This window comes from Theropithecus gelada, chromosome 17, assembly GCF_003255815.1.
Source record: "Theropithecus gelada isolate Dixy chromosome 17, Tgel_1.0, whole genome shotgun sequence".
Taxonomy (NCBI): Eukaryota; Metazoa; Chordata; class Mammalia; order Primates; family Cercopithecidae; genus Theropithecus; species Theropithecus gelada.
Genome location: NC_037685.1, coordinates 51728059 through 51868719, shown reverse-complemented (window position 1 = coordinate 51868719; position 140661 = coordinate 51728059). Strand labels below are relative to the sequence as shown.

The 140661-nt window shown below is 51.9% G+C and overlaps 4 protein-coding genes across 6 annotated transcripts in view; 3 read left to right on the top strand and 1 right to left on the bottom strand.

The window, feature by feature from the left end:
* Window positions 1–18044, top strand: part of ADPRHL1 (ADP-ribosylhydrolase like 1) — a 22811-nt gene extending 4767 nt beyond the window's left edge. The window contains exons 2-6 of the mRNA XM_025364089.1: window positions 4102–4266; window positions 7482–7607; window positions 12996–13136; window positions 16691–16818; window positions 17835–18044. Coding sequence (XP_025219874.1) covers window positions 4102–4266; window positions 7482–7607; window positions 12996–13136; window positions 16691–16818; window positions 17835–18044 — 770 coding nt within the window. The remainder of the gene's footprint in view (window positions 1–4101; window positions 4267–7481; window positions 7608–12995; window positions 13137–16690; window positions 16819–17834) is intronic.
* Window positions 18045–30748: 12704 nt separating this feature from the next.
* LOC112611090 lies at window positions 30749–35392 on the top strand. Its single transcript, XM_025364799.1, has one exon. The coding sequence runs from the start codon at window positions 30749–30751 to the stop codon at window positions 35294–35296; it is 4548 nt and encodes a 1515-aa protein (XP_025220584.1). The 3' UTR covers window positions 35297–35392.
* Window positions 35393–61127: 25735 nt separating this feature from the next.
* Window positions 61128–96666, top strand: GRTP1 (growth hormone regulated TBC protein 1). Of its 2 annotated transcripts, XM_025364023.1 has the most exons (8): window positions 61128–61250; window positions 61360–61508; window positions 70514–70672; window positions 74546–74670; window positions 78585–78681; window positions 94589–94761; window positions 94834–95019; window positions 96127–96498. In XM_025364023.1, the coding sequence occupies exons 1-8, from the start codon at window positions 61219–61221 to the stop codon at window positions 96214–96216; spliced, it is 1011 nt and encodes a 336-aa protein (XP_025219808.1). In that variant the 5' UTR covers window positions 61128–61218; the 3' UTR covers window positions 96217–96498. The 2 variants fall into 2 exon arrangements, with proteins under 2 accessions (XP_025219808.1, XP_025219809.1); XM_025364024.1 differs by lacking the exons at window positions 94589–94761; window positions 94834–95019 and having other exon boundaries at window positions 96127–96666.
* A 671-nt stretch (window positions 96667–97337) lies between these two features.
* Window positions 97338–124089, bottom strand: LAMP1 (lysosomal associated membrane protein 1). 2 transcript variants are annotated; one of them, XM_025364021.1, is made up of 9 exons: window positions 123710–124089; window positions 114062–114183; window positions 110578–110797; window positions 109558–109716; window positions 100931–101118; window positions 100117–100242; window positions 99102–99168; window positions 98853–99023; window positions 97338–98317 (listed from the first exon to the last, which is right to left on the bottom strand). In XM_025364021.1, exons 1-9 carry the CDS (start codon window positions 123765–123767, stop codon window positions 98178–98180), a joined length of 1251 nt encoding a protein of 416 aa, XP_025219806.1. In that variant the 5' UTR covers window positions 123768–124089; the 3' UTR covers window positions 97338–98177. The 2 variants fall into 2 exon arrangements, with proteins under 2 accessions (XP_025219806.1, XP_025219807.1); XM_025364022.1 differs by lacking the exon at window positions 109558–109716.
* Window positions 124090–140661: the final 16572 nt, after the last annotated feature.

Genomic DNA, 140661 nt, shown 5'->3' with positions numbered 1-140661 from the left:
TCCCAAACCATGGTCTTGCCACATTCTCTGTCCTCCCTGACTCAGAACTGGGGTGATGAACATGGCATGATGTAAAACAATACTGTGCATGCACACAACACCATGTGTGCAGACATGCGTGTAGACACCATACACACACAACTCCATGTGTACAGAAAACATGCACGGAGACACAATACACACACAACACGGTGCGTGTAGGCAACATGATACATACAACACCATGTGTGTAGGCAATGCCATGCACACACAACACTGCGTGTAGACAAGACTGTGCATGTAAACACCCTGTGTTTACGCAGTGCAATGCTATGCATTTATGACAACATCATACATGCAGGACAGACAATACCATGTGTGTAGACAACACCATGCACATACAACAGTGTGCATGTAGACACCAGGCATGTAGGCAACACTGTGCATGTGGATAACACTGTGCACATAAGACAACAATGTGAGTGTAGACAACGCCGTGAGTGTAGACAACACTGTGAGTGTAGACAACACTGTGAGCGTAGACAATGCTGTGAGTGTAGACAACACCGTGAGTGTAGACAGCGCCGTGAGTGTAGACAGCACCATGAGTGTATACAACACTGTGCATGTAGACAACAATGTGAGTGTAGACAACACCGTGAGTGTAGACAGCGCCGTGAGTGTAGACACCGTGAGTGTAGACAGCGTCGTGAATGTATACAACGCTGTGAGTATAGACAATAATGTGAGTGTAGATAACACCATGAGTGTAGACAATGCCGTGAGTGTAGACAATGCCGTGAGTGTAGACAGCGCTGTGAGTGTAGACAATGCCGTGTAGACAACACTGTGAGTATAGACAATGCTGTGAATGTAGACAACACCGTGAGTGTAGACAATGCCATGAGTGTAGACAACCATGTGAGTGTAGACAGCGCCGTTAGTGTAGACAACACCGTGAGTGTAGACAGCATCGTGAGTGTGGACAGCGTCGTGAGTGTAGACAATGCCGTGAGTGTAGACAACAATGTGAGTATAGACAATGCCAGGAGTGTAGACAACACCATGAGTGTAGACAGCGCCGTGAGTGTATACAACGCTGTGAGTGTAGACAATAATGTGAATGTAGACAACACTGTGAGTGTACACAGTGCCATGAGTGTAGACAACGCTGTGAGTGCAGACAACACCATGAGTGTAGATAACGCTGTGAGTGTAGACAGCACTGTGAGTGTAGACAATGCCATGTAGACAACACTGTGAGTATAGACAATGCTGTGAGTGTAGACAACACCATGAGTGTAGATAGTGCTGTGAGTGTAGACAGCGCCATGAGTGTAGACAACACTGTGAGTGTAGACAACAATGTGAGTGTAGACAACACCGTGAGTGTAGACAGCGCCGTGAGTGTAGACAGCACCGTGAGTGTAGACAGTGCTGTGAGTGTAGACGATGCCATGTAGACAATGCCGTGAGTATAGACAACGCTGTGAGTGTAGACAACACCGTGAGTGTAGACAACGCTGTGAGTGTAGACAGTGCTGTGAGTGTAGACAATGCTGTGTAGACAACACTGTGAGTATAGACAATGCTGTGAGTGTAGACAATGCTGTGAGTGTAGACAACACCGTGAGTGTAGGCAACACCGTGAGTGTAGACAATGCTGTGAGTGTAGACAGCGCCGTGAGTATAGACAACACCATGAGTATAGACAACAATGTGAGTGTAGACAACGCCGTGAGTGTAGACAACGCGTGAGTGTAGACAACACCGTGAGTGTAGACAACACCGTGAGTGTAGACAACACCGTCAGTGTAGACAGCGCCGTGAGTGTAGACAGCGCCATGAGTGTAGACAGCGCTGTGAGTGTAGACAGTGCTGTGAGTGTAGACAATGCCATGTAGACAACGCCGTGAGTATAGACAACGCTGTGAGTGTAGACAACACCATGAGTGTAGACAACTCTGTGAGTGTAGACAGCGCCATGAGTGTAGACAACACTGTGAGTGTAGACAACAATGTGAGTGTAGACAACACCGTGAGTGTAGACAGCGCTGTGAGTGTAGACAACGCTGTGAGTGTAGACAGTGCTGTGCCCATATGACAACACTGTGCATGTGGACAACACCACGCACAGCCCAGCCGGCCATGCCTCCCAGGACTGCCCCTCACTCTTCAGAGGCCTCTGCTGGGCTGGGTCAGAGAACTGGTGGTAGGAGGACACAACATGGAGTCCTTGTCCTGAGCATTTCTCTGGGGGTTTGCAGCCATAGAAGCCCTCTCTCTCTGGGGGGTTCACAGCCGCGGGGCCCTGCGTGCTCTCTCTGGGGGGTTCACAGCCACGGGGCCCTGCGCACTCTCTCTGTGGTGAGAGGAGAGGAGGTTTGCAGCCGCGGGGTCCCGCATGCTCTCTGTAGGGTTTGCAGCCGCTGGGCCCCAAGTGCTCTCTCTGGGAGTTTGCAGCCTCAGGATCCTGTGCACTCTCTCCAAGGGTTTGCAGCCTGAAGATCCTGTGTGCTCTTTCCGGGGGTTTGCAGCCGCTGGGGGCCCTGCACGCTCTCTCCGGGGGTTTGCAGCGGTAGAGGTTTTGTGTCCTCGAGGAGGGAGTGACTTTGCCAAGTGCCCCTCCTAATCTCACCAACCCATCCGTGCTGGGACATCTGGCTCTGATGTGGCTGAGGAAGGCCCCAGCCACCAGCGGGAAGGTCTTTTGCTTCCAAGTACCATTTCTGCCCCATGGAGGGTGGGCCAAGCCTCCGTCTTTGCCTCCTTCTCCCCATTCATTCCCACCCCTCCCCTCCCCAAAGGTGGGGGATTCATCACCAAGGAAAAGGGAGCAGTGGCATCTCCCAGGGCCGACCCGCAAGCCCAGAGTGCAGTTTTAGTACAGAATGAAAACAAGCTGCTGGGTGTTAAAGTGGCCGTCGGGAGGGGCGCCCTCACCGGTCCCACCTCAGTGGGCATCCGCCTGCCACAGCCTGTCCTGGCATGGCCGGGCGCCCGGGCTCTGGTTTCAGAGGCTGTGTGGACTCCATCCACACACTACAGATTACTTAATCACAGAAGTGCTCTGGCTTTGCCGGCAAACACATTTGCCAGCTCTGGCCTTGGGCAAGACACATAGCCTCACCGAGCCTTATCAGGCAAACCGGCAAATAAGAACCAGCCCTTGCTGTGGGAGGATATCTGGGCCTCCCGGGTGCTGGGCATAGGGCAGGTGTCTGCTGTGTCCAGCTCCTTCGCCCTCGTGCCGCAGGGTCTTTCAGGGCCTCGAGCCCACCCTTGTTTCCGGAGCTTGTGGGGCTGGGGATGCTGCTTGGTGGCAGCTGTCCCTGTTGTACCCGGGTTTCCAGCAAGAGAAGACGGAGCCGGAGCCGGGCACATCGGCCTCCACCATCTGCATCACAAGCCCATGGAGTGGGCCGGTTTCGGTTCTGTTTGTGGCCACATGGATACAACCGCTGGAAAAGGAGCATGGTGGGGCTGGGCGTGGTGGCTCACACCTGTAATCCCAGCACTTTGGGAGGCCGAGACAGGTGGATCATTAGGTCAGGAGATCGAGACCATCCTGGCTAACACGGTGAAACCCCGTCTCTACTAAAAATACAAAAAACTAGCCGGGCGAGGTGGCGGCGCCTGTGGTCCCAGCTACTTGAGAGGCTGAGGCAGGAGAATGGCGTAAACCCGGGAGGCGGAGCTTGCAGTGAGCCGAGATCGTGCCACTCACTCCAGCCTGGGTGACAGAGCGAGACTCCGTCTCAAAAAAAGAAAAGAAAACAAAAGAAAAGAAAATGAGCATGGTGGGTCTTTTCTAGATTCCCACGTGTGACTAGAATAACAAGTGTAACAACAAACTAGAAGGCCTGAAATCAGAACGAAATCTCAGGTGAACTGTTTGTCTGCATGTTCAACGTCCCTCGGCAGCCAGGGCTGTGCAGGACGGATCCCCAAACCCTTCTCCGCCTCCCTGAAGACGCCGGTGTGCCTCTTCCCTGCCAGAGGCTCGCTGGGGCTGTGGCCTCGGATGTTGAGCCCGTGGGGAGCCTGCCCGAGCCCGTGGGAGGGAGGCCACAGCTCACACCACAGCTGGCTCTGATGTCTGCCCTCTCCTTTCTTCCCCAGACTACTGGTGCCTGGATGATCTGTACCGGGAGATGGTGAGGTGCTATGTGGAAATCGTCGAGAAGCTTCCAGAACGCCGGCCAGACCCAGCTACCATTGAAGGCTGTGCTCAGCTGAAGCCCAATAACTACCTCCTCGCCTGGCACACGCCGTTCAACGAAAAGGGTCAGAGAAATCCTCTCCTTGCCTCCTAAAGCTACCCGGCTGGGGACCCTGTGGTCCTAACCGTCTGTCCTCCACTAGCCCCCAGCATCTCCAGGTGGCTTCAGTGGGGACCCTGCGGTCCTAACCATCTGTCTTCCACTAGCCCCCAGCATCTCCAGGTGGCTTCAGTGAGGCCAGATCAGCCAAGAGTCCCTTTGTCCCTTTAGAGGGGCGGGGGCCCCTCCTGGTCAGCTCAGCCAGCGCTGGCATCTGTTTAAGGAACACAGGCAGTGGCCCCTCCCGGTCGGCCCAGCCAGTGCAGGCGTCTGTTTAAGAAGCACCCGTCACGTGGCACCAGGCTTCCCCATAGGGCTGTTGTCACCCACTGCCAGTTTCCTTTAAGAGATATTTCCCACTGTTTTCCCTTTAAGTTGGTCTTTTCTGTTACCACATCAATGACGGCTTGTGCGGTCTGCATGAATGTCTCTAAAATACTTTGATGTGTTTCTGGTGGAGCTGTATTTGGGTGGCCCCAGTGTCTGCCTCCAAAGAGCCTCTGCTCCTCTAGTCCTGGCCCTGCATCCTCCATGCTTATCCTTGAAATGTGGGTGGTGGCCGACTTGCTGTGTCGTCAGTACCGCAGTGATGAGACCCACTTCTTGTATAATCCCTCCCCAGAAGGCTCTTTCAAGCTGGAGAACTTGGACTCATTAGTAGACAGAAGAGGAAATGCCCACAGGCTAGAGGGGTTTCTGAGACAACCTGTGTTCCTGACAGAGTAGCAGAGACGCAGGTATCCCCAGAAAGCCACAGAGAGAGGGTAAGACCAGGTGAGCTGCTCTGGCAGCCCCATTCCCGAGAGGAACCTGCTCTGGGCATGTGGAAGGGGCATTTTGACCAGAAGTAGATCACCAGCCTCAAAAGCCTTCTGTGGTGCCAGAAGGCACACGGCTTCCTGCTGGACAAGGGTAAGGACAGTATGACCTCTCGAGAGGGAAATCTGTCATTACCTGTCAAAATGATTTAATGAACACGCTTTTTGATCTGGCACTTCTACTCCCAGAAATTCTAAAGGCCCATGATGGTGATATACAAAAGCAAGGGAGCAAAGATACGTGGACAGAGATGCTCTCTGCCCCATCGTTTATATTAGCAAAACCTGGAACAGCCTAGTGTCCCTCGGTAGGAGAATGGTGAAACTGACTGTGGCACATCCATATAATGGAATACTATGCAGCCATTAAAAAGAGTGAAGTGGCCGGGTGCGGTGGCTCAAGCCTGTAATCCCAGCACTTTGGGAGGCCGAGATGGGCGGATCACAAGGTCAGGAGATCAAGACCATCCTGGCTAACATGGTGAAACCCTGTCTCTACTAAAAAATACAAAAAAACTAGCCGGGCGAGGTGGCGGGCGCCTGTAGTCCCAGCTACTCGGGAGGCTGAGGCAGGAGAATGGCGTAAACCCGGGAGGCAGAGCTTGTAGTGAGCTGAGATCCGACCACTGCACTCCAGCCTGGGTGACAGAGCGAGACTCTGTCTCAAAAAATAAATAAATAAATAAATAAATAAATAAATAAATAAATAAAAAGAGTGAAGTGGGGATCGATGTGTCCTGAGACGTGGGACAACCTCTGTCATAGATGAGTGAAGAAAGCAAAATGCAGACCAGTGTGTCTGGCTCATCCCAGCTGTGTTTATTACTGAATTCCAAGCGTTCTTTATATATTTTGGATACAAATCCTTTGTCAGCTCTATATATTATAAATATTTTCTCCCCTTGGATGCCTTGCTTTTTTGTTTTCTTAATGGTATCTATTGAAAAGCATGCTTTAAATTTTTTTTTTTTTTTTGAGATGGAGTCTTGCTCTGTCACCCAGGCTGGAGTGCAGTGGCGTGATCTTGGTTCACTGCAATCTCTGCCTCCTGGATTCAGCAAATTTTCCTGTCTCAGTCTCCTGAGTAGCTGGGATTACATACGCCTACCTCCATGCCCTGCTAATTTTGTATTTTAGTAAGGATGGAGTATCACCATGTTGCTCAGGCTGGTCTTGAACTCCTGACCTCAGGTGATCCACCTGCCTTGGCCTCCCAAAGTGGTGGGATTACAGGTGTGAGCCACCATGCCCAGCCAAGCTTTAAATTAAAAAAAAAAAAATCATTTATTTTTATTTCTTTGTAGACAGGGTCTCACTCCATCACCCAGGCTGGAGTGCAGTGGTGCAGTTATGGCTCTCTGCAGCCTTGACCTCCCAGACTCCAGCAATCCTCACACCTTAGCCTCCTGAGTGACTGGGACCACAGGTGCATGCCACTATAACCAGTTAATATTTTGGTTTTTTTTTTGTAGAGAAGGGGTTTCACCATGTTGCCCAGGCTGGTCTTGAACTCCTGAGCTCAAGCGATCTGCCCACCTCAGTCTCCAAGTGCTGAGATTACAGGCATGAGCCACCACACCCAGCCAAGACTTAAATCCTGAAAGCAGAGCCCAGAAAGACCAAACTATTTTCAAGTAAATTAACTGTATCCCAAGACAAAGGTCAAGAATAGTTACAGGAATATAAAAATATCCAGGATTCCATAGCATATGAGGCATGCAAAGAACCAGAAGAATCCAGTTCCTGACAAAGAAAATCAATAAATCCAAACTCACAAGGCCCGACACAGGCGTCATAATTCTCAGGCACCTATGTTCACTCTGGGCCTGGGCGCTGGGTCCCGGGGGTGCACCTATGTTCACCCGGGGCCTGGGTGCTGGGTCCCGGGGGTGCACCTATGTTCACTCTGTGCCTGGGTGCTGGGTCCCGGGGGTGCACCTATGTTCACTCTGTGCCTGGGTGTTGGGTCCCGGGGGGGCACCTATGTAAAAATGTTAGGATCGTGCATGTTTCATTGTGCCTAGTTTGTTGTATGTAGTTATAACTCAATGAAGCTGTTTTTACAGGGAAAACATCTCATTGAAAGCGTGCTGCATATCACGAGCATATCTCCAGGCCTTCAAACGTTCTGTTTTTAGTGACGATAAGTAACACTCGATAGCTGGATGCCACCGAATTCCCCCATCTCCTTTCTGCTGCAGTCACTTGAGTGGCCTGCCTATGGCTCACTCATTTAAACCACACTCTGATGAACGTGTTATTACGCAAATTTTTACACTTTTAAAATTATTCATGAAAGCTAGATTGTCGGGGTGGAATTATTGGAGCAGAATGGTAAACCAGCTCTTCCTTCTCTGCGCAGGCTCAGGGTTTGGAGCGGCCACCAAGGCCATGTGCATCGGCCTGCGGTACTGGAAGCCCGAGCGGCTGGAGACCCTCATCGAGGTCAGCGTGGAGTGCGGCCGGATGACCCACAACCATCCCACAGGTGAGCGAGGGGCGGGGCCGGGGGCGGGGGCGGGGCGGGGCGGGGGCGGGGCCTGGAGCTGCCGCCTTCTGCGCTGCTTAAAGGAGACAGACGCCGGCCCTGCACCTGCCGGGTGCCTGCTGTGAGGGTACCCTGCCCGGGACACTGGGCTGGAAATCTCGTGGGATCACATCGGTTTTTTGATTTGTTGAGGGAGTTGGCTTATTTTTTAATCTGCTTTGCTTAAGGTCTGTTTTCAGCCCAAAAGCAGGATTAGCGGTAAGTGTGGTGATGTTGAAGAAACTGCTGGGGAAAGAATTCTCAGTGGTTTTTGTATCATTTGTGTTGGAACAAAAGAAAAAGAAGGCCGGGCGCGGTGGCTCAAGCCTGTAATCCCAGCACTTTGGGAGGCCGAGACGGGCGGATCACGAGGTCAGGAGATCGAGACCATCCCAACATGGGCTAACACGGTGAAACCCCGTCTCCACTAAAAAATACAAAAAACTAGCCAGGCGAGGTGGCGGCGCCTGTGGTCCCAGCTACTCGGGAGGCTGAGGCAGGAGAATGGCGTGAACCCAGGAGGCGGAGCTTGCAGTGAGCTGAGATCCGGCCACTGCACTCCAGCCTGGGCGACAGAGCGAGACTCCGTCTCAAAAAAGAAAAAAAAGAAAAAGAAACACACCAGTGCCTGGGTACAGGTGGGATCGGGGTGATGCTGGGAACCAGGGTTTGTACAATATTTCCTGCATTTTCTTGCTGTGCCCTGGGTTGGCCCCACCACCCGCCAGCCAAGGGAGCCAAGGGGACCACGGGAACCATGGGAATGGCTCCACCCCCCGGGCCGCAGGCTTCTCACCTGTAACCGGGCGACCGCCCTACGTGAATCACACCCACAAATCGGGCTGTGTGAGGATGAAGCGGGTTGGATCATGTCGCCGCCTTAACACGGCACTTCCTTCCTTGTGGTCTGTGCCGGGTGGCCAGCTGCTCAGTGCGGTTTGTCCCCGTCCCCAGTCCATCCTGTGGAGGGCAGGCCTCTGAGAGGCCAGGCTGGGGTGGCTGCGGTAGCACCTGACGAGTGACTTTGAAAGGCAATGAGGAGGCAGCTCGGTTGGCTTCCATTTAAAAAAAGCAAAAACAACTCAAAACTCCTGACCTGCAACTGGCCCTTAGTCCTGGCACCGCCCAGTCCTACACATCCAACAGCCACGCTGGCCTCGTTCAGGATTACCTTAGTCCTGGCACTGCCCAGTCCCACACGTCCAACAGCCATGCTGGCCTCGTTCAGGATTACCTTAGTCCTGGCACCGCCCAGTCCCACACATCCAACAGCCATGCTGGCCTCGTTCAGGATTACCTTAGTCCTGGCACTGCCCAGTCCCACACGTCCAACAGCCATGCTGGCCTCGTTCAGGATTACCTTTTGGTATCTGCTGTGACCGGCCTCCCAACGAGGAGGCAGAGCCACCCACACCTCCACGAGAACAGCGATGAGCAACCCGCCTTGGATCAACACGCAGCTCTGCCGGCCTGGCCATCCCACCCCCACCGCGTCTGCAGCAAAGCAGGCACGTGCCTTTACTACCCTGGGGACAGGCAGCCTAAGCGGCGGACGCACAGGCATGTGAACCAACCGGTGGGGCAGAGTCAGATGCCGAGAAGGGAGCACTGCTGGACTCCTGCTAGCTGAGTGGTGCAACTGGACGCAAATTAAAAAGTAAGGCCAGGCACAGTGGCTCACGCCTGTAATCCCAGCACTTTGAGAGGCTGAGGAGGACAGATCACAAGGTCAGGAGATGGAGACCATCCTGGCTAACATGGTGAAACCCCATCTCTACTAAAAATACAAAAAATTAGCCGGGCGTGGTGGCGGGTGCCTGTAGTCCCAGCTACTTGGGAGGCTGAGGCAGGAGAATGGTGTGAACCTGGGAGGCGGAGCTTGCAGTGAGCCAAGATCGCGCCACTGCACTCCAGCCTGGGCAACAGAGCAAGACTGCGTCTCAAAAAAAAAAAAAAAATTAAAACCTTCAGACCCAAAAATGTTGGGCATTTGCCAGGTGCAATGACTCATACCTGTAATCCAAGCACTTTGGGAGGCAGAGGCAGGAGGATCACTTGAGCCCAGGAGTAGGAGGCCAGCCTGGGCAACACAGGGAGACTCCATCTCTACAAAAATATTAAAAATTAGCCAGGTGTGGTGGCTCCTGTGGTTCCAGCTACTGAGGTGGGAGGATCGCCTGAGTCCAGCATGTTAGGGCTACGGTGAGCTGTGTTTGCGCCATTGCACTCCAGCCTGGGCGACAGGGCGAGGCCCTATCTCAAAAACAAAAAAAAAAGTTGGACATTTGAAAGCAATGTAATGAGCACAAGAATCTGTGTTAATAATTTAAATTTCTAAAACATTTGCTAATATATTTCCTACTCATATTTTAAAAATTATTTCACAGCCAAGCGTGGTGGCTCATGCCTGTAATCCCAGCACTTTGGGAGGCCAAGGCAGGCAGATCACCTGAGGTCAGGAGTTCAAGATCAGCCTGGCCAACAGGGTGAAACCTCATCTCCACTAAAAAATACAAAAATTAGCTGGGCATGGTGGCACATGCCTGTAATCCCAGCTACTCAGGAGACTGATGCAGGAGAATCACTTGAACCTGGGAGGCAGAGGTTGCAATAAGCCAAGATCGTGCCATTGCACTCCAGCCTGGGTGACAGAATGAGACTCTGCCTCAAAAAAAAACAAAACAAAAAACTATTTCACATGTTTAATAGATGAATAATTTATATATTTCTATAATAATGACCAAAAATGTTTTAAGGGTTTGATTTTATGAAATTGACACTTCAAAGTGCTTTTTAATTCTACTCCCTTCTCCATTTTCAAACCACAGTTTGTGTTACAGCGTGCGTTGCGTGTTCCCATGAGCCCAGAGCTGCGGTGTCCCTGGGCAGAGGCAGAGCCGTAGGCAGGGACAGGACCGGCCCAGAGCCCTGAGCTTGAGAACGATTCATAGACTCTTGCCGCTGCTGCAGCCCTCCCGCCGGGCCAAGGGAGGCCCTGATTAGTGCCTTCAAGAGTGGCCCGACAGCCGCTGGAAAGCGTCTCTACAGCCTGTCTCTGCGGCCCGTCTCTGCATGGCGTGTCGTGGGCGACTGCTCCACACAGCGGCTGTGTTCAGTGGCCGTTCACCGTGGCCCAGCCTGGGATTAGGGTCATCTTTTCCCCACGACAGCCCTGGTAGGGCGGGTGTCATTGCTCCGGTGTACAGAGAAGCAGAACGTCAGAACGCACACGGCACCCACCCTGGAGCCTGCCTCTGGCCAACAGCGCCGTGACAGTGGGCTCGCCCCTTTCCTGGGTGGGTGTGGGCCTCATACCCACAGAGTCTGCAGCAGAACCAACCCTTCTGAAGCTAACATGGCTCCAAAACTGAGCAACACAACCTCTCAGCCCCGCACGCCTCGTCCACAAGAGGGTGATCGCCATGCCCTTCACAGGCTCTCGTGAGGACTGAGTGGCACGAAGACACCCTGGGAGCAGTGCCCAGTGGGGTGAGGGCTGGGCACACAGGGGCCACTGCTCACCTGCACGGCCACTTGCACTGAACTACTGCCTTGGCCACAGCTGCTCCCATCAGCAGCACCGCACCATCCCTACTGCTGCTGTCACTAGCAACACTGCCACTGCCACCACTAGTACCACTGCCGCCACCGCCACTAGTGCCACTGCCACTGCCACCACTAGTGCCACTGCCACCACCGCCACTGGTGCCACCGCCACCCCTGCCTTTTGTCACCATTCTGCTTTTATCACCCGTACTGCCATCTCCACTGTGGCTGCTGCTACTGGTCCTGTCACTGCTGATACCACCGGTGCCTCCACATGATACCATCACTAGTAAGACAACCACTGCTGCAGTCGCTGGCCCCACACTGTTCCCACTATGACTGTCACGAGTACCACCATTGTTGCTGCTGCTACTGGCACTGTCACCACAGCGTCACTGGTCCTCCCACACGACTGCATCTCTGAAACCACATCACGAGTACCATGGCCGTCCCTTCGCCTCCTGCCACTACTGACCCACGGCGGCTGCGGTCCCCACGACGGCTGACCGTGAGAGGAGAGAGCTCATGTCTTTGGAAAAGGCGGCCTCTCCAGGGCTGTCTCTACCCCGACAGTGACCACGGGATTTCCAGGACTGTCCTGCCAGCCCCAGGCATTGTTAGCCTCATCATGGCCAGGATCATTGTGAATAATTCAGATAATTAAGATCAGTCTCTTCCAAGCTCCCATCTGATGGCTCCCACACTAGCGTCTAATGAGGCCAGTGCAGTGGATGGATGGGAGCCTGGCAGGGCCAGACGTGGCCCTGTTCCCTGAGAGCTGCGCACCCAGTGCCACCTGCTCCGTGAAGTGCTGGGCTGGCTGTGTGGACTGTGGGGTGAGCTCAGGACCCCAGAAGCCCCTGGCCCCATCTTTCCCCACAGCCCTGGAAGATGGACCAGGACAAGCCTCCCGGACTTAACTTCTTCCTTAACCGTGTTTTATTAAATATATATATATGTTTTATACACACACACAGACACTCACATGCATTTCTTTTTCAGTAAAACAGTTGTAAAATTTGACATACCAAAGAAAATAAGGGAGACAGAGCCTATAAGGTGAGCTCTGAGCTTGTCTGTGCTGATGAGCTTGCCGGCCGCTAATGCACACCCAGAAGTCAGACAAGAAAAACCCCAAGCACCAGCAGGGCACAGAAGTCAGCCCAGCACAGGAGGCGCCTGAGTGTACACAATGGCCCCAGAGCTCTGCAGGGTCTCCCTGGAGTCAGGAGAGCCCCCACCTCTGCCTTCCTCCTGCACAGGCTCATTAACTGATAATCCCCGGCCACAGATGCTAATGGTCTACGTGACACGTGTTCCCAACAGCCAAAGGCGGAGGCGGCCCATGCAGCCACACACAGATGACGGGTAATCAAAATGTGTTCGTCCACGCACGGAATGCGATGCAGCCACGGAGAGGAAGGGAAGCCGTGGCAAGCCATGCGGGTGAACCTGCGGATGCGTGCTGAGTGGAATACGCCCGCCACAGAGGGACAAGTCGCGTGTGGTTGCACAAGGAGCAGGCACCCAGAGCAGTCACATCCAGAGACAGAAAAGTCGATGGGGGCGGCCAGGGCCTGGGGTGGGCAGTGGGGTGAGTGGAGCAGGGACAGAGCTACGGTTTGGGAAGATCGGGAGTTCTAGAGAGGATGCAGGACATCCAGTGTGAACGTGGTTAGTGCCACCAAACTGTGCACCTGAGCATGGGAAAGATGGACCACAAGCAAACCCTCCCTCGGGGGTCCCACACAGCGTGGCGGGTCGCCCAGGTGACGGTGCCCTCTCTCTGCCCCACCCCTCCAGGCTTCCTGGGCTCCCTGTGCACGGCCCTGTTTGTGTCGTTCGCCGCACAAGGAAAGCCGCTGGTGCAGTGGGGGAGAGACATGCTCCGGGCGGTACCCCTGGCAGAAGAGTACTGCAGGAAAACCATCCGGCACACGGCAGGTGAGCCCTCCCGCGGCCCCAGTCCACACTCGGAGCATCTGGGCAGATTCAGCCCCTCCGTCGGCCCCCAAATACTTCAAGGCACTTTCACTCTTAGACAGAAATGGGAGGGCCCCGTCCGGGCCATGTGAGCAGAGCTGGCCTCACAAGGCAGGCCCTATGCTGCTCCCGACCAGTCTGCCTCTGCCCTGACCTGGGAGGGCTTTGCCTCCCCACCCGGAGCTTCAGAGAGACCTGTGCCCGCCAGGGACATTGCCTCCAGGGGATCCAGCCGTCCCCGTCCACCCCAGTCCGAGGCGCCAAGTGACTGGCAGCCTTTGGGGTGTGACTGGGACCCGCGGTGCGCCCTGGGAAAGCTCCGCTTCTGCCGGTCTGGGCGAGGTCAGGGCTGGGCCCTTCCCTCAGGAGCCCCCTGAGGCCGGCCAGAGGCAGGGACAGCAGGTGTGGGGCTAGGACATCCATGACCATTCCGGAAGGTTCTACCCCACGGGAGGTGCCGTCTAAGAGGGGAGGGGGCGGCACGGGGAGCACAGGCAGCCTCACACAGCCTTTGGCGTCTTTGCATTGTTGGGGAAATTGGAAATAAGGTATCCAGTGTGTCCTGGAGAAGGAGAGGGAGGATTTGAATGTAGGATCAGGTTTGCTTAGTTTTCAAAACAGCCTCAGGCTGAAGTCTTCTCGATTTTTTTTTGTTTTTGTTTTTGTTTTTTTGAGATGGAATCTGGCTGTGTTGCCCAGGCTGGAGTGCAATGATGCAATCTCAGCTCACTACAACCTCCGCCTCCCAGGTTCAAGCGATTCTCCGGCCTCAGTCTCCCGAGTAGCTAGGATTACAGGCGCCTGCCACCTTGCCTGGCTATTGTTTTTATTTTTAGTAGAGACAGGGTTTCCCCATGTCACCCAGGCTGGTGTCAAACTTCTGACTTCAAGTAATACTCCCGCCTCGGCCTCTCAAAGTGCTGGGATTATAGGCGTGAGCCACCTCGCCTGGTCTGAAGTCTTCCAGAAACAGAAAAACCAGTGAATCCCTTTATTTCCCCTGCAAGGCGCAGGGGCATGTTCTGAAACGCCTCGTGGGGGCTGGTGCACAGCTTTCCACGGGGGTGCAGCCATGGATACCTGCCTGGACGTGGCTCGGGGGCCGCTCAGCCACCAGGCCTGTGCTGATGGGGGAGCAAGGTCAGCATCCACACACAGTCACCACCTCCTTGAGTCGCTGCTCTGTGTTCCCCGCAGCCTGTCCTCAGAAAGCGTGACTGCTGAGCACGCCTGGCAGGCCACGGCACACACTTTATCTCTGGTGATTTCATCTCTGTTACCGCTTGGTGTGGGAGCGGTGGGAGATGGCCAAGCCTGTGGCCCCAGGTTCTTTCCAGCCGAAGTGGCTGTCTGGAGCCAGGGGCTAAGTCATCTCCCTAACCCCAGGAGCGTCGCCCTGACCCACCTTAGAAACGGGTGAGCAGTGAGGCATGGGGCCACGCCATGACTGAATTCACACAGTATTAACGAATGTTCTCCCAGAACTCTGGGATTCAAAAGAGTCTTCCTCAAAGCATTTTCTGAAGAACGGTCGGAATTATCTGACCAGCAAAACCTCCTCCCCTTTGTGTTCATGGAATGTTTCTGACTGTTCTTCAGAAAGCTTTATTCTTTCTCTTAGGGATTTGAAATGCACAGACACCAGTTTAAAGCTCTGAGAAACAGTCCTCCAAATAAATCTATTTAATTTCAGATTTGTTTAACCCAGAGTTTTATGAATTTCCTTGACACAGAAACCTTTTTAACAGAATGTCTAAAATCATCCACCGGACTTAACGTTCAGAAGCCCAGAAACGCTGCTCTGGGCTTCTGACCGGCCCACCTGACATGACCCCTCCGCAGTGAGGACAGTTCACAAATTAGCTCCCTCCTTTTGTGTCTGGACATCTGTTTCCGAATTGGCCAACCCCGCTGACTCGGGTGAGAGGCAGTGCTTTGAGTTTGCGCCCAGGTCCATGTTGACGCTCCACCCGGAGTTTCAGGCCCTGCGGGTTCATGGGATGTGCCTGTGGCCGCTGCCCTCTTACTTTTGCGTCTTTCACTTCCAATTTCATGTCGCTGAACAAGATCCGAAGGGGGCTGAACTTTTACTTGTGTGAAACCAAGTTGGCCCAGAGTTTCGGAGGACCTGTGAGCCTCGTCCAGGGCCTGGTCCAGCCTGGAGCTCTGTGGCAGGAGCATGGTCTCCCCCACTGCAGCCCTTCAGCTCTGCTCTCCAGCGCCCTGTGCCCTCCAACCACAGCCCGGCAGACAGGATCTGTGCTCTGTCACCGCATGTGATCAGCACACGTGTCCCTTGGGCCTGACAGCCACCAGCAGCATGCACAGCTCCCGCCCTCTGTGGCTCCTGTGGTGCCAGGGAGCAGGAGGTGGCATGTGGTGGGCAGGGGTGCCCACCGTAAGGCAGGCAGGAGGGCAGCGGGCCTGGGTCTGAGCAGCCTGCACGCCTCCTGGCTCCACGGCGGGGAAGGGATTTCCTGTGGTCTGTAGGGTGTGTGGCTGCAGGTTCAGACTCCCTTCTGAGTCCGTGTCCTCTTTGCCAGATGACCTCCAAGAAGTCCCTAGAGCATTCAGGGGCTTGGATTTCAATTAGGAGTAATGAAACATCCCGCTCTGCTCTGCAGGCACAGGACTAAAGCAACAATGTAATGAAAATGCTTTTGCCCCATCTCCATCTTGCTTGCTGTCCTTTCAAAGCAGCTACAGGCTGGGCACGGTGGCTCACGCCTGTAATCCCAGCACTTTGGGAGGCTGAGGCGGGTGGATCACCTGAGGTCAGGAATTCCAGACCAGCCTGACTAATACGGTGAAACCCCATCTCTACTAAAAATACAAAAATTAGCCAGGCGTGGTGGCGGGGCGCCTGTAGTCCCAGCTACTCAGGACGCTGAGGCAGGAGAATGGCTTGAACCTGGGAAGTGGAGGTTTCAGTGAGCCAAGATGGCGCCAGTACACTCCAGCCTGGGCAACAGGGCAAGAATCTGTCTCAAAAAAAAGAAAAGAAAAAAAGAGGCTGGGCGCGGTGGCTCACGCCTGTAATCCCAGCACTTTGGGAGGCCGAGATGGGCGGATCACCTGAGGTCAGGAGTTCGAGATCAGCCTGGCCAACATGGTGAAACCCCGTCTCTACTAAAAATTCAGAAATTAGCCAGGTGTGGTGGCGTGCGCCTGTAATCCCAGCTACTCGGGAGGCTGAGGCAGGAGAATCGCTTGAATCCGGGAGGCAGAAGTTGCAGTGAGCTGAGATTGCACCACTGCACTCCAGCCTGGGGGACAAGAGCGAGACTTCATCTCAAAAAAAAAAAAAAAAAAGCAGCTACAAATGTCAGCATGTTCATAATTCTGGACAGTCGCTCAGTGGTTTACCCCAGGACAGGTGCTCCGCTTCTCCACATGCCTGCAGCTGGGTGGAGGGGGCATCGACACGTCCCCTCCCTCCCTGCACCCGCCCCAGGGCCCTCCGCCCCACCTCATGGATGCCATTGTGTTCAGCTCACCCTGTTCTTTATGTTTAGAATACCAGGAGCACTGGTTTTACTTTGAAGCTAAATGGCAGTTTTATTTGGAGGAGAGGAAAATCAGTAAAGACTCAGAAAATAAAGCTATCTTCCCTGACAATTATGACACAGAAGAGAGGGAAAAGGTGAGCCTTGTCCTGGCACTGGGGCAATGTCTGCACACCAGCGGTGCTCAATAAGTGCATAGCAAGTGGGTGGATGGGTGGATGGATGGATGGATGGGTGGGTGGATGGATGGATGGATAGAAGCGTGGGTGGGTGGAAGGGTGGGTGAATGGATGAATGGATGGGTGGATGGATGGGTGGACAGGGGAATGGATGGGTGCGTGGGTGGGTGGGTGGGTATATGGGTGGGTGGTTGATTAGGTGGATGGAAGGGCAGGTAGGTAGAAGGGTGGGTGAATGGATGGGTACGTAAATGGGTGGGTAAATGGATGAATGGGTGGGTAAATGGATGAATGGATAGGTGGATGGATGAGTGGATGAGTGGGTGGATAGGTGAATGGATGAGTGATGGGTGAATAGATGGGTAGGTGGAAGGTGGTGGAAGGGTGGGTGAATGAATGGGTAGGTAAATGGGTGGGTGAATGGATAAATGGGTGGGTGAATGGATGAATGGATAGGTGGATGGATGAGTGGACGGGTGAATGGATGGATGGGTGGGTGGTGGGAGGGTGAGTGAATGGATGGGTGGGTAAATGGGTGGGTGAATGGATGAACAGATGGGTGGATGGATGAGTGGATGGTGAATAGATGGGTGGGTGGATGGTTTGACAGGTGAATGGATAGGTGGATGGATGAATGGATACGTGAATAGATGGGTGGGTGGGTGGGTGACTAATCTCGTCTCTACTAAATATACAAAAAATTAGCCAGGTGTGGTGGTGTGCGCCTGTAATCCCAGCTACTCGGGAGGCTGAGACAGGAGAATCACTTGAACCCGGGAGGCGGAGGTTGCAGTGAGCTGAGATCGCATCCTGCACTCCAGCCTGGGCGACAGAGCCAGATTTGATCTCAAAAAGAAAAGGGTGGGTGGGTGGAATGACAGTTCACTAGGATGGGCCCAGGAAGCTTGTGCTGTAATGTACCCAGAAGTGGCTCCACTTGGGCACATGCCCCTGACCCACGGCTCTCTTGTCAGACCTACAGGAAGTGGAGCTCAGAAGGTCGAGGGGGAAGACGAGGTCATGATGCCCCCATGATAGCCTATGACGCCCTCCTTGCAGCAGGCAACAACTGGACTGAGCTGTGTCACCGGGCCATGTTTCATGGAGGTGAGATGTTCCTTAATGGCCGTGGCTTCCAGGAGGGTAGCGCCCTTCTCCTGAAGCACCCCCTTGGAGTGTCCTAGGATGGCAGGCATTCAGGCACCACCTCCTGAGCCCCAGCATATGCGTCCTTCTCTTCCTCTCTGGAACCGCTTTGGGAGGGCGCAGGCTCCAGGGTACACCGGCTGACGTACGTGCACTCACGTGCAGACGTCACAGGATACAGGTGTGACTGCAGGTCCTGCCGTGAGCTCCAGCAGACCAAGAGCCTCTCGCCTGGTCCACGAGCCTGGAGGGCAGTGCGGCCTTGGAATAGGGGGGGTGTAGGGGTATGGAGGCTCCTACTGCTGCCTCAGGCTGGCCACCTTCGCAGGGTTCTGTTCCGAGGTCACTGTCGTCTTGTCCTTTGCTCTGCAGCCTCTGTGCAAAGTTGCAGACTGCCGCCTCGAGTTAGGTCCTGGGCTCGCATCCTGCTCCATCCATGCTGGTTCTGTGCCGGCCAGGCTGTCTCTGGCCATGGAGGGAGAGGAAGAAGCCCAGCAGAGTGGCTGTGGCAGCTCCAGGCAGCTCCTACCCATAAGATCAACCCCGTGCCTTGTGGGAGCAGCTGTCAGGTTCTGTGAGACTGCTGAAATTGCCTCACTTCAGTGAGCTGAGCTTGACCAGACATGAGCTGGGAAAAGACAAATGTGGCCCCGTTTGGTCAGGAAGCCTCTGCACAGAGCCGGCTCAGCCCCTGAGGGGTTTCCTCTGTGACCCTGGCTCAGTGGTGGGACGGTGCGGCCTCGGGCTCCCCTCCCTCCGCCTTCCTTCTGCACCGTCCTGGCGCCTCACTGACTCTTAGTGCTGAAACACCGCTTCACACAGATGCCTGACCCAGGGAGGGAGAAGGGAAGCACCCGTCCCCCTCCCGTTTACTTTGGGGGGTTTTTTTGAGACAGGATCTCACTCTGTCACTCAGGATGGAGTGCGGAGAGGCAATCTCGGCTCACTGCCACNAGGTGGGTCCTGGGGGTAGGCGGGTCCTGGAGTAGGCGGGTCCCAGGGGTAGGCGGGTCCCGGGGGTAGGGGTTTCCTGGGGGTAGGTGGTTCCTGGGGGTAGGGGTGTCCCGGGGGTAGGGGTGTGGGGGGGGAGGAGTGTCGCGGGGGGTAGGAGTGTCCTGGGGGTAGGCGGTTCCGGGGGTAGGAGTGTCGGGAGGGTAGAGGTGTCCCGCTGGTAGGGTATCCAGGGGGGTTGGGGTGTCCCGGGGGTAGGAGTGTCCCTGGGGTACAGGTGTCCCGGGGTAGAGGTATCCCGGGGATAGGGGTACGCTTTGCTTTTTCCATAGAGACGCCTGGTTCGTTTTGTGGGAAGTGTAGTCCATGCTGGTGGAGGAATCTGTAGCCTTCTACGCTGGGCAGGCCGCAGCAGTGCAGCTCTGTGCTGAGCTTCCGAATAACCGGACTAACCGAGCTGCTACTGGCGCTTTAAGTCAGAAGAACCAGAGAGACAGGCACATCGGGGCGAGGGGCCTCACGTCGCACACATCCGTGCAGCGTGGTCCCAGGACCGTGGGTGTGGGGAAATTAACCGAGGATTACCTTTCAGGAAAAGAAACCCAGTTAAGGTAAGTCAGAACTGTTGCTAGCGTACGTAACACAGCAGTAGTACCTGTGTAGCCGGCTTTCCGGAAAGAGGCTTTCCCTCTCCACCTGCTGTGTGCCCTGCTGTGTGCCCCGCTGTGTGGAAGGCAAGGCCAGCTGGCATGAGCAGGGCGCGGCTGGATTCAAACGGGGTGGACTCCGTCTCCATCCGCGAATCAAACCCCTCCGTGAGAATCAGAAAGTGAGTCTATTTAGAAACCGATTCTAGATTAGAACACACAAACACAAAACCCACAAGCATCGTAAACAAAAGCTGGCAGTGCCTTGCTTCACTTTTCTGTTACAGAGAGACCCAAAAGTTGAAAAGAAAAAGCCACAGAAAGCACTGAGGGGACACTGAGGGAGACACTGAGGGAGACACTGAGGGGGCACTGAGGGGGCACTGAGGGGGCACTGAGGGGACACCGAGGCAACTCTGCTGTTTAAAACGGCACCGGCGGGTTTCATTGTTGTTATAAAAGTGACGTGTGCACAGCTTCGGGAATCCAAATGCGTTCACAGCAGCGTGTGGGGAAAGCAGCTTCCAGCCACCCAGATAACAAGGCCACGGTGGCCTAAGTGTCCTCCCAGGAGCCTCCTCCACACACACACCCTGGCTGTGCGCCTGTACGTGAGACACCCCTGCGTTTGCGTGCTGTGCCACACACACGATCTCTTTCCCCAAACAGGAAGCATCGTATACGCCATGGTTTGCTTTTGGCTGTTTTCATTAAACTAGGTTTTAAAATATTTTTCTGTATCACCATACACAGACCAATCTCCGCCTTTTTAACTGCTGCCTAGTATTCCATGGTACTCCTGTGCCATAATTCAAATACCCCGTGGGTGTGGCTCTCAGTGGGTTCCGTCGCGTGAGTGGCGTTTGCAAACACCTGCTCTTATGGTGACCTCCAGTGCTGCTCCCCCGCTCTTCTGAAAAGGCATTAGTCTGTCCCGACAGCGCAGTGGTACCGTATTTCAGTCTAGGATGCATTTTTGTCTTTCATTGTTCTGAAATTGTGGTGCGTCCTCTATTTTATGGTGTCCATAGTTTAAATGATGGAGTTTTTATTTTTGTTTCTCCAAGACAATTCTTATGAAATAAGGTGTGGCCAAGTGTAGTGACCCAGGCCTATAATCCCAGCACTTTGGGAGGCCGAGGCGGGAGGATCGCTCGAGCTCAGAAGTTTGAGACAAGCCTGGGCAGCATGGCAAAACCCTGTCTCTACAAAAAATAATAATAATAATACAAAAATTAGCTGGACGCGGTGTTGACGCCTGTAGTCCCAGCTCCTTGGGAGACTGAGGTGGGAGGATTGCCAGAGCCTGAGAGGTTGAGGTTGCAGTGAGTCGAGATCATGTCACTGCACTCCAGCCCAGGTAACACAGTCAGACCCTAAAAAAAGAAAAAAGAAAAAAGAAAGGGAGGGAGAGAGGGAAGAAGGAAGGAGGGAGGGAGGGAAGGAAGGAGAAAAGGCAGGAAGGCAGAAAGGAAAGGAGGGAGGGAGGAAGGAAGGAAAAAAGGAAGGGAGGGAGGGAGGGAGAAAGGGGAAGGGCAAGGGAAGGAAGGAAGGAAGGAAGGAGGGAAGGAAGGAAAAGAGGGCACATTTCACAATCCCTTAGGCCCAGCAAGGTGTGGCTCCCCAGGAGTTCTCTGGGAGCGTCAGCGTTGCACATCCCTGTAGATCCACATCTCTTGCGAGACATCAGGCACCAGGAAGGGGCAGGTGGGAAGGATGCTTCAGAGGCAGATGAGGCCCAGAATATGCCCGTTCTCAGCCTGAAGCTATCGGCAGACACCTCTCTCTCAGGCCCACGAATGTGAGATCTGAAGCCAGGACTTGGGAGGGGAGTCCCAATCATGGCTGAGAAAGGACATGGGCATCCTCACAAACACGCCACACAGAAGTCACACGCTAGGAACATGTGCCGTGTGGGAATATGAGCACGTCAGTAACACACACGTGTTTAGACTTCAGGCTGATTAACATGAATCCGTTTTCCCAAACTCTTTGATTAAGAGATTTTGCATTTATATTTAAAATTATTGTCTCCAGTGTTTTCATATCTGAAAGCCATGGCAGAGCTGTCCTTGTCCTTCCTTTCCCATGTTGGAGGGAGCGGATCCAGGGAGGCTCCGTGACTCAAGCGGGCGGGACAGCCGCTCGGTGTGCCCAGCCCAGGAAGTGGCAAAGCCCAGCCCCGTCAGGCCTAGAACCGCGGGCTCCCTAACGAATGTTATTTCTATCTATTCCATGCTCGCCTAGAAGCAGGGCCCTTTTTACTACCCCCGTTTTGTAGACAAGGAAAGTAAGATTCAGGAGGTCTGAGTATCTCTCCCAGAGCTGCATTTTGTGAGCACAGAGCAGCTTTTAAACCCGATGCATCTGAAAACCACACTCAAACTTTCTCCCCTTCCCCTAATCCCGGGAGACCTCACCACCACCACAGCCCGCAGCAAACCCTGGCGATTGCATAACCTCAGGCCCAGCTGCCAGAAGCCAGTGCCACCTGTTTTGGCTGTGGGTATAAAAATTAACAGAACCTCAGCTGATAAAATTGGTAATACCCGGACTGGTGTTCAATCCAAACCTCTGCGCTTAAAAAACTCCATCACTGAAGTTCATTCCAAAGGTTGCTTTAGGTTGGAAATAACTTTGGAGTCGGAGTGCAGGCACTGCAGCTCCCCTGATTACAATCCCTGGTGTGCAGACGCATTTCCAGTTAACACACAGAAATAAGTTATCAGCTCACTCAGCCCACTGCGGGAAAAGCATTCACACGAGGTCTCAAAGAACAGCCTGAGACCGTCTCGGGATTCGTGTGCTGCACCCCGACCGGCTGCTGGTCAGCAAACAAGGGCTTAGACAGACAAAGGCAGGGACTGTGTGTGATCTGGGGCAGACAGACAAAGGCGGGGACCGTGCCTGATCTGGGACACTCTGTGTCTGGCACCACGCACGTCGCGAACGTTCTGTCTGATGGCCACAGGGGTGGTCCCCAGGGTCTGAACCATCGTGCAGCCCCGTGGGCACGATGCCTTCCCCACCCTCCTTGTGCCCCGAGAAGGGTGATCGCCCAGGACCCCCAACTCTGGCTCTCCCTCGGGCAGGACAGGCTGCACGACCTGGGGCCCTGGTGGTGCCGCTGGGGACCATGACGAGCCTGCAGATCCGGGGGACAGCCTTGTCTTGTCCCACCCACCAGAAAGCCGGAGAGCACACAGTCCCCAGGGCCCTGCCAGCGAGATGCTCGTGCACCCCGGGGTTCCGCAAAGCCTCACCTCTCCTGGGACCGTCTGTGCTGTCAGGGTCCTTGAATGACACCTGTCATGACACAGCTGTGCTGTCTCCCTCTCCTATCTTAACGGTTCATTTTTAAGTTTGTTTCAAACAAAACTAGCCCCAACAACTCCCACACCCCTTCGCCCAGCATCAGCAGCTGTTACTATTTTCTCTTGTCTCTCACTGCACCCACGTGAGCATGCGCACACACTCGTACATATGAGCTCGCACACACAATTGTTTCTGAACCATTTGAGAGTGATCTGCCGACCCTGTATCCTCTCACCGTAAATATTTCCGATGAATTTCCTCAGAAAAGAGCAGGCTCTTCTGTAACCACTGTTTATTCAAAATCGGAATTTAACCTTCGGTAATGCTATCATCCAACAGAACGGCATTCTGTTGCAATATAATATACTACATTGTAGTTCTTATTATGTGTTAGAAATTTTGCCTGCTGTTTCATCGGTTTCCTTTATAATCTATATATTTGTAGCACAAATTCGTGACAGAAGCTCACTAACCCGAGGACCTGCACGTCCCACAGGTACTGAGGGGCCCGAGGCAGTTGCTGTCATTAGGCAGCCAGCAAGCGTCCCTGGAACCCTCTGCTGACTTACTCATGTCTCAGGCCTGGAAGAGCGTCCAGCGCTTACGGCCTCAGTCAGCCTGGGATGGACAGTGACCCCGTTATCAGTCACAGCCAACTAGACACCCCTTCGCTGGTCACTGCCGGTTGACCAGACGCCCCTTTGTAGGTCCCAGCTAAGTCACTCACATATAAGGTCTTATGTAGGTCACAAAACATGTTCAGGTCAAGGCCTTAGGGTATCCCGGCCCAAAAGGCCACACCCATCGTTAGCCAGATTTATTTCCAGGAAATACAGATACTCAGTTCTCCGACTGGTTCATTAGCACAGTCTGAACTATTCCGCACCTAGTTACCAAAAATCAACAGGGAGCAGTCAGCAAACACTTGTTCTCGGCTTTCCTAGATGGACAGTGACCGCTGCAATAATGCACAGAAGCTGCTGGGGAGGGGCGTGGCCAGATCAGCTCCACCCCGCCTGAGGGCCGCTCTCCCCACCCCGCAGGATCCTGGCGGGGCCTCCAGCCTTCCAGGATTTTTAGAAAGTACGCATCCTTTGGGGTTAGCTTTTCTTTTTCATAAGTCTAATATTAGATTCTTTAGTAATCTCTTCTCAGCCTTTAGGCTAAGATCAAGTTTAGATTTATTTGTAAAATGTTAGGAGCCTCAACTTAAAGGGATCAGTGTTGTTTAAAACCAATCTTAAAAAAAAAAAAAGCTACTAAGGAGGCGAGCTTGCTTCTCTCTCTTCTTTTTTTTTTTTTGAGACGGAGTCTTGCTCTGTCGCCCAGACTGGAGTGCAGTGGCCGGATCTCAGCTCACTGCAAGCTCCGCCTCCCAGGTTTACGCCATTCTCCTGCCTCAGCCTCCCGAGTAGCTGGGACTACAGGCGCCCGCCACCTCGCCAGGCTAGTTTTTTGTATTTTTTAGTAGAGACGGGGTTTCACCGTGTTAGCCAGGATGGTCTTGATCTTCTGACCTCGTGATCCGCCCGTCTCGGCCTCCCAAAGTGCTGGGATTACAGGTTTGAGCCACCACACCCGGCCTTTTTTTTTTTTTTTTTGAGATGGAGTTTCTCGGCTCACTGCAACCTCTGCTTCCAGGGTTCAAGCGATTCTCCTGCCTTAGCCTCCCGAGTAGCTGGGACTACAGGCACCCACCACTGCGTCCAGCTAAGTTTTGTGTTTTTAGTAGGGACAGGGTTTCAGCATGTTGGCCAGGCTGGCCTCGAACTCCTGACCTCGTGATCTGCCCACCTCAGCCTCCCAAAGTGCTGGGATTACAGGCGTGAGCCACCGTGCCCGGCCCTTCTCTTTTTATAACACTAATTCAGTGGACCCTGCCTGGTGGCCTAGAGCCGGCCATGGAGCCCACGCCTGGCTGGTCTCTGGGCAGAATGTCGCCTGTCATCAGCAGAACAGTTGGGCCACGGAGGCCACTTATTCGAGGCCTTTGGTTAAACCCTCCCCAGGTCCACACTCTGCTTGGGGACCACATCTCAGGCAGGCGTCTCTCACCCTGCCTGGCCTGGACACTGGCAGGTCCACGTCTGCAGAAAGGTGTCTCGTTCCTCCAGGCTGGCCAGAGAGAACCCCAGAGGGGAGGGAAGCCGGGGGCTGAGCCACAGAGGGCAGGGAGACCGGGGGCGAGCCACAGAGGGCAGGGAGACCGGGGGCGAGCCACAGAGGGCAGGGAGGCTGGGGGCAGAGGGCAGGGAGGCTGGGGGCAGAGGGCAGGGAGACCGGTGCTGAGCCGCAGAGGGCAGGGAGGGTGGGGGCCAAGCTACCAAGAGGAGGAGGGGTGAGTAGCCCCAGGCTCATCCGCAGAGGGGCAGGAAATGGCAGTGCAGGCCTCTGGTGTGGATGGAGGCCCAGGACGTGTTTTGTAAGCACTGTTGGCTGAGGGCATCCAAATGTCGGTCAGAAGCATGTGGGGCTGGTGCGGGGATGTGTGTGACATGGCTGAGGCTGGTCCGTGTTCTGAGCAGGCTCCTGGAACAGCCGCACAGTCGTAGGCCCAGCTGCCGCATGAAACCGGCCCTGCCCTTCTCTCAGAGGAGGACACCACGGCCGAGGGTGTTCCCACGGCCCGAGGGCTCTCCGAGCAGGGCCAGGCTCAGGTTAGCCCAGCACAGCCACTGACCAGGCAGAACAGTGGCCTCCAGGCCTCGCTGTCCAGAGCCCCAGCAAAGAACCTGCCGTAGGGTGCTGCTGTCCATGTCAAGGTGGGCCCCGGGTGTGTCTCCTGCGCTGTGATGGACTCTAGTCTCACTGTATTTTCAAACGACCTCTCTGGCTGGCCAGAGCCACCGACAACTAAATTAGGAAAGCCGGGCACCCTGCTGTTTATACTGGCCCCTGGGAGGAAGACATTCCATTCCTTGTGGTTCTGCAGCTCGTCCAAGTGCTGGGGGGACTCCGAGGGAGGCCTGGTCTCGCCCCGCACTGCTGGGCGGGCAGCGGTCACACAAGGCAGCCCAGACTCAGCCAGCGCAGCTCTGACCAGGGGCCTTTGCGGGAGGCTTTGAGGGGCGGGGCGGACGGCCCAAGGGGCAGCGCTGGCTCTGGCACGTGAGGACGGGTTCACTCAGCAGCATGTGGGAGAGGGCGGGGCACCTTCGCAGGAGACGCGCAGAGCCTTGTGGGGGAGTCGCCGAAAGTCCTGGGCCCCCCTCTCAGTTCATGACTTGGGGGCGCTCCTGGCGTCTGTGCTGTTCCCCTTTGTGGGAACACCGAGGTCTGTGCGGGTCACCGTGGGGCTCCCAGAGCTGGGCCTCTGGGAAAGGCTTCCTGAGGTGGGGGCATCTGAGCCGGGTTGTGAAGGATGAGCAGGAGCTCGTCAGGGAGGCAGCGAGGCTGTTCCAGGCTGAAGGGCACAGCGAGGTTGGGCGTGGAGTGGGCAAGTGGGGTGGAGGCTGGAGCTGGCAGGAAAGGGGTGGCGAGGAGGGAAAGGGGGTTGCGTAGTGAGTGAACCGAGCCTCCGCGGGCGCTGCCGGCGGTGGGTAAATCGATTCTCTGTGGAACGCTGTTCGCCACCCACGGGTCTGCTGCCAGCCCGCCCAGCTGTGCCCAGCGCTGCTGTAGGCTCGGGAAAGTAGAGATCAGAACCAACACAGGTCCTGCCCACGGAGGGGCTCTGCTCTAGTGGGGAGCTGGGCAAAAACAGAGGTGACTCGTTTAAAAGTGCACTCGGATCTTAGAAAATTGTAGTGCTGTGACAGTAGTCACCTGGGACATGCCAGCAGCAGCAGCCGTGGGCCGTGGACTCCTGGAATCCCCCGGCCAGTGAAGCCCAGAGCGCAGAACATGCTGAGCTGGGGGGCTGCTCGTGCAGACCCCAGAAGAAGGAACCACCCGCAGGTTCAAGGAACCCAAAGACAGCAGCACCTCTGAGGCTCCCGCGAGGGGCGGGGACCAGCGAGGGTGAGCGCAATAGTGGGCGGTGGGCGCAGGACCTCGTGATGAGAAGGGGCAGCCCAGGGGGACGGCAGGACAGCAGGGAGCAGGGGAGTGGCCAGGCCAGGCCCAGGGAGGAACTTGGTTAATGATGATTGCAAAACACAAAGGCTCCGTGAAGGGGGCTGTGGAATCCCCTCTCGCTCCCGCCCAAGGGTGTCGTCCTGAACTGCGGACGCCTCCAACAGCCACAGGTCCATGGCTGAGGCCACCTCAGCGAGGCGGGACTCACCCAAAGAGGACTTTCTAGCTCTGGCCGAACCCCTAATCCTCAGCCGATAAACCCAGAGGAGCATCCTGATCTCTGCGAGTGAAAACGTGTTTCAGACGATCACACTGCGGGGTGAATGCCACTGTGACAGCTGAAGAACGGGACGGGGCGGCCGAGTCTGTGCTCTGTGCCCACCTCTGCTTGCCGGCCAGGTCCTGATGACACCCTGACCTCATAAGCGGTCACAGACTCAGATGTGCTGTGGAGCTAAACTGGATTTTGAGTCACTGTGACTCTTAAGGAGGGCGTGAGGCAAGTCCAACCTACGAGGGTCCCACTAACACGGCCACACCACCCGGGACAGGCGCTCGGCCTCGACAGGGCCTCCGAGTATGGGGAGTGGTCCCCTCCCCAAGCCGCTCACCACCTGAGGTCAGGGCAATGGGAATTTAGAAGTCAGCGTGGAGCTCCATTACTCTCTGCTTCCAAACTCGCCTCCCGTCAAGGCAGGAGGATGAGCTGGTTTAATTCCAGCTCTGTTTTTCATCTTTCTATTTGGACGGTGGGGCTCAGAAGCCGTCATCGAGGGATGTGGGAAGGGGCAGACGGACGTCACACGTGGCTGAGCCAGGCGGCCTTTATTCAGATGATCAGAATGTCCCCACCACAAGCAGGCAGCATCATCCGAATGACTCACCTGCAAAGTCATTAAGACAACTGAGACGCCCAGCCAGCAGGGACAAAACGTGTGACAGGCTCTGTGGACAACGGCCTGAGAAGTTCAGCCTCCTCGGGTGAAGGGAGCGCAGCCCTCCACGGGCGGCCCAGTCACAGCAGAGGGGACGTGCCCGGAGACGCCCGGCGGAAGGCAGGTAGGGCCGCTGACCCTGTGATGGCTGGGGGTACAGCCTTCGGAGGGAGCACGATGCCCCCAGGCTGGTGCCCCAAGCCCGAGGTCGGCCTGCTCCTCTGTCCTCCCCGTCCCCACGGCGCAGCTGAGAGTGTGCCTGTCCACCCTGGCTTCGGCGGGGTGTGGGCGGCCGCTGGCTGGGGCAGTTCTGGGGCTGCCCTGGATCACTTTACCAGCCACGGGGACACAGCGGCTCCTTCCTGGGTGGGCTCCGATGACTCAGAACAAGGGCGTGCCTGGCAGCAGGACGCACAGCTGCTCCTTGGATTAGTTTATTTTTACAGTCGTCCCAGCTCGCAGCACACTGTGGCCTTGCGGCAGGTTCCGAGTTTAGTTTTCGTGTGTCTCATCCTCGCCTGGTTTGGAAGGAGCGCCATCTGCCTCAGTGGTTCCGAGTGAGGTCCCCGGACCAGCCTCAGAATCACCAGGGACTCGTTAAAATGCAGATTCCCAGGCCCCACCCCAGACCGTGGATCACAGGCGGTGGTGGTGTGGCCCCGAAATCCGGATCTCAGCAAGGCCTCTTGATCCACTGATGCCCACCGGGGTTTGGGGGAGAACAGCACACTCTCCGCGTGAACTCACTGAACCGGGCAAGGGAGGCGTCTGGGGAGGTGGAGGAAGCAGAGTCCTGTGTTCCATCTGTGGCCCAGCCACTCCTCCGTGTGGGGTCTGTCCTGGCCCTCGGTCATCGCATGCCCACGGCAACACAGCCACGCGGTCATGTGGTCAGCTGCTGTCACCTCCCCCATCAGGGCTGCTTGGCAGCAGCTTTTAACAAGGAAATCTGTCCATGGCTTCAAAAACAGAGCTCTCTCCTTTGAAAAACACAGACAAACCCAAAAAGAGAAGTATGTCCACATATTTCCTTCCAGTCTGTTTTCAGCCTGTTCAGTTTCTTTCTTTCTTTTTTTTTTTTTTTTTTTTTGAGACGGAGTCTCTCTCTGTCGCCCAGGCTGGAGTGCAGTGGCGCGATCTCGGCTCACTGCAAGCTCCGCCTCCTGGGTTTACGCCATTCTCCTGCCTCAGCCTCCCGAGTTGCTGGGACTACAGGCGCCCTCCACCTCGCCTGGCTAATTTTTTGTATTTTTAGTAGAGATGGGGTTTCACTGTGTTAGCCACGATGGCCTCGATCTCCTGACCTCATGATCCGCCCACCTCTGCCTCCCAAAGTGCTGGGATTACAGGCGTGAGCCACCGCGCCCGGCCTCAGCTTCTTGAAAACAATCGGGTTAGAGTGAGCTTTCCACTTGGTGCCACGTCACCAGCCGCGTCTGGCCGCCGACTCTTCTCCCACGAATGTGGACGTGCCGTTGTGCGGCCGCCTGGAGTTTGACATGGAGGATGCTCTAGATTTTTCAACATTATAAACGGCACCGTGAAGGCAGCTTTTCCTGTAATTCTTGAGTCTTTGTTCCTCGTCCCTGATGATTTCCTTAGAATGAATGACTAACAGGTGTGACAGCTAAGATTCTGGGTGCGTCTACACAGAATTACCATCTGTGGAGGTCAGAGGCGGCTCCACCCCCTGCCACAGATGGGGAGACCTTCCAGCTTTGCTCCTGTGGTCACAGCTGCTCGGGAGCAGAACTTACCCTGGACCCAAGCTCAGAAAACACCATCAAATCACAAAGACCCTGTCTCTCCAAGCTGGACCCACTTGGTCCCGTCTCCTTGAAAGCTGGGCTGGTAGGAAGGAGTCCCTGGTGGACCCGCAGAAAAGCATCTCACTGGGAACGGGTGGCCCCCAGCCTCAGGGGCTCCTCTGAGCCATTTTGAAAGGGGCTCCAGAGACCCAGCCAAGTGATGCCAGCCCTCCTCCCTCCTCTCTGCAGCCCCCTCCTCCCCTCCTCTCTGCAGCCCCTTCTCCCCTCCTCTCTGCAGGCCCCTTCTCCCTTCCTCTCTGCAGCCCCCTTCTCCCCTCCTCTCTGCAGCCCCCTCCTCCCCTCCTCTCTGCAGCCCCTTCTCCCCTCCTCTCTGCAGGCCCCTTCTCCCTTCCTCTCTGCAGCCCCCTTCTCCCCTCCTCTCTGCAGCCCCCTTCTCCCCTCCTCTCTGCAGCCCCTTCTCCCCCACTCCTGGGGGGCCACTGCCCACTGCAGTGCTGGTTCCTGCCCAGGAGCTTGTGAGGAAATTCTTTCTCCTCTCTCCACCCACCCCAGACCTGAGCGATTTACCAAATCTTCAGAATCTCTGCTGTAGGGATCCAAGTCCCTGGACCGTGGCAGAATTTATGCTGTTAGTTTCATCTTTCGTACTTAACAGTAGAGACATACACAGGCCACACAGAGAATAGACACTTCTTTATACTCGCTGTTTCACCTACTATACAAGCAAAATATGTTTGTTAAATTTTTTTAATATGTTGCATATGCAAAGTGGTTTTCCAAATGTTTTCACAAAACCGTTCAACGTCAACTCCTCAGTGCCCTCAGGAGGAGCGTGGCTCAGAAGTTCCTGCCATTTAACAGGAAACAGTGACCCAGAAAAGCTTTGGCATCCCTGACACCCCCGAATTAACAGCAGGGACAGCCCAGAAGCCACAGCTCCTGGCTCCTAATCTCTGTCTCTCCCTACCACGCTTTCGGGGCCCCTGAGAACATGGGATTGCCCCATAATCAATGTTCTAGAATCACCTTGCAAAAAACATGATGACGAAATAAGTGACAATTCCTTTTTTTCTACAGTCGGAAGAGCAGAAAGACCTGCAGTGACATCATGTCTGTGGACGCCCAAGCCCTGAAGAAGAAGATGGGCAAGCTGGCCTGTGACCCGGCCGCCCACTCCATCCTCAGCAGCTTGCTGCTGTACGTCACGGGCCGCGCAGACCGGCCCTCGGGGACAGAGGCCGGGGAGAGCAGGCCCAGCCACCAGACCCAGACCCAGGAGGCCACCCAGAGGCCCACGCGCTTCCAGCTCCTGCAGGCCAAGTTCCTGGGCACTGGCCGGGAGCGCTACCTCAAGAGGACCCGGGAGGTGGGCCGGCTGATCTCCAAGGACAAGCAGGGGCCTGGTGGGGGCCTCGTGGGTGCCACCATCAACAAGCTCCTGGAGAAGACCAAGGAGCCGGCCCCGAAGCCCTGCCCCAGCGAGAAGCCCCGCTGGGGCCACCCGGCCGGGAAGAGCACCGTGAAGAACATCCTGAAGATATTCTTGGCCGCCGAGGAGAAGGAGGCAAAGGAGAAAGAAGCGCGCGAGAAGCCCGCTGCGGAGCGGCCCAAAGTCGCCAGGGGCCTCTTGCCGAAGATCATGGGCAAGAGCTCGGTGCTGTCCAAGCTGCGGGAGAAGTTCGAGCAGAACAGCTGCCTGTGCTCAGAGGCCGGGGCGCTGAGGGTGCACACGCAGGAGCGGAAGAAGAGGAACCTGCAGAGGAAGAAGATGCATCGGCCAGAGGTGTGCGTGCTACACACGGCCACCATGGCCAGCACCTGCGTCAAGACGCCCCTCGCCCGCTTTCTGGCCTGCACGGCCGAACCCCTGCCGGCCCTCAGCATCGCCACCATCGTCTGTGGCCCCAGGAGCTGGCTGTCCCACTGCACCAAAATCAGCCACTCGGAGGCGAGGCGTCTGCCCAGAGGAGAAGCCAGCATGCTCTCCAGTGCCAGGGAGACGGAACCCAGTGGCAATAAAGCAGCAGGAAAGGGCCCCCTGGAGGGGGAGCCCCAAAGACAGCCAAGGCCCTCGAAGCCCGTGACACCCCAGGTGATGGCTCGGAGGGACGGCCAGGCTGTCCCCTCGATGGCCCCCTCTTGTGCTCCCTGCACAGGTGAAGTCCTCCCTGGCCTTGTGCCTGCATCGTCCCTACTGGGATCGGCCAGCCCGTGGGGCACCAGATCAGCCGCAGGTGACGGCACGGCAGACCCCACGGCAGAGAGCACTGCAGGAGGCGTTCAGGAGGTGAGGGGAGCCAGACTCACGTGGTCTCCTGGGCCCCCAGGTGAGAGTGCAGGGGAGGGCCCTGAAATCACCATGACTGTTTGCAGTTCAGAGGATGAACGGGAAGGAGCAGGCTTCCCAGACTCAGGGAGAGACCCGCTCTTTGCCACCCAGAAGTATTTCCCAGAACAGAAGGTGCCGGGCCACATCCCACCACTGAACACTCCATCGGTCCAGGCTGCTCGGAGAACACAGCCTGCCACGGAGTCCCCACGGATAACTGTCCAAATCCCGGTTGTCCACGAAATGCCAGCCCCTCCCCCCATGCTGCAAAATACGGCAAGTTGTGAAAACAAACGTTCTCATATTTTTGGAGGAGGGAATGTGGTTGAAAATGCACACACAGAATTTCCCACCGTGACTGAGAACAGAAAGGGTCACCAAGCCCCAGTGGAACTGAGCAAGCTTTCAGGGACCCAGGTGGGACTCAGCGTCTCTTCGCCGCAAGGGCCAGGGGCAGCTTGGGATCCGGCAGCAGCAAGAGGGACTGCGGATGCCGACCACAGTGTCCCAGAGAGAGTTCCGACACAGAGACTCCAGACAGAGAAGGAAAACAAAGGCAGCTTTGAGAATTCACATGGTCCCAGGAATCCTGACGATATTTCAGGAGAGAGGACCTCTGAGCTCAGAGAGGAGAAGCATCCGTTGCCAGAATCTAATGAAATATCAACGCAAAACAAGGGCTCCGCAACGAGTTATCCTGCAGCCTCGCAAAACCTTCTGAGGGGAAACACCAGCCATGCCTCCAGCAGCCAGCAAGTGCTGTCCCCGACCGGGAGAAATCCAACAGGTGCCCCCGCGTCGCTGGCAGCACCATCCAAGGGGCATATGGGGCCTGAGGGTGTCACCCCGATGGGCACGACTGTGCCCGACGCACTGGAGGAATGCAGAAGGCCACTGCTAACAGAGTCCGCTCAGCCCCTGAAGGCTGCCGAGGAAATCACCAGCCATGAATTTCACGAGAACCCACTGTCCTCATTAAATGAACGACCCAAACCAGGTGTGAAAGCCTGTGGGGCGATGGCAGCTGCAGGGAGCGTTGTGAGCCGTGCCACGCCTGCACCAGTGCCAGGCAGCACCCAGAGCCCTGGAGACCGCAGAGTGGGAGAGCCAGAGACGCTGGGCCAGGAGGGAAGCAGAGCCTTGTCCAAAAGCCATCCCAGAGGAGAGGCTCTCCCTCAAGACCCCCACAGCCATGGCCTCCTGGCCCCCGGGGGATCCTCGGAGCCCAAGAGTGGAGCAGCAGGGAGGAGCCTCCTGAGAAGTGCGGCCCTCGCCCGGCACCCAGAGGACGCTGCGGCCCTCGCCTGGCACCCAGAGGACGCTGCGGCCCTCGCCCGGCACCCAGAGGCACCCCGATTACACACTTCAAACACGTCGGCAGCCAGCAGACATACGGCAGCCGTAGGAGGCAGAAAGGATGTGGCTGTGGAAGGAAACCTTTTGGGTTTCAGCACAAAGTCTGGAATTCCTGCTTCTGATCATCCTAGACCACAGGCAAAGAGTGTGGCAGAGTCCCCGAGCTATGGCCCTGGCCTCCCACCGTCGCCTCCTGAGAACCCACAGGCAAAGGGCAGGGAGGGTGTCATGTCTCCCGGTGGGGCAGAGCCTGACCATCTGCTTCCCGCGATGCCTCCCATGCAGGCGGACATGGGGTGGGCAGATGGCACCCACCAGCGGGACCCTCCCCATCTACAGGCACACTTGCCCCCTGCTGCTGGTGACACACAGGCCAAGCTCTGGGCCAGTGTCCCCGACCCTAGGACCCAAGCAGGTGAATCCCAGGGGCGTCCCCTGACACAGGCGGACCTGGGGAGGCAACAGAGTGACCGGGCGCAGGAGGAGACCCCCCAGCCCGGGGGTGCAGGGAAGAGGGTGGTGCCGTCGGGCCCGAAGGTTATGCTGAACCAAGCAAAAGAGCCTCAGACATGGTGGGCACAGGATCTGGCTGGGGACAAAGGGACGGCCATTGGGGTTGGGGGTGCCTGCCAGCGCAGTGATCAAGGTGAGCAGCATCTGCAGGGACCCTGGGAGGAGCAGGAGAGGAGCACAGCGCGGGGGGAGGGCACCAGGGCTGCCAAGAACCCAGTTGTGCCTCCAGGGGACTCCAAGGGGCTGGGAAGCCTGGCGGCCCAGGGGCAGGCCCAGGGACAGGCCCAGAAACAGGTTCAGAAACTGGCCCAGGGACAGGTTCAGGGACACGCTCAGGAACAGGCCCAGTGGCAGACCCAGATAGAGGCCCAGGGACAGGCACAGGAACAGGCTCAGGGTGGGACCCAGGGACAGGTTCAGGGACCGGCCCAAAAACAGGCCCAGAAATGGGATCAGGGGCACGTTCAGGGACAGGCCCAGAAACAGGTTCAGGAACGGGCTCAGGGGCAGGCCCAGAAAGGGGCTCAGGCACGGGCCCAGGAACAGGCTCAGGGTGGGACCCAGGGACAGGTTCAGGGACAGACCCAGAAATGGGCTCAGGGACACGTTCAGGGACAGGCCCAGAAACAGGTTCAGGAACAGGCTCAGGGACAGGCCCAGTGGCAGACCCAGATAGAGGCCCAGAAACGGGCTCAGCAGCAGGCCCAGAAAGGGGCTCAGGCATGGGCCCAGGAACAGGCTCATGGGCAGACCCAGATAGAGGCTCAGGGGCAGGCCCAGAAAGGGGGTCAGGAACGGGCTCGGGAACAGGCTCAGGGGCAGGCCCAGATAGAGGCCCAGAGGCGGGCTCAGGAACAGGCCCAGAAAGGGGCTCAGGAACGGGCACGGGAACAGGGTCGGGAGCAGACCCAGACAGAGGCTCAGGGGCAGGCCCAGAAACGGGCTCAGGGGCAGGCTCGGGAACAGGGTTGGGAACAGGCCTTGATATGTGGGACGGCGTCTCGGGCCTGGGAGCAGCCCGTCAGTGGCACGGCTGAGGGAGTGGATGCTGGCAGGAGTGGGGCGTCTGGAAGCCCAGCCCCCAGGGATGGGGGACAGTCGGGGGGCAGCGGCCTAGGGGAGCCCAGCACCCGGCACCCACCCCCAGGAAGCCGCCCCCTCAGGGGCACGAGCGTTGCCACCTCTCCCCTGAGGCTGAGAAAGAGCCCAGCTGAGCCCACGCCCGAGGCTGGGGGCTGCTGGACTCCCCAGGCCCCGGCCCAGAAGGGGCCCCCAGACCACCCCGGGGCTGAGAGGGTCCCGCAGGACACGATGAAGGCATCGGAGCCTGAGCGTCACAGGAGGTCCACGCGCCTGGCCAAGTACAAAGCCCAGAGCTTCAGTGACCAGAGGGCCTTCGATTTGTCCTTCAGACCAATGAGCGTCAGGGCCAGCGACACGTCTGAGCTCCCAAAGTGAGGCCCCGAGTCCACACCGTGGCTCGCCCAGCACTGTGACATCTGCCCATCAAGGGCCTTCAGGCATTTTCCTGCCTCCAAATGCGTCTTGGAGAATCCCCTACGGAGACGCCTGTTTCCATAATTCTCTCTCCCTTCTTCACAAGCTGACCTTGGGAGGACTGAGCTACATGAGGGTCGGATCCTTGTCACCCCACAGAGCCACGAGGCCATGGGGGTGGGAGGTGCGGGCCTGTGGCCTCACCAGGCCCTCGGGATTCTTTGTGTCTTCACCCAAGGGCGCCGGCTCACCCCTGTCTCACATACCCTGCAGCGTGGAGCTCACACCTCCTGCAGTGGCACGGTGTGTGCACCCCCTCGACCTGCAGGACACTGGTGCTTTGGGACGCCTCCCCAGCTCTCACAGGGCTGCCTCCCACCACTCCCTGTCCATGCCCCGCCATGCCCTGCTCTCACGTGGCCGTGTGACACCCACCCTCCATGGGCCCAAAGTGACACACACGGCCCCACCCCGCAGGACTCGAAAGAAAGGGCAGAGTTTCAGGCCGGGCACAGTGGCTCATGCCTGTAATCCCTGCACTTTGGGAGGCTGAGGCAGGTGGATCACGAGGTCTGGAGATGGAGACCATCCTGGCCAACATGGTGAAACCCTGTCTCTACTAAAAATACAAAAAATTAGCCAGGCGTGGTGGTGGGCGCCTGTAGTCCCAGCTACTCGGGAGGCTGAGGCAGGACAATGGTGTGAACCCGGGAGGCGGAGCTTGAAGTGAGCCGAGATCGCGCCACTGCACTCCAGCCTGGGGACAGAGCGAGACTCCATCTCAAAAAAAAAAAAAAAAGAAAGGGCAGAGCTTCCTCCAGCCTCAGACGCCCAGGCGGTGCCAGGTGCTGTGTGGCTGCTGGGCCATGTGGTGGTCACCAGAGGGTGTGGGGACGCTGGGATGCCAGGCCAGAGCCAGCTCATCTGGAGGAAGAGGCCTCAGGAAATGCTCACGCTAAGTTCTGAGAAAGGGACAGTGCAGAGCCCTGGGAAGCCAGGATCCCAAGGAAGCTTCGTCTGGAAACCGGGTGCCGAGTTCCCTTCCCTGCAGTCCCTGTGGGTGGCTCCACTGGTGCCGGTGACCTGAGAGCATCGCTGTCTGTCCTCCATCCTCCCAAACAGCATAGAAGTGTTTCCTGCCCTGGTCCGAGGCGGCCCACGACTCCAGCCTTGTTCAGGTGCTGAGATAACGCGTTTCAGGCTGGAATATTTGAATGCCGTCTAGAAGCACAAGACGGAAATCAAAGCGGCCCTTCGTCACATTGCCTCGAGATGGTTTTTGTTGCTACTCCGGACTACTTTTTAGGCTCTTCCTCCATGCATCTATTTTAAAGCATTTTCTTCCCCATGATGGGGTCATGTACCTCCGTGTCGCGATCTATCGTCCCAGGCCACTCGCTGGCCTCTGAAACGCTGACCCGTGAGGCCACCCGGCTGCCTGAGGGGCCCTGGAGCAGGTGGATTTTCAGCGTGAACCGATGCAGCCTGTCGTCCTACGGGGCCCCGCACCCTCGTTTTTGGTGGTGCCCTCCCTGTGGAAAGTTAATTCCTGCTTTTTGAAGGTGTCTTGGCGTTTTCTGCCTTTGCTACTGAGCAGTTTCCTGAAACAGCCCTACACATTCCCAGAGGGGCTGTGGTGCCTGCTGTGAGCACCTCTGTTTTCTGACTCGGATGTTCATTTAGAGGAAGGTGTTTTCCAGTGTTGGCTTTGAGAGGGCGTTTAGCAAGCGCGTCCTACCCACGGCGAGGCTGGGGTCTCTCCTACCAGGGAAGGTCCACTCCGGCAGAAAAAGGGCCCCATTGTGCCAGTGGCTTTGGCTCCGGGGGCCACGCAGGCGGCAGGACGTCGTGCTCCAGGGCGCGCACAGGTTTCCTTCACGTCGAACAATTAACTTAAGATCCAGCAGGTTTGACCCACCCTCACCTGCTAGGACATGCCAGTGCTGGTGTCTGGAAGGAAGGCGGGCTGTGCTCAGCTCTGGGGGGCCGCTCCCCACAGCTCCCCTCAGAGGGCACCCGGGGCCTTCTCTATAAATCGGGGGGCTGTGCTCCTGGCCCAGCCGAGGGGTTTCTGCCTGGTGTGTGGGTTCTCAGCGTGAGTTGCCGTGTGTGGAGGCTCCTGAGTGCTGGGTGCGCCTCGCGTGTGTGGGGCCTGGGCAGCCCAGCTGCACACAGGATGGTCCGGAGGTACGGATGGGGGCAGAGGTCTTGCTATGGTGCCACTGGACCCCTGCTAGGAGGACAGGGTCCTCTCTCTCACGGAGCACACAGACCTCCAGAGTCCCTGCCCCTGCAGTCCTGGGAGCCTGCGGCTGGGGCTGGAGTTGGCCTCTCGGAGCCACCCAACCAGAGAGGCCCATGAGAGAGGAACTCAGGGGTCCAGCAGAGGCTGACAGAGCGGCCTCTTTGTCCTGCTGGTGGCCTCCGCTCATGCCTGGGGCGTCCTCCCTGGAGCTGGGGGAGGTCAGGGGCCCCCAGGTCTGTGCGGCTGCCCCTGCCACTCCAGGCACAGCGGCGCGGCCCTCACTCTTTATCTATTTGGGATTTGAGGCAATGAGTGGCAAGAATGTGATGACAGACACGGGAGGTAAAAATATGTTCACTGGCTGTTCCCTTTAGAAATAAGAAGCGGTGGGACTTGTGTTGCTATTTTTAAATAGACCAGAGAGTGCACCGGAGAAGGCATTGAGTGGTTTTATTTTAAGTGGTGGAAAAAATGATGAGAATCTCCTCCAGATGACAGCTCTGGAAGCGTCGTGCCTGAACCCCTCTCTCAGTCTGGCGGGCACAGTCTGTGAGCGGCCAGGAGGCCACCTGCTCGGCTGGCCCGTCCTCTCCGTGTGCCAGATACAGCCCAGCATGACACTGCCCTCAGCTCGAAAACACCACAGTTACTCTGTGTGCAGGAAAAAAAGACCAGTGACTTCACGGGGATTTGAGAGTGGTCTGTACGTTCATACTAAGCTGAGACAGGGCAGGTTAGAAGATAGGGTGTGGAAGTATTCACACTGCAGAGACGACCATCATTTCCGCATGGCTAAGGCCCACACCCTCCCGGGGTGAAATAACTACAGCAGAAGAACGGTGCACTAACCACCCCCACGGGCATTTTAAATAAAACCCAAAGAAAGAAAGAGGCCAGGTGCAGTGGCTCACACCTGTAATCCCAGCGCTTTGGGAGGCCAAGGCGGGCAGATCACAAGGTCAGGAGATGGAGACCATCCTGGCTAACACAGTGAGACCCCATCTCTGCCAAAAATACAAAAAATTAGCTGGGCCTGGTGGCAGGTGCTTCTAGTCCCAGCTACTCAGGAGGCTGAGGCAGGAGAATGGCATGAACCTGGGAGGCGGAGCTTGCAGTGAGCCGAGGTAGCGCCACTCACTCCAGCCTGGGCGACAGAGCCAGACTCCGTCTAAAAAAAAAAAAAAAAAGAAAAGAAAGAAAACAGGATATTTATTTTAGCTTCTTAGTTAACCTGGTTAATTTTGTGTATTTGAGCGATTCGTTGACTGCCTCCTCCCTGCAGTTTTTTACGGTTCCTCTGGTTGTTGACAGGCCTGCTGTGAGCCACACGTCTGTGGGTGCAAGTGACAGCAGCTGGGCAGGTGGCGGTGCACTCCAGCGGCAGGAAGGTCCTGAGATGGCTACGAGAGTGTGGTCATGCTCAGGGCACTCGCTCAGGGAGGGTCATTGTCTAGGATTTTACAAGCTCAGCACCACTTCCTTATTCCGTTATCAGGGTATCTCTGCTGTTGGAGTTATGTTCTTTGGGTTATGTATTAGGTTATAGCTATTTATTAAATTTTTTCTTGTTCATATTCTTCTTTGTATATAAACAATGCTAAAATGGGTTAGTCAGAAAAAATTACTAAATGTCATTTGTTGTATTCTCTCTGTATTTTTACTAACATCACTCAGCTGGAAATAATTTCAAAAAGAAATAAAATACCTTTCCCATTACAAATCTCTTCCTTGCATTATTGAAGCAGCTGCATAAATGAGGTAGGACTCAGGCCTGGGGCGAGGGGCAGACCCCCATCGGGTGAATGTGGCCAGCCTGGGGCAGTGACCCAGGCAGGAGAGAGGGTCTGGAGCAGGGTCCCAAGTGGGAGAGGAACCCCTTAGGGTGTGCTTAGAGAAACAAGGCCATGTGCTCCCCAGACCCTCCCTCCGTCCAGTCAAGACTGTGCCGGCCTCGCCCCGGAGCAAGACCTGGGGAACTGGACTTCGGCCAGTGCACCTGGGCCACGGTGGGGCCAAAGGGTTGGAGTGTCCTCCCGGATGTTGAGGGAGACTGGACAGAAGGGAGGGAGGGAGTATGGGTGCAACGGGCCCAGCGGGTCTGTGAGACACCCTCCTCTCTCCAGCAACTCCGCAACTCTGTGTGCAGGAGAACTTTGTCAGTGACTTTTCATGAGGGTTTAACAGCGGGTGGTTTAAGCTCACGCCAGACCTAGCTGGAAATGCCTGCATTCTGAACCGCTGCTGTGCCGGTGGGTGGTGCGAGTTCTTGGTATCTGGGGAGGAGGAAAGCTCGTTCCACTGAAACGAGCCGACGCCTCGTGTCTGAGAGCACTGGCCCGGCCGCCGAGGCTTTGGGATGGTGCAGGCACCTCTTGTCCTGAAAGAAAACCCCTGTCAATTAAGGTATGACGCAGGCTTTCGTTAGAACTTCTATTTTAAAAGTGCTTATTGAGGGCGTCTGTGCGACTGGTGTACATAGAAGTGTGATCAAACCCTGTTCTTGGGATATTGTTATAAGCTTGGGGTAGTCAAAAGTTTCCCTAAACAGGAGAAAAAGCCCCAACCACAACAGGAAGTGCCTGTACATTTGTCTGTTTGAGCTTTGGTGCATTTGCTGAATATTTATGGCCGCCATGGATTTTTGACAGGAATGGATGTCACGTAGCCCCCCGAAGCCCAGGACTGAGCAGCTGAGCGGTGCTCGCCATTTCTCTGACAGTGAGAGGACTGGCCTGGCTCAGGTCCACAACCCCAGGTGGTGCCTGGGAAGCCACTGGAAGGCACAGGAGCCTATTAGAAAACCCATTTGTGCACACCCCAAACTCGTGAAAGTGCTGAGGCATCTTCTCCTAGAAGAACAAAGGAGGCCAAACAGAATGAAGGAAGCAACGCCTACAGTGGTCCATTTCCAAGACAAAATGCCTTGAATCGGCTTAGGTCGGTAAACTACAGAAGAAACAGGATGTCCTAGCCAGTGCCTGCTTGTTGGCCTCCCCTTCTCCCTCCCTTCCCCCCGACCCTTAGGTGCTCTCACCCAAACTAAAGAAGTTTAGTCTAAGATGAAAGTTTACCAGCCTGCAAAATAGCTGGCTTTGTCTGTTCTTATCAGCCTGCCCAGCTACTTAGGTCGTAAGTCAAATGCTTAAAGAGCCCCTGAGCTGACTGGGGTTGCAATGCATTGTGGGCTGCAACAAAATGCAGCAGGACAACCCTAAAGAAAACACCTACAGCCCCCGCCCGACAACCAACAGATCGCGTCCCAGAAGACTGTGACCCCAGAGTACTCAGCCTGGGAGGAACCGGGGCAGGGACCTGTGCACGAGGGGATGAATTCCTTGTTGGAACTGCGCTGGGTGTGGCTGCCCATTAGACACCGGATCCTGCAAGATCATCATTAAAAGTCCCACTCTCGGCCAGGCGCGGTGGCTCACGTTTGTAATCCCAGCACTTTGGGAGGCCGAGGCGAGCGGATCACGAAGTCAGGAGTTCGAGACCAGCCTGGCTAACATAGTGAAACCTCGTCTCTACTAAAAATACAAAATATGAGCCGGGCGTGGTGGCCGGCACCTGTAATCCCAGCTACTCGGGAGGCTGAGGCAGGAGAATCGCTTGAACCTGGGAGGTGGAGGTTGCAGTGAGCTAAGATCGTACCATTGCACTCCAGCCTGGGCAACAGTGCAAGACTCCACTAAAAAAAAAAAAAGAGAGATTAGTTAAATAAAGTATGGTGTCTTATTCAGTGAAATAAGCAGTCATTTAAAATTAGCTGAGGAAGAACTTTGTGAAATGGAAAATATTGTACCATTTAATATTTAAAATCCGATATAAGACCGGGTGCAGTGGCTCATGCTTGTAATTCCGGCACTTTGGGAGGCCAAGGAGGGCGGATCACCTAGGTCAGGAGTTCAAGACCAGCCCAGCCAATATGGTGAAACCCCATCTCTACTAAAAATACAAAAGTTAGCTGGACCTGGTGGGCTCCTGTAATCCCAGCTACTCAAGAGGCTGAGGCAGGAGAACCTACCCAGGAGGCAGAGGTTGCAGTGAGCTGAGATGGCGCCATGGCACTCCAACCTGGGCAACAAGAGTGAAACTCCACCTCAAAAAGAAAAACAAAAAAATCCAATATAAAATAGTAGATCCAAATACGTAAATACCTATGAAGGGGGCAAAGGAAAAGTGCAAAGAAAGGTGAGCAGTGGTTATCCACGTACACCGATGTGTAGGTACGTTTTCCCGTCGTTATCTGCTTTCTGCGTTAATTTAAATGCATTTGCATAACTTTCAGGATCAGAAAATAAAGGCCTATGTGTGACCCTGGGGGACTGGATGGAGGCCCAGTGCCCCTGTCGCCGGCTAGGTGGCTTTGCCCGCGTCGCCAGGCTTCTCCAGGGCTCGCTTCCCGCCTCTCCGGTGGGGACCGCACAGGTCACTGGGGGAGGCTCCGCGGGCGGCAGGGCTCTGGGAGGGGTTGTCACCGTGGGTGCTCAGGGGAGCGGCAGGTCCCACCTGCACCTGCAGGGACAGGCCTCCGGCTGCACCGTCCCGCGCCCGCCTCCCTGGCGCCCTCCTCGTCGGACGCCTCCTGCCCGGGCCCGCCAGGGGGCGCTGCCGGCCTCCGGGACGGCGGCCGCTGCGAGAGGAAGCCCCGGCTGCTGCCACATCCCGACGCCGCCAGGAGCCACGGGGCGGCGCGCAGGCTCCCAGCCCCCTAAGGTAGGGCTGCCTTCCCCGGAGCCGGGGCCACAGGCGCACGCGCGGGGACCTCGGCGCTGGCCTCCGGGCTGCTGAGCCCCTCCCTGCTGTGGAGCGGGGGTGGTGACCTCCTTGTGAATTAAGGGAGGGGCGGCCTTGGGGTCGGGACCTGGAACCCGGAGAGGCCGCCAGGCTTCCAGTCGCGGCCTTGCCACCGGAGGTCACGTGGTGTTTCCAGATTTCCTTAGTGTGTGCGTGGGTGGGTCCCTGTGGTGTGTAGGGCCATGGCTACTTGGTGTGTGTTCACACGCTTGTGTGCATGAGTGAATGTATATGTGTGGGTCCCTGTGTTGTGGAGGGCTGTGTCTGGGTGGTGTGTGTGCACACGCGTGTGTGCATGAGAGTGAATGTGTGCGTGGGTGGGTCCCTGTGTTGTGGAGGGCTGTGTCTGGGCAGGCTGTGTGCACACGTGTATGCATGAGAATGTGTGCGTGCGTGGGTCCCTGAGTTGTGTAGGACCGTGTCTGCTTGGTGTATGTGCACACGCGTGTGTGCATGAGTGTGTATGTGTGGGTCCCTGTGTTGTGGAGGACTGTGTCTGGGTGGTGCGTGTGTGCATGAGTGTGTGTATGTGTGTGTCCCTGTGTTGTGGAGGGCTGTGTCTGGGTACTGTGTGTGTGCATGAGTGTGTGTATGTGTGGGTCCCTGTGTTGTGGAGGGCTGTGTCTGGGTACTGTGTGTGTGCATGAGTGTGTGTATGTGTGGGTCCCTGTGTTGTGGAGGGCTGTGTCTGGGTGGTGTGTGTGCACACATGTGTGTGCATGACAGTGAGTGTGTGCATGCGTGGGTCCCTGTGTTGTGTAAGGCTGTGTCTGGGCAGGTTGTGTGCGCATCACAGTGCATGTGTGATGTGCACTGGGGCATTTGTCTGGGTAGTAGAGGTGGAGGCCTGTGTGTCCATGTGTGCACCTGTATGTGCAGGTGCGTGTACCACAGTCTTCTCTTCCCTAAAATAGTAATACTGGGACCTACCTTATGGGGCTGTTGTGACTGTGTGTGGCACTCCATGTGGGGTGGCACAGCAGTGCCCGTGTCGCTGTCACAGGGTGGCCCAACCAGGCGCTGATCGGGCCGCTCTGCCAGTCGGGCTGACTGCATGTCCTCTCCATAGAGAGGAGAAGCCTGCTGGCATCAGGTCCAGGCTCCTGAGTCCCTGAGCCAACCGACTGATGGTCCCTGTCCCCACCCTGCTCCTGCCCCCACACCTGAAGGGCTCATTGTGTGGGTTTGCTCTGCTCCACGGGGATGTAAAACCCACCCTTTTTCCCTGTTCTCCTATCTGTGAGAAGGACATGGTGCCAGGGATCCTTTTTCTTTTCTTTTTTTGAGACCGAGCTTCACTCTTATTGCCCAGGCTGGAGTGCAGTGGCGTGATCTCGGCTCACCGCAACCTCCGCCTCCCGGGTTCAAGCAATTCTCCTGCCTTTACCTCCTGAGTAGCTGGGATTATAGGCATGCGCCACCACACCTGGCTAATCTTTTTTTTTTTTTTTTTTGGCTGGTCTCAAACTCCTGACCTCAGGTGATCCGCTGGCCTCAGCCTCCCAAAGTTCGGGGATTGCAGGCATGACACACCACGCCTGGTCCTTTTTTTTTTTTTTAAGAGTCAGGGTTTCACGTTATCGCCCAGGCTGGAGTGCAGTGGTGCAATCATGGCTCATGGCAGCCTCAACCTCCTGGGCTCAAGCAATTCTCCCACCTCAGTCTCCTGAGTAGCTGGGACCACAGATATGCACTCATTTTTGTATTTTTTGTAGAGACAGGGTCTTGCTATGTTGTCCAGGCTGGTCTTGAACTCCTGGGCTCAAGCAATCCTCCTATCTTGGCCTCCCAAAGTGCTAAGATTACAGGCGTGACCCACGGCCCCCAGCAAGGGATATTTATGGAGGTCCCTGGGCAGTTCAGGTAAAGAGGATCCCACTGTCAGGCACGGAGGCTCATGCCTGTAATCCGAGCACTATGGGAGGCTAAGGCAGGAGGCTAAGGCAGGAGGATGAGTTAAGCCCAGGAGGTTGAGGCTGCAGTGAGCCAAGATTGCAGCACTGAACTCCAGTCTGGGCAACAGAGCAAGACCATGTGTTAAAAAAAAGAAAAAGAAAAAAAAAAAGGCCAGGCACGGTGGCTCACACCTGTAATCCCAGCACTTTGGGAGGCTGAGGCAGGTGGATCGCTTGAGCTCAAAAGTTCAAGACCAGACTGGCCAACATGGCAAAACCCTGTCTCTACAAAAAATACAAAAAATTAGCTGGGCATGGTGGCAGGCACCTGTGGTCCCAGCTACTTGGGAGACTGAGACAGGAGAATCGCTTGAACCCAGGAGGCAAAGCTGAAATCATGCCACTACACACCAGCCTAGGCAACAGAGTGAGTGAGACTTCAACAGGATTAATGAGAAGGGTCTTTTTAGAACACACCTTCTTCTAGGGCTTTGATAGAAGGAGGTTAAAGTGCTTTGTTTTTGCGTCCCCTGAGAGGGTGGCTGCTCCCGGGGCGTACAGCCCCCACCGTTTCCCTCTCTGATGCACAGAGAGAAGTTTCTTCTTAGCAGACCTTGGCCCACCAAGCCAGAAACGTGTCCAATAAAGCTCAAAGAGGAAAGAGAGTCAACCAAATTCATTTTTGGAGCACCTCCCACGGTAGAGAGGTTACGCAGGCTACAAAATTGTGTGAAAACCTCCCTACCCTGCAACTTCGGTGAACCTTGAGGACACCGTGTGAGTGGAATTAGCCAGACACAAAAGGACAAATTCTGTAGGATCCCACTTACCTAAGAGTGACAAGAAAGGAGAGGCTGAGGTGCAAATTATGATTTAAAGAGTTGACTTGAGCCAAGGTGAGGACAGCTGCCTGCAAGACTCAAACCCAAGTAGCCTTGGATATGCCCCATGAGACTTTTGTTACAATCAGGATTTTAAAGACAAAAGGGGAAACAGGGAGTGGCTGATACAAAATTGTGTTTCAGGAATTCTTGTTGGTTTACAGAAATAACATTGATTAGTGAAGGGCTGTGCACCGTTAAGCTGCAGGGTGTGGGTTGTGTGTGGGGGATGGCATTGTTAGCTTAATTCACAGCTAGCAAGTTCCAAGACATCAACACACAGCTCAAGGTGTTGGAGGGTGATGACTGCAGTTGTTACCAGACAGGGGTCCTGATCCAGACCCCCAGAGAGCATTCTTGGATCTCGCGCAAGAAAGAATTCAGAGCGAGTCCACAGAGTAAAGCGAAACCAAGTTTATTAAGAAAATAAAGAGGGCCGGGCGCGGTGGCTCAAGCCTGTAATCCCAGCACTTTGGGAGGCCAAGATGGGCGGATCACGAGGTCAGGAGATCGAGACCATGCTGGCTAACACGGTGAAACCCCGTCTCTACTAAAAAATACAAAAAATTAGCCGGGCGAGGTGGCGGGCGCCTGTGGTCCCAGCTACTCGGGAGGCTGAGGCGGGAGAATGGCGTGAACCCAGGAGGCGGAGCTTGCAGTGAGCTGAGATCCGGCCACTGCACTCCAGCCTGGGCGACAGAGCGAGACTCCATCTCAAAAAAAAAAAAAAAAAAAAAAAAGAAAATAAAGAAATAAAGAACAGTTACTCTATAGGCCGAGCAGCCCCGAGGGCCGCTGGTTGCCCCTTTTTATGGTTATTTCTTGATGATATGCTAAACAAGGGGTGGATTAAACATGCCTCTCCTTTTTAGACCATATAGGGTAACTTCCTGACACTGCCATGGCATCTGTTAACTGCCATGGCGCTGGTGGGAGTGTAGCAGTGCGGACGGCCAGAGGTCACTCTTGTCGCCATTTTGGTTTTGGTGGGTTTGGCTGGCTTCTTTCCTGAAACCTGTCTTACCAGCAAGGTCTTTACGATCTGTATCTTGTGCCAACCTCCTATCTCATCCTGTGCCTTAGAATGTCTAACCTCCTGGGAATGCCGTCCAGTAGGTCTCAGCCTCGTTTCACCCAGCTCCTACTCAAGATGGAGTTGCTCTGGTTCAAACACACCTGACGCTTCCTCCTTCCCTTTTATAAGAGAACCCTTCATCCTAAGAGTTACAAGGGATAAAGATCCATCTTCTGTAACTTCTTCAGGCTGAATAGGGGCGATGATATTCCTGCCTAACTCTTAGGGTCTCTTGTGTTCAGGGTAGAGAGGCGCTCAGTCAGAAGGCATCAGTGTGGGGAGGGCTCTTCATAACCCTTGAGTTCCAACAAAAGTTGATATCTGGGCAATTAATAAGTGTTCAGTTTAAGAAAACATTGAGCAAGTTTATTTTGCATACCTACACAGAGTACAACAGCAATATATTCCACAATAGTAAAGCAAAATAAGTAAAATTATTCCAAGTAAACTAAATTAGAAGGCTTTCCATGAACTGGGCAACTATTGGAACCAAGATGATATGAGGTTGCTAGCCAATTCCAATGTGCCCAGAATTAGAATATTGATTCAGATTTTTACATTACCCATCCCTCTTATTTCTTCTGAGCAGCAGTCAGAGTTCACTGGTTGGTTCACAGGAATAAGAAAGGTTAGCCTAAATTGCAGAGACGAATCTAAAAAAACCCGATGATACTAGAATTTAAAAACAATGTTTCAACAATGTATCGGGAGGTTGAGGCAGGAAAATGGCATGAACCCAGGAGGCGGAGCTTGCAGTGAGCCGAGATCTTGCCACTGCACTCCAGCCTGGGCTACAGAGGGAGACTCTGTCTCAAAAACAAACAAACAAACAAACAAAAAACAAAGAAACAATGTACCATAGTTTTTGAAACATAATATTTGTCTCTCCAGTTTCCCATTTTTACTAAAGACAAATCATGTAAGACTGATTTACTTTATTATACTTGGCCTGGCCTGATTATTTGTATAAAGTACAGCAAGAATATTTTTCACAAAGTCTCTTTTTAAATTGGCTTTGAGGGAACTCTGTTCCATAGAAGGAATCTTAGAGAAGATTTTTTTAGAGCCGAGCCCTGACATGGGTTTGTACCCTCAAATACCTAGGAGTTGAGTAAATTTCTCTCCTCTCAAGTTTCCAAGATAACTTGTGGCTCCTGGGCCTGTTAGAAAGTGACATCTTTTTTTTTTTTTTTTTTTTTTTTTAATCAGAGTCTTGCTCTGTCACCCAGGCTGGAGTGCAGTGGCACAATCTCTGCTCACTGCAACCTCTGCCTCTCGGGTTCTTGCCATTCTCCTACCTCAGCTTCCTTAGTAGCTGGGACTACAGGTGCCCACCACCACACCTGGCTAATTTTTTATATTTTTAGTAGAGACGGGGTTTCACCACGTTAGCCAAGATAGTCTCGATCTCCTGACCTCGTGATCCACCCGCCCTGGCCTCTCAAAGTGCTGGGATTATAGGCGTGAGGCACCGCGCCTGGCAGAAAGTGACATTCTTTACTTACCATAGGTCAGGAACCCTGTATAGGGACTGTGGAGACAAGGTATCAGGTCAGTTTTCCCAAGAGGCTTTATTGGCTCTGTAAGTCATGTTTAATTTCTTAAAGGAAAACACATAATTCCAGTCAAAGCCTTGGTAAAATAAACAGTTTTTCCAATTGTGTCCTGTTGCAAAAGAAAACAGATTATTGGCCAGGCGCAGTGGCTCACATCTGTAATCCCAGTACTTTGGGAGGCCGAGGTGGGCAGATCACCTGAGGTCAAGAGTTCGAGATCAGCCTGGCCAGCATGGTGAAACCTCATTTCTACTACAAATACAAAAATTAGCCAGGTGTGGTGGCAGACACCTGTAATCCCAGGTACTTGGGAGGCTGAGGCAGGAGAATCACTTGAACCTGGGAGGCAGAGGTTGCAGTGAGCCAAGATTGCACCACTGCACTCCAGCCTGGGTGACAGAAAAAGACTCTGTCTCAAAAAAAAAGAAAAAAAGAAAAAGAAAACAGATTCTTATTATACTTCTTCAAATAGCTATATTGCCATACATTAAGAACACTCACAACTAGTTTCCAAATTTTGGAGAAACAAATATGCTCCAAATTTTGTTCATACAAGTATACTTTAGTCAATTATTAAAAGCTGTAACTACTAGCTCAAAAGTTTCCTTGATTCTGAAAAACAGAACAAAGGATCAGCAATATTTTAAGCAAAAAGTTAAAAAGATTACTTCTGGTTTCTATTAGTTTAGTCCATGTAGTTAACTTCTGTTTGCTATTCATGGACATTTCAGCTCTCCATAAGAATTCTGAAAGTTTTTTCCTCTATTCTGATGTCACAATCACCAAAGTTATCAGAAACCTGCACTCAAGAACATCTGTTAAAGTCCTGTAGCTGATTATAAACCGCCTTCTAAAGAGGACCAAAACAAGACAACCATTGTTTGTGAATGACAAAACATCTTAGGACAGCCATAATTAAAACCACAATTGATAAGGAAGTTTGATTACTTCTGTGGCATACAAAATTTTACATAACAATTATATCTATTAATAACATACATTAAGTGTTATGAGAATTATAGGAGTTTTAAAAGTAATTTGGGAACACATACCAATAACACATTTGTATATAAAAATACAGCCCAAAGAAAACCAAACACCATTTTATATTTGACAGTGCTTCCTGTAGGATTCTTGTACCCAATAAGCCAAATGTCATTGTTGCATTAGTGCCCCCAGCCTAATCTAGAATCTAATGCTCCCATGTAGGTAAATTGAAGAATTTTCAAAAGTCAAAGAAGCAGTTTATGACCTTAAAGCATTTAGCAAGCTTAATATCTGACCTGCATGATTTAGACCAAACATTTACATTTTTGAAGATATTTTTATTTCACCAATAATCTTTAAAACTGCCTTTATTTCCTAAAGATTGCTTAAGTTACATGAACTAAAAGGCATTACACTTTTAAATTTTCTGATAAAATTTCTGATTTAAGCTCTTACTGTTATTAAACCAATTAATCAAAGCTCTTTCATATACAAACGTCAGGCTCATAACACATATAAACACAGACAGAAGATAAAGGACTCATTCCCTAAGCCAGGAATTGTACCCTGAACCCAGGCCACCACTGTGAAAAGAGAAAGCACAACCACATGGTTACGAGGTGAAGCTCCCAAGGACACACAAGACAGGAAGGAAATCTCATCCAGTTTTTTTCAGGGACTTACAGCAAAGTTCATAACTGACCAGTTTGCTGGTCCATCTTGAACAAACCTAAGAATAACTGGTGTTCCTAAGGAATAAGAGAAATCTAAACGTTTGGAAAACATATTTGGTGGAATAATCGAGGAAAACTCGCCGGCCTTGCTAGAGACCTAGACATCCAAACACAAGAAGCTCAAAGAACACCTGAGAAATTCATTGCAAAAAGGTCATTGCCTAGGTACATTGTTATCAGGTTATCTAAAGTGAAGACGAAGAAAAGAATCTTAAGAGCTGTGAGACAAAAGCACCAGGTAACGGTAACCTATAAAGGAAAACCTATCAGATTAACAGCAGATTTCTCAGCATCTAGCTATTTATCTTACTTCTGTTTCTTTCAAACTTTTTGCTTTCTCTCTCTTTTTTCCTGTCTTATAAACTAGGGAAAGGGGGAGGTAGGGGAGAAGCCAGGAAGGACAGCAGGAGAATTGGTGGTCTCATTCTATATTTTTCCCCTTTGAGAATTTTCACTTTTTAGTGGGAGTTTTCACTCTCATCCTCCCTTTCTGAGTCTCTTCGTGAGATAGAGCGACAGTGATTCATATAATACACATGTGCTGAAGATTTATGCTGAACCAAAGTAGCAACAAAACCTTTTATCATGTGAAAAAGCAAGGGTAATACACAGGGGAGCAGCAAGCAAGTTCCTATTACTAGCAATACACCTACAATGAGGGTTTTAAATCCTCCTGTAGCTGGAAACCATTTTCCAAATAAAGACCCAGGATCAAACTCGTGCCAAACCTGTACAGGCACATGTGCCAACTTTGTCATGTCCTTGACTATGTTTTCAACCACCTGTCCTTGATCATCTATTTGTAGGTAGCAATTGGTTAAGTTAAATTTTCCACAGACTCCTCCTTCAGCTGCCAGCAAGTAGTCCAAGGCCAGTCTATTCTCATAGATAGCATTTCTCATTTGGATTTCCTGCCGAGCTAAAACAGTCAAAGCTCTGACAGTTTCATTAGTAATTATTTCTAAGACGGCCTGCAGCCGTACAATCTGATTGAGCATGTAAATGGGGGTTCAGTGTCCCCATGAGCCGTCTTGTGTCCGTGTGGCAGGCCCATAATACTGTATGATCCTTTCAGAAGGTCACTCATTATCTTTCCAGTTTCCTGTAACTATGCTTCTCTTTTCTCGGGAGGCGTAGACAGGGAAACCTAGGAGCTCACTCATTTTTACGGGTAATAAGAAAAAGGACGGCTTAATAGTGCCAATAACACAACTACCTACCCATTTATTAGGTCACCGAATGTAGGCTCTTTGCCCACATATCCAGTATAGTCCAGTGGGAGCCGTCCAGTCCTGATAACCTGAATGTAGGCTCTGTGCCCGCATATCCAGTATAGTCCAGCGGGAGCCGTCCAGTCCTGATAAGATTCTGGATGAGCCCAGGCAGTTTTTAATTTAGAAAATTTACTAAATGGGTTCTTTTCAGTGTGATTTAGGCCCCACCAAGTAATTGTCTTTGTTGTGCCGTTGTATAACTTCTGTCCTATACAATTAAGCTTTCCTACAGGGATGATGAAGTCTTTTCCTTCTCTAGCTAGACAGTGTTGTCCAATAATTGAGGTTTTTAGGATCCAGAAGTTGCTAGCTTGGGCCTTCTGAACTGGAATTACATCAGGAGCTGGATCAGTGGGCACCAACTCTTGGGCTTCCCAAGGCCATCGATCTCCGTTAGTGGTTCCCCCGCATACATAACAGGAAGCAACATTAAGGGAATGAGCTATATTTTCTGCTAATTGGAGAAACAGATTTTTTTGTCTTTTTCGGAAGTTCTGGTGCTGGCAGATTCAGCTCCTCGTAAAAGGTTTGAAACATTGTTTTGGGAGAGCGCTTGTGGACCTCCCTTCAGACTAAAATGGCAACTTGGGGGTTTAACCCTGTCCCATCGATCCCCAGGATTACACGTTCTCCCTTTTTCCAACGGGGATCTAGGGGATGGGTGATTATGAGTTCCGGTGGGTTACAGTGACCGGCAGCACAGGAGGGTTGGCAGGGGTCTAGGGGATGGATGATTATTAGTTCCGGTGGGTTACAGTGACCGGCAGCACAGGAGGGTTGGCGGGGGTCTAGGGGATGGGTGATTATGAGTTCTGGTGGGTTACAGTGACCGGCAGCACAGGAGGGTTGACGGGGATCTAGGGGATAGGTGATTATGAGTTATGGTGGGTTACAGTGACCGGTAGCACAGGAGGGAGGAGGGGTTGGCTTCCCGCTTCTGAAGACAAACCGGGTCCTTTTCTTTTTCCAAGTAGCCCAAATAACACATGGCCAAAAGGCACAATTTTCACAAACCCCTGACTCATAACAAACATATTTATTTTCTACTCTGTAGCTCCTTTCACAGTTAACAGAACCACATCCTGTTCCTAGCTTGTTACTATTAATGGCTGAACAAGCGTTAAATCTTAAAGCTACTTGTTTGGGGATTCCTTTTCCTTCTGTTCTAGTTATTATTTTACTTGTATCACCTAGGAAAAGGCCAGTTCTTAATCTTATTTCGAAAACAGTGGTTGCAGGGGACTCAGATGGGTTATAACACACATCAAGTTGGTCATTTCCCGGGCTACATACCTTGTACTGAGTGGCATTATACAAACAAGTTTCTTTTAACATACCCATACATTCATAATAACTATAGAACAGAAAGATTGTTTTAATTTGCTGTCCTACCTCAGTGACCTGATGAACACACTGGGAACAGTCCCCAGTTTGAGTAAGGTCCATCGAAGCCCTTACTGTGTAAGTCCAAAGTTGAAGAAAAATGAATCCCACGATGAGATTCCTCATGCTTCGGCCGTGCGTGGACCAGTCAGCTTCTGGGTGTGACTGGAGCAGGGCTTGTCGTCTTCTTCAGAGTCACTCTGCAAGGATAGTCCGGGCTTGGTCTTGCCTCCCAGGTTTCAGGCGCTGCAGGTTTTACACGGCTGTGGTGGATCCAGGCTGGGATTCCCTCTACCTTCACGGCGGTGGGAGTGGTCAGGACGACAGTCTGGGGTCCTTTCCACTGTGAGCACAAAGAGGCTGCGTTCCAGTCCTTGATCCACACTCGATCACCTGGGGAGAAAGGGTGAACTGAGGAGAATAAGCTAACAGGGCATCTCTCATTTACCCAGGCTGAGATTCTTTGTGTAATTTTTCCTGAAGCCTGTAGCTGTCGCTGTAACTCAATTTCACTCAACTTTTGGGGAGTGTCTGGAAGTCCCCGCAATATAGGAGGGGGCCTATAATATAATATTTCATAAGGAGAACGTCCTGTTCTTTTAGAAGGGGTACATCTAATTTTAAATAATACATAGGGAGAGCCTGTATCCATTTTAATCCTGTTTCCTGACATACTTTCCCTAAAGTATTTTTGATAGTCTGGTTCATCCACTCCATCTTTCTGGAACTCTGAGGCCAGTAGGCGGCATACAATTTCCATGTGATCCCCAATACCTTTGCCGTCTTCTGTACCCAGTCAGCCACAAACGCCGGCCCATTATCTGAGCCGATCCATAAGGGCAGACCAAATCTAGGAATAAGATCTCGAAGAAGCACACAGGTTACTCAGTTCGTGTTGGATAAGCCTCAACCCACCCAGAGTAGGTACACACAAGAACTAGTAGATACTTGTTACCGCCACACTTTGGCATCTCTGTGAAGCCCACCTGGAGATCTTCAAAGGGGGCTGCTCCATACATAAGCCTGTATTCCGGGCAGAACGGCTGGACCTTGCCTCGCATTGTGCTGTCCGCAGGTAACACGCCGCTGCGTCACCGTTTTGGCAAGGGCTGACAAACGCGAGATGTAGAAATACCGGCCTAACAACTTTTCAAGTGACTCCTGACCTAGATGGGTGGTTTCATGCACAGCCAGTACAACTGCGGCTCCTGCAGCTGTGACACAGCTACTCTCCCATCTGGTAACCGAATCCACCCTTCCTCCATCTCTTGTCCTCTCTCTCTGCCTGGAGAAAGTCCTTTTCTTCTTTAGAATAAGTAGGTACAAGATCAGGTGCTTGAGGGAGCAGGGGGCTATGACTGATGCCCGGAAGGGGGCAGATGCTGCTTTTTGAGCTTCTGAGTCAGTGCAGGAATTCCCCAAACCCACCAAGATGGAAGCTCGCTGGTGTCCTCTGCAATGCATAACTGCCACCTTGTGGGGTTTCCATACTGCTTCTAATAATTGCAAGATTTCTCGTTGATACTTTATGTCCTTTCCCCCAGAGTTTGATAGGCCCTTTTCTTTATATGATGCTCCATGCACTTGAAGGGTTAAAAAGTCATACCAAGAGTCAGTGTAAATGTTTACAGTCTTACCTTCACTGAGTTCTAAGGCCTGAATTAAAGCAATGAGTTCAGCTTTCTGGGCTGAAGTGCCCTGGGGCAACGATCTGGCTTCAAGAACAGCGTCCAGGGTTACCACTGCATACCCTGCACATCTCTCTCCTCGTGAGCTGATGAAGCTGCTCCCATCCACGTATAGTTCCCACTCTACTGTTGCCCAAAGCTGGTCCCGGAGGTCAGGTCTGCTGGAGTAAACTGACTCCAACACAGTCATGCTCGACAGGGCTCTCTGATACCAGGAGCAAGGTGGCGGGTTCAGGATGTTACAAACTTCAGTGATTATACGGGGATTTTCACAGAGCAAACTTTGGTACTTGGTGAGTCTAGCATTCATTAGCCAGTGATGTCCTTTAGTATTCATTAAAGTCACCACAGCATGGGGGGCCTTTATGTTCAGGTTTTGCCCAAGAGTCAGCTTGTCTGCTTCTTGTACTAGTAGAGCAGTTGCTGCCAAGGCCCTCAAACACGGGGGCCATCTTTTAGAAACCCCGTCTAGTTGTTCAGAGAAGTAGGCCACGACCTCGGCCAGGCCCCCACAGTTTGGGTTAAAACTCCAACTGCCATCTTTTCTCTCTCTGACACATACAATGTAAAAGGCTTTGTCAGATCGGGTAGCCCCAGGGCTGGGGTTGACAGAAGTTTTTTCTTTAACTCATGAAAGGCTCGCTGTTGTTGGGATCCCCATTCAAAAGGTTCCCGGTCCCCCCCTTTGTGACCTCGTACAAAGGCTTGGCTAATACTGCAAAGTCTGGGATCCACAGTCTGCAAAACCCTACAGTTCCTAAGAATTCTCTCACCTGCCTTCTGGTCTTAGGCGCCAGTAGATTGCAAATGACCTGCTTTCTTTCTGATCCCAGGCTGCGTCCCCCTGTCGGATAGTAAATCCCAAGTAACGTACCTGCTGTCAGCAGATCTGAGCTTTTTTCTTGGACACTTTATACCCACAATCCTCCAGGTGTCGGAGTAGGGCATCGGTTCCCTTGGTGCACCCGACTGCCGTGGGGTGTCCCAGCAGAAGGTCATCAACGTACTGGAGCAACACGCAGCCTAGGACTCTGGTGGGAAACTTCTGGAGGTCTCGAGCCAATGCCTCCCCGAAGATGGTTGGGGAGTCCTTGAACCCTTGGGGAAACCGGGTCTAAGTGTACTGAGTAGTGACACCTGACTCCAGATCTTCCCACTGAAAGGCAAAGAGCTTCTGGCTCTCAGGGGCTAATCTGATGCTAAACAAAGTGTCTTTCAGGTCCAAGCAGGTGAACCAGGTGTCCTCAGCTGGCAGCAACCCCAACAATGTGTACGGGTTAGGTACTGTTGGATGTAAAGTCACTGTAGCTTGATTAACCAGGCGCAAATCCTGTGCCGGCCTGTAGTCCTTGGTCCCTGGCTTGGGAACCGGCAGGAGGGGAGTGTTCCATGGAGACTGACAAGAAACTATAATTCCAAAAGTTATTTGGCGCCTGAGATGGACCTGGATACCTTCAAGAGCTTCTCTGGGGACCTGGTTTTTGCCTGACCGGCTGGGCCCCAGGCTTAACTTCTAGAAGTACAGGGGCTTGGTTGGCTGCTAACCCTGGAGGGTTGTTTTCCGCCCACACTCTTGGCCACCGCTGAGCCAGAGCTGGTCTTATCTCTTGGCCCGGCTCAGTTAAGAAAAGTCTCCATTCCTCGTCTCGGGGGCCCGTAAGGGTCATAATGACTCATGTCCCAGGTAACTTTAGCAGCAAAGAGCCGTGCTCTGTAAAAGAGATAGTGGCTGTCAACTTGCTAAGCAAGTCCCTTCCCAACAAGGGCAAGAGACAGTCAAGCATGTACAAAAACTGACGAATCATGTTACGTCCTCCTGCAGTACAAGTCCGAGGCAAGCAGAAAGCTTGCTTTGCGAAACCTCCGACTATGTCAATGGTCTTTTTGGATAAGGGGGCGACTGGGGCGGTTACTACAGAATGCTCAGCACCGGTATCTACAAGAAAATCGATGTCTTTACCCCCGACTGTCATCCAGACCGTAGGCTCTTTGGGGGCACTTGAGCCCGGTCCCCCTCAGTCCAACAACCCTTCTGCCAGGTTGAGCAGGGCCCCTTCCTCCTTGTCTGGGGCCTCCTGCTCTGAGTCTCCTTGTTTTCCTTTTAGCTGAGGGCATTTGTTCTTCAATATCCTATTTCTTTACAATAAGCACATTGGTTACACTGCAGACTCTGACAGCCAGGCTAAATTTCTTTCCTGGGCGCCCCCTTCCCTTGCCTCTTTGGGGGGACCCCTCTGGTTGCTGCAGCTAGCAGGTCAGCGTTTCGCCGGGCCTGACGTTCACTCTCTGCGGTTTTCCTTATGGCAAACTGCATCCCTGTTTACAAACACCTGGTTAGCTATTTCTAATAACTGTGATGTATTCATCCCTGCAAACCCAGCCTGTTTCTGCAGTTTTCTTCTGTCTTCTGCGCTTTGACTAACTAAAGCCATGTTAATCATGCGCTGATTTTCAGGGCTATCGGGATGGAAGGGAGTATACAAACGATAGGCCTCACACAGTCTCTCATAGAATTGTGCTGGACTTTCTTCTTTTCCCTGAATGACCTCAGAGACCTTGTTAACCCTTGTAGCCTTCTGGGCTCCCTCTTTAATCCTCCCAGGAGAGCTTCCCTGTCACGGTTCAGCCTTTGCATGTCCTCTCTTTAATCTGGGTCCCACCGGGGTCGGTTCCTGGGAACTGGCTCCTCACATACTCTCTGGGGTTTCAGTAATCAGCTGGTGCATGTTCCTCCAGCCACTTAGTTGCTGCTTGGAGCACTCTCCACCTTTCAGCCGTGTTAGAGAGGAACATGAGCAGCTGGTGGCAATCAGCCCAGGTGGGGATATGGGTCTGGATAATAGTTTGGAGCAAATCAATTAGAGCTTGTGGCTTTTCAGTATAGGACGGGGTATTGCTTTTCCAGTTGAGAAGGTCGGCAGAGGTGAAGGGCTGGTACACAAAACACGCCTCTCCACCATGCGCCCATCCTCATCTATCCCAGTATTCTGCTGCTCTCTCAGGGGCATTTGTATCCCAGTTCTGGGTCGTAAACGAGCTGCCAAGGGAGGGGTTTCTCCCGAGGCTTCACTTCCTCCCTGTCTACTCTGGATGGCCTAGGGGTATGTTCGTCTTACGGAGGCGCAAGCACTGTGGGCTCAAGAGTGGGGAGCCTCTCTCCCTGGTAAGGGGAGGGCACCCCTGGGATCACTGGTTCCATCTCCTGCAATGGATCTCCTGGTGTTGGGTCGAACAGAACTTCAGGAGTTGATTTCCCTCGGTGGGTGGAGTGGGATCCTTCCTTGGCTCTCTGTCCTCTGCTACTAGCACTGCTGCTGCCTGCCCTCTTAGCCACTGTGGGGGGTCTAGCACCAGCTGTAACCAAGTGTCTATGTATGGGAATCGGTCTGAGTGTCCTGATTTACCAGTTACCTTGTACCACAACTTAGAAACAAGGGGCCTGTTCAGGCTTCCTTCTGATGGCCAACCCACTTCTAATGCCGGCCAATCTATTTCACACAAAGTTCTAAGTTTCCCAGGTGGTCTAGTGGTTAGGATTTGGCGTGCTCACTGCTGCGACCCAGGTTCGATTCCTGGTCAGGGAACCAAGAAATGTAGCAGGACAAGCCACAGACAAAACTCCTCAGACACCAGGTTAAAGAAAGAAGTGGTTTATTCAACCTGGAGCGTCGGCAGATTCACGTCTTAAGAGTCGAGCTCGGCCGGGCGCGGTGGCTCAAGCCTGTAATCCCAGCACTTTGGGAGGCCGAGACGGGCGGATCACGAGGTCAGGAGATCGAGACCATCCTGGCTAACACGGTGAAACCCCGTCTCTACTAAAAAATACAAAAAAAACTAGCTGGGCGCGGTGGCGGGCGCCTGTAGTCCCAGCTACTCGGGAGGCTGAGGCAGGAGAATGGCGTGAACCCGGGAGGCAGAGCTTGCAGTGAGCCGAGATCCAGCCACTGCACTCCAGCCTGGGCGACAGAGCCAGACTCCGTCTCAAAAAAAAAAAAAAAAAAAAAAAAAAAAAAAAAAAAATTAAAAAAAAAAAGAGTCGAGCTCCCCAAAAAAGAAATTCCCAGCCCTTTTAAGGGCTTGCAATTCTAAGGGGTCCACATGAAAATGTCATAATAGATCAAGCAAGCATGAGGAATGTGACTGGGGGCTACATGCATCAGCTAACAGAACAAGAAGTTTTACAGTGCTTTCTCATACAATGTCTGGAATTTACAGATGACACAAGTAGTTTTGGTCAGGGGTTAACATTATTATTATTTATTATTATTATTATTATTATTATTATTATTATTATTATTATTATTTTAACCACCAGGGCCGGGCGGTAGCACCAAGGTCATCTGGCTATTTATCTTACTTCTGTTTCTTTCCAACTTTTTGCTTTCTCTCTTTTTTCCTGTCTTATAAACTAGGGAAAAGGGGAGGTGGGGGAGAAGCTGGGAAGGACAGCAGAAGTGGTGGGCTCATTTCAATGCCGGTAACCCCAGTGCTTCGGGAGGCCAGGGCGGGAGGATGGCTTGAGCCCAGGAATTTGGCGTCACCTAGGCAACATAGCAAGACCCCTATCTCTACAAAAACTAAAAAATTAGCCAGGTGTGGTGGCACGTGCCTGTGGTCCTAGCTACTCAGGAGGCTGAGATAGAAGGATCACTTGAGCCCGGTAGTTCCAGGCTGCAGTGAGCCAAGATCACACCACTGCACCCCAGCCTGGGTGACAGAATGAGACCCCGTCGAAAACCACCCCCTCACCAGAGGGGGAAAAAAAAAAAAAAAAAAAGCAAATCTCCAATGCATAGAAGCAGAAAGTAGAAGAGTGATTGCCAGGAGCAATAAATAAATAAATTGAAAGCGTTTAAAAAAATCTAGACTTGGCTGGGTGCAGTGGCTCACGCCTGTAATCCCAGCACTTTGGGAGGCGAGGCAGGTAGATCATGAGGTCAGGAGATCGAGACCATCTGGGCTAACGTGGTGAAACCCCGTCTCTACCAAAAACACAAAAAATTAGCCGGGCATGGTTGCAGGTGCCTGTAGTCCCAGCTACTTGGGAGGCTGAGGCAGGAGAAGGCCTGAACCCGAGAGGCTGGAGCTTGCAGTGAGCCGAGATCGCGCTACTGCACTCCAGCCTGGGCAACAGAGTGAGACTCCGTCTAAAAAAAAAAAAAAATCTAGACTTGATACTGTTTCTGAAAGGATGATTGCAAGTGTGTCAGACCTGTGAGGTCTCAAGAGTCAGGCCAAAGGCGGTTTTCTTGTGTGGAGCAGAGCAGCAGGGTGTGGGGAGGAGGGTGGGGGGCCCATTGACCAGGCAGCAGATGTGAGAAAGCTGCATCTGAACCCCTGCCCAGGCTGTCTCCCAGTCAGGTCCCAGGTTGGGGCTTGGCCAGGCCTGGTCTGGAGTGGGGGACCTTTCTAGCTGCCTGGGTCTGGCTGCCCACCCTGCACAAGCCTGGGGCTCCGGCCTCTCCGTATCTCTCCTCTCCACTCTTCCTGGAGGGCGCTGCTCTTATCTGGCCTGCTCCCACAGTCTCCCTACATCTGGCCCAGAAATACACTTGGTGGCGGTCCCGCCATCACACTCAGGCTTGGGAGCCAGCGGCCCCCGGTCTGTGCCGCCTGCCACACTGCTCTCCAGGGCAGTGGTGGGGAAAGGAGGTTAGAACCCCATCTCCATGGCCAGAGGGCAGGAATGAGGGAAAAGGGGGACCGTGAGGCTTCCAGGCCTGGGGTTGGAACAGGAGCTGGGCGGTGTGGGGCTGTCTGGGCCGCAGGACTCCGGGTGCTGGGAAGTGGGGAGCAGGACTGTGTCCATTGCTCCAGAAAGCACGAGGGACGCGATGTAGGAAATGGGCTTCAGTTACAGCTGGAGAGGGGTTCAGCGGGTCACCGACTTAGGCAGAGAGGAGCCCAGACGGCGGTTCGAAGACCCTGGGGACGGACGCCCACCTGTCAGTCCTGGGTTGTGGGGCACCCGTAGGCCGAGGGGCAGGAGGCTATGGCCCTGACTCCTGGTTTGGGTCGAAACATCCCAAGGAGGTGAGAGCGTAGGGTAGGGGCTGTGCGATCTTTGAAAGGAAGGACGCCGCGTGTTACCAAAGGCCAGTGCTGCGGAGCTGGGCTGAAAGCCTGGGGAGTTCCCAGCAGACTAGGAACGGAGAACCGTGTCGGGGGCTCTGCTCTGCCGAGCACTGAACCCCCACAGTCATGCAGGGGCTGGAGAAGGGTGAAAGGCAGAGGCAGGAGTCCGCACTTAGGGACCGGTCCGTTCCACACGCTGCTGTCCAGGCTCCTGGGTGGCACTCGCATGGAATATTCCGGAAACACCGATGGGAAGGTCCCAAAGTTGGTTCCCAAAGGCCCTGACGGACCCGCAGGGGACGCTGAGCCTGTGATCCTCGCCTCACCCAGACAAGGTCGGGCTGCTTCTCCCGGGAAAGCGCGTCTGGAGTCCGGGAACGGCCGCTCCTCCTGGGGCCTGTCCGGGCGCCCTGGGCCTAAATCACAGGCGGGGAGAGGCGTGTCGGAGAAGCCCCCGCTCCAGACCCCCGGGGGACCCAGGGCGAGGTCGCCCCAGCACCTCACTTCTGGGGTCTCCCCTTTGCCACGTCGCCAGAGCAAAATTCAAAATCCGCAGTTCTGGCCAATTTCCGGGGCCTCCCGGACACGAAAAGCAGCTGAAATCTCAGGACAGTGTCATGGAGCGCGGACCGAGAAGAAGCCGTTCGGAACCAGCGCTGCCCGGATTCTCCCAGGCCTGGCTCGCCGGTGGGGGGACCCCGGCCCTGGTTGGGGGGGGCAGGAACGGGCGGGCGCCCCTGGGGGCCTCTCATTTGTGTGTTGGTCTCGGCCTTAAAATGCAGCGGAGAAAATAAAAAATAAAACACAAATAGGAGTCAGGTGTCAGAGTCGGATCCGCCAGGCACTGAGGAGTGAAGGAATCGCAGAAGCAGCTCTTCTCACCCGGGTCCAGGCCGCGGGGATCTGCGGGGGGCGCCCCCGACTCTGCCCTTCTGCCCGACCCCGCCCGGGACGCAGCGGCCTCCGAGGCCCCAGGAGCAGGCCCCGCCCCGCCCCCACCCCCACCCCCACCCCCCCCCCCCCTCCCCCCCCCCCTACTCCACCCATTCCCCCCTCCCCGCCCGTTCCCCCCACCCTCCGCCCATTCCCCGCCCTCCGTCGCCCGCCCCTCCCCCGGTCCTCCCCCGCCCCTCACCCCCCTCCTGCCCCTCCTTTCTCCCCTCCCCCTCCCCGCCCCAGCCCCAGCCCCGCCCCCCCGCGCCCGCGGTCCCGCCGGAAGGACTTGAGCGCCCAGGAGCCGGGAGGCGAACCTGGGACCCGCTGGCCTCGCTCGGTGCACGCCTCCCTCCCCACATGGAGCCCGCCGAGCGCTCGCGGGTCCCCAGGTGGGTGGCGCGGGGTGCGGGCGTCCCCGGCGGCTGCGGTCCCCAAGCGGGCCCCCGACCCCCCAGAGGAAACTTCGGGGACGCCGGCCTCCTTCTCTCCGTGTTGCAGGATCGACCCGTACGGATTCGAGCGGCCTGAGGACTTCGACGACGCCGCCTACGAGAAGTTTTTCTCCAGCTACCTGGTCACGCTCACCCGCAGGGCGATCAAGTGGTCCCGGCTGCTGCAGGGCGGGAGCGTCCCCAGGAGCCGGACAGGTGGGTCCCGGGGGCGCAGGTGGGTCCCGGGGGTGCAGGTGGGTCCCGGGGGTGCAGGTGGGTCTCGAGGGCGCAGGTGGGTCTCGAGGGCGCAGGTGGGTCTCGAAGGCGCAGGTGGGTCTCGAGGGCGCAGGTGGGTCGGGCTGGGACGGGCGGGGCAAAGTCCGGCCTCCGGGAGCGAAGGGAGGGGGAGGAACCTTCCCGGGCAGGTCGGGACTTGGCTGCGGCTCCGAGTTAGGGCAGCCGCAGGGACCTGTTTTCCCGCTTTGGGATGGGCCGGCTGGTCGGACGCGAAGGAGACCCGTCCCTCCCAGAAGGGAGCCAGATCGGGATGGATCAAAACTCGATCCATGCCGGCTGCGGTGGCTCACGCCTGTAATCCCAGCACTTTAGGAAGCCGAGGTGGGCGGATCACCTGAGGTCAGGAGTTTGAGTCCGGCCTGACCAACATGGTGAAACCCCCCGCCTCTACTAAAATTACAAAACTAGCCGGGCGTGGTGGCGCATGCCTGTAATCCCAGCTACTCCGGAGGCTGAGGCAGGAGAAGCACTTGAACCTGGGAGGCGGAGGTTGCAGTGAGTGGAGACTGCGCCATTGCACTCCAGCCTGGGCGACAGAGCAAGACTCCATCCTTGTGACGGGACCCACAGGGTCCTGCTCCACCTGCCGCTCCCCCGCGACCCCAGGCCTCCTCCTGCTGCGGTGAGTACTGGCCTGGCCGCCCGCCCACCCGCCTCGGGGTTAGCTGCAGGGCCCCCTCCTCAGGAGCTCCCCAGCCTTCCCTGTGCGGAGGGCACCGCCTCACCTCTGCCTTTCCCAGCACAGCCTCTGCTGGAGTCAAAAACCCTTCCTCCCTGTCCCGGATATTTCATTCACTGCTCAGTCCTCAGAACCTGCGGCAGTGCCGGGCGACTTCCCTGTGTGTTCAGTGAATGAATGAAGTGCCTGCCTGGGGTGAGGGCTTGGTGGGAGTGTGCCCTGGAGCTAGGAACTCAGATGAGTGGGGTCAAAGGGGAGTCCTGGGGGCTTCCTGAGAAGGGGGATGTGAATGGCAGCTGAGCTTCAAGGGATGAGCTGTGTGCTCCAAGCCGTAGGACCTGGTGGGGAGGGGCAGAGATGAAGCCGGGGTCCTGCACCTGGGCGGAGAGTCGGAGGTGTGTGGTGACCACGGCCAGGCACAGAGAAGCCAACTGTTAAAGGTTTTCCAGGCAGGGGGTGATAAGATCAATTTTTGCTTTTATTTATTTATTTGAGACAGGGTATCCCTCTGAGTGCAGTGGCACAATCACCACTCACTGTAGCCTTGACCTCCTGGGCTCCAGCCATCCTCCCCGCTCAGCCTCCCACGTAGCTGGGACCACTGGCGCCGCCACCACTCCAGGCTAATTTTTAAATTTTTTATGGAGATGGAAGCTAATATCCTATATGCTTCCCACAAATGCATCATGTCCCATCCCTGTGGCCTCTGCATATTCACATGTTTCCAGTGGAACGTGTGTCTTTATTTTTCCTTTTGATTTTTTCTTTTCTATTTATTTATTTTTGAGACAGAGTCTCACTCTATCTCCCAGGCTGGAGTGCAGTGGTGTGATTTCAGCTCACTGCAACCAACCTGTGCCTCCTGGATTCAAGCGGTTTTCCTGCCTCAGCCTCCCAAGTAGCGGGATTACAGGCACCTACCATCACGCCAGGCAAATTTTTGTATTTTTAGTAGAGACGGGTTTCACCATGTTGGCCAGGCTGGTCTTGAACTCCTGACCTCAAGTGATCCGCCCACCTTGGCCTCCCAAAGTGCTGGGAATACAGGTGTGAGCCACTGCGCCTGATTTATTCTTAAAAGTTAACTGGTCTTTTAATTTTAAAAAGTAAGATAAAAGTATATAAGACATGTGAAGTTAAAAAGCATAATTTATGTACATGGTAAACACTTTAATCATACTAAGGGCTACAAAGTGCAACAGGGAGTTCTCTTCCACCCCTGGCCCCCATCTCCTGTAGAGATGACCGAAGGGGACTGTCCTTCCATCCCCCTCAGGAGCAGAAGTGCACGCTTGGTTCTGCAGTTTGCTTTAAGAGCAGGGGAAGTCCGTGGGAAGTCCTGTGGCTGTGACCTGGAGGTTGGTTACAGCAGAACATCTGAAAGATGTACGGTTGTGCATAAACTTTTTGTTTTTACAGAAAACACAACTGCACATTCATTCTTCTGTCTTTGCCTTGGTCGTTTGGATCTGTCCTCTTGCTCTCCTTTTCTTTGACTAGGGGCTGCTAACTTGGGTCCCCTATTTTCCTTTTTAGGGAACCACTCAGTGCGTTGCCCCCACTTTCCAATATGGATTTGGGAAGGGGCTCTGGGAAGAGCAGGGAAAAGGTAAAAAGCAATCCGGATGCAGAATCCTCCAGATTTTTATTCTTTTCCCCAATCCTTTGCAGTTATTTTACACGTAATTCAACAGTTTGTTTTTGCCTTTTCTTATTTTTTTTTTTTTTTAGCGTTGGTCTCTATCAACTCTTTCTAAAAACTTCACTTTGTTTTTATTGAAGTAACAATTGTCTTCTTTTTGCTTTAATTTTTTTAATCTTTTTTTTTTTTTTTTTTTTTTTAGACAAAGTCTAGCTCTGTCAGCCAGGCTGGAGGGCAGTGGCGCAATCTCGGCTCACCGCAACTTCTGCCTCCCAGGTTCAAGCAATTCTCCTGCCTCAGCCTCCTGAGTAACTGGGATTACAGGCACCTGCCACCACACCCCTCTAATTGTTGTGTTTTTAGTAGAGACGGGTTTTGCCTTGTTGGCCAGGCTGGCCTCAAACTCCTGAGCTCCAGTGATCCACCCACCTCAGCCTCCCAAAGTGCTGGGAAGACAGGCGTGAGCCACCGAGCTGGGCTGATTTATGTAATGTTAACTGGACTGTGTAATTATGGTAGCATCACTGGCATGAATGGGTCTGTGAGCAAATACATCTCTTTGGTCCCCTATGAGCCTCAGCGTGCGGGGTGGGAGCCACAGGGCTGTGGGCCTGCTCTGCAGTGAGTGGGGATGCTGGTGACTCCGGTGGGAGGCTCCAGGAGTCTGTGGTCGCGTGTGTCCCTCCTGGCCTGGGGCCTGGGTTCCGATGTGACCGTCAGGGTGCTCATGGGCACTGGCAGAGCCTCAAGTGCGGAGGGTCGGGCATAAAACAGGAGTGGGCAAGTTACTCCAAAAATGGGAATACAACTTCTTCCTGCCACGTATTCTGACGGTGGTAAAGTTCTTTCTTCTGTTTTTGGAGGATTTTCATCTGCACTTCCCATGTTAAAGTCTCCAGGAACACAGTCATCTACCAGTCTCAGCAATCCACATGTCTTAAGGGATAGTTACAACGTATTCTGCCTGATCACACTCTTAGTGGGTACAATAAATACTGTATTTCCCTTTTTCCGTAGCAAATATCCACCAGGAGCCCTTAGGAAGACAACTTCCTCTTCCTCCCTAGAAAGACTACATTCAACAAACTTAGTCCTGTGGAATTCCTATTTCATTCTCCATCTCGAGAAGGGAGGTCTGCAGGGAAGCAGCTTCGGGCCGTTGGCTTCTTGGAGACCTCCTTCCTGGTGGCTTAGAATATTAACACCACCTAAGTTAAATTGAGAAAACATATTTTCAAAGATACACCGAAAAACTGGGGATTTGCCTAACTTTGTCCGGGTAGACAGATGGATGTCAGTTCTCTGGATGTAGCTTCTTTTTAAAAATTTCCCAACTGTTTTGAATTGATATGTTATACTTCTGCAAACATTAGTGACGCTCTGTGGGTTAGCCCTGCCCCTGGGAAAGTGTCAGTCTGTGAGGACAAGTAAACGGTTTTCATTCTTCTATAAAGAAACAGTGTAAATCCAGATAACAAACTTATCAAAAAATCCCAGAATTCTTTGTTCTGTGAAGCTTCTGGGTGTTGCTCCAACGGCCAGAGCTGCTCGGGGACCTCGGGCGCAGGCTTGGTGCCTTCTGTTCACCTTACAGATGAGGAAACCGAGGCACGCTCAGAGTCTGGAACCTGCAAGTCATAGTGAAGCACAGTGTCTGACTCCAGAGCTGGTGCATTTAACCATTTTGACCTTTCCCTTAAAGACAACCTTGATATTATTGTTATTATTTGAGTCAGGGTCTTGCTTTGTCACCCAAGCTGGAGGGCAGTGGGACGATCATAGCTCACTGCGGCCTAGACAAGCAGTCCTCCCGCCTCAGCCTCCAGAGTAGCTGGGACTACAGGTGTGCACCACCATGTCCAGCTAACTTTTAAGATTTTTTTTTGTAGAGATGGAGTCTCCTGGGATTACAGGCATGAGCCACTGCACCTGGCCTATCAATTTACAGTATCGCAATTTACAGTAAAATTCACTCTTACCAGTATATGGTTCTGTGAATTTGGACAAACCCACGGCTAGGCAATCATCACCACAATCAAGATTCTGTCACCTTCAACAATCCTGTCCTTTGAAGTCGGCCCACTGCCCACATCATTGACCTCTTCCCCATTCCCATAGTTCAGCCATTTCCATGGTGTCGTCCGTGGAATCATATAGATTGTAGCCTTTGAGTCTGGTTTCTTTCATTTGATGCATTGGAGATCCATCCAGGACTTTGTATGTGTCAATAGTTCATTCCATTTTATTGCTGAGGTACTTCATTTTGTGGATGTACTACAATTTTTAAAAATCCCTTCATCAGCTGAAGACATTTGGAATGTGTAAAGCCAACATTATAACATTGACCTACAGGTTTTTGTGTGAACTAGTTTTCATTTATCTTGACTGAACACTTTGTATGGGATCGCTGGGTCATATGATAAGTGCGTGTTTAACTAACTAGTAAGAAATTACAAACCGTCTTTCCAACGTGGCAGTAAAATTTGGCATTCCCACCACAAATGTGCGAGTGTGAGTCTTCTAATTGCTCCACAGTCTTGCCAGCTCTTCATATTGTTGGTAAACACCAACATTATTTTACCAACATTATTTTAGTCGTTCTTTTGTAGATGGACTATTCTGTCTGCATTAAATTTCCTTTGCACTTTTATCAAAAAGCAAGTGGTTCTGTTTGTGTGGGTCTCTTTCTGGATTCCTTTTTATATCCCATTATTCCATTTGTCTAACTTTTCTCCGGTACCACGTTGTCTGTCTTACTGCAGGTTTATAGTAAAGCATAAAATCAGGTAATATGTCTCCTCCAACTTCATCTTCAAAATTGTTTCGGTTCTTTTCACTTTGCATATAAAGTTTAGAATCAGCTTGTCATTGTCCACAAAAAAATTTTTTCCTGGAACAGTGATAAGGAGGTGTATATAGGAATCTGTAGATCAACTTTGGAAGAATTGACTTTTTTTTTTTTTTTTTTTTGAGATGGAGTCTTGCTCTGTCACCCGGGCTGGAGTGCAGTGGCGCGATCTCGGCTCACTGCAAGCTCCGCCTCCCGGGTTCCCACCATTCTCCTGTCTCAGCCTCCCAAGTAGCTGGGATTACAGGAACCTGCCACCATGCCTGGCTAATTTTTTTGTATTTTTAGTATTTTGTATTTTTTGTATTTCACCGTGTTAGCCAGGATGGTCTCGATCTCCTGACGTGGTGATCCACCCGCCTCAGCCTCCCAAAGTGCTGGGATTACAGGTGTGAGCCACTGCGCCCGGCCAGAATTGACATCTTAATATTGAGCCTTGCCATCTGTGAACATGGTGTATCTATTAGTTTATTTCAGTCTTATTTGATTTCTTTTGCAGTATTCAGCATTTTTTTTTTTTTTTTTTTTTTTTTTTGAGACGGAGTCTCGCGCTGTGTCACCCAGGCTGGAGTGCAGTGGCGCGATCTCGGCTCACTGCAAGCTCCGCCTCCCAGGTTCACGCCATTCTCCTGCCTCAGCCTCCGAGTAGCTGGGACTACAGGCGCCCGCCACCACGCCCGGCTAGTTTTTTGTATTTTTAGTAGAGACGGGGTTTCACCATGTTAACCAGGATGGTCTCGATCTCCTGATCTCATGATCCACCCGCCTCGGCCTCCCAAAGTGCTGGGATTACAGGCTTGAGCCACCGCGCCCGGCCTCAGCATTTGGATCCTGCAAATATTTCGTTAGATTTTTACCTAAGTATTTCTCTTTTTTTGTTGCTATTGTAAATGATGCCAATTTAAATTTTTTTAAATGTATTTATTTTTTTGAGATGGAGTCTTGCTGTGTCTCCCAGGCTGGAGTGCAGTGGTACAATCTCAGCTCACTGCAACCTCCGCCTCCCAGGTTCAAGAGATTCTCCTGCCTCAGCCTCCCAAGTAGCTGGGATTACAGGTGCGTGCCACCACGCCTGGCTAATTTTTGTATTTTTTTAAGTAGAGATGGGGTTTTGCCATGTTGACCAGGCTGGTCTTGAACTCCATACCTCAGGTGATCCACCTGCCTCGGCCTCCCAAAGTGCTGGGATTACAGGCATGAACCACCACGCCAGGCCCCAATTTTAAATAGACGATTTCCAGTTGTTCATTATTAGTTTGTAGAAGTACCACTGGTTTTTGCATGGCCTCTTCTTTCTGCTTCTGTCCCTCTCAGTTAGAACAGTCTCTGCCTGTGCTGGGACTCGCCCTCTCCCGCTGTTGTTTAGCACAGAATGACCAAATACTCATTCAGAGCATTCCTGGTCAAGCTGCCCTCTAAGAGTCATGAGACCTACAGCAAACCTTAGTACGAATTGTACTAACTTGGAGGAAAAGTCAGGCTGAATTATTGGTGTCTTTGGTAGAATTTTAAAAATAAAGCAAAACATGTTTTTCTTGTTTCTGTAAGCAGTGCAAATAAACCATAAACCAAGTGTACTGAGATGTTCTTGCCTGAACTTGATCCTCCAAATATGTTTCTAAACCAGAAAAGAGGGTTTCTTACGAGGGATTCTTTTTTTTTTTTTTTTTTTGAGACAGAGTGTCACTGTCACCAGGCTGGAGTGCAGTGGCATGATCTTGCCTCACAGCAACCTCTGCCTGCCACATTCAGGCGATTCTCCTGCCTCAGCCTCCCGAGTAGCTAGGACTACAGACACAAGCCAGCATGCCCAGCTAATTTTTTTATTTTTAGTAGAGATGGGGTTTCACCATGTTGGCCAGGGTGATCTCGATCTCTTGACCTTGTGATCTACCTGCCTCCGCTTCCCAAAGTGCTGGGATTACAGGCGTGAGCCACCATGCCCAGCTAACTTTGGTATTTTTAGTAGAGACAGGGTTTCACTATGTTGACCAGGATGGTCTTGATCTCTTGACCTCACGTGATCTGCCCACCTCGGCCTCCCAAAGTGCTGGGACTACAGATGTGCACCGCCACCACGCCCATCTAATTTTTGTATTTTTATTAGAGGATGGGGTTTCACCATGTTGGCCAGGATGGTCTCGATCTCTTGACCTCGTGATCCACCCACCTCGGCCTCCCAAAGTGCTGGGATTCCAGGCGTGAGCCACCACGCCCGGCCCTTAAGAGGGATTCTTTGGCTTTCAGTGGATGGCATTAGTGTCTGTTTTCTCGCTCCTCTGGGTCTTCCCTCCTTGCCTTTGTATCATTCATCACGTATTTAGTGAGCTATTATTGCCTCCCAGGTTCCATTCCAGGAATGGGAGGCCCAGTGGACAGACAAGGGCCTGTCCTTCCAGAGCCTGATTTTCTCAGTAATCACCTAGCACACAATCATCTGCCCGTGTCCAGAGGATCATACACTGTGGATCACCTTGGAATTGGAGCTCATAAAGTTTTACCCTATAGTGCTTTTCTTGACTATAGCCTATGAAGTTATTGTAAGTTTTTATCTGCTGAATACAACTGGTCCCTCAGATTTTTTTCTTTTTATGGCAGCTTATAGAATTTCACAAATTGCATATGCCTTCTTTTCTAAAGTATGGTTTCTTTTAAAATAATGGTTTCTTTTCAAATATGTGCAGGGCCGGGCACGGTGGCTCACGCCTATAATCCCAGCACTTTGGGAGGCCGAGGTGGGTGGATCACAAGGTCAAGAGTTCGAGTCCATCCTGGCCAACATGGTGAAATCCTGTCTCTACTAAGAATACAAAAATTAGCTGGGCATGGTGGTGCGTGCCTGTAATCCCAGCTACTTGGGAGGCTGAGGCAGGAGAATTGCTTGAACCCGGGAGGCAGAGGTTGCAGTGAGCTGAGATTGCACCACTGCGCTCCAGCCTGAGCGACAGAACAAGACTCTGTCTCGAAAAAAGTAAAATATGTATAGTGTAGTATCAAAGGAAAACAGCAAAACTTTAAATATTTGCTTTGAAAATTAACTGTTTTGTAGCTTAAGAGCACAGTGTGGCAGCTTTCGACTTAACATAATTAATTCGGATGTTAGTCATGCATATCTTTTCCATCTGCCTAAGAAATTACTCAGTATTACTAATGAAGACAGCTCATGGCTTTTGGCTTCTGTCCCTATATGTTTATTAGAAAATACTAATTTTAGAAAATTACTAATTACTCTTTCACATTTTTATTGTCAATTAAAATATCCTTACAAAATGGAGTAGCTTTCAATGTATAGAGATAACTGCACAAGGAGGACAGTGACGTCTGCCACTAAAACCGTGGTCTCCCAGTTGCGGCGTCCCATCTGAGGTGCTCACAGCTGAGCCCAACCAACGTCCTTGTTCTCAGCTTGGCCTCTCACTGTTTTGCCCCTTTGCTGCTCCTCTGCACAGCTCTTAGGGAGCTTTCCGGGGCAGCCGTCTGACCGTGGCTCTGTTTCCTGACCACCTGCATGGGATGGCGAAGTGGGGGTGGGGGTGGTTCTGTAGCCAGTCTGATTTGTGCTCTGTTGAGGGGGAGGAGAGCAGGATTTTTGAAGGAGTATATGTACCAGTTTTGGTGGAGATGGATGAAGTTCTGGGTCTCTCTAATACTCGATTTAAGAAGGTAAGTGGTGAGAGCGGAAAGTGTGGCAGGAACGTGTGGGCCCTGCGGGCCTCTGGTCCAGCTCACACGCTGTCTGTCCTCTCGGCCTTCAGTGAAGCGCTATGTCCGGAAGGGGGTCCCGCTGGAGCACCGTGCCCGCGTCTGGATGGCGCTGAGTGGGGCCCAGGCTCAGATGGACCAGAATCCCGGCTACTATCACCGGCTTCTCCAGGGAGACAGAAACCCCAGGCTGGAGGACGCCATCAGGACAGGTGAGGCAGCGGGGATCAGGCTCTGGCACAGGGCCCGGGGGCCAGAAGGAACTGGTTTCCACCCAGTGTCTAGTCTCAGTGTCCAGGAGTGAGTGGTGCCTCTGCTGGTTTTAACTTAAAGTCACATCTTTCTCCACGAAAGAATCAAAACTGAAGCCTTTGCAAAGGGAGAACAATGATCGTAATTCACTCAGCAAATATTCACGTGCCCAGCTGGCTAATACGGAAATGGCCACGAAGGAGCAGATACGCTCCATGAAGACCTGCCCAGCTGGCTAATACGGAAATGGCCACGAAGGAGCAGACACGCTCCATGAAGACCTGCCCAGCTGGCTAATACGGAAATGGCCACGAAGGAGCAGACACGCTCCATGAAGACCTGCAGGACAGTGAGAGGCAGCCTCTGTTGCCGGCGGGCTTTGCGCCGGGCACTGGTCGCGTGGCCGTCGTACGCAGCCGCGTTCATGAGGCCGCACACCAGGGCTTCCTTTTTTGTGTCTATCATAATTGCTGGACTCCCTTCTCCTCCGATTTTCTCAGTAATCACATAGCCATAGGGTCCCTGGCTCTCAGAAGTTCAGAATGCTAACAAAATTGATTAACCTAAGGCCGGGTGCGGTGGCTCATGCCTGTAATCCCAGCACTTTGAGAGGCCGAGGAAGGCAGATCCACCTGAGAACAGGAGTTCGAGACCAGCCTGGCCAACGTGGAGAAACCCCCCTCTACTAAAAATTCAAAAACAGCCGGGCATGGTGGTGCATGTCTGTAATCCCAGCTACTCGGGAGCTGAGGCAGGAGAATCGCTTGAACCCGGGAGGTGGAGGTTGCGGTGAGCTGGGATCGCACCATTGCACTCCAGCCTGGGCAACAAGGGTGAAACTCCATCTCAAAAAAAAAAAAAGGAAAGAAAAATTGGTTAATCTAAATTGAATAATTAGATTTTTAGAAAATACATCTGCCCTTCTGATTTTAACAGTTTTTGAGAAATACACACTTAAACACAATATACTTAATTTTAAAAAACCCAGTGGCTTTAAAGTGCTGTGAGGTTAGAAAGACTTGGGAGGGTGAGAACACGGTGCATCCTGCTGCCCTTCCTGGGGGGTCTCCTGTCCACAGGGCTGAGCCAATGGGGAGGGGGCTACCCAGGCTGGGGGCTGGGGCTGCCGGGGAGAGGCTGCATCCTGACCGCAGAGTGTTTGCCGCCAAAGGTCTCCAAGCAGATGGACAGCCTGGCGGCCAGAAACGCTGATTCAGGTTGGGAAGAGGAGAGCTTGGGTGCAGTGGGGAGGGGTACATAGTACAACAGAGCACTGCTGTCTGAAAAATGAGTTTAAAGGCTCTGTTTTGTGGTTTTTTGGATGATTTTTTTTTTTTTTTTTTTTGAGACAGGTGTCACTCTGTTGCTCAGACTGGAGTGTAGTCGTGCAGTCACAGTGAGTGCTTACTGCAGCTTTTACCTACCAGGCTCAAGTGATCCTCCTGCCTCAGCCTCCCGCGTAGCTGGAAATGATCAGGACCACAGGTGTGCACCACCACACCTGGCTCATTTTTTAAATTTTTATTTTTTTTGCAGAGATGGGGTTTTGGTTTTGAACTCCTGGGCTCTGAGGATTCTCCCTCCTTCACCTCCCAAAGTGCTGGAGTTACAGGAGTGAGCCACTCGCCTGGCTGAATCTTTTTTTTAATTATGGTAAAATATGCCTAATATAAAATTTACCATTTCATTTTCCCAAGCTGAAGGTCTGTCCCCATTGTCAAGCACCACCCCCGTGTCCTTGCCCAGGCCCTGACAGCCCGCAGTGCACTTGCCTCTGTGCTTTGGCAACTCCAGGGTCACGTAAGAGGAGTCCTGTGGGCTGCGACCTGTGCGGCTGGGGTCCTTTCCCTCGCCTCAGTCCTCAGGGATCCTCTGTGCTGCATCTCGTGTGAGAATTTCCTCCTTCTTTAAGAGTGAATAATATTCCACGCATGGGCAGACAACATTTTCTTCATTTATCCACCTGTCAGTGGACCCCTGGGCTCTCCTGCCGCGTGGCTATTGTGGGTGGCACGGCCGTGAGCCTGGGTATATGGATTCTGCTGGGCCCCTGCTATCAGCTGTGGGCTCCTACCCAGAGTGTGGGGCTGCTGGATCCATGGCAGTTCTGTGCTTAGTAATTGGAGGCACCTGGTCAGTTATCTTTCAGGAGCCATGCAGTGGATGGTCCAGCCCCACAGAGCCAATGCCAGGCCACACAGTGTAGACAGAAAGCTCCCCTGCTCTTCCATCTCCACAGTGGAGATGGAGCCATCTCCTTTCCCACAGGATGTTATCAAAACATCTCAAGACGCTTAGCATGGTGGCTCACGCCTGTAATCCCAGCACTTCGGGAAGCTGAGGCAGGCAGATTATTTGAGCTCAGGAGTTCAAGACCAGCCTGGCCAACATGGCAAAACTCCGTCTCTACAAAACAATACGTAAATTAGCCCAGGCATGGTGGTGTGTGCCTGTAGTCTCAGCTACTCAGGAGGCTGAGGTGGGAGGATCACTTGAGCCCTGGAGGTCGAGGATGCAGTGAGCCGTGATTGCACCACTGCACTCCAGCCTGGGTGACAGAGTGAGACCCTATGTCAAAAAATATATATATATGGAAAAACTCAATAAAAATATTACATAGAAATGAACACAACTGGTCACTCTAGTCTGAAATAGCAAAAATACTAACTTCCCCTTGACTGATTCCAGTTTTTGGAATGTTTAGAATTCCATAAAAAAAAAAAAAGGCTCTTTTGTAAGAAAACACACAATAAGAAATAATGTGCTCTGAGGCACTGAACTAATGTTCGCCCAAATCTAGTTTTTTGTAGCAAAGACAAGGCCTGGGGCCAGAGGTTGGAAACAGACTCGCAGTATTTTGCAGCCGTTATGGAGAGACCAGAGGCGGTTGGGTTCCTCCAGAGTGGGGTGTGTGCACATCTCAGCATCACGGCTGGCGGGGGCTGCTGTGAGTCAGTCTTGGAACTGGCCGTCCGCTGGTGACCGCGTGGGGTGCCTGGTGAACACCTCTAATGGAGGTGGGGCCAGTGGGAGCAGAAACCAGTGGAGTTGTCAAGCCGGCATTATCCTTCCTGCTCGGCTTGCGTTCGGGGTTAATGTGGAGGTCAGCTTCAGTGAGGCCTGGCACTGGGCCAGTGTGAGGCTTGGTTAGTCTCGGGGACCCATGTGGTATCCGGATCCCCCGGCACTAGACAGCTTGTCCAGGGCCACTGTCCTGCCAAGAGATGCCTGGGCTGGACAGTGGGGGGGTTGGTGCCAAGGAAGGAAGAGGCCGGCAGGGATGCCTCCTGCACACGCAAGCTGATAACGCGGGGTTTATTCAGTTCTCAGTTCTCAGCTCTCAGCCGTGTCCTTTATCTCTGAGGAGTCTCAGTTTATTCTGTCTCCTTCTGTTTTGCATCTTTGGAATTAGGAGAGTGTCCCAAAGTTCTGTGGGCATTTCTCTCCACCTGTCACCCTGGGTCCTCGAGGCAGAGCTGCCTCCACTATGCGCAAGGTCCGAGGTGCAGGAGGCCTGTGCTGGGGGCCGGGAGGAGACAGGCATCGAGGAAGGAGCGCCATGGCCTGGCCGCCAGCTCTGGGGTTGCTCTGCCGTCCCTGACTCTGCGGGAAGGACGGTTGGGGCCCCCCTCCACCCCGAGTCCAGGATCACCCCCTCCTTCCTGGCCCAGTGAGCCTGTCGCTCTGGCTGTGTTGAGTCTGCTGTGCGGCCAGGGTGAAAACCAGTCCCTAAGTCCCAGGTGGAAGCCAGGTGGCCACCCTCGGGGCAGCTGGAGGGGTGGGAGGCTTGTGGAGCAGAAACCTGTGGGTGATTCCTTCTGAATTTCTCGCAGACCTGAACCGGACCTTCCCCGACAATGTGAAGTTTCGGAAGACCACGGAGCCCTGCCTGCAGAAGACCCTGTACAATGTGCTGCTGGCATATGGGCACCATAACCAGGGAGTGGGCTACTGCCAGGTGAGCCTCGGGACCCTCTGACGCAAGCATGAGGTGGCTGTGAGGACGGGTCTGTCCACAGCTGCGGGCTCAGCAGTGACGGCTTCATGTCTCTGTCAACAATGTTCATGAATTTCACATCCTGACGCCCCATCGAGTCTCGGACACCGTTTGCCAGCAGGGAGGACAGGGAGCAGCAGCTGACAACCCTGTTTTGGCCTCAGGCAGCGGGGGCAGAATCAGTGAGCACAGGACACAGAGGGCGAGTGCTGTGGGGTGCGTGTGTGCTGTGGGAAATGTGTGCTGTGGGGCGTGTGCTATGGGGCATGTGTTGGGCACATGTGTGCTGTGTTGTGGGGTGCATGTGCTGTGGGGTGTGTGTTGTGGGGCATGTATGTGCTGTGGGAAATGTGTACTGTGGGGCGCGTGTGCTGTGGGGCACGTGTGCTGTGGGATATATGTGCTGTGGGGTGCGTGTGCTGTCGGGTGCGTGTGCTGTGGGGTGTGTGTGCTGTGGGGTGCATGTGGTGTGCCATGGGGCGTGTGTGCTGTGGGGTACGTGTGCTGTGTCATGTGTATGCTGGAAGGCTTGTGTACTATGGGGCATGTGTGCTATGGGATATGTGTGCTGTGGGGTGCACGTGCTGTGGGGTGCGTGTGCTATGGGGTGCACGTGCTGTGAGCTGTGTGTTGTCCTCTGAGGCCACTCCCAGAGTGTCTGCTGTCTACACTGTCATCCCCCGGCTGGCTCCGTGGTGTGAACCAGCAGGTGCGGTTGGGAGAGTCCTTGCGCCTCCTGGAGGCCACCTAGCTGGGTGCATATTAAGGGCATTGCTCTTAGTAACTGGTGGAGCGAACAGTCCGGAACTGGGGGCAGCTAGGAGCCGTGCAGTCTCCCAGCCTGTGTGTGCCCTGCCTGGGCCTTTCACCGGTGGTGCTGTTCCAGTCTCTCTGAGCTCGCCGAGGGCAGGGCAGGCATCTGGGCAGGGCTGGCCTCCCCGATGGTTTCCAGGTGCACACGTGGCCTGTGACTGCCTGTGAGTCCCAGTGGCTGGGAGCCTGGAGCCCACGGCTGCCACTGGGATTGGAGGTGCTTTCCTGGCATTTCAGGCCATGTGCTTCATAGGCTTCTAGGGGTTGTGGCTGACTTAAATGTTTCTAGGAAGACAGGGAAGGACATTGTCGTGATGGGTGGTTCGAACCCAGCAGGCCCAGTGATGCCACCGGAAACTTCCTGTAGAAGCCAGGAGCCAGGCGTGCACCAACCAGAAAATGCAGTTTGAGTGAACGTTTGCGGGAGTGTGGAGCCCCTGCCTGGACAGCCCTGGGCCTGGTCCCTGGCAGAGTGAATGCTCCCAAGGAGAAAGGGTGGACGTGTGCGTGAGGAACGCCCTGAGACAGGCCAGCAGCAGAGCCACAGGACCGCGCCGTCCTCACCAGCTGCTCCGCGTGCTGCGCGTGTGCGGCTCTGTGGCGGGCAGACAGTGCCATGTCAGGTGAAGCTGGGAGAGTCCCTCCTTTGCAGACAGAATTGCTGCCATTCCTTGCTTTTGTGACTGTCCAGGAGCAAGAATTTGGCCTTCTGGAGTTGAGGTAGAGTGGGCAAGAAACCCTCTACGTCATTCTATTTTCTGCTCCTTCGTGTTTCAAAAACAGCTTTAATAAAACACAAACACCAGCCTGGGCAAGGTGGCAAGACCCCATCTCTACGAAATATGTTACAAAATTAGCCAGGTGTGGTGGCACACGCCTGTGGTCCCAGCTACGCAAGGGGCTGAGGTGAGAAGGTCGTTTGGGCCTGGGAGGTCAAGCCTGCCGTGAGCCATGATTGCACCACTCCAGCCTGGGCAACAGAGCAACACCCTGTCTCCAAAAAAGCGAGAAACAAACCAAAAAACACCACCCACCTGGGTGGCCTTTTCCTATAATCATGCACTTTGGGAGGTCAAGGCAGGAGGATTGCTTGCTTGAGGCTAAGAGTTCAAGACCAGCCTGGGCAATACAGCAAGACCCCATCTCTATTCTTTTTTTTTTTTTTTTGAGGCAGAGTCTCGCTGTGTCGCCCAGGCTGGAGTGTAGTGGTGCAATCTTGGCTCACTACAAGCTCCGCCTCCCAGGTTCATGCCATTCTCCTGCCTCAGCCCCCCGAGTAGCTGGGACTACAGGCGCCTGCCACCACGCCCGGCTAATTTTTTGTATTTTTAGTAGAGATGGAGTTTCACTGTGTTAGCCAGGACGGTCTTGATCTCCTGACCTTGTGATCCGCCTGCCTCGGCCTCCCAAAGTGCTGGGATTACAGGCGTGAGCCACCACCCCTGGCCCCAAGACCCCATCTCTATTCTTAAAAAACAAACCACAAACACAATGTTACATACTAACAGAATGCCAGAGCTCAGCTGGCATTTGGAACCTACAGGCACATATGTACATGTGTGTGCGTAGATGTGCACCTGTTAGCTTGCTGTGGACCCCTAAGGAAACACCGCAGCCTAGTAAACAGTGGAAATGAATTCTCTCAGTTCCGGAGGCTGTGCATCTGAGGTCGCGGCGTCTGCGGGGTCTGAGGTCACAATGTCTGCACGGTGGGTTGTTTCTGAGGCTGTGACAAAGGGACTGTCCCAGGCCTTGCTCTGACTCTGCTGGTTCCTGGCAGTCCTGGGTGCCCCTCGGTGGGCAGCATCACTACCCCAGTCCCTGCCTCCATCTCCACGTGCGTTCTCCTGTGCGTGCCTGTGTCTGAAGCTCTGCCTAAGACAAGGACACCAGGCTTGGATTAGGGCCCACCAACTCCTCCATGACCCCATCCGTAATGACATCTGCAACAGTCCTTTTCCCAAACAAGGTCCCAATCTGAGGTACTAGGGGTTAGGACTTCAACAGCTGAATTTTGGGGCGGGGGACACAGTTCAATGCATAGCAGACGTGTAGAGTTACACAGTGCACACAGGGTCTCGCTCTGTCACCCAGGCTGGAGTGCAGTAGTGTGATCTCGGCTCACTGAGCCTCAACCTCCTGTGCTCGAGCGGTTCTTCACCTTGGCCTCCTGAGTGACTGCGACCACAGGTGCACCACCACGCCCAGGTGATTTTTGTATGTTTTGTAGAGATCGGGGTCTTGCCATGTTGCCCAGCCTGGTCTTGAACTCCCGAGCTCAGGTGATCCTCCTGCCTCTCCCTCTGACAGTGCTGGGATCCCCCACTGTGCTTGGCCATGTTCTGCTTTTTCTCCACGATGATCACCCACCTGCATTTCCATGTGTCCACTGTCCACATTGTCACCCTCTCCCAGGACCAGTAGCACTGTCCACTCGAAGGGGTCCGTTCTCAGCCACAGAGGTCCCCCCGGGTCCGCTCTCGGCCACAGAGGTCCCCCCGGGTCCGCTCTCGGCCACAGGGTCTGGGGCTGCCCTCGATGGAGAGGGTCACATATGTGATGTTTGAGGCAGCACCCCTGTGGCAGGTGTGCACATGGATTTCCCGAAAGGGTCTCCACCACAAAATTCTCCCAACACCCGCGTGTCAGAACATGTTCCTTACAGTTTTTATAAAATGTGGTCATTGGTATAGTTTTCTCTCTGGTAGAGAGTTTCATGTTGTTGATATATAGTAATTTCTTTAGAAACCAATGGTAAGTTATGTTTTTTTTATCACAAGGTTACCATTAGTGGATGAGTCTTTGATTTTAGTATTCAGGATTTCTTTAAAGTGATTCCCTTTGCTTTTACTTTTCTTCACGTAAGCTTGACTAAACACATTACTAGATGGTAGGTATTTAGTGACTCTAGAGTTCTACTAAAGGATCATTCTGGAATTATGCAGGTTTTAGGGAAAAGCAGGAGAAACGGAAACTGGGTAGTTAGTAACTGAATGATTGCAGAATCGTATGGAGGCTTAAAACTCAATGTGAATTTCTGTTTCTCATTTTTCTAATTTCAGGGAATGAATTTTATAGCGGGATATCTGATTCTTATAACGAATAATGAAGAAGAATCTTTCTGGCTGTTAGATGCTCTTGTTGGAAGGATACTACCTGGTATGTTGAAAATTCCTGCGGTTTTGCCTGAACTGTCCTGTTTCTGGTGCTGCCAAAGTGATTCCGCTGAGAAATCAAGATTTAATTAAAACATGGTTGAATAGTTTGGGAGTTGAGGTTAAAATCTTTTTTTTTGAGACAGAGTCTCGCTCTGACGCCCAGGTTAGAGTGCAGTGGCGTGATCTTGGCTGACTGGAACCTCTGCCCCTGGGTTCAAGTGATTCTCCTGCCTCAGCCTCCCAAGTAGCTGGGATTACAGGTGTGCGCCACCACGCCCGGCTAATTTTGTATTTTTAGTAGAGACAGGGTTTCACCGTGTTGGTCAGGCTGGTCTCAAACTCCTGACCCCAGGTGATCCGCCCGCCTCGGTCTCCCAAAGTGCTGGAATTACAGGCATGAGCCACCGCGCCTGGCCAAAAATCTTTTTGTGGTTAAAAAAATGTCTGAAGCCGGGCGCGGAGGCTCAAGCCTGTAATCCCAGCACTTTGGGAGGCCGAGACGGGCGGATCACGAGGTCAGGAGATCAAGACCATCCTGGCTAACACGGTGAAACCCTGTCTCTACTAAAAAAAAATACAAAAAAAAAACTAGCCGGGCGAGGTGGCGGCGCCTGTAGTCCCAGCTACTCGGGAGGCTGAGGCAGGAGAATGGCGGGAACCCGGGAGGCGGAGCTTGTAGTGAGCTGAGATCCGGCCACTGCACTCCAGCCTGGGCGACAGAGCGAGACTCCGTCTCAAAAAAATAAATAAATAAATAAATTAAAAAAAAAAAAAGTCTGAAATTGAGTCGAAGAGGAGAAACCCATGTAAGTGGCCAGGTCCCGGCTGCAGCAGCTGCTTGCTCCTGGGCCAACAGAGGGCCTCTGTGCTGTCTTGACCCTTGCGGGCAGCTGGGGCTGCGTGGTTGGCTCACCCCCTCCTCAGCTGGTAACTTCTGTGTCCGTTGAGGGCCACAGTGTAGCTTGTATTGATCACAGAATCTCTGAGAGGCTGTCTTGGTTTCATGTGTGTATTTATTACCGAGTTTGTGAATACTAGCAAGAGCACGATTGTGCTATGTATATCCATAGTTACTTTTTAAGTAAGTACTTACTTTTTAAGGTGAAAACCATTCTTTTCAAACCTTTCCACTTTTCTATGTATTAATGTTTAATTATTTAATAATTAAAATGTATTTATTAGTAAGTTATCCACAGGTTATAGTGAAGGCCAGTTCAGACGATGGGCTGCAGGCTCAGGTCACTTGGGAAGAGAAGTTTGAGGAGCCGTCGGGCAGGCAGGATCTGGGGCTGAGACCACTCTGCCCTTCCCCAGCCTGGCTGTGGTGCTGGGTCAAGGGGCTGCGTGTTCATCCTGTAGGGCAGAGGAGATGTGAGGGGCAGCTGGGCCAGTCCCCAGTGTTTGGAGCCTGGTGGGGGTGTGTGGCTCCAGCTCCTGCCTGGTGAGCGCACGGCGTGTGTCAGGTTCCTGCTGAGCTGTGCTCGTCCTCAGGACAGCCACACCACACAGACAGTCACCCACCCCATTTCCAGGGTGAGGACACCGAAGGCCGGGAGAGTTTGCGTGCTGGCCTGACCACCGCTGTACGTGGCCGAGCCTGGTTCAGATCCTGGCTGTGTGACTCACAGACCATAGTGCGTGTCCTCACGGACGGGGCGAAGCTCAGTGCATCGTTAAGGGCAGGGAGGAATCAGTGCCACCCTCAACCCAAGGCCACAGAAATGGAGATGCCAGAGACCAGCCTGATGGAGCCACCCCGGAGGAAGGGAGCCCCGCAGAGCTCCCGGGAGCAGGAAGAGCCGTTCGCCCGACTGGAGGCCATGGACCCGGCGCAGCAGCAGCAGGAGGCAGAGCCTCGCGGGGCGGAAAGGTTGCCGACTGTCGCAGCTCAGTTCGGTGAACGCCTGGACCAGGTGGAATGGTGAAACTAGAGGCAGACGGAGTTAGGAGACATCCAGATGTGGGATTGGCAGGACGTGGACACAGGCTCACAGCCTGCTTCAGTGATGTCCGAGTGCAAATCACGGCGAATCTTCCCATCCGTGGGCCATGCAATTCTTTTCACCACATTTTTGTTGAAAACCTATCGTGTTCTGGGCACTGTTCAGGGGTGTGGGAAACATCAGGGAGCACACACGAGTTCCGTCTTTGTGGGGGGTGGACCCCAAGCAGCAGCAGGTGAGAGCTCAGGTTGGAGGGCTCAGTGCCAACCCAGAGGGCAGGGGCAGGCCCCGCCGTGCTGGTGTGATGGACAGATGCATTCTCAGTCCATGAGATGTCATTTCCGATATTCATTATGAGATTAAGTTGAACGAAACTGCAATGCAAATAGGTCTGGATTCAAAAAGAAAAGAAAGTATAAAAACTAAACTTTTAGGATTATGGGAGGAAAAGGGGTTATTCCGATCCCGGCAGAGCTCTCCCAGCGGCAGAGAAAAGAGGCAAATATACGTCCTTCTCTAAGTTATAGTGACCAAAGTAGGTCGTTTCAGTGCCACGGTCATCCTGCTCTAATATCCGTCCTTCCCTAAGTTACAGTTACCCAAACTAGGTCACTTCAGTGCCACTGTTATCCTGCTCTTAATTGCTGCATTTTAAGTTATACAAGAAATACACAGACATATTCTCATTTCAGAAGTTCAAAAAATACAGTACTTTTTATAGAATAAAAAGTGACAGCCAGGAGCAGTGGCTCGCACCTATAATCCTAGCATTTTGGGAGACCGAGCCGGGCAGTTAGGAGTTCAAGACCAGCCTGGCCAACATGGCAAAACACCATCTCCACTAAAAATATAAAAATTAGCCAGGTATGGTGGCGGGCGCCTGTAATCCCAGCTACTCAGGAGGCTGAGACACAAGAATCAGCTTGAACCTAGGAGGCTGAGGTTGCAGTGAGCTGAGATCACACCACTGCACTCCAGCATGGGAGACAGAGTGAGCCTCTATCTAAAAAAGAAAAAAAAAAAAAAAAAACAAGGCCAGGCAGAGTAACTCACATCTAATCCCAGCATCTGGGAGGACACAATGTGGGAGGATCACTTGAGCCCAGAAGTTCCAGACCAGCCTGGGCAACAAAGTGAGACCCCTCCCATCTCTACTAAAAATAAAAATTTAAGTAAAAGTGATGACCTGCCTTCACTAGCACATCCCCATTTATCTCCCACTCAGAGGTAACTGTTATCATCAGTCCGATGTATGTATTTCAGAGTTTTTATAGACCTATATAAACATACATGAAAGACTGAAAATTAGTGACACAGGAACAGCGAAGCAAAAGAAAGGATAAACTGAGACAAAAATCTGGTTCTTTGGGAAAACTGATAAATAGACAAACCTCTGGCAAGATTGATAAGAAAAAAATGTAGCCGGGCACGGTGGCTCACACCCGTAATCCCAACACTTTGGGAGGCTGAGGCAGGAGGATCACTTGACATCAGGAGTTCGAGACCAGCCTGACCAACATGGTGAAACCCCATCTCTACTAAAAATACAAAAATTAGCTGGGCATGGTGGTGGACACCTGTAGTCCCAGCTACTCAGGAGGCTGAGGCAGGAGAATGGCGTGAACCCGGGAGACGGAGGTTGCAGAAAGCCGAGATCACCCCACTGCACTTAAGCCTGGGCAATAGGACAAGACCCTGTCTCAAGTAAATAAATAATAAATAAACACACAAAAGCACAGGCACTGAAGAGAAATCTTTGTTGAGTGTAATCCACATATCCCACAGTCCCCCCTTTCAAGTGTACGGTGCAGTGGTGATTGGTGCATCCGTGACTTTAGAACAGGTGAGCCAAGATCACGCCACTGTACTCTAGCCTGGGTCACAGAGTGAGACTCTAATCTCAGAAAAAAGAAAAAAAAGTATAAGATGTAGTAGAAATGAAAAGGTGCTGTAATTTGAAGATTTGTAGAGATTTTTAAGAATCAAAAGAAGAAAATGAAGAGACAGTAGTGGATAATTCTGAGAAAAAAACCTAACGAAGTTGACTTGAGAGAGAAAATAGAACATCAGATGGGCGTGTGCATGGACACACTGGGTTTTTGCTGCTATCAGACTGTGAAGGAACAGGTAACTCCTGCTATTTAATGTTTTTGTTTTATTTATTTATTTATTTTTTTATTTTTATTTATTTATTTATTTTTTTTTGAGACGGAGTCTGGCGCTGTCGCCCAGGCTGGAGTGCAGTGGCCGGATCTCAGCTCACTGCAAGCTCCGCCTCCCGGCTTCACGCCATTCTCCGGCCTCAGCCTCCCGAGTAGCTGGGACTACAGGCACTGCCACCTCGCCCGGCTATTTTTTGTATTTCTTAGTAGAGACAGGGTTTCACCGTGTTAGCCAGGATGGTCTCGATCTCCTGACCTCGTGATCCGCCCATCTCGGCCTCCCAAAGTGCTGGGATTACAGGCTTGAGCCACCGCGCCCAGCCTTTATTTTTTATTTATTTTTTTTCAAGACGGAGTCTCACTCTATTGCCCAGCCTAGAGTGCAGTGGCGCGATCTTGGCTCACTGCAAGCTCTGCCTCCTGGGTTCACGCCATTCTCCTGCCTTGGCCTCCCGAGTAGCTGGAATTATAGGCACCTACCACCACGCCTGGCTAATTTTTGTATTTTTAGTAAGAGATGGGGTTTCACCATGTTGGCCAGGCTGGTCTCGAACTCCTGAGCTCATGTGATCCACCCGCCTCGGCCACCCAAAGCGCTGGGATTACAGGCGTGAGCCACTGCACCTGGCCATTTTATTGTATTTTTTAGAGACAGGGTCTCAGTCTGTTACTCAGGCTGGAGTGCAGTGGTGTGATCATGGCTCAATCCAGCCTCAACCTCCTTAGCTCAAGTGATTCTCCTGCCTCAGTCTTTTGAGTAGCTGGGACCACAGGTAGACACCACTGTGCCTGATAGATTTTTTTTTATTATTTGTAGAGATGGGGCCTTGCTATGTTGCCCAGGCTGGCCTTGAACACCTGGCCTCAAGTAGTCCTCCTGCCTTTGCTTCCCAAAGGGCTGTGGTTAATTCTGTTTTTTTTTTTTTTTTAATAAATCTTGGGGCTCATACCTGTAATCCTAGCACTTTGAGTGGTGCATGCCTGTGGTCCCAGCTACCCGGGAGGCTGAGGTGGGAGGGTTACTTGAGCTAAGGAGGTCGAGGCTGCAGTGAGCTGTGGTAGTGCTACTGCACTCCAGCCTGGGTGACAGAGCAAGACCCTGTCTAAATAACTGATTAATTAATCAATCTTGTAGAAAATATAAAAAAGGAACTGCTCATCGCTTCATGTTATGAAGCTAGTATAACCTTCACACCATACAGGCTAATCTCACTGATGAACAGAAGTATGTAAATGTTCATTATTAATATTAGCAACTTGAATCTACAGATGATTATGAAGTATTTTTTTAGTTTGAAGATAGTTTATTCCAGAAATGCAAGGATGGCTTAATCATATGGACTAATCAAGGGCAAAGCCGAGCCAAGAAGGCTTGAAAGAACAACACTGGAGATATATTATAATGCTCTAATAATTAAAATGGTGTGGTATTAGGTTATGAATGGATAAACAGACCAATGGAACAGAATTGCGAAGCCGGATAGAAATCAACCAGTCTGTGGATCTATTAATCTATGGGAATGTCTTTTGTGAGATATGTTGATTAATGGGAAAAAGACTGTTTAAAACATGATTCAGCGACACTTGTCTGTATGGCAGAAAACAAGATTAAACCCTTATTTCAATTCCAGATGGATTTAAGACTCATGTAAAAAAGTAAAACTTTGAAACTCAGAGAACAAAATACAGAACAATTGTGTCATATGGGAGTAGGGGAGAAGTTCTTGAACATAATTCAAAAAGCATAAAAGGCCTAGATAATTTTAATTACATGAAAATTTAAAAACTAATTTTGGTAAGAGACATCATGAGCAAAGTAAAAAGCTGCTGGTTTGAGAAAGTATCTTTGATCCATGTAATTAACAAAAAGTTAGTGTCTGGACTGTGTGTGAATTTCTAAAAATCTAAGCAGAAAGGCAGGGCGCAGTGGCTCATGCCTGTAGTCCCAGCACTTTGGGAGGCTGAGGCAGGTGGATCACCTAAGGTCAGGAGTTCGAGACCAGCCTGGTCAACATGGTCTAACCCTGTCTCTACTAAAAATACAAAAATTAGCTGGGTGTGGTGCCATGCACCTGTAATCTCAGCTACTTGGGAGTCTGAGGCAAGAGAATCGCTTGAACCTGGGAGGTGGAGGTTGCAGTGAGCCGAGACTGCACTATTGCACTCCAGTCAGGGCAACAAGAGTGAAGCTCTGTCTCAAAAAAAAAAAAAAAAAAAAAAATCTAAGCAGAAAAAGAAACAGCTCAGCAGAACATCAGGTGAAGAATGTGCCCAACAGGCAATTTACAAAATAGAGACCGGAAGAGCGGAATGGCCAGCAGACCTGTCAACCCATGGCTGAGTTCCCTGGTGAGCATGAAGGTGCAAATGGAAAGACTGGGGTTGGAGTGGAGCCTTCTGCAGCCACCGAGGCCTCCAGGCCCGTGACACAAAACGAAACCTCCCTGCCGTGGGGCAGTGACCACGGGGTGCGAGTCCGTCTGGGCATTGAGAATGTCGTGCACATTGTCGTCTTTTTCCTCGGTGGAGGCCGAGACTGGCGGGGATTAAGTAGCTCGCACACAGTCCGCCAGCAAGTCGAGGGGCTGAGATCCCATCCCAGGCCTCCGCACCCAAGGCCTGCACCCCACATCTGCCTCCCCGGTTTCCCCCACCGCTGTTGTTGCGGAAGGCAGGAGGACTGTTTGGTCCATCGCTGTGAGTCACAGGGGGAGTCCAGTTAAGGGAGTTACTTTTACCAGCAAATGCCTCTAATCCCAATTCAGTTTGGAAGTGACCTGAGGACACGCTCCCCATGGCCTGTGACCATCCACACTCAGACGCGCCACACCCCGAGTTCTCAGCCCAGGACACCTGCCACACCCGCGGCCTCTTGTAGAGCCCATGAAGGTGACAGCCATCAATCACCATCCCAGCAAGGCATGGAAAGGACGCAGGAGGAAGGTGCAGACGCTGCTCCCCGGGCAGGTGATGGGTCCTCAGAGGAGGAGGTTGGCCCGGGCCCTGCCACTGACTGAGGGTGGAGGGGGCCCCGTCCCGGGGCCCTCAGTCATGAGTCAGTGCTGTCCTGAATTAGCCCTCTGCATCCTGAAAGATGGATTTGACCTGGTTTCCTTTGAAAAATAGGGAAACAGGTCAGGTTTTAATAACTCGCCATAGAAATACCTCAGCTCTGGCTGGAAGGACTGGCTGAGATGTGGACCCACAAGGCACATTCTCTCAGGACCACAGCTCAGCCCCATGAGCAGAGGTGGGTGGAGGGAGGCTCTTGGCACCACACTTGCCACATCGGAGGCGTGTTTCCTGCGTCCCCCCGAGTGGGGTTCCCTGAGATCGCCTGTCCTGAGGGTGGGGCTCACGTGGCCTGGGCCACACCCGCATTTGGCTGGCTTTGTCACAGGAGGCTCATCTCTGGGGTCAGGAGCGGCTGTTTGGGGATCAGACTGCACTGAGTCACCAGGCGGGCGAGCTCACCACACCCAGGTTTCCAGACCTGTGAGCCTCAAGACTTGCACCTTAAGTGTGAGTTTATTCCATGAGAGGGTTGCACAGAAAGCACTTTATATAATCTGAGGCCTCTTGATACCAGCTTTCACCATAAGCTACTTTTTTTAAAAAAGAACTCTATATATTAGGGAAAAAAGTGATTGCTGCTTTTCCGTTCAGGGTCTCCTAGTTTCAGCAGATAAAGTTTAATTGAGTTGTGTGCTAACAAATTGCTGAATTTAAGACAGTTGTTCTGATTTAGTGGGATCTTGGAATTTAAGTAATTGCTCAGTTTTCTACCAAGTATTTAACCAGAGGTCTTAGCTACTTCTCAAGTTTATTTATTTATTTTTTTATTGGAGACAGGGTCTCACTCTGTTGCCAGGCTGGAGTGCAGTGGCACGATCACAGCTCACTGCAGCCTTTGACCTCCTGGGTTCACGTGACCCTCCCACCTCAGCTTCCCAACTAGCTGAGACTACAGGTCTGCACCACCATGCCCGGCTAATTGTTTTATTTTGAGTACACACAGGGTCTTCTTGTATTGCCCAGGCTGGTCTCGAACTCGGGCTCTCGCCTGTAATCCCAACATTTTGGAAGTCCTAGGTGGGTGGATCGCTTAAGGCCAGGAGTTCAAGACCAGCCTGGCCAACATGGCAAAACCCCGTCTCTACTAAAAGTACAAAAATTAGCTGGGCACACCTGTAATCTCAGCTGCTTGGGAGGCTGAGGCACGAGAATTGTCTGAGCTTGGGAGGTGGAGGTTGCAGTGAGCCGAGATCGCACTACTGCACTCCAGCCTGGATGACAGACCAAGACCCTATCTCAAAAAAATAAATAAATAAAAGAAAAAAATAAAGCACAGGCACTGAAGAGAAATCTTTGTTGAGGTGACATCCGCTTATCCCACGGTCCCCCCATTTCAAGCGTACGGTGCAGTGGTGATGGGTGCATTCGTGAGTCTGGCAGAGGTTGTAACTGGATCCCATCTTCCTATGACCACACTGCTCCGTGCGGTTCTCTGCGGTTCGCCACGCACATGGGCACCTGGGCTGTGTGTCTTAGCATTACCCTGGGTTGCACTTCAGGAACCCTTGGGTCCCTTTCGTCTGTGTGCGGGAACCTGCACCTCTTTCTCTTCCTGTCTAAGCACTTGGGGCAGCCAACCCGCCGAGCTTGGCGCCACAGGCTTTCCTGATGGGAATACACCAGCGCCCTCTCCTTGAAATTCCTGCGGACTGGCGGCTGAATCAAGACCTGATGTCATGAGTCCGTTAGAACAGGCAGGATAAATGCTGGATCCCTTGGCATTATGTCCCCGCCCTCCAGATGATAAATTGGCATCTGGTCACTGGAAGGGGTTGGTCAGTGCTGTGTGTCCATGTAATTGTGGGCTCCTGGGCTGCACACACTGGAGGGTTTTTATCCTTCTCGAAGCTCAGGCTGCCCCATTCGTGGCCAGCGGGAGCCTCTTCTGGTTGGCCCCTGAGTCCTGTGGATGTGACTGTGGTGCCGACGACTTCCTCAAGTCTGCAGGATGGGCTACTCTGGGCTCATCCCATGGGCCTTCTGCCCAGACCTGGACCCGCCTGTTTCTCCAGGAAACTCTGGTGTAATGTGCGTCACTGGGCCTTCATCAGTGTGGCTCCTGAAGCTTGTTCTTGGGTGGATTCCTCGGAATGTGTTTGTGAGAACTGTACTCATGGAGCCCTTGAAGGCTGTCGGGTGGAGTCTGGGAACTGGGAGGTGATGTTGGTGTTGACTAGGGTCAAGGTGGCCATGCTGTTGTTTGGGGAAGCACACCCTGAAGCATTTGGTGTGATGGGGCAGTGGGTGTGCAGCTCTGCCTCACACAGGTCAGGAGATGGAGGCAGGTGTGCGTGTGCACGTGTGTACCCATGTGTGGTGTGCGTGTGCACATGTGTGCCTGTGTGTGGTGTGCGTGTGCACCTGTGTGTGGTGTGTGTGTGCACATGTGCGCCTGTGTGGTGTGTGTACGTGTGTACCTGTGCATTGTGTGTATGTGCACGTGTCTGTGGCGTGCGTGTGCACGTGTGTACCTGTGTGTGGTGTGCGTGTGCACGTGGGCGCCTGTGTGGTGTGTGTACGTGTGTACCTGTGTGTTGTGTGTGCACGTGGGCGCCTGTGTGGTGTGTGTGCACGTGGGCGCGTGTGGTGTGTGCACGTGTGTACCTGTGTGTGGTGTGCGTGTGCATGTGTCTGTGGTGTGCGTGTGCACGTGTGTACCTGTGTGTGGTGTGCGTGTGCACACATGTGCCTGTGTGTTGTGTGCGTGTGCACTTGTGCACCTGTGTGGTGTGCATGCAGATAGGGAGGTGAGGAGGGGAGCAAATGTGCAGAAATGTTCACAGTTGGGGAATCTGATGGGAATGTGGGAGTTCTTTGTGCAGTTCTTACTGTTGATATTTCATGGCTATAGGTATTTTAAAGTTTATTTTTTATTTTGTTGCCCAGGCTGGTCTGGAACTCCTGGGCTCAAGCAATCCTCCCACCTCGGCCTCCCAAAGTGCTGGGATTACAGGCATGAGACACAGCATCCAGCCCAAAATCCTTTTTTTTTGAGATGGAGTCTCACTCTGTCACCCAGGCTGGAGTGCAGTGGCAAGATCTTGGCTCACTGCACACTCCGCTTCCCAGGTTCACGCCATTCTCCTGCCTCAGCCTCCCGAGTAGCTGGGACTACAGGCGCCCGCCACTGTGCCCGGCTAATTTTTTGTATTTTTAGTAGAGACGGGGTTTCACGGTGTTAGCCAGGATGGTCTCCATCTCCTGACCTCGTGATCTGCCCGTCTCGGCCTCCCAAAGTGCTGGAATTACAGGTGTGAGGCACCACGCCCGGCCCCAAAATAAATTTTTAAAAATGTAAACAGAAAGCTGGGTGTGGTGGCTCACGCCTGTAATCTCAGCACTTTGGGAGGCCGAGGTGGGTGGATCGCCCAAGGTCAGGAGTTCGAGACCAGCCTGGCCAACATGATGAAACCCCGTCTCTACTAAAAAAACAAAAAATTAGCCGGCTCTGGTGGCGGATGCCTGTGATCCCAGCTACTTGGGAGGCTGAGGCAGGAGAATCACTTGAACCTGGGAGGCGGAGCTTGCAGTGAGCTGAGATCACACCACTGCACTCCAGCCTGGGCAACAGAGCGAGAGTCTGTCTAAAAAAACAAAAAAAAAGTAAACCAAATAGCAAAACCAGCCTTGCACCTTCCTTGCTGTGACCTGAGCTGTGTCTGAGAAGGCTCAGGCCCCGTAAGGGCTGCGCCACGCCGAAGCCTCCTCGAGCAAAGAGATGCAGAGAGGCTGGCTTGGGCGGTGGGGGTGCGCAGCTGCTGGGTGGGCGCCCGGGTGGCTCCCGCGCTGGCTGTCCTTGCTGTACCTTCTCGGCATCTCCTCCTGGGCCGCCTCCCATGCTGCAGCCTGCGCCTCCTGGTACCCCGGCCCCACAGCTCACAGAGGCAGGGCTAACCTGGTAGCAGCTGCCCCTGCGCCCCCAACCCCCAGGTCGTGCTCCTGGTCTCCGCCGTGGTCAGTCTTGTGGCTCAGGTGAGGAGCAGAGACCCTGTCTGTTGGGAAGAGGTGGATTCCTGCTGTCTGGATGGAAGCTGGGGCTGGGCAGGTGCTTCTTCACAGGAGAGCTGCGACCAGTTTCTATGCACACACCCGGGTTTCCATGCACACACCTGGGCCTCCATGCACACACCTGGGTTTCCATCCACACACCTGGGTTTCCATGCACGCACCTGGGCTTCCATCCATGCACCTGGGCCTCCATGCACACACTGGCTTCTATGCACACACCTGGGCTTCCATGCACATACCTGGGTTTTCATGCACACACTTGGGTTTCCATGCACGCACCTGGGTTTTCATGCACACACTTGGGTTTCCATCCAGGCACCCGGGTTTCCATGCGCACACCTGGGCTTCCATGCACACATTTGCATCAGCTGCTTCCTCTGCCCACCTGGGCGCCCAGCTTTCTCCTTGGCATTGATGCCATTATCTCATTTGCGTAGTAAGCATGTTTTGATTGTCTTTTATAAGTCACTGCCATTGTGTTAATACTGAAGAAGAGGGAGAAGTCTAGATAAAGATCGGAACCGCCCACTACCCCTATCAGTGGGGGTGGGCACCACAAATGATATTTTCAGTGCAAGCCTGGGTCGTCTTTCTGTGCACACGGGATGTTCTATGTTCTTGTGCCTTACCTGTCGCCTTACCTGCCTCCGAGCTGGCGGCCAGGAGGCCGTGCTTGGGAAGTGCCTGTTACAGCAGTCAGTGCAGCGCTTAGTAACAGGTGTTAGGGATCGCCACATCCCGGCTTATCGCATGAATGAACGAATGAATGAACGAATGAATGGTAGTTTTAGAAACACCTAGAGTGCTTTGTGTGTAGTCACACATCCCATCTTTCTCATTTGACATCACGTGGTGGGAATTTCCACACATCTTGCAGTAATTTATTTTTATTTGTTTATTTATTTTGAGATGGAGTTTCACTCTGTCGCCCAGGCTGGAGTGCAGTGGCACGATCTCAGCTCACTGCAACCTTCATCTCCTGGGTCCAAGCAATTCTTCTGCTCAACTTCCTGAGTAGCTGGGATTTCAGGCACCGGCCACCACGTCCAGCTAATTTTTGTATTTTTAGTAGAGACGGGGTTTCACCATGTTGGCCAGGCTGGTCTCAAACTTCTGACCTCAGGTGATCTGCCTGCCTTGGCCTCCCAAAGTGCTACGCTTGCAGGTGTGAGCCACTGCGCCCGGCCAATGCAGTAATTTTTTAGCTGTCTCCCAATGTCTCCGTGGCACTGCAGAGTGTGTTATGCGTGGATTATACCTTCCTTAACTGTCGGTGGTCGGGGAAGAAGAAATGTCTTCCCCTGCACACCTTAGGCCCCCCAGCTGGGCTCTGTACATGGGACCGGCCGAAGACTGAATAATGAGTGAGAAAAAGACGTTTATTAACACGAGCGTCACGCACACCCTGGAGAGCACCCGGATCGGGGGACACAAAGTGTGGCTGGAGCCCGGGCGTGTTCACCATCCTGGGTAGCCTGTTACCTTCAGGCTTCTGGACAGGGAAGGGAACCGGGAAAATTGAGTCCACAGGCTGCCCTGTGAGGTTTGAGATACGGATTTCAGTGTGTCTTTCCTGGTAGGGAAAAGGAGAGGGAGACACCGTGGGAATGGAAACTCCCTTCATAGAAGGCTGCACAAACCATTTAATATTTTGGCAGCCCAGGAATTCCAGACCAGCCTGGGCAACATGGTGAAACCTTGTCTCTACAAAAAATAAAAAGAATTAGCTGGCTGTGGTGGCACACACCTGTGGTCCCAGCTACTCAGGAGGCTGAGGTGGGGGGATCACTTGAACCCAGGAGGTTGAGGCTACAGTAAGCTGTGATAGCACCACTGCACTCCAGCTTGGGCAACAGAGTGAGACCCTGTCTCAAAAAAATAAATTGAGTCTTCAAGTCACACCTTTTATGTTCTAATTGGAAGCACCAGTGTGAACTGGCCTGTGAGTGCGTGTGAGAGCGTGGTCTTGGGACTCACACCTGCTCACGGAGGACGATCTGCAGAGTGGAAATCAAGTAGAGGAGGAAGCCGCAGCCACGTGCAGACGCCTGTGGTCACCGTCATTGTGTGGCCCCGGCCCATGTCTGACTGCAGACCCTGAGGGGTGTGTAGGGGAGTGTCAGAGCTGTGCCCCGCCCCGTCCTGGCCCGGCAGGCGCCGTCCCAGAGCCTCGGTGACGAATGCACAGTGTTGGGTGGTTTGCAGAGGCGTGGATGTCCCTAGAAGGACAGGGACAAGGAGCCTTGGGGGCACGGGGGCAAGACCAGGTGACGGGGACAAGACCAGGTTGGGAACATCAGTGCCTGCGCCTCAGCCTAAGGGATGGGCCCCTTCTGCAGGGAGCGGCCGCTGAGCCGGCTGGGCCTGGGAGGAACCGCCTTGCCCTTGACGTTCAAGGAAGGAAAAGCAGCTGCGGCTTTAATTTAATCCTCCCCTTGGTGGCCGGCTCAGCCCGGTGGAGTTTAGGGAATGAGTTCAGTGCCTCTATTTTTGGAAGCTGCTCTAAGCTTCTCTGTATCTGGGGCCAAGGTCAGGCTGTGCATCTCTGCAGACCCCCTGCTGCCCAGCGCTTAGGGCCCCCTGCCATGCCACCTGTGGGACTGGGGCCACCTGCAGAGCCAGGGTGAGCACTGATGGTTCCTCGCTCCTCTGTCCCCAGCTGGAGCGGGATGTGCTCAGGTAAGAAGGTGAAAGAAGAAGAAAGCGCTCAGAACCCCAGAGGCAGATGCAGAACAAGGATATGGAAGGGAGGCGTTTTAATCCCTGGTGCTTGCTCACTGAATTGGCTCTGGTTAAATCACCTTCAGAAGCATTAGTGTTTACTATTAAACTGACTTCACTGTGTGTTTACTCTGAAAAGCAGTGACAGGACCGTGATGTTGTGTCAGCGTTTGTGATGGTTCTGTTTTAACCAAGATATTAAATTAACAAGAACAGGCCGGGCGCGGTGGCTCAAGCCTGTAATCCCAGCACTTTGGGAGGCCGAGACGGGCGGATCACGAGGTCAGGAGATCGAGACCATCCTGGCTAACATGGTGAAACCCCGTCTCTACTAAAAATACAAAAAACTAGCTGGGCGAGGTGGCGGGCGCCTGTAGTCCCAGCTACTCGGGAGGCTGAGGCAGGAGAATGGCGTAAACCCGGGAGGCGGAGCTTGCAGTGAGCCGAGATCGCGCCACCGCACTCCAGCCTGGGCGACACAGCGAGACTCCGTCTCAAAAAAAAAAAATAATAATCCTGAGGCTGGGTAATTTATAAAGAAAAAAGGTTTAATTGGCTTCAGTTCTGCAGGGTGTACAGGCATGGTACCAGCATCTGCTCAGCTCCNTCAAAAAAAAAAAAAAAAAAAAAAACAAGAACAGGCCGGGCGCAGTGGCTCACACCTGTAATCCCAGCACTTTGGGAGGCTGAGGCAGGCAGATCATGAGGTCAGGAGTTCGAGACCAGCCTGGCCAATATGGTGAAACTTTGTCTCTACTGAAAATACAAAAACTAGCCAGGCGTGGTGGCAAGCACCTGCAGTCCCAGCTACTCAGGAGGCTAAGGTAGGAGAATTGCTTGAACTCGGGAGGCAGAGAGGTTGCAGTGAGCCAAGATGGCACCACTATACTCCAGCCTGGGTGACAGAGCGAGACTCTGTCTCAAAAAAGTAAAATAAAATTTACTGTAACTCATTACATGAACAAGTTAAAAAATTACATAGGAAACACAAAAGTGCTTTGGTAAGACAAATGTCCATTCAAAAGAAGGGCACGCTGTTGGAAGTATTTATCTGAGTACATTTTATTTCTATTGTGGTAAAATACACAGAACATAGAATGTACCATCTTACCCACGTTTTTCCCATGAGTGGCACAAGGGCCGCTCACCTCGCTGTGTAATCATTGCCGCCGCCCTCCCCAGAGCTGTTTCATCTTCCTAGACTGAATCTCGGTCCCGTCACTCCCTCCCTCCCGCTGCTGTGGCCTGACTCCCTCCCTTTCTAAGGCTGAATAATATTCCATCATGTGGACATTCACATGTTGCTTGTCTACTTGTTTGCCGACGGACATGTGGTTGCCTCCATCTCTTGGCTGTTGTAAATAGTTCTGCTAGGAACACGGGGGTGCCAGCACCTCCTTGGGACCCTGTTTTCTACCTGCAGAGTTTTTTTTTTTTTTTTTTGGACGGGGTCTTGCTCTGTCTCCCAGGCTGGAGTGCAGTGGTGCAATCTCGACTCACTGCAACCTCCACCTCCCGAGTTCAAGTGATTCTCCTGCCTCAGCCTCCCGAGTAGCTGGGGTTACAGGCGCCCGCCACCACGCCTGGCTAATTTTTGTAATTTTAGTAGAGACAGGGTTTCGCTATGTCAGCCAGGCTGGTCTTGAACTCCTGACTTTAGGTGATCCACCCACCTCGGCCTCCCAAAGTGCTAGGATTACAGGCATGAGCCACCACGCCCGGCCCTCCACCTGCAGATTTTAACTGATGCCCAGCCAGGTGGCATCCAGCCTATCCCTCCAGCCTCAGGGACGTCCCGAAAGGCCTGGCTGTGGGGATCGCTCCCCACGAGCCCTGTGTCTGCAGGCCTCAGCCTGACTCTTCCTCTCCAGCTTTGTCCTTCCCTCCTGGGAGGGGTCCTCCCGGGGTGGCCCTGTTATCTTCGTCTGGCTCTGAGGGGAATGGGGTTTGTGGAGGTGACAGGAGTGTCTCAGGATCTCTTCTCCCCGCTGCCTGGCAGATTACTACAGCCCGGCCATGCTGGGCCTGAAGACCGACCAGGAGGTCCTCGGGGAGCTGGTGCGGGCGAAGCTGCCGGCCGTGGGGGCCCTGATGGAGCGGCTGGGCGTGCTGTGGACGCTGGTGGTGTCCCGCTGGTTCATCTGCCTATTTGTCGACGTCCTGCCTGTGGAGGTGAGCGCCTCACTCGGGCCCCGGGGCAGGTGGGCTGCCAGGGAGTGACGCCGGGTTCCTGTGTCTCTGCAGACAGTGCTTCGGATCTGGGACTGTTTGTTTAACGAGGGCTCGAAGATTATCTTCCGGGTGGCCCTGACCTTAATTAAGCAGCACCAGGAGTTTATTTTGGAAGCCACCAGCATTCCAGACATTTGCGATAAGTTTAAGCAGATAACCAAAGGCAGTTTCGTGATGGAGTGTCACACGTTTATGCAGGTGAGTGTAGGGCTGCACGTGGCTCCGTCCCCTCTCCCAGGGGGCCCCACCTCACCTGCAGCCCGGGGACTCCTCTGACCACCCGGAGGGTGCGCAGGACGGGCACCAGTGAGCACAGGGCACAGGACGAGCCTCCAGCTCTGTCCTGCGTCTGCCCCCTGTGCCTGGCCTCCGAGGGCTTTCCTGTCTACGGCAGCCCTGTCTTCTCGGCCCTGGCACTGTGGACGCTGGTCCTGGTCCTAATGGCTGTACTCATCTGTTGTGTGTGGTGCTAGAAGTGTGGCTTCCTGAGGCCCGGCCTCTCCACTGGGTCCTGGGCCTGGCGCAGGAAGTATAGACTCAGGCCCTGATGAGGGGGTCGTGGGAACTGCACCCAACAGGACCTCTGAGGAGACCGAGACACTAGGAGAGGCTCAGGCCCGGGATGCAGAGTCAGTAGCGTCCTGAGAGGGAGGGAGTGGAGGCTCGGGGCCACTCTGGGTGCAGCAGGGCAAACGTGGCGGTGTTTCAGCAGCCGGGGCTTCACCCAAGAGAAGACCATGTTGGCTGGGCACGGTGGCTCATGCCTGTTATCCTAGCACTTTGGGAGGCCAAGGCGTGTGGATCACCTGAGGTCAGGAGTTCAAGACCAGCCTGGCCAACACAATGAAACCCCGTCTCTACTAAAAAATACAAAAATTAGCCATGTGTGGTGGCTCACGCCTGTGTAGTCCCAGTGACTCGGGAGGCTGAGGCATGAGAATCACTTGAACCTGGGAGGTGGAGGTTGCAGTGAGCTGAGATTGCGCCACTGCACTCCAGCCTCAGCAACAGAGTAAGACTCTGTCTCAAAAAAAAAAAAAAAAAAAAAAAAGTCTAAAGGAAGCAGATGGTCTTCTCTTCAACGGCTTGATTCATTTAACATTTTTGAGCAGCAGAGCTGCAGTCCTAGGCCCCAGGGCAGGAGTGAGATGGTGACAATCTGTGGGTCACCCCAGAACCCCTGGGACGTGGGCGGCTCCTCCCTCACCTCACACTGGGCCCGCCCATCTGTCTGCCACAGTCTGGGAGAGCTAAGGTAGAAATGTGTTGTTGGGTTTGTTTTTAAACAAACTGTTTGCCTTCCAGAGAATATTTTCAGAACCTGGAAGCTTATCCATGGCCACCGTCGCCAAGCTGCGCGAGAGCTGCAGGGCCCGGCTGCTGGCACAGGGGTGAGTGTGCCTGTCTCCTGCGTTGCTCGTCTCTGCACAGACGGCGATTCTCCTTTCCACAGTTGACACCGGACCAGCTTTCACTGCTTTCCTTTTTAGTGTTGTAAATACTTGACATCACTACACTGTAGTTGTGAATTTTTTTAAAAGAGCAGTTTAAAACCAGGTCATTCTACCAGCTTTTGATTAGTTATGAAGTCATACTTTTTAAAGAAAACTTTTTACCTGAGATATCAATAATATATAAAATGTGAGATGTGGCTTTGTATCTAATAAAGGATGCTAATCAGTTTCTCAGCTGACTGGAAATTAACACAGTGGTCACTGAGGCCTCCCCAATGGCAGTGTGAATATTCCACTCCTTTCTGTGGCTCAGCACTCAGTTCACGTGAGGCTTCTGCACGTAGTAGGTGATTTCTCTTTAGCAAGGTCATTTTTTCCCTTCAACTTTTAAGGTCTGGGTACAGGTGGAGGGTGAACAGGTTTGCTGCATAGGTAAATGTGTGCCATGGTGATTTGCTGCATGGATCATCCTGTCACCTAGGTATGAAGCCAGCATCCCTTAGCTATTCTTCCTGATGCTCTCCCTGCCCCCAACCCAATAGGCCCCAGTGTGTGGTGTTCCCCGCCTTGTGTCCATGTGTTCTCATCAGAAGCTCCCACTTATGAGAACAAGTGGTGTTTGGTTTTCTGTTCCTGTGTTAGTTTGCTGAGGATAAGGGTCTCCAACTCCATCCATGTCCCTTCAAAGGATATGATCTCATTCCTTTTTATGGCTGCATATTATACCATGTATCTATGTATGAAAGGTAATTCTTTTAATGATTTAAAAATTCTCTTACATGAATGAACCAGACAACTGTGCCAGGAACTCGGGCCACTCCAACACCATTCCCTACATCTGGCACCGAGACCACCCTCACCCCCGTTTCCCTGACACCCTTCTCTCTGCACCGAGACCACCCTCACCCCCGTTTCCCTGACACCCTTCTCTCTGCAGCGAGACCACCCTCACCCCCGTTTCCCTGACACCCTTCTCTGCACTGAAACCACGCTCGACCCCCATTTCCCTGACGTCCTTCTCATGAGCTCCCATTTAGCTGACAAAAGGACAAGGCCCACACAAAAAAGAAAGAGGCTTTTTATTACATTGTTACAGGCAATGCATTACGTGAGCCGGTCCTGTGTACAATCCCCAAGCCGCGGCAAAACATCACGAGAAGCACCTATCTCACATTGTACACAGCGCAGAACAGGATCACCCCGAATGTCAACAGAAGACCGAAAATCACTTTACAAAAAAAATAAAAATAACACCCATTTTTATATTTAAAAAAGTGCCAGCCCTTGAGCCGCAGAGCATGAGACGCCCAAGGACACGCCGCCGCTGGAACGAGGCCGCCAGCCGCGTGTGGCCAGCCTGTCCTGGCCTTTAAAGCTGAACTGAAGTGCTCCAGACGCTCATGTCTGGAGTTCCTCTGTCTTAGGATTTTCCCTCTCTACTGTTGTAATGTGTGAGCATGTCAGCCTGACGACGAGTGACCTTCATGCGTCCTACATGTGACGGCCGGAGGCTTTCCCTTTGTAAGGCTTAAATCTGAGTGCAGTAAAGAATGAAGAAACCAAACACCAGAATCCTAAAGTCAAATGATAGTGGAGCCAGTGCCAATTTAGAGCAGCACTCCCACCCTCCCTCCGAGAGAGCCGCACTCCCACCCTCAGAGTTCTACTTTGGTAAATATTAATGTTTAACCAGTTAGCAAAATATTTAACCCAGTTAGCAAAATTAACACCGTCATTTCAATAGTTACTCTGTTGTGCATAGTAAATGCTGCAAGATGAACTTCACATTGGATGAAGCGGATTTGAGAAACGTTTGCCAGAAAGTGTGCCTCCCCCTCGACAGGACCCTAAGCCCAGGGAAAGGAACAGAGGCCCCCGCAGCTGCTGTGCCTGCTTGCCGGGCTAGATCGTCTGGTAGCCGGCGTGACTCCTCTTCCTGCCGACGAGGTAGGCGATGAGGACGATGAGGACCAGCCCCGCCAGGGCGCCGCCCACAGCGATGGGGATCAGCATGTTGTTCTCGTCCAGCAGACACTCCTCCACTGCCAAGACAGACGGACGGCGTCAGGGCTGCGCTCACACGGGGGCCTGCAACAGGCCTCTCTCCCCACCCACCCTCCACATCAGCCAAAGGCAAGAGGAACCCTGGCGGAAGGTTCCAGGTCCAGCTGGAACTGTCACTTGGGGGAGCCGCTGCAGAGACTGGTGCTCTCTGCAAGCGAGGAAACCACACACCTTTCCTCCCCGTCTGGAATCGGGCTGTGGCTGGACAGCTGTGCTGTGTCCAGGGCCTCTGGGCACATCAGATGACAGTTCTGTGTTTGACTTTCATGGGAGAAGTGCCACCGCTGTTTCTTAAAATGATCCCTCCCTCTCACATGGTACCGGGGCTCCTAGCTGATACACACTGGGCCTCGCTAAGGCAGGGGGAGCTTCCTCAGACCGGGAAGAAGAAACAGCTCCTTGCAGAGGAACAGGGGCATGGCCCCAGCCCACACAGAAGCAACTATATGTCCACAGGCGGAGTCTGAAGCGCGTCCTCCACACCCCACGACAGCTGCCCTCGGTGACACTCACCAGAGCCAAACTGGCCACCTTCCACCTTGAAAGCCTGGACCCACACTTTGAATATGTTGACTGAAAAGGCCTTCGTGACGCGGACGTGCTCCTCGGCGTTGCACTTGTAGGAGTTGCCGACGGTGGCCTGCAGGGCGCTCAGGGAGCTGTTGGCAGCTTTAAAGGCAGGGTCTGCAACACACACACAAGTCTAATCACTCCAGGACACCCTGGGCGGGGGGGCGGCTCGCAGGGATGGTGGGTTCTCACCTCTGGCGTCAGGAAGAGTTGTATTCAACTGGATTCCTTGTAGGAAAAACCGGCTAGAACTTGCATTCTTAAAAAGAAAAATGATCTTTAACCACTGAGCAGATTCACAGAAAGATGATCTTTAACCACTTAGTAGATTCACACATTTATCATCAAACTTGAACGGTCATTTGGTAATAAAGCTGACTTCCTACGTTTCTAGTATTAGAACAAAACTGCAGAGCACCTTGTCTATAAAAGGCGTTGTGTATCTCTGGGGAATGAAAATTTTAGTTAGTTCCTTCCAGACCCTTTTCTGAGAGTCGTGCTCTGTTACCCAGGCTGGAGTGCAGTGGAGTGATCACTGCCCATTGCAACCTGAACTCCTGGGCTCAAGCGATCCTCCCACCTCAGCCTCCCAAGTAGCTGGGACCACAGGTGTGCGCCACCACGCCCAGCTAACTCGTTTTATCATCTGCGGAAACGGAGCCTCCCTGTGCTGCCCAGGCTGGTCCTTCCAGACCTCTTGAGAGAGTGAGATTCTCTGGAAAACGGGGACTGCAGGAGCTATCACAGCACAGGAAAGCATGATTTGGAAAGCTAAAATTATAAGAAACTGAACTGTTAATTCATTTGCACAGCCATTTAAAGACTGACAAGTGACAATTACATGCTTCATGTCTTATGTTGCTAACTGCACAGGCGTCCACCCAAGCAGAAATGCCATCACAGAGCCACAGGGCAGCAGCATCTGAGGCCAGGAGGCCGCGAAGCAGACCCTCATCCTGCATCCCCTCCCCTGCAGCCACTCCAACTGTGGGCACGGCAGCCCCGCCCACATCACCTGCTCCATCTGTGAACGGAATGGAGAAGGGGGAGGGGAACCAAGGAACTCAAAGGCCCAGGATAAAGGGAAGGCAGAAAAAAGTGAGGCCGCCTCCTTCCTAACGCTGCCTCCCATGAGCAGACCCAGGTCACAAAAAGATGTGGCGGAGACACAGTGGGTGCCCCCACAGAGGCGCCGCCCCAGCCTCACCATCCCGAACTGGAAGAGCAGGACGGTGCTGCCCTCGCTGTGCAGCTCCAGAGTCACCAGGTGGGCGCCGCAGCTCCCGCTGGCCAAGGTCTTGTTGGGGTTGATGTTGAGAAGCCTTGTCACCGTCTGCGTAAGACAAGCAAGCAAGTCAGCACTGTGGCTCAGGTCTTCCACACTCTCGAAAGGACACACAGTCCCGAAACCGTGAATTCAAGGCCACATTTGTCTTAACCCAAATCAGAAGGAAAACACTGAAAGGCCACACAGATTTCGGTGATCTGTGCAGATTTCAGGGTCCCAAGATGACTCTCCCTGCCCCCGTGAGTGCAGCGTCCCCGCGTGGATGGCACCCAGCAGCACCACCTCCCCCGCAACAGTCAGCCTTGCAAACTCACCCCATGGCACGCAAATCGACCCCCACAACCCCCACAGCCTGTCACTATTAGGGGAGAAAAACTATTTCAAAAGAAAACTATAAAAATGTAACACTTAAATGTTTCCATGATAAATATGTAAAGAAACCTTAGGTTGTATCAGGGGCCAAGTGAATGTTTTAGGCTCCATGGGCCACACTGCTCAACAGGCCGTGCTGGGACACCAGCCTTGGATGATGGAACCAGCAGGACAGCTGTGCTCCTACAAAACAGACTCCCTGACACAGATGCCATAGCTCTTGTCCTGCAGGGTCACATCCTGCAAGCTGAGCTCCCACCCTGCCTTACAGCATGACGTGCAGAGATGCTCTCGGTGCACAGGGAGCAGAGGCCCCACCCTGCTGTACCATCCCCCTCTCCCAGGCGAGGCCCAGGCCTACCGTGTTGTCCTTCCTCTCATAGGTGAGGTTCAGCTGCAGCCCCATGCTGGCCAGCAGGCAGGTCCCGTTGGTGCCGCTCACGTTGTACTTGTCCACAGAGGGGCTCTCGGGCACGGGTGAGGGCGAGGGGCTGGGTGGTGCAGGCGGCGCTGTGGTTGGGGAAGGCCTGTCTTGTTCACAGCGCGTCTCTGCAGGTACAGTGGAGGGAGATCCAGGTCTGGGTTTCTCATAACCATCAGCAGTTACAGTAAGATCCAAACTCAGAAACAAAACTACACCTGTGGGCTCTGGCGTCCTTGGTGACTAGTTTCTCCGTCGCCCAAGGTGGCTCTCGCTAGTGCCTTTCTACATGCACAGGACAGAGCCGGGTCCTGCAGACTGCAGACGGCTCGCACAGGCCCCCGGGGCACCCTCAGCCTCCACCTCCCACTACCCAGGGCAGTTCTGCCTGGGCAGCAGGCACTGCCCACCACATGCCACGCCCCGTGGCTGGACAGGGTCCACTGTGCCACCCTCTTCCTAAAGTGAGGGTGAGAAGGCCTTGACCGCTGTCACGAAGGAGTGGACGCAGGAGGCTGTGCTGCGTGGCCAGCCACCTCCCCCCATGAGAAACGGTGACGACTCAGAAACTGCTCCCTGAGCTGTCGGGTCGGTGCCAGGATCGTGCTGGAAATAGTACCGAGAGGAAAACAGGGTTTGCAGCGCACACAGACCAGCCAGGTGGGACGCAGCACAGCCAAGGAGGCCCTCTGGCAGGACAGGGATCAGGCAGCCTCCGCAAGGACCCCACGTGTGAGCAGACACTCAAAGGCGGGCAAGGCTAGCCAGCTGTGTTGGGTTTTCATCTGGGGAGGTGGCTGTGGGGGATGGGCAAGCATCCTCACGAGGGAGAAGGTACTGAATGTGGGTGCGTCTGAAATCCCCAGACAAGAGGGCACAGTCCAGGGAGTCTGTGGAGGGGCCACATGGCACCCCCAGGGAACGTACAGCAGTCTGAATGTGACTCTGTCCCTCAGCAACTGACCCACCAAGATGTTCACAACACAAATTTATATTCAAAGTCAAGGCAGACTGAACCCTCGGCAGAGCTCTACCGAGTCTTCTGTGGCCAACACTCACACCAACACACCATCAACCTTGAAATCAGGTTCTTTCTTTTACCACTTGTTTCTGTGGATACTCAATAATATTTACATAATTTCTACCCAATTTGATCCTTTCCACAACTCTGCTAGGCTGAGTCAGCACGCGTGAGCCCCAAATATCCAGGGTGGGCAACCCTGCGGGGGATCTGCCCCCATAACTCCATCAGTCACTTGTTGCTTCCGCTTCCATCTCAACAGTCAGTGGCCAATTTGACCTTCACACACCATCTACTCAGGGGAGGAAAGAGACAGGAAATGTCACCTATGACTGCACCCCAACAGGTTCTGGGACACACAACGCAGGAGTCCCCCGCACCCCGGTGTAAAAGCCCCTTCTGGACAGAGCAGAAGATGGCAGAGAAGAGCTGCAGTAACCACACGAAGCTCTCAAGTGAGAGGCACCGACAGCCCCTGGGAGCCGTCCCAACCGGGGATGTGCTCAGGGAACCTCGCTCACTGCCCTTGGCTAAGCTGCAGGTCGACCAGTCCTTTCCAAAACAGCTTCACCTGCTGGGCGCGGTGGCTCATGCCTGTAATTCCAGGGCTTTGAGAGGCCGAGGAACGAGGACTGCGTGAGCCCAGGAGTTCAAGGCCAGCCTGGAAACACAGGGAGATCCCATCTCCACAGAGTATTTCTAAAAAATTAGCCAGGCATGGTGGCATGAGCCTGAGTCCCAGCTCCTCAGAAGGCTGACTCGGGAGGGCCACGAGCCTGGAGGCTGAGGCTGCGGTGAGCAGTTACTGTGCTACTGCACTCCGGCCTGGGAGACCCTGTCTCAAAAAACAAACAGCAGCTTCACGGTTCCTTTATAAAATATTACAGAACACGGTCAAACAGGCAAAAGTTAAATGTGCAAAACCCAATCAAAACTGGCCAGTCTCCAAATTCTAGTCTAGATGGCCACACGACACACAGAAAAAGTGTCACCTACGCTGCTCTGACAATTATTTTTAACCAGTGATCCACGTAACACGTTCATTTCCCCCCTTGTTTCTGTAGAGTGGTCACGAGAAGTTGGAAACACATCATCAGGTCTAACCACCAGTTTAAAAAATTGGAACTTGAGAAATGAGTGTGGATAAAATGCCCTCTTCCTTCTACCCGAATTACAAACGCAAAACCCTCACTCTCCTTCCCTGAACTCACACTATTAATACCCAAGTCCTTCCTGCTGCGGGCGAGGACTGACGGACGGAGAGCTCGTCACCGAGGACAGACGGAGAGAGAGCTCGTCACCGAGGACAGACAGACAGCTCGTCACCGAGGACAGACGGAGAGAGCTCGTCACAGGACATGCTGGAGAGTGCCCTGCACTGCCCGGGGGGAGACGGTGGCACAGGAGCCTCTCGGACGAGGACACTGACAGAGAGCTCATCACAGAACACGCTGGAGAGCTCATCACCGGACACCCTGGAGAGCTCGTCACAGAACACACTGGAGAGCTCGTCACCGAGGACTGACGGAGAGAGAGCTCGTCACAGAACACACTGGAGAGCTCGTCACCGAGGACTGACGGAGAGAGAGCTTGTCACAGAACACGCTGGAGAGTGCCCTGCACTGCCCGGGGGCAGACAGTGGCACAGGAGCCTCTTGGACGAGGACACTGACAGAGCTCGTCACAGAACACGCTGGAGAGCGCCCTGCGCTGCCCGGGGGGAGACGGTGGCACAGAAGCCTCTCAGAGACCTGAGGACCTGGGGGTCCACTGCACACCTCCCCCAACCCCCTCCGGAGAGCAGCACTAGCCGGGCCTTTCCAAAGCTCATGTGCTCTGAAGGCCCCCCCTCCTCTCCTGGCAACAGCAGATACTCACATCAACCTGCAGGCTGCAATTCAGAGCCTCAAGGGGGTCTGTGAGGACGAGACTGGTTCGCACCCAGGCTCCCGGCTCATAGCTCCCCTCCCACAGCCCTCTTACAGTCTTCTGTGAAAATGTTGGCTGTGTCAGGCCTCTGACCTTCTCCTGCCCCTTTCACCTGTCCTAAGGCAGGACTCTCATCCTCCCCACCTTTCTGATGGTAGGTCTTTTTTTTTCTTTCTTTTTTATTGAGACGAGTCTCACTCGCTCTGCCACCCAGGCTGGAGCGCACTGGCGCGATCTCAGCTCACTGCAACCTCCGCCTCCAATGTTCTACCACTGATTCCTTCTATTTAAGCTAAGAGTCAGACTCTGTTCCTAGGAATAAAAAAAAATGCCGCCAAATTGGGTGGGAGGTGAGACATGGTGACCTGTGTATGAAGGTGACCTCTATTTCCAACTCCTAACAGGGGTCAGGCAGTCCTCTGACTCATTCAACAAGCGTGCACCTATCAGACCCTGAGGATATAAGACAAAAACACCCCACTCCTCCAGGTGAACTCATAAACCCAGAAGCCTGGCTGAGCCTCACCGTAGATCTGCTAACCCCATGTGGGCCTGGGCTGGAAATCCGGTTTGGAGAGACCCCTGGCTGACTCCAGCCTCAGGCACAGCTGTACTCAGACCCTCCGGAGTGACAGTCATCTATCCTGTTTTTGTTTGTTTGTTTGAGATGGAGTCTCACTCTGTCACCCAGGCTGGAGTGCAGTGGCATGATCTAGGCTCACTGCAACCTCCACCTCTCAGGTTCAAGCGATTCTCCTGCCTCAGCCTCCTGAGTAGGTGGGACTACAGGCACCTGCCACCACGCCAGGCTAATTTTTGTATTTTTAGTAGAGATAGGTTTTCGCCATGTTGGCCAGGTTGGTCTCAAACTCCTGACCTGAGGTGATCCACCCACCTCGACTTCCCAAAGTGCTGGGATTACAGGTGTGACCCACCGCATCCAGCCACATCTGCCCTACTTTGAAGATGCTCAGGAAGGAAGGTACAAAACCAACAGGAAAGTCCATTCAAAGTTGGCTTGTGCGGCCGGGTGCAGTGGCTCACACCTGTAATCCCAGCACTTTGGGAGGCCGAGGCAGGCGGATCACAAGGTCAGGAAATCGAGACCACAGTGAAACCCCATCTCTACTAAAAATACAAAAAATTAGCTGGGCGTGGTGGCGGGCACCTGTAGTCCCAGTTACTCGGGAGGCTGAGGCAGGAGAATGGCATGAACCCAGGAGGCGGAGCTTGCAGTGAGCCAAGATTGCGCCACTGCACTCCAGCCTGGGTGGCAGAGCGAGACTCCGTCTCAAAAAAAACAAAAAAACAAAAAAAACAAAACTTGGCTTCATTTCCTTTAAAAATAAAATCTGGCCGGGCGCGGTAGCTCAAGCCTGTAATCCCAGCACTTTGGGAGGCCGAGACGGGCGGATCACGAGGCCGGGAGATCGAGATCATCCTGGCTAACACGGTGAAACCCCGTCTCTACTAAAAAAATACAAAAAACTAGCCGGGCAAGGTGGCGGGCGCCTGTAGTCCCAGCTACTCGGGAGGCTGAGGCAGGAGAATAGCGTGAACCCGGGAGGCGGAGCTTGCAGTGAGCTGAGATCCGGCCACTGCACTCCAGCCTGGGCGACAGAGCGAGACTCCGTCTCAAAAAAAAAATAAAAATAAAAAAATAAAATCTACGAGGTCCCCGAGCTTTATTAGATAAGATGATGTATTGAAAGGCAATACAGGCCGGGCACGGTGGCTCACATGTGTGATCCCAGCAGTTTGGGAGGTCCAGAGTCCGGGACCATCCTGGGCAACATGATGAAACGCCCCCCTACTAAAAATACAAAAATTAGCCAGACGTGGTGATGTGCACCCATAATCCCAGCTACTCAAGAGGCTGAGGCAGGAGAATCGCTTGAACCCAGGAGGCCAAGGTTGCAGTGAGCCGAGATTGCACCACTGCACTCCAGCCTGGGCGACAGAGCGAGACTCTGTCTCAAAAAAAAAAAAAAAAAAGCAAGATGAATGAGGCTTTCTGGTCCAGCGCCACCCAGGCTGGAAGCAGCCTCCAGGGGGCCCTACCCCAAGCACACGGGCATCTCCACAACGGCTGCCTCCAGGAGGGGCAAGTGGCCAGGGCTGGGCTGTTGGGCCTTTTCCACTTGGAATCACATGCGTGGTCTCCATTAAAAAAGGAACCAGGCCGGGCGCGGTGGCTCAAGCCTGTAATCCCAGCACTTTGGGAGGCCGAGGCGGGCGGATCACGAGGTCAGGAGATCGAGACCATCCTGGCTAACATGGTGAAACCCCGTCTCTACTAAAAATACAAAAAACTAGCCGGGCGTGGTGGCAGGCGCCTGTAGTCCCAGCTACTCGGAGGCTGAGGCAGGAGAATGGCCTGAACCTGGGAGGCGGAGCTTGCAGTGAGCCGAGATCGTGCCACTGCACTCCAGCCTGGGTGACACAGCGCGAGACTCCGTCTCAAAAAAAAAAAAAAAAAGGAACCAATGTCCGGGATCTGGACACGGAGGGAGGCTGTGGGAGGCTGTACATGCACAGCAGCAGAGAATACACGGAAACCTAAGACTGCTCTCAAAACTAGTCTATCTTAAAACTAATTATTAGCCTGAAGAAACAGTTTCTCAGAAGAACCTAACAAGCTTCTCCGGACCTATGAAGCCTTGTCTTTCGTCTAGAGAATCCTGCCACCCATCTCAGGTGCTCAACATCCTTGCTGACCTTCACCTAGCAGCCCCTCACTTCCAGGCAGAAGTAAGGGAGCCATCACGCGACACGCACCCTTCGGTCACAGAGCCACATGCAGACGTGACACGTTCTGCAACCGTGTCCGGGCCCGGCCAATAGGGAGTCCCCAACCAAGGTCAGCACCCAATTCTCTCTCACTTCCCAAAAGCTCTGACAGAGAGTGCATACCTTTCCTTCTCCTCTTCAAGCCACATTGATGCAGCCCAGAGGCAGCCAGCTAGGTGTGGAGCCCAGATAATTTGGAAATCGATAACCGGGAACACTACCCCCATGTGTCACTCTTAACTCCCACTTGGTAGGGAGTGCTGCCCTAGCTGAAGTCATCTTTAGCTCTGCATGTCTGAGAGCATGAACACACCTAGACAGGCTGCCAGACGGCCGTCCTCAGGCACACACAGCCCGTGACCTGGACAGGCTGCCAGGAGGCCGTCCTCAGACACACGCAGCCCGTGACCTGGACAGGCTGCCAGACGGCTGTCCTCAGGCACACACAGCCCGTGACCTGGACAGGCTGCCAGGAGGCCGTCCTCAGACACACGCAGCCCGTGACCTGGACAGGCTGCCAGACGGCCGTCCTCAGACACACACGGCCCATGTGAGGGGACTCTAGCCCGCTCTTCCCGATGAAGCAGACACGACTCCAGGCTCTGTGTGAACAGAGGCTGCACCAGGAAAGGGGCTGTCACCATGGCCCCCGGGGCCCTGTGCTGAGGATTAAAGGCAGCAGCACCTGTAGAGGACCCAGCTCCTAAGTGTGTTTCCGTCCAAGCCTCCCCTATGGGAGCCCACATGGCCCCACCAGGTCCCAGTCACACCCAGGGTTTCCCATGTTTCCGTCCAAGCCTCCCCTATGGGAGCCCACATGGCCCCATCAGGTCCCAGTCACACCCGGGGTTTCCCAGTCGGGCTCCTTTTCACCCACTCATCAGGGGAGGCAAAGTTTGCTATAAAGCAAGAGACAGTAAATATTTTAGACTTTGTGGGCTGTGGCTCTCTGTCAAGACAACACAGCCCTGCCACTGTTCATACAAAAGCAACCACAGATAATGTGTAAATAAGTGAGTGTGGCTGCGTTCCAAGAAAATTTAATTAATTTATGGACACTGAATTTTAAATAATCTTTGTGTGTCAATAAATACTCGTTTTCTGATTTGTGCTATGTTACATTTATAAACCAAAAAGCCATTCTTAGCTCATGGGCTGTATGGAAATTGGAGTTGGGCAAGACCGGCCCAGCACCAGGGGCTGCCGACCTGCAAGAGTACCTGCTCCTCGGGGAGCGGGAGACGGACGAGCCTCCTGGAGCCCAGCAGTCACTCCTCAGCCTTTAAGCAAGACTGCTGAGGAATGTTGCAAACCAAAGGTCTCCACAGCAGTTCTCAAGGTTAGAGAAGGCTGTGATGTCTCCATATATTTCTAGCAGCCAGGAAAGCCCACCCTAAGGGATGTCTCCACACATATTTCTATCAGCTGGGAAAGCCCACCCTAAAGCAAATCACAGGCCCTCACACTTCAGCAAAATGTCAACAACCTATGACCTGGACTGTGTGGCTCAGGAGAGAAGCTCCTCAACAGTAACAGGATTTACCAGGTGTTTGCTACTGAACTCTGGGCCAGATGCTGAGATACACACTTTGCATGCATTTCTCTTTTAATTCTAACAATCTTCCAAGACAGGCTTTTAATCTTATCCCACATGCAAAGAAAATGAGAGGTAAACTACTCTGCTCAAGATCACAGGGCCAGAAGGTGGCCTGGACCCTGCCTGACCCCAGAGCCTGGCGGCTGGGTTAGCAGGTGCATCATCACGGCCCTGACCTCCTCAGAGAGGCAGTGCTGGTCTTTCTGCACCTGTCCCTAAGCTGGCTGGCAAGAGCCGGATGGAGATAAGACTAGGTCTCTGTGTGAAGGCAACTGGCTCACACTGCAAGAGATGTGTGACCCTGATCCCATCATCTCTGCCCCAGTAGAAGCACAAAGGTTTCAACTGCTTTGCCCTTCTGACATTTTCTTTTTTTTTTTTTTTTTGAGACGGAGTCTCGCTCTGTAGCCCAGGCTGGAGTGCAGTGGCCGGATCTCAGCTCACTGCAAGCTCCGCCTCCCGGGTTCACGCCATTCTCCGGCCTCAGCCTCCCGAGTAGCTGGGACTACAGGCGCCCGCCACCTCGCCCGGCTAGTTTTTTGTATTTCTTAGTAGAGACGGGGTTTCACCGTGTTAGCCAGGATGGTCTCGATCTCCTGACCTCGTGATCCACCCGTCTCGGCCTCCCAAAGTGCTGGGATTACAGGCTTGAGCCACCGCACCCGGCCCCTTCTGACATTTTCAAGTAATAATTGTATGTATTTACCATGTGTCAGGATGTTTTGAAATACATCTACAGCTAAAATTAAACACTTTTTTATGGTGAGAAGAGTTAAAATCTACTTAGCAATATTCAAGCCAGAATACATTATTAACTGTAGTCACATGCTATACAACAGATCTCTCCAACTAATTCCTCCTGTCTTCCTGAAACTTTCTATCTTCTGACCAACTTCGCCCCCTAGCCCCTGGTGACCACCATTCTCTCTACCTCCCCGAGTGCTACTTCTTTAGCTCCCCTGGGAGGGAGACCACACAACATCTGTCTCTGTCCTGGGATATTTCACTTCAATCTTCTACCCTTTATAATCAACATGTGTCCACCCTCATCTACAAGTCACCTGCCCTAGGAAGAAGGATGAGAACGTTCTGCAGAGACGTCCCTGGCCGTGTGCACACGCCTTCCAAGCAGAGCCCAGCGCCAGGACACAGAGGAGTGAGGTCACCCACAGTCACTGCAGCCCAACTACCCACCCACTAGCACCAGAGGGCCAAGGGTCAGTGTCCTACCTTCCCTGCTGAAGCTGCTGTTGGAAAGGTACGCCTGGATGGTGGCATCGTGGAGCGTGACGGTCACGTTGTTCATGTGGACCTGGGTGCCACTAACACATCTGTATTTTTTATCTATATCTGCCCTGATGTCAGTTATAGATTCCACAGTCTTGATTTCTAGATTTAAAAAGAAAAAAAAAATCACAATTGCAAACCACTTTTAGTACTTAGTTTATGTGTTTTTTATTTTAGCCCTGACGTCAGTTACAGATTCCACAGTCTTGATTTCTAGATTTAAAAAGAAAAAAAAAAAAAATCACAATTGCAAACTACTTGTCGTACTTAGTTTATTTTATGTGTTTTTTATTTTTTTTGAGACGGAGTCTTGCCCCGTCGCCCAGGCTGGAGTGCAGTGGTGTGATCTCGGCTCACTGCAACCTCTGCCTTCTGCGTTCAGGTGATTCTCTTGCTTCAGCCTCTTGAGTAGCTGGGATTACAGGCACGCGCTACCACGCCCAGCTAATTTTTGAACTTTTAGGAGAGAGGGGGTTTCACCACATTAGTCAGGCTGGTCTCGAACTCCTGACCTCATGATCTGCCCGCCTCGGCCTCCCAAAGTGCTGGGATTACAGGCGTGAGCTACCATGCCTGGCTGCGTGTTTTTTAATTTTTTAGAGAGAGTCTCACTCGGTCACCCAGGCTGGAGTGCAGTGGCGCCATCTTGGCTCACTGCAACCTCTGCCTCCTGGGTTCAAGCAATTCTCCTGCCTCAGCCTCCCGAGTAGCTAGGATTACAGGTGCCTGCCACCGCACCTGGCTAATTTTAGTATTTTTAGTAGAGACAGTGTTTTGCAATGTTGGCCAGGCTGGTCTCAAACGCCTGACCTCAAGTGATCTGTCTGCCTCAGCCTCCCAAAATACTAGGATTACAGGTGTGAGCCACTACACCCAACCTGTAATTCTCAGGTAAAAGTAACTTTAAACAATCCTCCAACCCAATTTTCTATCACTTTATAATCGGCCCACTTTGGTTCTTACCTTTGGAGCTTGCATTGGGGAAAAGGTGTGTGTCTGACAAGTTATAAACAAAACTCATGAGCTGGACGCTGTAACGAGTTGCATTTCTTGTGAAATTGAGGGTTAGTGTCTGTCCTCTTCCAAAAGCGATCACGAGACTGGGGTCAGAAGTGTTCTCTTTGCCACAGGAGCTGCTGTTGAGCACTACTTTGGCATCTGATGGCAGGTCAAAGGTCATGTTCTAGAATAAACACAATTAAATATAACCCAATTGGGATACAGGTTATTAAAAGTTCAAAGAGAGATTTTCTGTAAGTCTGATATAAACTTATACTCCATTTCCAGCTATCACTACTGAGATACTCATTTTTAATATAAACCAAAGAAAGGTTAGTATTACATGTCAGTAACAGACTGAAAAGTATTTCCGGTATAAGAGACAGTTGACCTAATAATTCTTATAATCAAAAATTTGCAGCTGGGCACGGTGGCTCACGCGTGTAATCCCAACACTCTGGGAGGCTGAGGTGGGGGGACTACTTGAGCCCAAGAGTTCAAGACCAGCCTGGGCAACATAGCAAGACCCCATCTCTACAAAAACAAAATAAACTAATTGTGGTGGCATCTGCCTGTAGTCCCAGCTACTCAGGAGGCTGAGGCAGGAGAATCGCTTGAGCCTAGGTTTGAGGCTGCAGTGAACTACGATTGCACCACTGCACTCCAGCCTGGGCAACACAGCAAGACCCTGTCTCTAAACAGAACAAAATAACCCCATAAATTTTCTGTTACTATAACAGAATTTAAAGCGTCTTGAAATTGAAATAATTCAAACTGGTTTCAGGGTGAGATACACATTTGAGAAAAGCTATCACTACTTTTTTGCTATAGAAATATTCATTTAAATAATGTTTCTTTAAACAAAGGAAGTGTTCATAGCAGAAATGTTTAAATTTACTATTATAAGCAAAACAAGCAACTGGAAAACCACCTAATGTTCATCAAAATAAACCAGATAGGTCAAATGAACTACAGTGAAGCAGTATACTAATGTGGGCCAAAAAAACACCACGAAACTACAGAGGTGATAAAGACATGCATAACAGCATAAGGTGACCTCATTTGTGAAACATAATTTACAACAAAATATTTTAAAAATCTAACCACCAAAACCAAACATTAAAAAAGTGATGTAGAAATTAAATAAAAAGTGCTTGGAGACCAGGTACGTTGGGGCACGCCTGTAATCCCAGCACTTTGGGAGGCCGAGGTGGGCACATCACCTGAGGTCAGGAGTTCGAGACCAGCCTGACCAATGTGGAGAAACCCTATCTCTACTAAAAATACAAAAATTAGCTGGGCACATGCCTGTAATCCCAGCTACTCGGAAGGCTGAGGCAGGAGAACTGCTTGAACCCAGGAGGCAGAGGTTGCTGTGAGCCAAGACCGCACCACTGCACTCCAGCCTGGGTGACAAGAGCAAAACTCTCAAAAAAAAAAAAAAAAAAAAAGTGCTCGGAGGCCAGGTACGGTAGGGCCCGCCTGTAATCCCAGCACTGTGGGAGGCCAAGGTGGGCGGATCACTTGAGGCCAGGAGTTTAAGACCAGCCTGGCCAACATAGTGAAACCCATCTCTACTAAAAATACAAATAATTAGCTGGCCATGGTGGCACGCACCTGTAGTCCCAGCTACTGAGGAGGCTGAGGCACGACACTGAGTCAAACCTGGGAGGCGGAGGATCCAGTAAGCCGAGATCTTGGCACTGTACTCCAGCCGCCTGGGGGACAGAGTTTGACTCCGTCTCAGAAAAAAGAAAAAAGGCTTTGACATACTTGTCAAATTTGAGACTGGACTTTTTTTTTTTTTTTTGAGATGGTCTTGCTCTGTCACCCAGGCTGGAGTGCAGTGGCAAGATCATAGCTCACTGCAGCCTCAACCTCACAGGCTCAAGCAATGCTCCCACCTCAGCCTCCCAAGTAGCTGGGACCACAGGCACGCTCCACCATGTCTGGCTTTTTTTTTTTTTTTTTTAAAGAGATAAGATCTTGCTGTCTTGGATTTTTAAAATATTCTGTTATTACAAAAGGCTTTAATCATCCCAAATAAACACAAAGCCATTTCAACAAAACTACTAAGGAACATTTTAATCAAACTAGTACAGTCTTTGTAGAACTGCATGTCAAACAACCATTTATATACATTTCTTGGAATATAATAATTTCTCTAAAGTAAATCAGGCCGGGTGCGGTGGCTCACGCCTGTAATCCCAGCACTTTGGGAGGCTGAGGCGGGCGGATCACAAGGTCAGGAGATCAAGACCATCCTGGCTAACACGGTGAAACCCCATCTCTACTAAAAATACAAAAAATTGGCCGGGCAAGGTGGCAGGCGCCTGTAGTCCCAGCTACTCAGGAGGCTGAGGCAGGAGAATGGCGTGAAAGCGGGAGGCGGAGCTTGCAGTGAACCGAGACTGCGCCACTGCACTGCAACCTGGGCAAAAGAGTGAGACTCTGTCTCAAAAAATAAATAAATCAAAGTCACATTCACAGAGCATGAAAAAGATTCAAGACTTAATTACTGATAGGGGAGTGTGTTAACAAATTATGGTGAACTAACATAATAAAGTATTACATTATGATCATAAAAGACAATCATGAAGAAAACTAGAGCTGGGAGCGGTGGCTCACCCCTGTAATTCCAACACTTTGGGAGGCCGAGGCAGGCAGATCACTTGAGGTCAGGAGTTTGAGACCATCCTGGCCAACACGGTGAAACCCCATCTCTACCAAAAATACAAAAATCAGCCAGGCATGGTGGTGGGCACCTGCAGTTCCAGCTACTCAGGAGGCTAAGCAGGAGAACTGCCTGAACCCAGGAGACAGCCAAGGTTGTGGTGAGCTCAGATCATGCCCCTGCACTCCAGCCTGGGCGACAAAGCGAGATTCCGTCTCAAAAAAAGAAAAAAAAGAAAACTAGAAAAATGTTCATGACAGGCCAGACACAGTGACTCATGCCTGTAATCCCAGTTCATTGGGAGGCTGAGGCGGGCGGATCACGAGGTCAGGTGATCGAGACCATCCTGGCTAACATGGTGAAACCACGACTCTACTAAAAATACAAAAAACTGGCCAGGCGTAGTGGCGAGTGCCTGTAGTCCCAGCTACTCGGGAGGCTGAGGCAGGAGAATGGCATGAACCCGGCAGGCAGAGTTTGCAGTGAGCAGAGATCGCACCACTGCACTCCAGCATAGGCGACAGAGTGAGACTCCGTCTCAAAAAAAAAAAAAGGTCATGATAAATGGTGAGGTGCAGCACATACAGAAGTTTGTTACCGTGCCTGTGGCTATGGCACATGACAACACAGGTTACTGACAACGCCAGAAGGAAATACGCAGATAGGAAAAGTACCATGTTTATATGGGGCCATTTTTCAAAGACTTGGTTGAAATGTTAAAAATCATCTTTCCACACACACAAGGGAAGCACGAAGTGCCCTGGTGTTTCCTACCTTAGGGCCACTCTTGGTGTCGTAGTTCACTGAGAAGGCAGCAGAGAAGTTGGCCATTATGCAAGCGGTCCCGTTGCCATTTTTCACCATAAACATTGCTGCTGATGCACAATGCGTGAGGCCTGTCAATTCCAGGGAAGACAGAGACCATCAAAAACTCTCCAGAAAACACGACTGAGTATCCCCAGTTTCCACAGCTGTAGCAGTGATGGGTTTTGTTACAAGATTCCACAAGATTCCACTGTTTCTCTTTTTTTTTTGAGACGGAGTCTCACTCTGTCACCAGGCTGAAGTGCAGTGGTGCAACCTCGGCTCACTGCAACCCCCACCTCCCAGGTTCAAGCAATTCTCCTGCCTCAGCCTCCCAACTAGCTGGGACTGCAGGCACATGCCACCAAACCCAGCTAATTTCTGTTTTTAGTAGTGACAGGGTTTTGCCATGCTGGTCAGGCTGGTCTTGAACTCCTGACCTCAGATGATCCACCCACCTTGGCCTCCCAAGTGCTGGGATTATAGGCGTGAGTCACTGCACCCAGCCTCCACTGTGTTTCTTAAATCCAATGAAGAACCAGACACATGGATTATGCGGCCAGTTCACCTGGTGCCCTGTCCCTTGCGGATACTGTTCTGGAATTGTCATCTCTAAGCCCATCTGATTGAGTTTGCCAGCCTGGTCTTTTGCTATTTAGTGCTTTATTTCAGAACACTTATCAAGAAGGCACATGTCAATTTCTGCGTCATCCTAGGCATACGCTGCTCGGCCTTTTTCAGAGGATCTCTGTAAGACGTGGTGCCTTGAAGGCACGACTCGCCCATCTGCAGAAATCCAAGGGAGAGTCTGCAGGATCTCTCACTGTGGTCCTGACCTGCTACTTAACATCTGGTCAGTTTTATTTCTCATGGACTCAAAGGGCTGAGCTCTTTGCCCAATTTCAGAAAGGTCCTCACAGCACCGCACATCCGGTGGAGCGGCTTCCCTTCCCCTTCCTGAAGCAAAGGGACAGAATGGAAGCGCTAGAGGTCTTGCCAGCTTGACAGTGGTCACTGCTAAATATTTCCTCTCTTACCCCACTTCCCTGATCAAGATGTTTGGCAACAAATGCAATCTGATCACTATGGTAGAGACGCTGGTAATTGTACAAATCGCACGTTATTACACAGTTTTTTCATTACAGACTGGAAAACAGGTGGTTTTGCCTGTTCTAAAGCCAAACACCTATCTGCCACCACTAGGAACCATGCAGAAAATGGCATGCTTTCACTTGTCTCTGCTGCCACAAACTCATGTATGCGAGTCCGGTGAGCACTCACCCCGGGCTGATCTCACACTGTGTGAGCACACACACACCTGGGTCTCATTTGTCACGCTAAGTGTAAGTGCAATTCAGGCACGCTGTGAGGGCAGATACTGAAAGACAGGACGCTCAGCTTTTCATTTAAAATCCTAGTCCCTGGAAAAGTGATGGATTCCAACGAATCCAACTCATGTCAACCTTGGGTCTTTCACAAAATAAAATTTTTAGGGCAACTATTCTTCAAGCCTAAAGCAAAGCATATAACCAGAAGTCCCACCTATCTTCCCTTCGGTAGAGGAAATACCAAAATCTATGTCCATAAAGAAAAGGTGCTGCCAGGCACGGTGGCTCACGCCTGTAATCCCAGCACTTTGGTGGGAGGCTGAGGCGGGTGGACCACGAAGTCAGGAGTTCAAGACCAGCCTGATCAACATGGTGAAACCCCGTCTCTACTAAAACTACAAAACTTAGCTGGGCATGGTGGCAGGCGCCTGTAATCCCAGTTACTCAGCAGGCTGAGGTAGAAGAATCGCTTGAACCAGGGAGGCAGAAGTTGTAGTGAGTCGAGATCGTGCCACTGCACTCCAGCCTGGGTGACAAGAGCAAAACTCTGTCTCAAAAAAAAAAAGAAAAAAGAAAGAAAGAAGAAAAGGTGCTACAGGACAATGAAATAAAGTAGGGAGTGAAAGGAAACCTCCAGCCTACTGTCTGCGTTGCTTGGTTTTTCAACCCACACTCTGCAACACTCAGGCAGGATCATACTAACAGCACTTCCGATGAATCTAGAGAAGATTCTATCACTTATTTTCAATATAGTAAAGGTTTCTAAAAACAGACAAAATATTCTCACTCTTGTGAGAGATCAGATGAGTGCACAGAAGCTGCAGCAGATGCCAGCAAGAAAGCAGCAGCGGACAGGCAGACACAGCAGACACCAGAGACTTAACACTGACGGGAGCTCAGCGTGGACAGGGCCACTGCCCACCCTGCCCTCAGCTGAGGAGTCACAGGGCTCACAGCCACCACTGACAACCCAGGTGCCCGCATGGGAGCACCCACAGGCCGGCTTTTTATTAAGCTGCCCTTTTATAAGTTTTCTCAAACACTTTTTACCGACCCAAAGCATTTCATTAGGAAATACTTCAAACTAAGTAGTTTTTCAATTATGCAATTTTCTTTCCACTTAGTACATATGCTGAGGGTTTCAGCTTTTTTATTTTTATTTTTTAGAGACTGAGTCTCCCCACTCTTGCCAAGGCTGGAGGGCCGCAGCCCTCCACCTCCCAGGCTCAAGCGATTCTCGTGCCTCAGTCTCCTGAGTAGCTGGGACTACAGGTTTGTACCACCACGTCTGGCTACTTTCTGTATTTTTAGTAGAGACGGGGTAGACAGGGTTTTGACATGTTGGCCAGGCTGGTCTCCACCTCCTCACCTCAAGTGATCCACCTGCCTCGGCCTCACAAAGTGCTGGGATTACAGGCGTTAAGCCACCATGCCCGGCCAGGTCTCAGCTTTCAGAGGAAAACACAGAAATATTATTAAAATAAATGTAAAGTGAGCTCTGGCAGCACAAGATGCCTGCCTTAGTCTGGAGAGACCCAGGAATTCTGAGTTATTAAACTTATGCTCAGAAGGCAATTTTGGTAAAGAGGAAAATAAGAGCATCAACACACAGAGCTTGAAGAGAAAATGTATGTATGCTAAAGGTCAGAAGTTTTTAAAAAAATTCCACAACAGGCCAGGCGCGCTGGCTCACGCCTGTAATCCCAGCACTTTGGGAGGCCGAGGTGGGTGGATCACGAGGTCAGGAGATTGAGACCACGGTGAAACCCCGTCTCTAATAAAAATACAAAAAATTAGCCAGGCGTTGTGGCGGGCACCTGTAGTCCCAGCTACTCGGGAGGCTGAGGCCAGAGAATGGTGTGAACCCAGGAGGTGGAGCTTGCAGTGAGCAGAGATCGCGCCACTGCACTCCAGCCTGGGCGATACGGCAAGACTCCGTCTCAGAAGAAAAAAAAAAAAAAAAAAACCCAAAACACCTGGCAATTGGTTATCAAAAAAAAAAAAAAAAAACAGACAGACAAAACACCTTCTCAAATAAGTTTCAATGTTCCCAGTACCTGACAAGTGTCACAGTCCAACAGGACAGCTGTTGGCAGCATCGCCAAGGTGGGCACCCTGGCCTACTGGTGACGGCTATCTCTGGCAGTCCTGTACTCAGACATGAACACGATCACTTCTCCAGGGATCACATAAAGGAGGAACTGTGGCTTGTTCCTTCAAAATACTCCCACTTGGGAGAAATCCTATTCTCTGAAACAAGTGCCACTGTGGGAAGCATGCGTGCTTCTGAGTCAGAGGCCTCAGTTCTTGGCGGCTCCTCCAGCACTTACTAGCTGTGCAACCATGGCCAGCAGCAGAGCCCAATCCCCAGTCTCTGCGCCCAGAGCAGGAGGGGAAAGTGCCAGTGCCTCGGGGCTGTCGGAGCAGCTGAGATTTGGTGCCCAGCACTGATGCCAGCTATTATTAAACATCTGCACAGGCACAGAAGGTTCCTATCAAGTTCATCATTCGATCCTCAGTATCTGACACAAAATATCAAAAACTATCTCATTTAACAAGCACTTGGAATGCACTTACTTTGTGCCAGGTGCTGCTCTAAGCACATCCCAATTATCATGACAACTCTTCACAGGGAGATTAAGGCACAGAGCGGTCAACGAACCCACCCAGGTCATGCAGCTAGTGAGTGGTGCAGACCTAGATCCAGAAGAGGGTCTTCTGACTCACAGCACGTGCCCCCTCTGAACCACACTGCCTCTCCAGCACTTGACGACTGAGGGAACGGGCTTCCAGTCAGGAAACGCTGGGTGCCGTGGCTCATGCCTGTAATCTCAGCACTTTGGGAGGCTGAGGAAGTGGAGGACTGCTTGAGGCTAGGAGTTCCAGACCAGGCTGGTCAACACAGCAAGACCTTGTCTCTTAAAAAAAAAAAATTAAAATTTTTCTGAATTAAAATTAATAAAAATTAAGAAATACTTGCTTTTGACATTAAAGATTACCATCTGAAGAAATGAGTAAAAAACTTCATTTTAAAAAATTAGGCCGGGCGCATTGGCTCATGCCTGTAATCTCAGCACTTTGGGAGGCTGAGGTAGGCACATCACCTGAGGTCAGAAGTTTTATACTAGCCTAGCCAACATGGCGAAACCCCGTCTCCACTAAAAAAATATATATATACAAAAATTAGCCAGGTGTGGTGGTGCACACCTGTAGTCCCAGCTACTCGGGAGGCTGAGGCAGAAGAATCACTTGAACCCGGGAGGGGGAGATTGCAGTGAGCCGAGATCATGCCACTGCACTCCAGCCTGGACGACAGAAAGACACTCTGTCTCAAAAAAAGAAGAAAAAAAAATTTATTAAGAAATCACATCTTAGGCTGGGCGCGGTGGCTCAACACCTGTAATCCCAGCACTTTCGGAGACCAAGGCGGGCAGATCACCTGAGGTTAGGAGTTTGAGACCACCCTGACCAACCATGGAGAAACCCTGTCGCCACAAAAAATACAAAATTAGCTGGGCATGGTGGCACATGCCTGTAATCCCTGGTACTTGGGAGGCTGAGGCAGGAGAATCACTTGAACCTGGGACGCGGAAGTTGCAGTGAGCCAAGATCGCACCACTGCACTCCAGCCTGGGCAACAAGAGTGAAACTACGACTCAAAAAAAAAAAGAAAGAAATCACATCTTAGTTTTTCTTGGCTTGATTCTTTTAAATATGGTATTTTTATTCTACTTAACCAATGATGTACAATCATTTACAAAGAATTAAAGGAAAAAAATACCATCCCAGGCACTGAATCACCACCTCTAGAGGCAGGGTATAAATATGTGTGTGTGTGTGTGTGTGTGTGTGTGTGTATGTATTTTTTTTTATGGAAACAGAGTCTTGTTCTGTCACCCAGGCTGGAGCCCAGTAGTGTGATCTTCACTTACTGCAACCTCTGTCTCCTGGGTTCAAGCAATTCTCCTACCTCAGCCTCCCAAGTAGCTGGGACTACAGGGGCACGCTACCACGCCGGGCTTATTTTTTTTGTATTTTAGGAGAGACGGGATTTCACCATGTTGCCCAGGCTGGTCTCGAACTCCCGAACTCATGCAATCCGCCCGCCTCGGCCTCCCAAAGTGCTAGGATTACAGGTGTGAGCCACCGCGCCTGGCCGTATATTTCTTTTTAATTTTTTTGTAGAGACATTGGTCTCACCGTGTTGCCCAGGCTGATCTCAAGCAATCCTCCTGCCTTAGCCTCCCAAAGTACTGAGATGACAGGCATGAGCAACTGCGCCTTGCTGTGGTATGTATATTTCTAAAAAGCTGATCCTGTGCATCTATGCATATGTTTGGTTAAGAGCCACTGCTATAAATTTGATCCTTTCTTCATGTATGTACTCAGCATTTACTACGTGTTACTCAGGAAGGGAGATACACAGGCAAAAATAATCCCAGTGCAGCCAACCAGATGCTACCATGCAGAAGCACATGCAATAAAAGTCTTGGGTACAAAGAAGAAAGAGTAACGTTGTCTGGGATGGGGCTAATGTAATACAGATTCAAAATTATAGGGCTACCAAGACATTCTGACCTCAAATCTACTGACAAATTAGTTCTTTCCATGGCATAACTGACAATCTGCACAATCAAAGGTAACATCAGTTAGTATAATTTTTTTTTTTTTTTTTTTTTGAGACGGAGTCTCGCTCTGTCACCCTGAAGTGCAGTGGCACGATCTTGGCTCACTGCAACCTCCGCCTCCCGGGTTCAAGTAATTCTCCTGCCTCAGCCTCCTGAGTAACTGGGACTACAGGCCTGTGCCACCATGCCCAGCTAACTTTTAAAAAATATTTTTAGTAGAGACAGGGTTTCACCATGTTGGCCAGGATAGTCTCGATCTCTTGACCTAGTGATCCGCCTGCCTTAGCCTCCCAAAGTGCTGGGATTACAGGCATGAGTCACCGCACCTGGCTTTTCTTTCTTCTTTTTTTTTTTTTTGAAATTGAGTTTCGATTTTGTCGCCCAGACTGGAGTGCAATGGCACGATCTTGGCTCCCTGCAACCCCTGCCTCCCGGGTTCAAGCAATTCTCCTGCCTCAGCCTCCCGTGTAGCTGGGATTACAGGCGCCTGCCACCACACCACGCCCGGCTAATTTTTGTATTTTTAGTAGAGATGGGGGTTCACCACATTGGCCAGGCTGGTCTCGAACCCCTGACCTTAGGTAATCCGCCCACCTCGGCCTCCCAAAGTGCTGAGATTACAGGCGTGAACCACTGCACCCAGCCAAGTATAAAGTTTTTCAAACCTCCTAAGTGACAGTTGCTCAAGCGGAAAGAGTAAGGCGGTCATCCTGCTGACATCAATGGTTTAAACGGTCACATTATGCAATCACAGCTAATCGGATCTATCAAGACAAGTTTCGGTTCATGCTTGTCTGAGGTTTCTAAGTATTCAAACACAGTAGCTTTAAGCAATGCCTAATTATTAATATAGTGGAAATTCGTAATTGAGCAGTTTTTTTTTTTTTTTTTTTTTTTTGAGACGGAGTCTCGCTCTGTCCCCCGGGCTGGAGTTGCAGTGGCCGGATCTCAGCTCACTGCAAGCTCCGCCTCCCGGGTTCACGCCATTCTCCTGCCTCAGCCTCCCGAGTAGCTGGGACTACAGGCGCCGCCACCTCGCCCGGCTAGTTTTTTGTATTTTTTAGTAGAGACGGGGTTTCACCATGTTCACCAGGATGGTCTCGATCTCCTGACCTCGTGATCCACCCGTCTCGGCCTCCCAAAGTGCTGGGATTACAGGCTTGAGCCACCGCGCCCGGCCGTTTTTTTTTTTTTAAAAAAGGTTTTTGGTGCAATTTGCACATTAAAATAAACATTTTAAATATCTTTAAATACAAGTTGTTAAAAGGCCTTTTTTAAAAGTTGGATTTTGGCCAGGCATGGTGGCTCATGGCTGTAATCCCAGCACTTTGGGAGGCTGAGGCAGGCGGATCACGAGGTCAGGAGTTCAAGACCAGCCCGGCCAGCATGGTGAAAACCCATCTCTACTAAAACTACAAAAATTAGCCAGGCATGGCGGCGTGCGCCTATAGTCCCAGTCACTAGGGAGGCTGAGGCAGGAGAACTGCTTGAACCCAGGAGGCGGAGGCTGCAGTGAACCAAGATCACACCACTCACTGCACTCCAGCCTGGGTGACAGAGCGAGCCTCTGTCTCAAAAAAAAAAAAAAGGTGGGCCGGGCACAGTGGCTCAAACCAGTACTCCCAGCACTTTGGGAAGCAGAGGCAGGTGGATCACGAGGTCAGGAGTTCGAGACCAGCCTAACCAACACGGTGAAACCCTGTCTCTACCAAAAATACAAAAATTAGCCCAGCATGGTGGCGGATGCCTGTAATCCCAGCTACTCTGGAGGCTGAGGCAGAAGAATTGCTCGAACCCGGGAGGCAGAGGTTGCAGCGAGCCAAGATTGTGCCACTGCACTCCAGCCTAGGCACAGAGCAACTCCATCTCAAAAAAAAAGTTAAGATTGTAAACATAAAAGATATAATGGAACAGACCTTAGAAGGCTAATTACATGAGCAATATTCCAATCACAGTATCAGGGAGTTATGGATTTTTCACTTCATTTTTAAAGTGAGGTTTTTTTGGTTTGGTTTTGTTTTGTTTTGTTTACGGAGTCTTGCTCTGTTGCCCAGGCAGGGGTGCAGTGGTGTGATCTCGGCTCACTGCAACCTCTGCTTCCCAGCTTCAAGCAATTCTTCTGCCTCAGCCTCCCAAGTAGCTGGGATTACAGGCGTGGGCCACCATGCCCGGCTAATTTTTGTATTTTGTAAAGACCAAGTTTCACCATATTGGCCAGGCTGGTCTCGAACTCATGACCTCATGACACGTCCGCCTCGGCCTCCCAAAGTGTTGGGATTACAGGCGTGAGCCACTGCGCCCGGCCTAGAGTGAGTTTTTAAAACATGAAACAAAACATCAAAGTCATGAGGCTTGTGAGCATCTGTAACAAAGAACAATGCAGTTGCTGTGACATGACAAAACCTGTTTCTGCAACTCCTCTCATTAACTACACTGGACCCTGTTGCAGGAGCTGAGTAAGGCTTCAGGTTTACTACTGGAATAAGTTTATCTCTGTGGCTATTCAGGCAGTTCAAAGAATTCATTTTACACAACAGGCAAAACAAAAAAGTGAAACCAAAATCCACTCACTCACAGTAACAGAGTTTTAGTGTTGGATGGGACTGAGGGATTTAAAGAAGCCAAGGCAGATGGGTACATGAGTGTATTTCTGTATCTACTCAACTCACATACACTCCCTCAGCTTGATTCTACATCACCTTTCAGATCCTGGCACTTAAGATAATCTTCCCATATTACTGGGGGGATGGGGGGGAGGTGAGAAAACAGTGCCCCAGAGGTGGGGCGGCGGGGCACATCCGGATTGTCTTAAAGAGACAGCACACATCCTCTTATGAAGAGAGAATAAATAATTAGAATGAAATTCACCAGACAATACAATATTGAGCACCTACTGCCCGTCTGGGCTCTATAAACTGACAGAAGAGCACGGTGCTTCCCTACATGTTCCCGGGTCCCGCATTTTGGCCTACAGGAACGGCGCTCTTTAAACTACTTACTAGACACGAACATTGCCACCGTGAGTCTGACGCCAGCTTTCCCTCATCTTGTCTGCTACAGAATCTTGTGAAATCCCAAAGATAACTTTAAAAATTATTTTAACATACACGTGAATTCACAATAACATAAATACACTCGCATCTCCTCCACATCGCTGCAAGAGGCGAAAGGTTCAAGTACAAAGGTGGGGAATGCTGGCGCCGGCTTCTCCCTGTCCTGGCTGAAACCCATGTTGGGAAGAGCTTGATCTAGGTCACCCGCCCGGGGGCTGAGACCACAGACGTCCCTGCCACCTTCGGCGGCGCAGCCTCGTCTAGATCTCACCGCCTCAACTTGCCAGGAAACTTAACGACCTGAAAGCACCAGACCGCCGAGCTTTCGCACTCAACATCCCAGAAAAACTGCGTTCAGTGAGACAGACCCTAGAGGAGCCATGTCCTGGGATGAGACCTCCTGGTCCCCCAAGCACCTGCCACTGAGTTCTGCCCCGACCCTACGACCCCGACAGAAACACCCGCCCGCAGGCAGAGCCGGCCGGGGCGGGAGCAGTGGGTGCGGGGCGACCCGCGGGACAACGACCCGTCAGCCACCCGCCCTCAAGACCCAGGGGCCTCGTCCCCGCCCGGTCCCGCCGCTCCCAGGCCCCGCCTCGACCCCCTCACCGAGCAGCAGCAGCAGCAGCAGCAGCAGGGACCGCCGGGAGCTGCCGGGGGCCGCCATGGCGCGAGGCGGCCGGGTACAGTGCAGGGAGCGGGGGCGCAGGCGGCGGTTGGGCAGCGGACTGCCGGGCGCGGGGGCGGCGGCGGGGCGCGGGAGCCAAGGGCTGGCGTGAGAGACGGCGGCGTTCCCAGACGCAACAGGCCCGGCCACTGCGACGCCGGCACGAAGAAGACCCCGCGGCCGGCAGCGCCTGTCACGTGAGCTGCGCCGCGCCCGGGCGTCACGTGACCCCGCGGGTCTCGCGAGAGCGCGCGCGTCGGGCGCCGGCGGATCGGCTCACCGCAGGTGCAGCAGCCTCCAGCACCGCGCGCCCCGTCACGCGTGATGCAGGCCGGCACGTGACCCGCAGCGGCACGTGACCGTGGACCCACGTGACCTGGCCTGGTTCGGGGGCCTGGGGCTAGCCGAGGTCCTGAAACGGGAAGTGGGTGGGTTCGGGGAAAAGGAAGAGGAAGAGTCGTGGCGGGAGAAAGTGAGGAAAGAGGAAGCCCGCGACGGGAGAAAGGACAGACGGAGCGCGGACGCCCAGGCCTCCCGTCATCCTGCGAGGCCGGGCCGGCCGCGTCCCATCCGCGGGCGTCTTTAGGGACCGGGGGGTGGTCGGGGTGGCAGCCGGTGACCGGCCGGGTGCGCGGCCGGGGATGGGCGAAGGGTTTGTCTTTTGGTAAGTGGGAAGCAAGTTCCTCACACAGGGAGGCCACTGTGCCCAAACTCTTGAGTGGTTTTAGGAAGGAAATAAGGGATTTGAAATAGGTCAGTGCGGCCTTCCGCGGTTAATCGCAGACTGAGGGAAGACGGCACCGGGCTGCCCAAGGCGAAGGTGAAGGTGCAGGTGCGATGGCGATACTCCTCGGCTTACACAAAGTTCCTGTCGAGCCCCCCCCCTTTTTTTTTTTTTTTTTTTTTGAGACGGAGTCTCGCTCTGTCGCCCAGGCTGGAGTGCGGTGGCGCGATCTCGGCTCGGCTCGTGTAACCTCCGCCTCCCGGATTCAAGCGATTCTCCTGCCTCAGCCTCCCGAGTAGCTGAGATTACAGGCACCCGCCACCAGGCCCGGCTAATTTTGTATTTTTAGTAGAGACGGGGTTTCACCAGTTGGCCAGGCTGGTCTTTGGTCTTGAACTCCTGACCTCAAGCAATCCACCTGCCTCGGCCTCCCAAAGTGCTGGGATTACAGGCCTGAGCCACTGCGCCCGGCCCCTGCATGTTAGAAGTCTGAAGATGCTCTGTTTTTTGGCTTGTCACCGTGTAGGATTTATGGCTTTTTGTTAAAATACTATTTAAGCAAGGGCCCTCCGCTACTGCTTTGTATAAAGCACCCTTCGCATAAGTAACTGCATCTTAGAAAAAGGTTTAATCTTACATTTCAAAAGGCATCATACCAACAGGGACCGGATGTTCACCTAGTTAATAAGTGAACACTCAACCAGATAAAGACACAACCAGGCACACTCTTATTGTCCTCACCAGAGGACTGTGACCTTAAAAAGGGCAGGATTTGACTAATTCAACACTGGCATTTTGATAGAGCCCGTCTTGCTGTCGCTTGTGCTTAGCACCCTGCATCTGCTGCCTAAGGATCTGCTCACATCAAAGACTTCCTTGGAAGACAATGACTTCTGTCTGGATCAGGCCGGAATACACTCCTTGTTCCCGTTATCATTTTCCTTGGATTGATCCATTAACCCTTTTTCCTATCCCCTTTTTCTTGGTGTCAAATGTTACTTTGTTTGATGGGGAATGTTTACTCCATACTGTTTGTATTTTAAGTACACTATGATGTATAGCTTGCAGTATTGACTGACTCGTGGAGTGGCTTGAGCCTCTGCCCATGGCTCTGACCACCAAGTTAACAAGTAGTGCTGAAGGGAACTGTCTCGAGGCAACTCCTCGTAGCTCGTGGCTTTTATGATTGAAATAGCATCAGTATATTTCCACCTTGTGGAAAGACATAAACGCGTGTAGACCTGGCTATGTCTGACCTTGTGCTGTTCACAACATGCCTTGAGAGAGATACTTTTGAACTGAGGCCTCTCATGCGATGGGTACAGCAAGTGCTAATAAACTTCTGCTTGTTTCTCCTGTTGCTCTGAATTTTGTTTTCAGGAGAATGTCTCAACTAATAAAGAGAGAAAGAAGAGAAATTGTATTTTCTCCCCTACAGTGGAATTACACGATACTCTAGAGGTTTACATTTGGGGACTCCTCATGCACTGCTTCTTAAGGAGGCTAGAAGTGGGGTTGTAGGAGTGGTGTTTGAACAAGCATACTGAATATTACAGTTTTATGGTACAAAACAAAAACCTGCTTAACAATGCGAAAATAGAATCTAATGCTGGACAAAATCTTAGTTGAAGGAGGTTCGGAGAATGACAGTGATTCCCACATTGTCCTAAAGTGTGTATCAGAACGGAGGGAGGGCATTTATCCAAAAAAAGGCTCAGAAACACTCATCTAGTCCAAACCATACGTATCTGTTCTTTCCTGCTGTTGCCCCGTGCTCTGGCCATACTCACCTATTTACTTTATCTGCCTCCAGTTTTTGTGGTTTACAATTATTTAGACAAAGTGATGCCCTACTCCCTTCCTTCCTTTTTCTTTTTTTTCCTTCTTTTTCTCATTCTTTCCTTTTTCTTTTCTTCCCCTTTTCTTTCTTTTTGGTTTTGTTTTGTTTTGTTTTCAGACAGGATTTCTCTCTGTCTCCCAGGCTGGAGTGCAGTGATGCAATCAAGGCTCACTGCAGCCTCAAGCAGCCTTCCCCCCTCAGTGTCCTAAGTAGGTGGGACAGCCGATGCACACCATCACACCTGGCCAATTTTTAAAAAATTAGCTGGGATCACCGGCATGCACCACCATGCCCAGCTAATTTTTGTGTTTTTAGTAGAGACGGAGTTTCACTATGTTGTCCAGGTTGGTGTTGAACTCCTGACCTCAAGTGATCCACCCTCCTTGACTTCCCAAAGTGCCTGGAATACAGGCATAAGCCACCGTGCCTGACCTTTTTCTTTTTCACTTTTTTATAGCTTTTCTTTGTTTTTTAAGTTAGGAATTCAGTGTGGAATATATTTCCCTGAAGACACTGTCAACCTAAAATAATCAAGATTGTCAGAATCTAGTTTAAAGAGAGATTATTCAAGCGCAAAGTTTGAGGACAGGCCGCCCAGGAAGCATAGATTCCAAAGAACGTAAGTCAGTGTTCTGACATGTAGCAGTTTGGGATCATTTCTATAGATGAAGTTTAGGGAAACTTAATACAATTCCGGCATCTTTCTCTCTGAGGGTGAATGCACAGTTACTGTGCTCTGATTAGCGAAGGTGGTCTTTTCCTATTGGGAAAGGTATGTTTGGCGTTCCACATGGAGTATGTCATGGGGTCGTTGTGCCATCTAGTCTGAGTTAGGACAGATGCACAGGACAATGAAGGAGGCGGCTGGTCCACAGCAAAGATCAGTAATGGGGAGCAGGGAAGTCTGGTCTCTCCTAGTCGTTTACAAAACAAGAACAAGAGGCCATGTGGTCACCTATCAGCCTAACCAGTCCAAGAAGCTGAAGTTGCAAACGTGCTGCAGGACTCAGGCCACAGGGCCTAGCTTCCCCCTTGGCACAAGAAATGTAGAGGCTCCTGAAATTCTCTTCTACAATTTCTGCCACAAGAATTGAGGTTTGGTAGCTGATACATGGGCTCAGTATTTGAAATAAAGTAGTGGTTGATAGGTAAAAACTGAGATAGTCTTTTTATAACAATTCTAAAGGGTATTTTATATAAAAATAGAATATAATGATCCCCGCCTTGCCTACCACTATTACCCAGCTTTCAGTTACTACTTAAAAAAACCTTTTTTTTAGAGACTAGGGTCTCACTGGGTTGCCCAACACTGCAGCCTCATCCTTCTGGGTGCAAGTGACCCTTCCACCTCAGCCTCTCAAGCAGCTCCGACTACAGGCACGCACTGTCACACCTGGCTAGTTCATTTTTACTTTCGTATAAAAGACAGGGTTTGCTGTGTTGCTCAGGCTGGTTGCAAACTCCTGGGCTTAAGTGACCATCCCCCTCGGCCTCCCAAAATGCTGGGCTTATAGGTGGGAGCCGCTATGTCCAGCCCAGTTACCAACATTATGGCTCAACTCACCTTGGGCATTTCTAGGTCACAGTTGGAATCCATGATTTCATCAAGAAGCCCTGGTTTGGGCCAGACACAGTGACTCACACCTGTAATCCCAGCACTTAGGGAGGCTGAGGTGGGAAGATCCCATGAAGACAGGAGTTTGAGACCAGCCTGGCCAACATGATGAAACCCTGTCTCTACTAAAAATACAAATATTAGCGGGCCGTGTTGGTGCAGGCCTATAATCCCAGCTACTCCGGAGGCTGAGGCAGAGGTTGCAGTGAGCCGAGATCATGCCATTGCACTCCAGCCTGGGCAACAGAGTGAGACTCTATCTCAAAAAAAAAAAAAACAAAAAAAACAAAAAAAGTCCTGGTTTATTTTGTTGAAAAATGGTCTTTAGAGATGAGGTCAGAGTCAAAATAAAAATGTAGAGATGACTCTCCAAATTTAACGTTTTATTTGGGAAGAAAGCATTGCAATTCAGGTGTCAACCCCAAATAATGAGATTCAGAAAATCTGGTTACCTATAGTGTGTATTTGAGGGCAGAGCTTGAAGATGGCCACCCGGGAAGGCACTGACTGCAGACGAATGGGGTCAGCGTTTCCAAGTGGAGAAGCTCAGGTTTCACTTACCAGGCGGGGACAGAAGCTCCAGCAGGATCACCACAGTTTTCATGCGAGGCCAGGGGCACATGCCACAGCGGTTCCTTTGGTTAGGGGGTCTCTGTGTTTCAAGGAAGATTGCGTTATGACTCTGTGAGGAGGGGTAGTGATTGGAGGGGGTCTTATCTCCAGTGGCATTTGGTCTTTATTATTTACAGGGAAAAAGGCAGAAGTTGCAGCTGCGTGTGGCATGACCTAGGCCGCATAGCCACGTTCCCCTCAAGGCTCAGGATAATCCACAGTTTCAAAGGCTTTATGTTTGATTCTTTCCTTTTCACAGGGGCATACACACAAACCGCGTGTCTTCAGTATGTCTGAAGAACAAAGAGAAGATTCGGGATTTGCTAAGAAGGAGGAAGGTCTTGAGAGAAAGTTCCCTGCTGCTGCTAAAGCTCTGGGGAGCTGGCAGGGGCTGGGGCGTGCGTGGGGTGTGGGTGGTGGCAGGGGCAGGGGCGGGGAAGTGTGTCCTCGGGGACTGTCAGGTGTCTCGGCAGCCGTGGATGGAACTGGATTCAGGTTACAGCAGCGGGTCTCGCTGCCAGGCTTGAAGAGAATGGCATTTTGGAGCAATATTGTGTGTCCTGAGTGCTTTCTCCCCAGGCTCTTTGACTGTATTTAGTTGGGTGTGGCAAGAATGACCCAATTTCTCTGATCAACTGTCATCGAGATCACAATCTATTTTAACAACTGGTTTGTCAAGCTTCTAGCTCTTTTCAGTGCACAGACCTAAGAAAGACAGAACATTTAAGTAAAAGAAAATCAGGACTTTATACTGGGATTTTCTATTCAGATGAAAATTAGGGAGTTTTAACTTTTTTTTTTAATTTTTTTTTTTTTTTGAGATGGAGTTTTGCTCTTGTTGTCCAGGCTGGAGTGCAATGGCGCCATCTCAGTTCACCGCAACCTCTGCCTCCCAGGTTCAAGCGATTCTCCTGCCTCAGCCTCCGGAGTAGCTGGGATTACTGGCGTGCACCACCATGCCTGGCTAATTTTTTTGTATTTTTAATAGAGACTGGGTTTCTCCATGTTGGCTTGACGGGTCTCAAACTCTCGACCTTAGGTGATCCTCCAACCTCAGCCTCCCAAAGTGCTGGGATTATAGGCGTGATCTACCGCACCCGGCCACACTTCTTTTTTATGTCTATATTTGCACCTGTGTTTTCTTACACTGACAATCTTGACTCCTGACAAGGGTCTCGTAATTTGCTTTCTCCTACAATCTGTGAGTGACAGCTTTGTGGCACAGCACCCAGGTAACCACCAGGACCGCTGGGTGCCTTGAGGGTCTGTCCGCAGCTCTTTTTCGTCTTTAGGGCACGTCCTCCCAGGGCAGCAGCCGGTGCTCTGTGTAAAAGTCACTCGAGGCATCTTCTTTGTCTGGTTGTGCCACCCACTGTCTATACAGTTAGGTCCATTGACTTCATTTCTTTCCAATTTTTGAGGAGTGCTTTCTCTTCCTTCCTTCCTTTCTTTCTTTTTTCTTTTTTTTTTTTTTTTGAGACAGGGTCTTGCTCTGTCACCTAGGCTGGAGTGCAGTGGCACAGTCTTGGCTCACTGCAACCTCGAACTCCTGAACTCAAGCGATCCTCCATCCTCAGCCTCCTGAGTAACTGGGACCACAGGCACGTGCAACCACGCATGGCTAATTTTTTTAATTTTTTGTAGAGACGGGGTCTTGCTGTGTTACCCAGGCTGGTCTTGATCTCCTGGGCTCAAGCGAACCTCCCACCTTAGCCTCCCAAAGTGCTGGGATTACAAGCTGGTTTGAACTCCTGAGCTCAAGTGATCTTCCCACCTCAGCTTCCCAAAGTGTGGGGATCATAGGCGTGAGCCACTATGCCCGGCCTGAACCATAAATGCATTTTGTAAAGCAAAAAAAACAAAAACAAAACAAAATAAAAACAAGCTCCAAAAGGTCACAAGTGTGATTCCGTGCACATGACATTCTGGAAAAAGTAAAGCACTAGGGACTGCTGGGGTCGGAGGGAGCCGGCCCCACATTCCAGGATGACAGGAGAGTTTTGGGGTTGGGGGGCTGTGGGGGTCCTGGAATGACGGGACAGTTCTGTAAGGAATATGGTGGTGGAGGACATTCTGAATATTTGTCAAACCCATAGAGATGCACATCACGGACTACATTTTACTGTATATTAATGTTGGAAATCAACCTGGATGTAGGGATGGGGGAGGATCCAAGACAGAATGCAGGCTGTGACCAGCAAAGACAGGTGCATGGGAGCGAGTCCCACAGCCACACTGAAGGATGTGAGGAAGAAAGGAGCTGGTCTAAGTGACTTGGTGTCTTCACAGGAGGCTCTTGGGGAGGAAAATAATTGTCCTCAACCTCCATGAGTTCTGAGTTGGGACAGACTCCTGTGACAAAAGACAGGTTAACAAGAGAAAAGCGAACAGGTGGTAAACACACACGGTACCTATCAGTGGGAGGAATCTCAGTGGGTTAGCTGTTTGCATCGCTAGAAAGGCATACTTGAGGCTGAGTAATTTACAAATAAAAGAGGTTGATTTAGGCTCATGGTTCTGCAGGCTGCACAGAACGCATGGTGCTGGCATCCGCGTCTAGGAAGGCCTCAGGGAGCTTCCAATTGTGGCAGAAGGCAAAGGAGGAGCAGGTGCATCACCTGGCAAGACAGAGACGCCAGGCCGCCTGAAACCACCAGCTCTCGTGAACTCAGAACAGGTTCTCGCTTGGTACCACGAGGAGAGAACCAAGCCATTCACGGGGGAGCTGCCCCCATGACCCAAACATCTCCCACCAGGCCCCATCTCCAACATTGGAGGTCATATATTTCCACAGGAGATTTGGAGGGGACAAACATCCAAACCACCTCACTCAGTGAAAATAACAAAGCAGTGGCTTACAACTCCGGCTTACAGCATCTTCAGGAAAGAACAATAAACTTGCAGACAGAGGGCAAAGGAAAGCAGTGTTGGGCTTCCAAAGGTGGGAAATTGTGGGAAGCTAGAATATATGGGAGGAAACGAATGGGGTAAGGTTTGCTTGCAGATTTCCCTGGTACCTTCTCTGGGCTGGCGAGCGTCCAGAGCTGTCTCCAGTAAAGGAGAAATTATATCCTGTCGTAGTGTAGAAGAGTTTTTCCTTCATTTGCTGCTAAGTTGCTTTTAGCTCAAAATAAGTTTTATGTCAAAGAGGCATATTTATGGTGACACATTCTGGTTTCCTTTAATACAGTGAGGGTAAAGGTGTACGAGCTGTTCAGAAACACCGTTGTCTAGAAACACTGTTCTCTAGTTGGTAAATAGAAACACCGTTCTCTAGAAACACCGTTCTCTAGTTGGTAAATAGAAACACTGTTCTCTAGAAACACCGTTCTCTAGTTGGTAAATAGAAACACCGTTCTCTAGAAACACCGTTCTCCAGAAACACCATTCTCTAGTTGGTAAATAGAAACACCGTTCTCTAGAAACACCGTTCTCTAGTTGGTAAATAGAAACACCGTTCTCTAGAAACACCATTCTCTAGTTGGTAAATAGAAACACCGTTCTCTAGAAACACCGTTCTCTAGTTGGTAATGCTGCTGCTAGTGGCAATGCTGCTCTTTACGCACTGAAAATGTTTATGGAGATGTTTGCATATGCATATCAAGGCACAGCACTTTTCCTTAAACTTATTCATGTCACAGAGATCTTTATTCATATGTCTTGCTGCTGACCTTCTCCCTACGATGATCCTATTATCCTGCCACTTCCTTTTTTCTAAGATGGTAAAGATAATGATCAATAAATACTGAGGGAACTCAGAGACCGGTGCCAGTGCGGGTCCTCAGTATGCTGAGCACTGGTCCCCTGGGCCCACTTTTTCTTTCTCTATACTTTGTCTCTGTGTCTCATTTCTTTTCTCAAGTCTCTCATTCCACCTAACGAGAAATGCCCACAGGTGTGGAGGGGCAGGCCACCCCTTCAATAGCACTTAAATTTGTCCAAGTCTAGCTTAAGTTATTTATTTATTTTTGAGAAGGAGTCTCACTCTGTCACCCAGGCTGGAGTGCGGTGGCACAATCTCCGCTCACTGCAACCTCCGACTCCCAGGTTCAAGTAAGTCTCCTGCCTCAGCCTCCGAATGACTGGGATTACAGGCACCAGTCACCATGCCCAGCTGATTTTTGTATTATTTATTTATTTATTTATTTATTTTATTTTATTTTTTTGAGATGGAGTCTCATTCTCTTGCCCAGGCTGGAGCGCAATCAGCTCACTGCAACCTCCACCTCCCGGGTTCACGCAATTCTTCTGCCTCAGCCTCCCGAGTAGCTGGGATTATAGGCGCTCACCACCACACCCAGCTATTTTTTTGTATTTTTAGTAGAGACAGGGTTTCACTATGTTGGCCAGACTGGTCTCGAACTCCTGACCTCATTATCTGCCTGCCTCAGCCTCTCAAAGTGCTGGGATTACAGGTATGAGCCACGTGCCCTGCCTTATTTTATTTTATTTTTTATTTATCTTTTTCTTTCTTCCTTTTTTTTTTTTTTTTTGAGACGAAGTCTCGCTCTGTCACCCAGGCTGGAGTGCAGTGGTGTGAACTCGGCTCACTGCAAGCTCCGCCTCCCAGGTTCACGCCATTCTCCTGCCTCAGCCTCCTGGGTAGCTGGGACTACAGGCGCCCGCCACCCCGCCCAGCTATTTTTTTTTTTGTATTTTTTAGTAGAGAGGGGGTTTCACCATGTTAGTCAGGATGGTCGCGATCTCCTGACCTCGTGATCCGCCCGCCTCAGCCTCCCAAAGTGCTGGGATTACAGGCGTGAGCCACCGCGCCTGCATCTTATTTTATTTTTTAATTGACATATAATAATTGCACATATTTATGGAGTACATAGTGATGTTTGGATCCATATAATGTGTAGTGATCAGATCGAGGTAATTAACGTATCTGTCAAATCAAACATTTATCATTTCTTGGTATTGGGGTCATTCCGCATCCTCCCTCTAGCTATTTGAAACTAATCCCCCTCCAGTGCTACAGAACACTGGAACTTGTTCCTTCTGTGATTTTGTATCCTTTAGCAAATCTCTCCCTATCCATGATTGTTTTCTTTTCCCAAGAATCAGCAAATCGTCCCCCATGGGAAGAGACTACTGCTGTGGTGATCAGAATCTCTAGCACTGGACGTGGGGGGAGGACAGGTTGCCAGGAGTCCCTCCCTCGAGCCTGCCGTTCTCCCTGGGGTCACATCAGAGCTGAGCTGTGTTGAGGCTACTCAGAGTGTGGGCTTTGGCACCAGGCGGACCTGAGCTTGAAGCTTCTGTCATTTGTCACTGGGGTCCTTGATTTTCACTTCTTTACTGTGCTCGTGCACACTTACGTCAGCAGCTTTCCTGTTGGTCCATTAATAACATAAGAGGCAACTGATCATGCTGATGGGTGTACGGTTAGGGTTAATGAATGAGAGGCAACGATCGTGCTGATGGGTGTACGGTTAGGGTTAATGAATGAGAGGCAATGATCGTGCTGATGGGTGTACGGTTAGGGTTAATGGGTGTACGGTTAGGGTTAATGAATAAGAGGCAACGATCGTGCTGATGGGTGTACGGTTAGGGTTAATGAATGAGAGGCAACGATCGTGCTGATGGGTGTACGTTAGGGTTAATGAATGAGAGGCAACGATCTTGCTGATGGGCGTACGTTAGGGTTAATGAATGAGAGGTGATGGATCATGCTGATGGGTGTACAGTTAGGGTTAACAAATGACATGTCAGAAAAATGTAAAACAGGCCGGGCGCGGTGGCTCACGCCTGTAATCCCAGCACTTTGGGAGGCCGAGGCGGGCGGATCACAAGGTCAGGAGATCGAGACCACGGTGAAACCTCGTCTCTACTAAAAATACAAAAAATTAGCCGGGCGCGGTTGTGGGCGCCTGTAGTCCCAGCTACTCGGGAGGCTGAGGCAGGAGAATGGCGGGAACCCGGGAGGCGGAGCTTGCAGTGAGCTGAGATCCGGCCACTGCACTCCAGCCTGGGCGACAGAGCGAGACTCCGTCTCAAAAAAAAAAAAAAAGAAAAATGTAAAACAGGAAGTGTTAAAATATATGCTAATAAGCAGAAAAACAGAAGCAAAACTCCCATAATATAATTTTTAAAATGAGCCCCTTCTATGGGAATTTAGATTACTTTTTTTCTGTTTAAAATAATCCCTTTGGGGCCAGGCACAGTGGCTCACACCTATAATCCCTGCACTTTGGGAGGCCAAGGTGGGAGGATTGCTTGATTCCAGGAGTTTGAGACCAGCTTGAGCAACATAGGGAGACCCCATCTCTACAAAAAATACAAAAATTAGCTGAGTGTGGTGGTGCATGCTTGTGGTCTCAGCTACTTAGGAAATTGAGGTGGGAGAATCGCTTGAGCCCGGGAGGTCAAGGCTGCAGTGAGCTGTGATTGTACAACTGAACTCCAGCCTGGGCAACAGAGCAAGACTTTGTCTCAAAAATGATAAAATGGGCCGGGCACCGTGGCTCACACTTGTAATCCCAGCACTTTGGGAGGCCAAGGTGGGCAGATCACAAGGTCGGGAGTTCGAGACCAGCCTAGCCAATATATGGTGAAATCCTGTCTCTACTGAAAATACAAAAATTAGCTGGGCATAGTGGTGGGCACCTGTAGTCCCACCTGTTTGGGAGGCTGAGGCAGGAGAATTGCTTGAACCTGGGAGGCAGAGGTCGCAGTGAACCAAGATGCCGCCACTGCACTCCAGTCTGGGCAACAGAGTGAGACTCCATCTCAAATGATAATAATAATAAAAATTTTAAGAAAATAATGCCTTTGGGAGCATCTTTTATACCTATGTGTTGGTTCATCTTGGATAGTTTCCTTTTGAGAGACTCCTTGAAGAATGGCTGGGTCAGAGGGTGTCAGCCTTTCGGCTTCTGTGTCTGAGTTGCTTTCTAGGAGCTGCTCGTGAGAAGGCCTTAATACTGTACTGAGTGTTAGGTGCTGTGACTTAAGCCTCTTAAAACGGGCAAGGTTTACCGATTTCCTTGAAGTACTTAAACCCTGGTAGTCTTGTTTTTAGAAGGTTATGAAACAGGAACCCTCTCACAAAAAAGAACCAAAACTTTTACCTTCTTCGAAAGTGGGTTTAAAAAAAAATAGTTCAAAGGCGTTTGCAGCAAGAGAAATTCGGTAACTGCAATAATGCTCATGTTCCCATTACAGACTCACTGGAATGATGTCTCCTGAGAGCCCTGGGATCCAGGGTGTGCTTAATTCGAGCCTGTTTTTATTTAAGAACGAAATCCTGCTAACCAGAGCCTATTCCTAATAACGGAAAACACAGAATGGGAACTGAAATCCACATGAAGCCACTTCTCTAGCTGAACTCATGACTAGCCTCAAAGGGGGATTTAAAAATGGCTCTGTGCGGCTGGGCGCGGTGTCTCTCGCCTGTAATCCTAGCACTTTGGGAGGCCAAGGCGGGCGGATCACGAGGTCAGGAGATCGAGACCAGCCTGGCCAACATGGTGAAACCCTGTCTATACTAAAAATACAAAAATTAGCCGGGCGTGGTGGTGGCGCCTGTGGTCCCAGCTACGCGGGAGGCTGAGGCAGGAGAATGGCGTGAACCCAGGAGGTGGAGCTTGCAGTGAGCCGAGATTGCATCACTGCACTCCAGCCTGGGCGACAGAGCGAGACTCTGTCTCAAAAAAAAAAAAAAAGGCTCTGTGCTGCCGTTGGCACATAGCAGAACTGAGCATCACGGGGCAGACATGTCAGAACCGTGTTCACGTCATGCCTGAGGAGGTGGTGATGAGAGGAAGGGTGTGACGAAAGGCCTGCAGACACATGCCCATCTGTGGTCCCCAGGTGGCATCTGTTAGGAAGGCTACCTGGAGGCATCAGTCATCAGTTAATCTGGCCATTGTCTGTTTCCATTTCATAAGAAGAAAACTTTAGGATCCAGACAAGAGCATGAAGAAAGATCTAAATGACCATGGCACTGACTTTGAAAAAATCCTCAACGAGGATTTATCTAGGCAGAGCTAGGTAAAAATGCCTCATTCATTTTCCATTTTTCCTTTTAATTTTTATTTTGGAGAGTCTTGCTCTGTTGCCCAGGCTAGAGTGCAGTGGCGTGATCTTGGCTCACTGCAGCCTCTGGTTGCCTTCTAGGTTCAAGTGATTCTTCTGCCTCAGCATCCCAAGGAGCTGAGATTACAGGCATGTGCCACCATGCTGGGCTATTTTTGTAATTTTTTTTTTTTTTGAGATGGAGTCTCGCTCTGTTGCCCAGGCTGGAGTGCAGTGGCCGGATCTCAGCTCACTGCAAGCTCTGCCTCCCAGGTTCCCACCATTCTCCTGCCTCAGCCTCCTGAGTAGCTGGGACTACAGGTGCCACCACCACGCCCGGCTAATTTTTTGTATTTTTTTTAGTAGAGATGGGGTTTCACTGTGTTAGCCAGGATGGTCTCGATCTCCTGACCTTGTGATCCACCCGTCTTGGCCTCCCAAAGTGCTGGGATTACAGGCTTGAGCCACTGCGCCTGGCCATATTTTTGTATTTTTAGTAGAGATGAGGTTTTGCCATGTTGGCCCGTCTGGTCTTGAACTCCTGGCCTCAAGTGGTCCGACTGCCTCGGCCTCCCAAAGTGCTGAGATTGCAGGCGTGAGCCACTGCACCTGGCCTCTTTTAACTTTTAAAATCAACTTGATTGAGGTTAGTTTACATAAAATAAAGAAATCCATTTTAGGTGCTGTTTGAAGAATTTTGACAAGTATACTCACCCATGAAACCACCACCCCAATCAAGATAGGAAACACTTTCTTCAACCCAGAAGGCTCCAGCATGCTCTCTGTGGTTCACCCGACCCCTAAACCCGCACAGCCACGGGTCTGCCTTGTCGCGAGAGATGAGTTTTTGTATGACAGTATTTCACTTGGTTGGAATCACAGAGTGTGTACTTCGTTGGGTCTGGGTTCTTTCTCTTTGGGTGATGTTTTTGAGGCTCGCCCATGTTGCTGTACGTACCACGCATTCACCCTTTTTAGTGCAAAGGCATATCCCACTGTTTGGCGCTACCATCATTTTTTTGCTTGTTCACCTGTTGAAGGACATTTGGGTTGTTGTTTCCAGTTTTTTGGTTGTTACAAATAAAGGTGCTGTGAATGTTTGTGTGCAGGTCTTTTGTGGACCCGTGCTTTCCCTTCAGTAAACACCTGGGAGCAGAATGGCTGGGGCATGTGGTAGGTGCGTGTTTACCTTCCAGAGAAACTGCCACCTGTTTCTCCAAAGTGGCTGCACCATTGCATATTCCCCACAACAGCGTCTCCACATCTCTGCCAACAGTTGCTATTGTCAGTCTTTTTGTGTTTTAATTTTTTTCTTTTTCTTTTTTGTCTTTTGCAACAGAGTCTTGCTGTGTTGCCCAGGTTGCTCTCAAGTCCTGGCCTCAAGCGATCCTCCCGCCTCAGCCTCTCAAATAGCTGGGATTACAGGTGTGCACCACCACTCCCAGTTTGTCTTTTTAATTAAAAAAATTATAATAGCTTTGTAATAGTATCTCATTGTGATTGTCATTTGCATTTTTCTGACAACTAATGGCAATGGAGGCACCTTTCATGTGTCTAATATCCATTTGTATCTTTTTCAGTGAAGTGTATATTTAAACTTTGGCATATTTTTAAGAATGGTTTGTTTTCTTGTTGAATTCTGAGTGTTCTTTACATATTTTGGACACAGATCTTTTGTCAGCTCTATGTATTGTAAATATTTTCTCCCATTCTATGCCTTGCCTTTTTGTTTTCTTTTTTTTTTTTTTTTTTTTTTTTTTGAGACGGAGTCTCGCTCTGTCGCGCAGGCTGGAGTGCAGTGGCCGGATCTCAGCTCACTGCAAGCTCCGCCTCCCGGGTTCACGCCATTCTCCTGCCTCAGCCTCCTGAGTAGCTGGGACTACAGGCGCCTGCCACCTCGCCCGGCTAGTTTTTTGTATTTTTTTAGTAGAGACGGGGTTTCACCATGTTAGCCAGGATGGTCTCGATCTTGTGACCTCGTGATCCACCCATCTCGGCCTCCCAAAGTGCTGGGATTACAGGCTTGAGCCACCGTGCCCGGCCAACCTTTTTGTTTTCTTAATGGTATCTATCAAAGAGCAAGCTTTCAGTTTTTTTAATGTATTTTATTTTATTTTGAGACAGGGTCTTGCTCTGTCACCCAGGCTAGAGGGCAGTGGCGCAATCATGGCTGACTGTGGCCTTGACCTCCCAGGCTCAAGTGATCCTCCTGCCTCAGCCTCCTGAGTAGCTGGGACTACAGGAATGTGCCACCATGCCCAGAAAATTTTCTGAGTTTTTTATAGAGACAAGGTCCACTGTGTTGCCCACGCTGGTCTCAAACTCCTGGGCTCAAACAAACCCACCTGCCTTGGCCTCCCAAAGCGTTGGGATTCCAGGCATGAGCCACCGCGTCCAGCTCAACACCCCCTTATCCTATCTCAAGCATTTCTTTCTACTGACTTCAAGTCTTTAACTCTTTCAACCAGTTGCCAATCAGAAAATCTCTGACTCCATCCATGACCTGTACGACCCTTCCAAACTTCGCTTCAAGATGCTCTGCCTTTCTAGGCCAAACCAAAGTATACTAACCTGCATCCGTTTACACCTTTGCCCGCAACTTCTGCCTCCCTAAAATGTGTAAAACCAAACTAGAACCCAGCCACCTTACGCGTATTCTCAGGACCTCCTAAAGCTGTTCCCTGGGCCACGGTCACTTGTATTGGCTCAGAATAAACCTCTTTCTTCTTTTCTTTTCTTTTTTTCTTTTTCTTTCTTTCTTTCTTTTCTTTCTTCTTTCCCTTTCTTTCTCTCTTTCTCTCCTTCCTTCCTTCTTCTTTTTTTTTTTTTGAGATGGGATCTTGCTCTGTCCACCAGGCTGGAGTCTACAATCATAGGCTCATGCAGCCTCAAACTCCTGGGCTCAAGGGTAAACCTCTTTCAATATTTTACAAGTTTGGCTTTTTCATCAAAATTGCCTTGGCATCTTTGTTTTTTTGTTTATTTGGTTTTTGCTTTTTCGAGACAGGATCTCACTCTTATGACCCAGGCTGGAGTGCAGTGGTGCCATCACTGCTCACTGCAGCCTCGACTTCCCAGGCTTAGGTGATTCTCCCCCTTCAGCCTCCCAGGTAGCTGGGACTACGGGTGCATGCCACCACCCTCAAATAATTTTTTGTATTTTTAGTAGAGATGGGGTTTCACCATGTTGCCCAGGCTGGTCTTGAACTCCTGAGCTCAAGTGATTCATGTGCCTTGGCCTCCCAAAATACTGGTACTACAGGTGTGAGCCATTGTACCCGGCCTGGCATCTCTGTTGAAAATACCTTGACCTGGCCGGGCGCGGTGGCTCAAGCCTGTAATCCCAGCACTTTGGGAGGCCGAGACGGGTGGATCATGAGGTCAGGAGATCCAGACCATCCTGGCTAACACGGTGAAACCCCGTCTCTACTAAAAAAATACAAAAAACTAGCCGGGCGAGGTGGTGGCACCTGTAGTCCCAGCTACTCGGGAGGCTGAGGCAGGAGAATGGCGTGAACCCGGGAGGCGGAGCTTGCAGTGAGCTGAGATCCGGCCACTGCACTCCAGCCTGGGCGACAGAGCGAGACTCTGTCTCAAAAAAAAAAAAAAAAAAAGAAAGAAAAAGAAAATACCTTGACCTGATGTAAGTGGATGAAGTTTTGTACTGTCTGTGTAACTCAGTTGATCTATATGTCTACCCTTTTGCCAATATCACAATGTCTTTATTTATAGTAAGTCATGGTATTAGGTAGAGTAAGTCTTCCAACTTTGTTCTTCTGAAATTTGTTTTGACTATTTGCACTTCCATATACATTTTAGAATCAGCTTGTCATTTTTCTATAAAGAAAGCCAGAATTTTTCTGGGCTCTGGATTGAATCTATATATCAGTTTGGAGAGGACTGACATCTTAATATTGGGTTTGACAATAATGTGGTATACTTCTCTACTTATTTTAGTCTTCAGTTTTTTTTTCAACCATGTTTTGTAGTTTTCAGTTGTGTTAGATCATTTGGGCTGCTATAACAAAATGCTGTCAATTGGGTGACTCATAAACAATGGACATTTATTTCCCACAGTTTTGGA

Coding starts and splice junctions, on each gene's coding strand:
- LOC112611090 (XM_025364799.1), top strand. CDS start 30,749: ATGTCTGTGGACGCCCAAGCCCTGAAGAAGAAGATGGGCAAGCTGGCC.
- GRTP1 (XM_025364023.1), top strand. CDS start 61,219: ATGGAGCCCGCCGAGCGCTCGCGGGTCCCCAG. Junction 94,762..94,833: donor TCGACGTCCTGCCTGTGGAG/GTGAGCGCCTCA, acceptor GTGTCTCTGCAG/ACAGTGCTTCGGATCTGGGA. Junction 95,020..96,126: donor AGTGTCACACGTTTATGCAG/GTGAGTGTAGGG, acceptor TTTGCCTTCCAG/AGAATATTTTCAGAACCTGG.
- LAMP1 (XM_025364021.1), bottom strand. CDS start 123,767: ATGGCGGCCCCCGGCAGCTCCCGGCGGTCCCTGCTGCTGCTGCTGCTG. Junction 114,184..123,709: donor GCTGCTGCTGCTGCTGCTCG/GTGAGGGGGTCG, acceptor TGGAATTGACAG/GCCTCACGCATTGTGCATCA. Junction 110,798..114,061: donor ACACCAAGAGTGGCCCTAAG/GTAGGAAACACC, acceptor TGTTTATTCTAG/AACATGACCTTTGACCTGCC.